Source organism: Zootoca vivipara, chromosome Z1, assembly GCF_965207765.1.
Source record: "Zootoca vivipara chromosome Z1, rZooViv2.hap1.1, whole genome shotgun sequence".
NCBI lineage: Eukaryota > Metazoa > Chordata > Lepidosauria > Squamata > Lacertidae > Zootoca > Zootoca vivipara.
In genome coordinates, this window is record NC_142583.1 from 3,452,808 (window position 1) to 3,596,986 (window position 144,179).

At 44.2% G+C, this 144,179-nt stretch overlaps 3 protein-coding genes across 5 annotated transcripts in view; 1 reads left to right on the forward strand and 2 right to left on the reverse strand.

Moving 5' to 3' along the window:
* Positions 1 to 21,355: 21,355 nt before the first annotated feature.
* SLC2A9 (solute carrier family 2 member 9) lies at positions 21,356 to 90,325 on the forward strand. Of its 3 annotated transcripts, XM_060279063.2 has the most exons (13): positions 21,356 to 21,402; positions 29,515 to 29,600; positions 39,862 to 39,960; positions 48,680 to 48,840; positions 51,947 to 52,071; positions 52,317 to 52,462; positions 63,651 to 63,783; positions 64,598 to 64,785; positions 67,740 to 67,850; positions 70,400 to 70,501; positions 74,894 to 74,969; positions 80,710 to 80,837; positions 88,597 to 90,325. In XM_060279063.2, the coding sequence occupies exons 2-13, from the start codon at positions 29,523 to 29,525 to the stop codon at positions 88,855 to 88,857; spliced, it is 1,608 nt and encodes a 535-aa protein (XP_060135046.2). In that variant the 5' UTR covers positions 21,356 to 21,402; positions 29,515 to 29,522; the 3' UTR covers positions 88,858 to 90,325. The 3 variants fall into 3 exon arrangements, with proteins under 3 accessions (XP_060135046.2, XP_088513581.1, XP_060135049.2); XM_088657455.1 differs by lacking the exon at positions 21,356 to 21,402 and having other exon boundaries at positions 29,502 to 29,600; XM_060279066.2 differs by lacking the exons at positions 21,356 to 21,402; positions 29,515 to 29,600 and adding an exon at positions 34,529 to 34,841.
* Positions 90,326 to 112,594: 22,269 nt separating this feature from the next.
* Positions 112,595 to 114,947, reverse strand: DRD5 (dopamine receptor D5). The gene has a single exon (XM_035112031.2). It carries the CDS (start codon positions 114,875 to 114,877, stop codon positions 113,411 to 113,413), a length of 1,467 nt encoding a protein of 488 aa, XP_034967922.2. The 5' UTR covers positions 114,878 to 114,947; the 3' UTR covers positions 112,595 to 113,410.
* A 16,741-nt stretch (positions 114,948 to 131,688) lies between these two features.
* Positions 131,689 to 144,179, reverse strand: part of OTOP1 (otopetrin 1) — a 22,837-nt gene continuing 10,346 nt past the window's right edge. Inside the window, exons 2-6 of the mRNA XM_060278267.2 lie at positions 142,027 to 142,163; positions 140,197 to 140,255; positions 137,263 to 137,393; positions 134,858 to 135,804; positions 131,689 to 132,166 (exon numbers count right to left, since the gene is read on the reverse strand). Of these exons, the coding sequence (XP_060134250.2) occupies positions 131,996 to 132,166; positions 134,858 to 135,804; positions 137,263 to 137,393; positions 140,197 to 140,255; positions 142,027 to 142,163 (1,445 nt within the window). The 3' untranslated portion in view covers positions 131,689 to 131,995. The remainder of the gene's footprint in view (positions 132,167 to 134,857; positions 135,805 to 137,262; positions 137,394 to 140,196; positions 140,256 to 142,026; positions 142,164 to 144,179) is intronic.

The following is a 144,179-nucleotide window of genomic DNA, read 5'->3' on the forward strand; positions in this document are numbered from 1 at the left end:
AAAATACTCCCACAGTCTCTCTTCTGACAAAGGCCATCATACAAGATGCCCAAGGCAGTTTTAGTCCCAAAATTGGGCCTAGGCACTATGGAGCTAGAACATCGGTTTCCTCCAGGAAAGCATTACTTGGTACTTAAAGTAGCTAGCAAGATCTCACCCCTTTCTCTCTCCTCAGGCAGGTAGGGGCTTTCAGCCACAGAACAATCAGAAGTAAAACTGATATAGTACACAACGTTCTTTCTTAACCCTTGTGACTTTCCAACTATTTCCCTCCTTTGTTGTAGGATTGCAGGGTGAGAGCAGATAATTATATTTGGGTCCCCTCCAAACCTGTAAGATAGGACTCTGTAGCAGAAGGAGCTACTAAAGTGGCCAAACCATTCTTTTTGTTAAGTTAGTGGTCCTGCCCAAGCCTGTTTGACCAGCATAGGCAAACTTGGCCCTCCAGACGTTTTGGGACTACGGCTCCCATGATCCCTAGCTAACAGGACCGTTGGTCAGGGATGATGGGATTTGTAGTCCCAAAACATCTGGAGGCCCGAGTTTGCCAATGCCTGCTGTTGACCATCCTTTTTACAAGCTGGCCATGTTGCCACAGAAGCAACTAGCTAGTGACGCCTCCAGATGGAGGGGATGAGTCTCCCTACTCCACCCCACCTAGCTAGAGGCCACATCATTTTAGGGGCAGGAGACCAATAGACCAGGGTCTCAGCAGACCTCTCTTGCTCTCTGTGCAGAAACCAAGCCCATGGCTTTGAGGGGGCCTCTCTGGAAACCTAATGATCTACATTGGCTCCCAGTACGTTTCCGAGCACAATTCAAAGTGTTGGTGCTGACCTTTAAAGCCCTAAAAGGCCTCATTCCAGTATACCTGAAGGAGCGTCTCCACCCCCATCATTCTGCCCGGACACTGAGGTCCAGTACCGAGGGCCTTCTGACGGTTCCCTCGTTGCGAGAAGCCAAGTTGCAGGGAACCAGGCAGAGGGCCTTCTCGGTGGTGGCGCCTGCCCTGTGGAACGCCCTCCCATCAGATGTCAAAAAGAAAAACAGCTACCAGTTTTTTAGAAGACATCTGAAGGCAGCCCTGTTTAGGGAGGCTTTTAATGTTTAATTATTTTATTTCGTTTTTCTGTTGTAAGCCGCCCAGAGTGGCTGGGGAAACCCAGCCAGATGGGTGGGGTATAAATAATAAATTATTATTATTATTATTATTATTATTATTATTATTATTATTATTATTTATTATGAGGAACCAAGATACAGTACATTGCTGTGTTAACACTGTAAGCCCTGCCATCTGATGCTCAGGATGTAGATGTGTGTAAATTAAACCATCAGTCAGAAGTCACCACAGTCTCCAGTGACCTTGATTTCAAAGAAACTGAAGTCTGAGTCATTGCTGGCGCCCCTGAAGTCCCTCACCGCTCAGAGATTCAAGTGCATTTAATAACATCTCATGTAGCTACTGACTCCTTCCCCTTAAGTTTATCGGACTGTGTAGGTTCCGGTTTCCGCCTGTAGGAATGGCGGACCTGTTTTCCATCTCTCTGACCTTTGTAAGGAATTTGGCGGTTGCTAGGGGAGTAAATGGCAACCCCCTACCCTCTCCGGGGGTTACGGAGAGGGGCCGCTGGCCCGCGATGCCCCCAGACCCACTCCGACTGTTTTTGGAGTGGGGGGAGCTTGGGCTGAGCACTTACAAGGGCCAGGACTCCCGGACGCTAATCTGCATGGCGGGGATTTCCATGGTTAAAGAAGATAATTAGGCTTAAATCTATGGACATACTTCAGAAGGAGGGAAAGAAGCGCTGTTTACTGCTGAGAAATTTATGCTGCCGAGTGAGAGGAGTCAAAGATTGTACTGCATCTGGAAGAAGGATTGATGGGGACGGAGCGATAAGGGGAGTGAGTTTTTATTTTATTTTTTTTCTTCATATTGTTGCCTCGTACCTTCCCGGACGCGATGTCCTGGCTTGTTTGGAGTGAAAGAGAAGCAAAAGACTGTGTGAGTTGAACCTTATAACTGTTGTTACTGAGCATATTTTTTTAAAGATGTGGAGTTGCCGATGAGAAAAGCCCCCCCCTAGTCGGACGGAAGGAGTTCTGAATGCGTTCGGAGGATTTATGAGCTGTGACGCACTTTAAATTGGAGCAGCGACCTGAAGCTAAGTTCAGCTATAGGGCAAGGAGATCCATTAATTTACCAAGAGTCTATGGTTTGATGTTTGGGTCTCCTGCCTGGAAAAGCTGTAAATTCTATAATGATCGTAAATTTTCATGGCCATGAGAGGAAAGCGAAAGTGATTTGAGCTTTTTAAGATGGCGCTACTTCGAATTGCTTCAACGCAACAGGAGCTCCATTAAGAAGATTTATGGGGAGGCTGGACTGATTAACTCACACAGGAGAAAGAACATCTGTGAGACTTTGTTTGATATTTATATCAGCAGCTGGGAAACAATCGTGAAAGTGGAAAACATCTTTGTGACTGTAAGGGGAAGATCTGGATTATTATGAACTTGAAGGACGATTTGAACTTTAGAAAAAAGACGGCAGTGGACAGTTGCGAGGAATTCCCAATTTCTTGAAGCATGGGAACCCAAATAAAAAATTCTTTAGATGATTTGGCATAACATTCGGTCTGATTGATATATATATGTGTATAATTTGAAATATTGAATGTGATATAATTGGTTTTAATTGGAAAATTAATAAAAATATTTTTTTTAAAAAAAAAATAAGTTTATCGGACTGTGTGGCCTATCAAATCACATCCGGGAGACTTGACTTTGTTTGAGGTTTTCTAGTTAACTGGAAAATGTACACGGCAAATGATCAGAGAGGAACACAGTAAGAAAAGAGGGTTGTTAAATGTGATAACACAATCAAGTGCAGCAATATTTTAGAGTGGGCATGAAAGTGAATAATAATTAATTAATAGCCTCCTGCTGTTTTCAATAGATGGACGTTTTAGATTAGGTGTGGGAAACCTGTGCTTCTCCACCAAATGTTGTGGCCTACATACAACTCCAGCCATTCCTGACCATTTGGTCAAGTTAACTGGACCCAGGGGGACCAGCTTGAATAAATTGGGGGAGGGCAGGTAAGCCCCGCCCTGCATAATCAGTCACACAGTGCAGTGCACACAGGCCCGTCCTAGCCATAGAGGCTAGTGGCGCGGAGAACCATGGTGCCGAGCGCTGGAAGGGCGCCAAGTGAGCGCAGGGTTCCGGCGATCTGGCCAGGACTGTGCTCCTTCTCCGAGGACTCTGTGCTGCGCCTCCTTCTCATTTCCCCAGCGCTGGGTTCCGCTCAGTCGAGCTTCACCACCAGCGCACGCACAGCGCCCAAGCAGCTCTTGCTGGTCCCGCGGTGCGCGTGCTGGTGGCAAAGCTTGACTGAGTGGAACCCAGCGCTGGGGAAACAAGAAGGAGGCGCAGCACGGAGTCCTCGGAGGTGGCCTCCCGCTGCTGCTGTGGTGCGCTTGGCACTCCCGGGCCCTTGGAGAGGCGCTGGAGGGGGGCGCTGGAGGGACCTAGCGCCAGGGCGCTGGGTGGGCTTAAGACAACCCTGGGTGCACACACACCATTTGAATGGCAATGCCCACCAACTTTGGGGTGCTGCCCCCTCAAATATATTATTGGCCTCAGCCCCTAGAAGTTGGCTCCTATGACCGGACCTGACGGGAACTGCAGTTCAACAACACCTAGAGGGCCACAGGTTGGCCCCCCATCCCTGTAGAAATCATAAATGTTTGATCTCATCTAGGCCAAGATAGAGAAGGATATTAATTTACAGGGTGGGTGCCTACTTTGCACATCACGCGCCAGCAAGCCATGGCTTAGCACAAAGGTGTAGCCCAAGAGCAGAGATCAAATCTGCTTGACACCCACCCAGCTCTTTTGAATCTTAGAATCATAGAGTTGGAAGAGACCACAAGGGCCATCCAGTCCAACCCCCTGCCAAGCAGGAAACACCATGAAAGCATTCCTGACATATGCCTGTCAAGCCTCTGCTTAAAGACCTCCAAAGAAGGAGACTCCACCACACTCCTTGGTAGCAAATTCCACTGCCGAACAGCTCTTACTGTCAGGAAGTTCTTCCTAATGTTTAGGTGGAATCTTCTTTCTTGTAGTTTGAATCCATTGCTCCGTGTCCGCTTCTCTGGAGCAGCAGAAAACAACCTTTCTCCCTCCTCTATATGACATCCTTTAATATATTTGAACATGGCTATCATCAGCACCGGTGCTAGGGCCTTTTGTGCCCTAGGCTAAACCTTCTGGCGCCTCCCCCCGGCACATGCGTCATGACGGCAGCGGGCGGGCAGGCTCACCAGCGCCCCCTCCATTTCAGGGGTGGAGCCAAGGAGCCGAGCAGCTGCCCGCCAGGCTCCGGCAACGCGCGTGGAGGCGGCGGCGGGCAGGCGGCGGGCAGGCTCGACAGCGCCCCCTCCATTTCGGCACCCTAGGCCATGGCCTAGTTTGCCTAAATGGAGGCGCCGGCCCTGGCTATCATATCACCCCTTAACCTTCTTTTCTCCAGGCTAAACATACCCAGCTCCCTAAGCCGTTCCTCATAAGGCATCGTTTCCAGGCCTTTGACCATTTTGGTTGCCCTCTTCTGGACACGTTCCAGCATGTCAGTATCCTTCTTGAACTGTGGTGCCCAGAACTGGACACAGTACTCCAGGTGAGGTCTGACCAGAGTGGAATACAGTGGTACAATTACTTCCCTTGATCTAGATGCTATACTCCTATTGATGCAGCCCAGAATTGCATTGGCTTTTTTAGCTGCTGCATCACACTGCTGTGATCTACCAAGTTTGTGGTCTACCAAGACTCCTAGATCCTTTTCACATGTACTGCTCTCAAGCCAGGTGTCTCCCATCCTGTATTTGTGCCTTTCTTTCTTTTTTGCTGCTGCCCTGTTCTGAGCTAGGCTGTGGTTTGGCTCATGGTTCAGCTATTCCAGGCAGAATGAACTGTAAACTATAGGGCAAGGTGTGGTTACTGGGTGTGATTAGTCCGGAGAGATCTAAACCATGAGCTTTGATTTCACACAATGCGCCAGGTCAAAGCATGGCTTCATTTGGTGTGACACAACAGCAAAATGCCCTGTGAGGAGTGCAGGTGTTGCAACCTGCTCACCAAGCACCCACATGGCCATGTGCTCATGCCAAGGCATAGTATATTTCTGGCTGGCTGCAGTTTTTTCTATGCATGCAATTGCAAGCAGATAACCACCCTCCAGTTCATGCTAGTTCACTTCCATGTGTAAATTTTAATGTGGTTAGGGGGTAGCCTAGGGGCCCTGGGCCTGTGAGTTACACTGGATCCCAGATCTCCTCCCCCTATTTTATTTTTGATATCTATTTTTTACTTTGTGTGCAAAGTGGCTGGGCAAAGTATCCCCCACCCACAGGTCATTTTAATTTTCCCAGAAGCAAATGTGTTTCACGGGTCTGTGCTTTGCGTTTCTTAAAATACCTGGTGGTAGAAAGCAAGAGCTGAAATTCATCTCTTGCTTTCAGTCACCTTCTGTTCTTTCTGAAAGAAAGAAATCAAACATGGCGCAAGAGCCTTGGCTCATGTATAACTGGGGCGGCACTGATATTGCAGTGTTTACTCTTGTCTAACCCAGGGATGCCATTGCTTTGCTCCATCTCAATGTCTGATTTGAGGTGGAAGAATCAGGTGTTCAGGTGGTGTACCCAACTCCCCAGTAACATTTTTGCAAGCAATTTGCCCCAATATAATGCATTTTTGTATATTGCTTTACTAGCATATGCAATTTTTAAAGGAAGACTTTACCTCAATATATGCATTTTTGAACACATTTTTTTGATTCAAGAACTGCATCATAAACTTTGGATAAGTGCATATTTTGAAGGATGGCTGTTTTCGTATTGTTTTGGGAAGTGCAGATTAAGTTGATTTGCATTAACGTGAAGCATAGCTGCCAAGTTTTCCCTTTTCTCACGAGGAAGCCTATTCAGCATAAGGGAAAATCCCTTTAAAAAAGGGATAACTTGGCAGCTATGACGTGAAGTGAACCAAATTTCTCCTTCATCCCAAGCTGGAAATAGCTTGAGATGTGCCAAGGCAATTTCTGTGGCCTTTGGTGCTACATTGAAAAGAGGAAGCTACGTAATCAAATATTCCTCCTTAAACTCCATAATCCAGCCTATGGCTGACAAACCAGTTGACCTACAGCTTGCCTGGGTTCTTCAAGATGTGGATCCTTAAATTACTCTACAGGTTGCTAAATTCCTAACAGCCGTCCTCTCGTACAAGAGACGGAATGGAATGTTAGCTGATTATTGATAGTTATAAGAATTTTCTATAATGACATCAGATATTGATTTTAGCGTAGTGCCTAAATTTTTAATCATAATCTTAAACTTTTCTTTTTGAATTGCTAATATTTGTCCTTGTGAGCTGTGAATTGTGTTATATTTTTTGTGGCTTGTACGAGTCCGCTGTTTTATTTGATTTATTTTGTTGTGTTGTGTTTTATGATGGGCGTAAAGCCGAATAAACATCCTATCCATTATCCATTCCTCCTTGCGATTCTGTGGTTGGTGTGGGAAGAAAATTGGTATGCAGGTAGTCACATACAGTTGTAGGAATCCAGTGAGGTAATGCAGTATTTAGACATCAGAACTGTGGGTTGAAATCACCCGAGTGTGCAATACTTCAAAAACATCTATGTTACTCAGAAGACAGGAATAATGAAATCAGCAACCACAAGTATGGAAGATGTAAATAATTAACCGATTTTGAGCACACTTCCATGAGATGCAAAATACATTGCAAAACTTTACCACTGATATATTTCCCAAACAAATATTAAGATTTCCTTTTCCTCAATCTTGCTAGAGAAGCTGTTTGAAGCAACTATAATAACTAATGAAATGAATATTTAAAGCTGCTATTCTAGGCACATTTAAGGGGTAAGTAGCACTCATTGAGCCTCACTTCAGAATAGTCATTCATAGTATTGCTCTACATGATTGCAAAGTCATTTTAAAAAGTCCAATGTGATGAAATTGAGGAGACAACGTAATCTGCTCTTTGCAATGTTTGGTGTAAAATTTCCAGAATAGATTGGACTTCTGCTTGTTAATTGGCAAGCATACCCTACAACATTTCTATGATGAAAACATTGGATGTCCTATTCTGTAATAATATTGCTTTAATTTTACTATTTATACCCTGCCCATCTGACTGGGTTGCCGCAGCCACTCTGGGTGGTTTCCAACATATATAAAAGGATAATAAAACATTAAACATTAAAAAACTTCCTTATACAGCACTGCCCTCAGATGGCTCCAGGGTTGGATAACTCCATACCCTCCAATATTTCTCTGATGAAAATAGGGATAACCTAAGGAAAAGCAGGGCATCCCAGGATCAAATCAGAACCTGGGTCGGCTTCTGTAAATCCTGGACTGTCCCTACAAATTGGGGCACTTGGAGGGTCTGGGCCAATGATCTTTGCAATTGCCTAGATGTGGCAATGGAATCAGCACATGGCAACTTTGAGGGAAGGCTGCTGTGGGCGAAGGTGGCCAGAACCTCCACTGGCCTTGGTGAGGGAGGATGGCAAATCCACCAGGTCCATCTTGTGAGTATTCTTGTGATTGTTGTTGTTTAGTCATTTAAAGGTAAAGGGGCCCCTGACCATCAGGTCCAGTCGTGTCCGACTCTGGGGTTGCGGCGCTCATCTCGCTCTATAGGCCGAGGGAGCCAGTGTTTGTCCGCAGACACAAAAGTCATGTGGCCAGCATGACAAAGCTGCTTCTGGGGAACCAGAGCAGCGCATGGAAATGCCGTTTACCTTCCCGCCAGAGCAGTACCTATTTATCTACTTGCACTTTGATGTGCTTTCGAACTGCTAGGTGGGCAGGAGCTGGGACCAAGCAATGGGAGCTCACCCCATTGCAGGGATTCGAACCGCCGACCTTCTGATCAGCTAGCCCTAAATTCTGTGGTTTAACCCACAGCGCCACCTGGGTCCCTCTGTTTAGTCATTTAGTCGTGTCCAACTCTTCATGACCCCAGGGACCAGAGCATGCCAGGCACTCCTGTCTTCTGAAGAAGTGTGCATGAAGAAGTGTGCATGCACACAAAAGCTCATACCAATAACAAACTTGGTTGGTCTCTAAGGTGCTACTGGAAGGAATTTTTTTAATTCTAACTGACGTCAAATCAACTGACTGGTATTGCAACCAATAGCAGCAACAGCCCTGTCCTGGCCACCTGACACAGACCTGGGGCAAGGAGTTGCTCATTGTCCCCACCTCCCACGGAGGCCACAAAAGCCAGAGCAGGCAAGCAGGCAAGTGAGGGGGTCTCTTCCTTTGTTCCAGGGCGGATCCAGATGCAGAACCCCATCTCTGCTGAGAATGTAAACAAACAAACACAAAAAACACCCAACTTTATTCAAACCTGCTTGCAAGTCACCTTTGTAAACCACTATGAAAACTTTGGGTTGGAAAATGGTATGCAAGTATTCCAATAAATAAATAAATACATGTGCATAGCCAACATGTCCAGTGCTTTTTTTATAGAAAAAGGGGTGCTGGAACTCACCCTGAACGCCTCTCTTGTTCTCTTATAATGTCAATGGCACCCACCAAAGAGGTGCCAGAACTGTGTGTCCTTATTCATTTGGATCTCTTAGTGGCATTCAGACTCATCACCCAGAGTCTCCGATCAGGATGGGAACTGGAGGCACTACTTTGTAGCGGTCCTGTTCCTATCTTGATTATCGGTAGGGTTCCAAGTTGACGCTGAATTCCTCTGCCCCAGGGCAGTTATCTTATGATGTTCCACAGCATTCTGGCTTGACATCTCCATGAAGCCCCTTGTCACGGTCCGGGCGGCGGGCGGTTGAAGCCCTGGCTGAAGACGTCAGGACCAGAGGCAAGATGGTGGTGTAGAAGCAGGAACAGGTGCAGGGTTGAGGGTCCAGCAGCAGGCAGTCGCAGGGTCAAGGAGCAAGGCAGAGGCGAAGGTCTGGGAGTCAAGGAGCAAGAAATCGGCAAGGCAAAGGTCCAAGGGTCGAGGATCAAGGCGTTGGCAAGGCAAGGGTCCACGGAGCAAGAGGCCAGAGGCAACCAGGCAGGGATAGCGTTGCTGTGGCAAAGAGCTGAAGGGAAATGCTGAGCTTTTATCCCTCCCAGCTCCTGCCACCAGGTGCAGTGAGGTATCAAGTGGTCTCACCTAAGTGGCCACTCCTTGCTTCTCCAGCACAAGCTGAGGCAGGCCCCAGTCCTGCAAAGCACTATAGGCCCCAGAGCCTGACTCCTGCCCATACTCCTGACACCCCTAAGTGAGGTCATCCAAAGATTCGGAGGAAAGAGTCTTCGGGATTCTGCAGAAAAACACCACTATTTTTTTTTCCTCTCTCTCTCTCTCTCTCTCTTTCTTTCTTTCTTTAAAAAAACCAAACTCAGGCAAAGCTCTGGAAGTGCTGAATCATTGTCTGCATTAGGGAACTGACAGGGTGGAGACCAATAATCTGAATTTCAGTCCATACAAGATAGAGTTGCTGTAGGCTGGTGGTTTGTCTGGAGTGGGAAGTGCTGTTCAGCCTGTTCTGGGCAGGATTGCATTCCACGTGGAAGATTAGCTTCTTCATCCAGTGTGCTCCCAAGTGGTGCACACATGACATTAGCCACAATCCATATCTATGGCTCTAAGCTGCATCTATCTTGCCATTTCTTATGAAGTACTGGTTTTTGATGCATTTTTCCCATCTCCTAATCGGAAATAGAACCAAGCTGCGTTTTAAGGCAGTAATGTGTTTTTAAAAAGAAGGGGGGGGAGGTATAAGTTAAGTCCAGTCAAAGGCGACTATGGGGTTGCAGCGCTCATCTCGCTTTTCAGGCCTAGCCGGAGTTTGTCCACAGACAGCTTTCCAGGGTCATGTGGCCAGCAGGACTAAACCGCTTCTGGTGCAATGGGTCACCATGACGGAAACCAAAGCACACAGAAACACCGTTTACCTTCCTGCTGCAGCAGTACCGATTTATCTCCTTGCACTTTGACATGCTTTCAAACTGCTAGGTTGGCAGGAGCTGGGACAGAGCGACGGGAGCTCACCCCGTCACACAGATTCGAACCGCTGACCTTCTGATTGGCAAGCCCAAGAGGCTCAGTGGTTTAGACCACAGTGCCACCTGCGTTTTAAGGCAGTAATGTGTACACAAACTCTGTAACCACAAATCGCTTCTATGTTATGGTTTTAAAAAATTATTGGTTACATCTGAATCTCCTTTCCTGCTGCCTGCAATGTCAAGTGATATGGCCTGCATTTGCAAAAGAGCCATGGCACATACAGCGCCTGGGATGAAATGCTCATATTGCCTGAAACTGAATGTTGGTTTTTTTTGGCCAGTTCACACCTCCAAATGGCACTTATCAAGTGCTGAGAAATTAAGAGATCTACGCGCAGGTGTAAACTAGCACATGATCTCTCAAGACATAACTGTGCTTGCTCCTTGAGAATTGCTAGGTCACAGTGGAATTCAGTTACATAATATTAGAATCCAAAAACTGTATCCCAAGGATAAAAGGTAAAGGACCCCTGACAGTTAAGTCCAGTCGCGAACGACTCCGGGGTTGGGGCGCTCATCTTGCTTTACAGGCCGAGGGAGCCGACGTTTGTCCGCAGACAGTTTTTCCGGGTCATGTGGCCAGCATGACTAAGCCGCTTCTGGTGAAACCAGAGCAGTGCACAGTAACGCCGTTTACCTTCCCGCCGGAGTGGTACCTATTTATCTACTTGCACTTTGACGTGCTTTTGAACTGCTAGGTTGGCAGGAGCTGGGACTGAGCAATGGGAGCTCACCCCATTGCGGGATTCGAACCGCTGACCTTCTGATTGGCAAGCCCAAACGGCACAGTGGTTTAACCCATAGCGCCACCCACATCCCTATCCCAAGGATAGGTCCCTATTATTATTTCTGTAGGATACTTTGGTTTTGGGAGAGAGAGGAGGGTTGTTTTGTTTTACCTAGCATAGCTGAAGCTGAATTTCAGCTTGCTTCCTCCTACACACTCTTAAACAAAGGGAAGGGAACACTCATTGATGTGTACATGCATTTTATTAGAGCTGATCAAGCATTATGTCAGACATTTTTTATAGGGGAAACTCACATTCTGCAATGCAATAGAATGCAGGGTCATGGCCTCAATTAGGCAGTATAAGATTAGATCAGCAGTGAGGGAGAAAGGAAGTTGTTTTGGAAGAAAAGAATGAGGTTCTTTATTCTATTCTCTGGTATTCAGGAATAAATTTAGGTTTATTAGGTTGATGAAAGTGTATGAGTCATGCATTTCTAAGGACCTTACTCTGCATAATAATAATAATAATAATAATAATAATAATAATAATAATAATAATAATATATTATTTGTACCCTGCCCATTTGGCTGTGTTTCCCCAGCCACTCTGGGCACCTTCCAACAAAAAATTAAAATACATTAAAAGCAGGGCATGTTACCTATTCCAACTACAACTATTTTGTACTTTAGTTGAAAGCGGAAATGAAATAAATTAGAAATAAATTTGCCCACTCTGTACTGGGCAAATATGAGCTAGACATGACTCTTGGGAATGATTTTAAGGAAAAAGACAGTAAATCTCAATGAAATAAACCAGCGTATTTCTGCACAACACATGAGGAATGGTCCTCTCTAGCGAAACAGACTACATAAGGTAGGATGGACTACAATGAATAGGTTCAAATTGAGAATTTCAGGGAAAACTAAGTTTTCCCTATGGCTGAGCTGCCTTATTCTGGCAGAGCTTTAGGTGTCAACAGTTTGCTGTTTAAATGTTTTTTAGCAATAGATGCGTGAAGCAATCTTTGACATTGCTTTTTGTTTCGACCCTACTTTGATTTATGACATATTATCTCGTGCGTACAGATAGTTGCCCTTCTCGTTGCATAAAATCAGCAAAATGTATGAACTTAGTGGGCTAAGCAGATCAAAGTAATAAAGTAATAAAAGGTGCAGAGCAGTGACATAGCTGGTAAAAAGACAGACTTTGGCTTGGATCCTATGATCAGCTCACTTAAGGATGTTAACCGAAAGATGGTTCTTGTCCCGTTCTCCCCTCTCCAACCTTCCCAGGTTTCCACATGGTTTGGGGGACCCAACCCTCTACAGAGGCTTTTCTCAGGGAGTGGACCACATTCTGTGAACTTACTTGGGTTAATGTATCTTGGAATCCAAGCCCTAGTGCTGGACATCGAAACCTATTTTTTGTTGGACCCTTGGAATAACATTTGAATAAGATTGTGCTGCAAGTTTAGCTATTCAATAGTTTATTTTCCGGAGTTTCCTTCATTCAGTTAGTACTAGATTGTTAAAGTTTCTTTTTTTTAACCACAATGTAGTTCCCGGTAGCTTCAAATTTGCTTGCAGCAAGTGTGTGTTGTATATTTGTATGTTTGTGTGCAGGGAATCTCCTGCAAACAGAGTGGCCAGGTAGAAAAGAAGACAGAGCTACAGTACTGCCCCTATAATAGTTGTGTAGAAGACAACAATTCAGCAGCTGTAGCTTGGCATAGCATAGCAATCATTTGGGTCCTGAGTGATTTGTATTTTAATGCAGATAAGATGTGTTTAGGTTTGATGCAATCAGCATATTTTTATTTTTCCATTCAGTGATTTTGGGCAGATGCCAGCATGCATGTAATTGGCAATGGTCCATGCTTAAATATAAACACTGCCTCATTTATTGATAGCTTCTTACTTCAAATGTATCTTACTGAAGGGCTCTGATTAAGAATCAAATAACAGACAAACTAAGTTACATACCAGAATGTCAAAGAAATTCTCCAAATCTGTATTTGTGCACAAATTTGGGATGTTCCAGCACCCCAAATCTGCATTGGAACTACCTCTTAAATGTTTTGTCCGTTTTTACAGAAAAATGAGCGGTTTGGGGCTGGATCATATCATAACAATGCAGGGTATGTTTTACTGATGATACGGCTTCCAAGCGGCATCTCTGAATTTTAGCTATTTATTTTTATATATTGAATTTATTAATTTATAATTATATATATCTGGAGCCAGTACAACAACTTGTCACCTATACTTAGTGTCAGAGATGGCTGCAGCTACTCTTGAGTAAAGGCGCTCCACTCCGTCTTGTCTTTCAGAGTTTTATTGTGCATGCTATTTACAGTGCAAGAACATCAGCAAACACGACTGCTCAGTCCGTGTCAGAACCCCGCAATGGCTTCTTGCGGGTTTTCGCCCAGCATAAAAGCCTGGGCACCCAAAGCGCCGCCCCCTGGCCCTACAGGAGAGTGCTCGCCCTGTGTAGGAAAGCCCTCTGTGCTCCTCCTCCCCTATCCCTCTCTCCGAGCAGTGCTGGGGCTCTGGTACATGAGACAGCCCTCTCTCCACTCCGCTAACTTCCTCATTCCTTTGCCCTGACTCGCTGCAAAAATGACATATAATTTGCTGCATGGGGCAAAAAAAAGAGGACCAATCCATCAGGCAGTTATGACTAAAATTCTAGTTCTGGGCTTTTCCCCTGATTGTTTGCTTAGACTGGGTTTTTGTTCAGGCTAAATCAGCCATCAAACCGAGTATCACTGACATAGAATGCCAAACAGATTTGGGTAGGTCCATTTACTTTACTGTCAGTGATTACAGCGGGTATCTTTCAACTCCTATGGCGTATCTAAGCAGTCTGGAACCGCCTAAATATCATAGGGCCTTCACCCAGGCTTGGTGCTGTGCTCTCCCCTCTTCCATTCTTGAAGGACACTACAGAAAGATCTCATATCTGGAGAGAAGCTGCCCCTGTGACTCTGGCCAAATTGAAACTGTAGAACACGTGTTTCTTCAGGGCTTGTTTTATGGGGATTTATGCTCTGACCTTGTTCTGCCAATACTCCAGAAGTATACAGGTGTCACGGTCCGGTCGGCGGGCGTCAGGACCAGAGGCAAGATGGTGGTGAAGAAGCAGGGTCGAGGAGCAAGGCAGAGGCGAAGGTCCACGGGGCACGAAGCAAGGCGAAGGCAAAGCAAGGGTCCAGGAACAAGAAGCAAGGCGAAGGTCCACGGGGCAAGAGCAAGGCGAAGGCGAAGCAAGGTCCAAGGAGCAAGGAGCAAGGCGAAGGATCTAGGAACAAGAAGCAAGGCGAAGGTCCACGGGGCAAGAGCAAGGCGAAGGCGAAGCAAGGTCCAAGAAGCAAGGAGCAAGGCGAAGGATCCAGGAACAAGAAGCAAGGCGAAGGTCCACGGGGCAGGAGCAAGGCGAAGGCGAAGCAAGGGTCCAAGGAGCAAGGCGAAGGTCCAAGGGTCGAGGAGCAAGGCGACGGCGAGGCAGGGGTCCAAGAAGCACGGCGGCAACAAGGCAAGGGTCCAAGGAGCAGGAGGCCAGATGCAACCAGGCAGGGATAGCGTTGCTGTGGCAAAGAGCTGAAGGGAAATGCTGGGCTTTTATCCCTCCCAGCTCCTGCCTGGGTGACTACTCCTTGCCTCTCCAGCACAAGCTGAGGACTTCACCTGTGTGGCCACGCCTTGCTTCTCCAGCACAAGCTGAGGCATGACCCAGTCCTGCAAAACACTACAGGCCCCAGAGCCTGACTCCTGCCCATACTCCTGACAACAGGATGCTCTGATCAGTTTCTTGCCACTCTGTCACTCCTTGATAAAAATCCTGTTATTACAAGGTGGCCAAATTTTGTGCAGCAATCAAAGTACAACCTATAATGATTAGCACCCAGGAATAGTATAACATATAATATATTGATCGCTGGACATTTCTAGGTCAGAAGAGTTTCCTTTCTGACAAATAAATGACCACTCAGAACTAATTTTATATGTACTGTATATGCGATTGTATATCATTTTATCTAGTCTTGAGCTTTTAAATTTTGTAATTGGTGTTTTTATCTTGATACTGGCTATTGACCGTAATAAATTTACTTTTTTTAAAAAAAAAATAGGATCAATAATACCCCACTTTTGCATGTGGCACAGGACAAGGCAGGGAACAGAGATTCAGTTTTTCTGCAGAATAGTAAGGTAGGAATTCGCATACTCCTAATGATATGTGGGAGACACATGGACAGATGTCAATCTTTTTAAAATAGCTGAAATGCAGCTGTGGGGTTCAGTTTGTGGGAATGTTAGGGATGTGGATTAGGATATATTATTAGATAGATCCTATCCAAGCTTGTGTTAGCAAGCTTCCAATATCAGCAGAATGACATTCCCCTTTTGTGCGCAGCAAAGCGTGAGCGTTAGGTTTGTTAGAACCTCTATAACAATATTATACTTCAATATTATACTTCCTGGCAAATCCCCTTTGTCCCTCTTAAAAGAAATACATGACACAATAGTATTAAAATAAGATAGTTTACTCACATGACATCCTGGGTTAACAGCATAATCTCAGAAAGGCAGGCTTGCGTAGAAAAGTTACAAGTATATACATCTGGAGTCTAGTTAGTAAAGTGAGGCTCCATCTGGTCTCTCTCTTGGCAGCAGGCCGAGAGGGAGAACCATCCTAACTGGAGATTCTCTGGAGATGTGTTCCCGTTGAAGGAGAAATGGCTAAGAGAGAGAATGGCTGCTGGCTAGGGGCTTTTGTCTGCCAGCTAATCCATCTCATCTGCATATCTGGAGGAACAGGAAGCTTAGTCAGGTGTCCCTCCAGGTGAGTTCCTCTTAGTGGACACTCTAGGAACTGTTGTGACTTGTCTGCCCCAGTGTTCCATCCCACACAGTTTTAGTGGAGGAATGATTTGAGGACAAACTGCTTAAGCCTTTCCATTCCTGACTTCCAATTACAGACCCTATTTTGCTGTTCAGATTTTTTAAAAAATTAAAAAGCCCAGAGGTTTTTCATGCGCCTCAAACATTGCTAACCTCCTATTCTCTCAGACCACTGCACCCCACAGCCAATTATAACCCCAATGAGCACAGACCGAATCTAAACCATGAAAGATCCCTGAAACGAGATAATTAAATTAAAGTGAAGAATATAAATTATAATGAAGCTAAACTACTTGATGTGTAAATACTCAGAAAACGTAAATTGCTCAAAAAAACCTTAACGAGTTGCCGGCTAAAAGTCTCATTTCACTGTAAATGATCTATCAGTTTCCTCAGAAGGAAAAAAAATAAGTTATAAAGACTTAAGGTCTCTTATATTCAAAATAAGGGGAGGATTCATAAACTCATAAACTCAAAGAAGAACTGAAAACTCCCAGGTAGTCAGGGGTAAATTACCCAGAATAAAGAGTCTAATTTTGCTTAAACCAAAAGGTTTAAAAAATCCTATGAGAAAATTGAAATGGCCCTTTATATCACTTGCTTGGGGCTGGCTTTTCCAGTCATATCAGCATGTACTAAAATATCCTTGAGATTCTAGGTTCTATGAAAACCAATACATGGAGGTGTAGATGGACAACCTGGGACTTCCTAATGTGCCAGTGTTTTCTAATTGTTCTGCCTATTGAGTTAGATAAGGGAGTGAAATCTAAGGACCAGGTTAAGGGGCGGACTTCAAGTTTAGATCGTTCTTCAAAAAATTATAACCCCAAAGCATAGCTATGGCAAAGAGGCCCTTCCCATGTGTCTCTGGGAAGAAGAACCGACATTTGATTTTTCAGGCTTTTTGGCTATTGGAATTTGAAGTTATTGACTAGTAGGAGGGCTGCTGGCTTTTCAGTATCTGCTGGGTGAGCTCCAACTCCCTCTGCTGTTAGGAGAAGGATCCAGCATTCACTGCATCAGATTAAGAGAAGCTGCTTGAAGAACAGCCCTGCGCCATGAGCACGCTCAGAGCTGTTTCCTTGAAGACCACATCCCCTCATAACTTTTAGCATGTTTTGGTAGTGCAGATCATGGAGAGTTTTCTATTTTGAGGTTTTTTTTAAAAAAAAAGTATTTGTTTTGTGACTTTCCTAGAAAGAAATTGCAAGCACGCAAGCAACAGTGGACATAGTGTGAGTCATTTTCTATAATGTTCTTAAAACCTTGATTGATTTACATTTATTTTGTGAACTGAATTTGGAGGGGAGGAATTGGTGGATGGCTTGTATATGAGTATGCAACAAATTCTGTATTAACCTTTTTTTTGGTATTCACTCAGCCACTGGGTGTGGCAGGCAGGTTCATCTGACTTCCAAAACATTTCCCACAATTTTTTCAGAAAATCTGTGTTCTGATCTGGCTCCAGCAAGCTTAGGTTCAGAATATCTTGAATTTGTGATGGAGAAGAATTATTTCTTGCTTGCTTTTTTGTGAGTTTGTCAATGAATTTATAAAATGAAAAGTTTTGGGTCTGTGCCTGCCTAGGTATCACGCTCCACGCCCTTCTTCAAACCTGAAAGAAACTGATTGTGTTTATTCGGGTTTAATATACTCCGCACATGAGCAGAGGTTATGTCACATCCTCAGGACCGAGTCACCCATTGTAAATTTGTTCTGATGTGCTCTGCTACATTCTGATTCAAATGAAACACTCATATTGGTCTACTGGTTGGAATATTTTCTTCTGCTAATTTTGAGGGGAAAGTACTTTGGATGATGAAAAGTTAAATTGATTTTCTTGTGGAGCAAAACTGCATGCACCTGGAAGCAAGTGTTCCTTGTATTTTAAAACTGTGTTTACTTAGTTTCTTTTTTTGAAAGTGATAGGTACTAATACAGTGGTACCTCAGGTTAAGTACTTAATTGGTTCTGGAAGTCCGTACTTAACCTGAAGCGTACTTAACCCGAAGCGAACTTTCCCATTGAAAGTACAGTGGAACCTCGGTTTATGAACACCTCAGTTTATGAATTTTTGGTTTACGAACGCCGCAGACCCATCTGGAACGGATTAATTCACTTTCCATTACTTTCAATGGGAAAGTTCGCTTCAGTTTATGAACAGAGTTCCGGAACCAATTACACCCATGCGTCAGGTTAAGTACGCTTCAGGTTGAGTACTCCGCGGACCCGTCTGGAACGGATTAATCCACTTTCAATTACTTTCAATGGGAAAGTTCGCTTCAGTTTATGAATGCTTCAGTTTATGAACAGACTTCCGGAACCAATTGTGTTCATAAAACGAGGTACCACTGTAATGGAAAGTGGATTAATCCGTTCCAGATGATGAAAAACACCCCCTAAAACAGCAATTTAACAAGAATTTTACTGTCCAACGAGACCATTGATCCATAAAATGAAGGCAATAATCAATGTACTGTACTATAAAATGAATAAGACAGTAGTGTAGATGAAAAAAATTAACATTTACAGTGGTACCTCGGGTTAAGTACTTAATTGGTTCTGGGGCGCCATTCGCACCCCAAAAACATACTTAACCTGAGCGGCGATAGCGCACGTGCACAAAGCGCCAATAGAACACTTCTGCGCATGCATTAAGCGCGCAAAACGCTTCTGCACATGCTCGCGTGGCGGAACCCAGAAGTAAACACTTCCGGGTCCATGGAGTATTTAACCTGAAAGTACTCAACCCAAAGCGTACTTAACCTGAGGTATGACTGTAAATAAATGAATTCAAAAACTTAGGTTATATGGTATGGCTTATTTTCTAAACAACAGGTCAATCTTGTGTGAAAATCCAACTTCAGCCCTTTAACATGGAAGCTCTTCCTGAATCCATAGATGTACAATGGGACTCTGGACATCTGTTATGGCACACTTCCCTACATGAGTGCTGTACAAACCCTATTGTGATAAAGTGCAGGGTTGCAATTTTTAACCTTGCCTAGTTAAAATGTTCCCAGTTGCCTCTGGTTGTAACTTATTTTAATCTACTCTCATGCTTCGAACTTAAATAGACAAGGATTGCAATATGGGGGTGGGGCACACAATATATGATTTGTACTGGGCAAAGTGATGGTTGGTTGTGGCATTGCTCAGAGCCAGTGGGGCGGTTGTCCCAGACACAAAATTGTTAGGCAATGCAAAATTTCAACACCCAGTGCTGCTTCAATGCAGCTATATGCTTCTGTCACTGGGCTCAGTTGAAAACAGATTCTCCATGTGAAGCAGAAAGTGATAATGGAAGAACTCTTCTTATCTCTGCAATCACCTGGGTGATGTGGATGCCATTAGGCAGTTGAATGCAAATGTATACTCCATACCTGCCCCCCTCTGTGCAGTCCCGGGCACTGGCAACCCATGCTGTGCCACTGCTCAGAGCTGTTTTCTTGAAGACTTTGCCTCCTTGCAGCTCTTAGCGCATTCTCATAGCCAGTGAGCGTTTGCTATTTTGAGCCGTTCTGCTCTTCTTTGCTTTGCTTAGTATTTATTTTGTGAGCTTGTAAGAAAGAGAAGGTGTGCAACTGCGGGTGCAGTGTGAGTCTCTTTCTTTAATAAATACAGTACTTAGCTAGGCTTTACTTAATCACTTTGCATTTATTTTTGCAAGAATAGGGATTGCTAAGAAAAATAGATGGCCTGTGCATGTGTTGCAACAAAACTCTGCATTAACCATTTCCCTGTATTCACTCTTCAAAAGCTGCACCAGCTGCTGGATGGAGCAAGGTACAGGGATCTGAGCTGCATGCTATTTTCAGGAGAGAGGCCCTTCCACTAGATTAAGTTCAGAATAACTTGAATGCTAAGTGGAGGCAAGTGCTGTTTTTGTTTCTAAATGCCTTGAATGATGGAATAGATGACAGGGAGGACAGCAAAATGGTCCTGTAAGGCTAAAAAGAGTTCCAAAGCTTTGCGCCACCCACCCACCCCCAAAAAAGAGGCTCAGTGCTTCTTTCATTGAAGTACTTTTGAAAAGTTAAAAATGATTTTCTCGGGCTGGAAAATTGTGTGTGATTTTTGATAGTGGTACTTACCGGTAGTCCTTGTGTTACATTTGTATGTGCCCCCACCGCCAGTTTCTGTAAGAGTCTCATACATTGCATACATGATGGTTATCCCTGTTTTATTCTTCCACATGCTGCTTTCTCCATGAAGGAAAAAAAGAGGTTGTTCCCTGTATCTATTCCCTTGAAGGGAGAACAGGAGCTTGATAGAGCCAATTTTGATCAGGAAGACCCAGAGGGAAAGGTTATGCACCCCCCCCTTTCTTGCTTCTGGACCCAACCTCCACTTGATAATTTTCATTAAAAAAATAATCCGTTGACAGAGGGCAGCTAAAAGGCGAGGAAAGCCATAAATCAGCTATAAGAGATTGTGCATAATGTGAACGGGCTGCTCCTCGCCAAAAAGCTGTACTCTTGTAATCGACGGACAGTTTAGAAGAAGATGGAATACGATCTGAGGCGTTCAAGATGGCGCTGGCTTGTGTCGGACTGTGGACCCGGCAAGAAGGGCACTCCAGATCAAGAGAGATTTATGGGGAGGTTGGACTGGATAAAAAAAAACCACACAGGAAAAATGGATATGTGTTAAATCTTGTTTGATGCCTATCTCAGAAGCTGCGACAAAAGACAAAGAGATTAGAAAACATCTAGAGGGACTGGACTGTTGGAAAAAATCGGGACTATTGTGGATTACAGCAAGATTTTGATATCAGGATTAGGATGGCAGTGCAAACAGTTATCTAGAATCCCCAGACATTGAAGCATGGGAAGTCTAAAATTTTTTATGATTTGGCATAATATTTGGCTTAATTGATATGCATGTGTATAATTGGATATAATTGAAATAATTGAATTGTGTTTTAATTGAAAAACTTAATAAAAGTATTTTTTTAAAAAAAACAATCCGTGGAAAGCTACTTCTTTTGACCCCAAGGGTCAATATAACTTCACCCCAAGGAATTAATATTAAAATGCAGGGTATCCTTGACCATATGCTAAGACCAAGAACTTGACAATTTATTATGTTTATATGGTATTATTTTGCTCTGTTTCTATTTCGCCCTTTATTTAATAATGCCAGTTACCATATACCTTGTCCCATTAGAAGGCCATTTCCCATTCCTTTGGAAAGCCTTGTTTCCGTCCGATAACCAATACTGGTGACCAATTTAATGCCAAATTTGAGATGATCACATAGCTGGCAGGAAAGAGTCTCTTGAGAGGAAGCTATTAGTAAAGAGCAGGGCCAGAGTAAACAATTTTATTTCTAAATGGCCTCTGGGCAAGATTTATGGACTGAACAATAAGGAAACATTTCCTCATATGTTTGTGATGCTGATTTACAAAAAATATTGGTTGGTCTTATTAGGAGATACAGCTGAGGTTAATGATTCACCATTCACAAATGCCCACAAAAGAGAAAGTGGCAGGTGCAAATAGGTGGGTTTAATGATTGATTAGTCATTTTTTAAATCGCATCAGGGTTTTTTTCCCTGCCATCTCTGCTACTTATATGAGTGCTCTTTAGACTGTGACTTAATTCCAAGCAGTTGACTAAAGGCAGGAACACCTTTTGAGCGCTGTAAGTATTATCCAGCATACCATCAAATTTGTCCCCCCCCCGTGTTCTTGCTTATTTCAGGTTAACCGTATAGATAAACATTAATGAAAATTTATTATGTCAATAATGTGTAAAACTTCAAAACATTTAAAGATGTTTTACTAATAAGCATACTAGTATGCAGAATCTTTTTTTAAAATAAACTTTTCATCAAAATCACTTAAAGGTTTTAGTACACAAGACACAACTGTGTGGGTTTTCCTTTTTATTTTTTAAAAAAAATCTAAAACAAGAGAGTAGGAATTGTCCTATTTATTGGTTGCTAATGGTACGGTTTTTGTTGAAAGGTGTTTAATGACTTATACCCATAATGTGTTCTCACTTTTTGTACCAAAATCAATGAGGCAAACTCAGTTTGTTAATAAATTGTGAATGGTCAGCTTTTTGTCTATTGTAAGCACCTGTCGTATTAAAACATGTACTGTCTGCTACAACTGTAAATTGCCTTTAACTGTTCCAAAAGAAAATCACTTTTGGAAGCTGTGTATTTAATGCATGCAACTAAGTCACTATACTTGATTGTTTATTTCAATAATTTATATCCAACTAGCTGTACCCTGCCACGCGTTGCTGTGGCCCCTCCTCCCCCCCCAATCGGTCAGCATATCCCTGTGAGTATTTTGATCCCCCTGTGGTCTGGCCTGGCCCCCGGGATCTCTGGCGGGTGTGGGGGTTCTGGAGTGGGCTGCTCTCAGAGAGGGCTTGAGGGTGTCGGGAGATCTGCAGGGCAGGCTGGTCTTGGGGTGGGTCTGTGGTGGCGGTGGCATGATCTCCGGGGGGTATGGGGGCTCTGGGGTGGTCTGGTTTCAGGGCAGAGTGGTTCCTGTTGGGGGCGGTGGAAGGATCTCCGGGGTGTGCCTGAGTCCGGCTCGGCCTGGTCTCGGGGTGGAGTGTTCTGTGGTATTGGCACGATCTCTGGGGTGGGTGGGGGATGGCGATTGGCCTGGTCTCGGGGTGGCCTGCTTGTGGCATTGGTGTGATCTCCGGGGGGGGAGGGGGTTGGGGAGGTGGGTGGCCTCGGGTCGGTCTGGTCCTTTGTGGGGATGCGAACTCCGGTACGGGCGAGGGCTTTACAGCGGTCTATTCCATGGACAGTCCGGGGGGGGCTCGGCCTGGTCTCGGGGTGGGCGTGGTCTATGGGGTGGGTTGTGTGTCGGGGTGGTGGTGGGATCTGTGGGAAGTGGGTGGGATTGTGGAAGTATTTTTGTCGTGTGTGAATTGATGTCCACTAGGGGGCGCAATATATATATTTTTACACAAAAATCCAAGTTTTTTACCTGTCCTAGGTGAGTTCTATCCAATGTAAGTGTATGGAAACACTCCCGTAGGGGAATGTGAGGTTGTGAGCAAATTTGAGAACAATCAGGTAAGCGGTTTCGGAGAACATTGTGCTTTAACAAACATGGACCTCCTTCTACATTTTTATATATATATAGATGAATTAATTAAAGAAACACAACCACTTTTGAACTGTCTCGTAAGGTTGTGTCATAAAGCACCAAGGGAACCAGTTGGCTGAAGGGCAGGATAAAAACGTGTTAAGTGCTATTTAAAAATGTGTAACTTTCTCTTAATGAGTAGCTAGACAGCCTAGAAAACATGCCCACACCAGTTTGTTTGCTCTAATCCACTGTCCAGCATTAGAGCAGACTCCCTGAGAGTTTCAGATTAGAAATTAGATTTTGACTGTGCTTCATCCTCTCATACAGATTTTCTTAGAAGTATTTTTTCAAGGGTTTAAGAAAAACAAAGCAGCCATTTCCAGTGAGCGGCTAAAACTGTGACGGCTCCTTCTCTCATCTTCACTTTGGCTATGTAACAGCTCAGCTTTCACCAGTTTCCTGGCACCTGTCCATTGCAGATCAGTTGGGCCGACCTAGTGTCATGGTGATGGACCTTCTACATTTTTATGTAGATGTGTTCATTCACCAAAGCAGAAGGCAGCTAACAATCAAAGGGGGGAGGGGAAGCAAAATGTAAGCCATTAAAATATCACCCAGCTTAAAATGCCACAGAGAATTTAAAAAACACAACAACACCTGAACAAAATTGTCTTTATCTGGCACTGGAAGCCAAAACAAAAGGACTCCAAACTTAACAACTGTTGTGTGGATAACCCAGACACCCTGGTGTTGGTAGACCGATTAACACATGTAGTATGTTTTTTTAATCCATTTTGTCAGTTATTCCATAGGAGATAGCATCAAACCTCTAGATGAATTGTGATTCATTGGTTTCGATTTGCAGTCACCTTTTGAAGTTCAGGATAACGACAGCCTTGCCAGAATCAGAGCTGTGTACATAGCTGCCAAGTTATCCCTTTTTAAAGGGAAATTCCCTTATGCTGAATAGGCTTCCTCGTGAGAAAAGGGAAAACTTGGCAGCTATGGCTGTGTGCCATGTGAAATGTCAGGAAACAAACTGGACACTTGTGGTGTCGACAGCACAGGTGATATGTCAGTCCGAAATCTTCCAGCTCTACCTCATGTAAGAGACAATCCAGGAAGGACTAGAACCATTTTAAAAACATCCACCCACTTAAAATATTACTTCACTCTAATTCCTCCATTCAGATAAATGGGAGTTCCCATAGGGTTTGTCTAGATTGCATTTGGTATTTGTGCTGGTAATAATACACCTTCAATTACTTCAAAGATTTCAGCTTCCTGGTGAAGACAATTCAACAATGGAAAAGCACAAATGTAGCAAAAGGCTAAAATCAAAACATTTTAAAGGAGAGATTTAAATATAAGTTTAATTGCTGCGTTGAAACCAACTTTCAGCTTTTCCTTCATTATGCCCAAAGACTCTAAACATAGAAAAGGCTAGAGAAATATTCTTTAATTTGTTGGATTTTTAAAACCTTGTGGTTGCAATTTAATCGCACAGTTCAAATAAACTGTAATGAAAGGGAAATATTTACTGGAGTGGGTGACCAGGAGTAGCAGCTATGCATTTCCTTTCCAAAAATATGCAATTGAGCAGTCAAGTAGGTAGTGATATTTTGAATATTCCTTTCTGTATAGGGAAGACTGAAACAAAGATATTCCTGTTGACTTTGGCTACAACTCTCTTATAGAACCTAATCATCCTAACTTCTTTGAAAATAAATGGTTGATGGTTTTTGAGGGGGAAAGTCAACAAGATGCTCAAGATGGAACTTTGTCTGGCTCCCATTTATAACTTTTAGCCAAACTGTAATCCCAGCAGGTGAGCAAAGAACACCCCATGCTTTATTAGGTACTTATAGGCAAAACCTCAAATCATGATGGACTGAGTGCATCATTCTGACAATTAAACATTAACCAAAACACATAAAATGCAACATTGGGGTGTAGCACTGGACTAATTCCACTCTCTCTGAGCAATTGCCCGTCTCGCATGCCTCATCCCCATGAGAAAACAATCAGGCCTGGGACAATGTCTACCTCCAGTCAAATGAGCGGTAACACTATCACCACGAATAACCTAAATAATCTGACGTCATCAAATGATGGTATGACATCATTTGGGCGCCCAACCCAAAGGAAAATTACTGACTTCTTTGACATCGGGAATGCCTCGAATCCGGACCCATTACTCCCCCACTCCTGACTACCAGATTCTCAGGCAGAACATTCCTTGCTCCTATTCTTAAGCTGGAATATTGCAGGGTGGAGGAGGAAGAAATTAGACCCTGAGTTTCTAAAATATGTAAATCTATTTCACGTAATATTATTTCAGGAAACATGGGAAGACGAGATAATGCCACACAAGAAGCAGCACAAACTGCAGGGATGTGTGCCTTTCCACTCTGCCTTTTCAAGCAGTGTCACTTTTCAAAGTGATAAAGAAAAACAAGTCACAATGTTATGAACTGTGCTGCCAAAATATGTGCTGTTTTCTGAGCTTGCCTAATGCCAACAGAAGCTATATATTTCAACCTCAAATACTTTACTGCTTCTAGGCTTTTTACTCTGCAGCCTGGGAGATCTCAGTAGGACTTACTTCTGAGTAGATGTGTATGAGGTGGTGGTGGTGGTTGTTTTTAGAAAAATGAATCTCCCCAGAAGCACTGAAGAGTAATGCGTGCATTTAAAAAGTAAAATAAATACTGTGCTACGTTCTGTAAGTTTCAATACTGTCTTTTAAAACTTGTTCTCTCTCTCCTTCATCTGTCATGGATGCTTGAGTGAGGATTTCTGCAATGCAGAGAGCTGGACGAATGACCTTTAGGGTCCCTTCCACCTCTTTGATTCTATGATTGTTATTTATTTATGTTTGCACTATTCCTGCAGAAATTGTAAAAATAAGAAATAACCTACGTTACTTAATGATAACAATGTTGAAGTTCAGTTAATTTCAATCACAGAAGATTTTTTTAAATAGTAGCTTGTTTTTTAGTATGTTATTAAAAATAATCTGCTCCGTGCTTCTTTTGGTGTTTTAGAAATAATAATATTAAGATTAAAACAAAACTTGAAATTCAGAAATACAAACACATATCATATCACAAAGTCATATTCAGAGTCAACCTGTTTATGTCAATGAACTTAAGCCCATTGATTTCAATCTGTATCAATCTGTATGACTTAGTTGGGTATCACCCAGTATCTCTTTCTAGATATGAAATTATCTGGAACAAAAGAAACACCTTATAATTAAGTTATGTCCTTGTTGTTATCTGCTTGATCTCCGTGAACTTGCTGAGAGTCCAGTCTTTATCTGTGTAAATAAAAAGCATGAAAAGATAAACGGAAAAAGAAAAAAGGAGGGAAAGAGAAATGTTTGGTTGTCATCTGGCAAGCAGCAAATGAGCTATTGGGTCACAATGACTTGCTTTGGGAAAATGTACAGCTTTAGTACAAAAAGATATCCCACATCCCATGCTATTAAATGAATATAAGGTATTCCTTCATATAAGTGTCAAATACTCCTAAAATAGAATTTCTAGTAGTTCTGACAGCCAGTCATCAGTACCAGGGGAGATTTCGAAGGCCTATTAAATCAATTGCTTAGCAATTTAGACCCTGTGTAAACTATCTACCTATGAAACAGAGGGGATATTGAAGTGTTTTACTCTGGCTGTATTGTGTTGTGAATAAATTTATGTAATATCAAATTTAAGACTGGGTATAGCCAGCAACAGTTTTAATACTGTATAAGGAAATTTGTATCTCACCCTTTCACTGCTTCACAATATGTGTTATATTATGGGTCTGCACTTGAGATGATCTTAGATGCAACTCATGGCTATTCAGAAGAATTTGCTGTTGTGTTGACACAATAATTGATAATGAGCTCGCATAAGGTGGGTTATGGGTTTGTTGTTGTTTTATTGTGAATTTTGTGTTCTCATTTTGTACCTTTGTGTTGCGAACCGCCTTGTGATCTGCGGATGAAGGGCGGCATACACATTTAATTAAAAGAAGTTAGGGGTGGTTCGTACCCCCCAAACCACACTATGCAGATCATTATCCATTGTCCCATACCTAAGTCACTGGGGCAGGGGGACCTTTAGCCATTGTGACTCGGCAGTGCAAAGTGCTAAAAAGAAGTTATCACTCAATGACTCTAGGAAGCTTCCTTCAGACAAGTTGTTTAGCTAGCCCAGTGCTGACGGGGGCTGGTGGCTTTCCGGGGTGTCCAGCAGAAGTCCCCTTTAAGAAGGTGTTTTATCATCATCATTATTATAACAATTTATTATTTATACCTTGCCCATCTAGCTGGGTCTCCCCAGCCACTCTGGGCAGCTCCCAACAGAATATTAAAAGCACAATAAAACATCAAACATTAAAAACTTCCCTAAACAGGGCTGCCTTCAAAGGGCTGTTCTAAAGATGTTGGCGCTTAAAGTACTTCTAGAACAGGCATAGGCAAACTCGGCCCTCCAGGTGTTTTTGGCCTCCAGCTCCCATGATTGCTGGCTAACAGGACCAGTGGTTAGGGGTTATGGGAATTGTAGTCCCAAAACATCTGGAGGGCCGAGTTTGCCTATGCCTGTTCTAGAATATGCTAACAATGCATGTTGTTTAGTCGTTTAGTCGTGTCCGACTCTTCGTGACCCCATGGACCAGAGCACGCCAGGCACTCCTGTCTTGCACTGCCTCCCGCAGTTTGGTCAAACTCATGTTCGTAGCTTCGAGAACACTGTCCAACCATCTCGTCCTCTGTCATCCCCTTCTCCTTGTGCCCTCAATCTTTCCCAACATCAGGGTCTTTTCCAGGGAGTCTTCTCTTCTCATGAGGTGACCAAAGTATTGGCATAGACACTGAAATATCCATTGCTGGTTTTTGGTTTCTTCCTTTGAAGCTCCACACAGAATGTGGCAGCTCCACCTAGCGAAGAAGTCTTGGTACAGGCAGCCTTGGGTCTCTGTGGGATTTGAAATCCATACTGCAGGGAAGGAGCAATGTGAAGGGGGAGGCAGATCCAGGCAGACACAGTAAGCCCCGTTAATGGCAGTGGAAGAGAATATAATACAGTGCCTCTACCTCTCGCTTAAAGGGCAAGGGATAGGAGAACAGGAAATCCTAACTGTGGCATAAAGCAGATCATGCTAGAACTTGTAATATTAACTGAGGTTGACTGTAGGTGCTAATTGGTAAATTTTCTAGTTCCTGGTAATAATATGGATGTTATCTTTGAAGACAGCAAGCGTATTATATACATAAATATTGCCATTTAATCTGGCTAATAAAGTTTGGGGTGCTAAAGGTTGGTGCAGAACTAAACTGAATATCCATAGGCTGGATCTCTCAAGTGTTACACAGATGGCATCAGGGCCGGCTCTAGGTATAGTCCTGGTGGCGCAGGATGTTGGGGCGCCGGGCCGGCAGGCAGGGCATGGCGCGGCAAAGCCATGCTGCGAGGGCGGAGGCGCCGGAGCGATCTCTGCGCCTCAGCGCCAGGGCGCCCGACCTGCTCGAGACTGGCCTGGATGGCATTCCCATCCCATAGAATAATAATGAATCTTAAGCACCATTTTGTAACAGCTTTGGGGCAGCTCTGAGAGCATATGTTTGATTGCCTTTCCAGAAGAACAGCGCTGCCATCTTGGCTTCAACACAACTTCAGCATTGTAATTAGAGCCACCAACTTTAATTCCTGCTGGGGTTTTGACTGTATGAAGCATTCTTCCTTTGCAAAGAAATGTGTCACTGCTTCATTAGGATATGAATCAAAATTCTTGGTACTCTGCATAATCGCTGATTGAAAACTGCTGCTGTTATACACACACAAGTATCCCAATGTTAATACCGTACATCACAGCAAGTGTGGAGAGCTTTTTCTCCTCCAGATGTTGCTGAATGACACCTATAAGCCCCAGCAAGCACAGCCAATGACCAAGGACAGGCATAGGCAAACTCAGCCCTCCAGATGTTTTAGGACTGTCTACAATTCCCATCATCCCTGACCACTGGTCCTGTTAGCTAGGGATCATGGGAGTTGTAGGTCAAAAACATTTGAAGGGCCGAGTGTGTCTATGCCTGACCAAGGATGATGGGAGCTATAATTCAGCAACATCTGGAAGGCCAACGATTCCTCACACCAGTCTTACATAAAAACTGGAGACTTGCAGTGAAACACCGATAGAAGATTTGGTTAATTAAAATCAATGTGTGGCATTCAGTTTCCTTAGCCCTTGAAGAACAGCTAGTTCCTGCATCTTTAATAGTTCATTAGGAAAGGGAATTGACAAGCTCCAGCTGCTGAATTTCCTTCTTCTGGTCAGCAGCTGCAGGAAATGTGGTCCTTTCTGTGTCTGCGTGGTCCAATGTTCTAATATCAGGCAAGGTAAAATAGCACTATTTTCCCCCATCTATAAATGTAGATAAATCTCCCCTTTCCCCCTGAAATGAAAGTCAAGACCCACAGGGTCCTGAAAGATGCCATTCCTTGATGTGGTTTATAATGACGGTGCTACTTGTGTGAGGTTTTTGCTCTACAAAACTTCTATTCTATTCTGAATTTTTACATTTTTAAATAACCTCCAGCAATTGATGTGACTTGCAGATCTCCTCATGTGGCGGTATATCTGCCGGCTGATTTTAAGGGAATTAATTGCAAAAGCTTTTCCATGTCTTCAACAGAAAACATAATGGAGATTGATGGAGAGAAGATCAAAGAGAAAAGTAATGGTGAAACTAAAGATATTCCTGCAGTGAAGAAGAAAGTGGTAAGTCATGCATTTTTGCACTTTGAAATATAGTACTTAAATGTGTTAATGGTACACTCGGTTTAGAAGCAAAGAGATGCAGTTATTGATAATGGCCAATTTCTTTAAGTTCAAATATTATACAATGGATGGATTAGATTTTTCAGGGTTTTGTGCTCATTTTGCCAAGCTCTCAACTTTTTCCTTGTGTCCCTTATATTTTGGTTTTATCTGCACTGAACATTTAACAGTCATGGCTTCCCCACCCCCACAGTCCTGGAAACTATAGTTTATTAAGGGTGCCAAGTGTTGTGAGGAGACCCCTCAGAGAGCTGCAATTCCCAGCACCCTTGACAAAGTTCTCAGGATTCTTTGGGAGTAAGACATGACTGCTGGTTTAAATGCATCGGTGTGGATGTGACTTCATACACACTTGCAAATTTAGAGTCTCATCTGCAACTGTACTGTACTGATGCAGCTTCCCCCTTTGGCTGCCAGGAAGGGCAGGTGAGAGCTGGCAGACACAGGAGCTGGACTACCAGTGGCCTCATGGACCATGGGAACACAGTACAGCGTCCAGGGCTGCTGTGATTGATTGGAGTAGTCCAATAGATTCCAGCTTGTCTACATACCTTGGGCACTAGGAGAGGAGGAACTGGATTGTGTCCTTGATCTTCTTTGTATTGGCTGCACAGCCAGAATTCTTTGATGGAATCTTAAACCTGGATGGTGAGATATGACATAGCGTAGTGGGTTCGAGCCCCACATGAGGCGAAAGATTCCTACATTGCAGGGAGTTGGTCTAGATGACCCATGTTGTCCCTTCCAACTCTGCAATTCTTTCTCTCTCTCTGTGTGTGTGTTATCCTTGATTTGTGCTGCACTTTCAAAACAGAACACAAGGTCAGGGAGGCTGGGCTGGGGCAATGATCAGTGTCCACAGTCTTGTAGCTGTGGCAAGAGATGGAGGCTTGTCATATACGCTAGAGGTCATTTGGGCACAGACTATGGTGAGCAGAATTGTGGACCTCTGGATATTTGCTGTGCAAACTATCTTAAGGGGAAAAACCACTCCCGACATAAATAATGCAAACAGAAATAAATCATTACAACCAGAAGGTATTGCGGAGGAAGAAAAAGGGCTGATTCCGAAACACCATGGAGAATTTGTGGTTTGGCTTCAAAACCAGTAATGGTACTGAGGGTTATCCTTTTTTTGGCTCAGAATATGATCCTCAGTGGAAGGGACGCAGGTGGCGCTGTGGGTTAAACCACAGAGTCTAGGGCTTGCTGATCAGAAGGTTGGTGGTTCGAATCCCTGCGAAGGGGTGAGCTCCCGTTGCTCGGTCCCAGCTCCTGCCAACTGAGCAGTTTGAAAGCACGTCAAAGTGCAAGGAGATAAATAGGTACCGCTCCAAGCGGGAAGGTAAACAGTGTTTCCGTGCGCTGCTCTGGTTCTCCAGAAGCGGCTTTGTCATGCTGGCCACATGACCTGGAAGCTGTACGCCGGCTCCCTCGGCCAATAACGTGAGATGAGCGCCACAACCCGTCGGTCATGACTGGACCAAATGGCCAGGGGTCCCTTTACCTTTATGATCCTTGGTGATTTGTGTTGCTTGCTTTCAACACAAAGCTGAACACTGCAGACAATTTAGAATTCTTGGGGGTAGGGACCCTTCTGCAAATATTCTCCACTCTTCTCGCAATTGCTTGTCTCTATCAACAATGAGTCTGTTGAAGTTTACTCGCACTGTTCAAAACAGTATCCAGGCAGCAAAGTAAGTCTGTGCAAGACTGACCAGGAAGGACTGCTTTATCTATTCTTTCCACTTTGCTAGAAAGAAAATGGCAAAAGAGCATCAATGATGGATTTATACTGGACCATCCGCACTTCAGTGTGCTTTATTAGTTGTTCTGCAAACCTTCTCCAAAGTTACTGTTTTTGCTACCTGGAGGGGAATTATTCCCACCCGGAATAATTGTTGTATGAAAAGTTACACGATTTTAGTAGGAAACTATGGGTCATTCACCTACTGTAAACAAAGTGATATGGCTGCCACAAAAGGTTCGTGGGCACAAATGGTGTCAAAAGCATGAATATGTATACGCAGCCCAGTGACAGGGTGAGAACAAATCGTGATGTCTGACTCTGGAGAGGCCTGGGGAGGGAATTCTGTGTTCTATGAAAGATATGAGGGGGAGAAAGGTGCAGAAAGAGTGTTGACTTTTTAATATTATTCTAGAATCGGTCGGTATACAGTGGTAACTCTGGTTGCGAATGGGATCCGTTCCGGAGGCCCGTTCGCAACATGAAAACGCTGCATCTGCACATGTGCGTGACACAATTCGGCGCTTCTGTTCATGCAGCAAACCTGGAAGTAACCCGTTCCGGGACTTCCGGGTTCGGCGCATTCGTAACTTGAAAAGACGTAACCCGCAGCGGACGTAACATGAGGTATGCCTGTATGGAAAAAGAAGCTGTTGCATGTATGCACAACCACTAAAATTGTTACTGCTAAATATATTTTGAGTAAGATGGAATTAGAAACTGAAACAATGAATGATTTTGAGTGCAAGTGGCTATAAGATGAAGTTGCGTATCACAGAGTTTTCTTATGTAAACTCTTCACATTTTATAATCTGTTAATTTAGAATGTGAAACTTTAAAGAGGAAGAATCCCTTTGAGCATCACATGTCTCAACACCATCAGTTACACAACTCGTCTAGGGTGTGTCAAACAGATTTGCCCTCGGGGGCCATTAAAGCATTTTAGTATGGTTCCTTTTGCAATGTGAAAATTCATAGTACGCTCTTTGAAAATTTTCATTTCAAATTTTTGCCAGAAATCATTCTAAGTCTTCCTTAACACCTTGGCGCTGCTAGAAAACTTTGAAAGAATCAGGCATGCACTCATTCCACTCTGCCTTAACTCTAGAAATGACTGCAAAATGTCAAACAATCCAATCCAGGGTTTGGCAAGATTGCCTATGCTTTTAGGACCTCTGTGTTAGTTTTCTGGGCTGAAAACAAGCTTGTAACGCGAACTCCCCCTCACACCAAATTACAGGTGTACCTCGGAAGATGAACGGAATCCGTTCCAGAAGTCCGTTAAACTTCTGAAAAGTTCTGAAAGCAAGGCGGAAACTGATTGGTTCCCAATTGTGCAGGTGCGCGGGAAACAATAGCGGAAACCGCACCAGACATTCGGCTTCCCAAAAAAGTTCGCAAACCAGAACACTCACTTCCGATTTTTGATCATTCAGGAGCTGGAACGTTTGACTCCCCAGGTGTTCAGGAGTACGACTGTAGTCTTTTATAGCTGGATGTGGCAGGATTGTGTGTGTGTGTGTGTGTGTGTGTGTGTGTGTGTGTGTGTCACACACAAAGAGTTGAATTCTCTTGCCTCTTCTGGTCAGGACTCAGTAATGTTGTTACTGTTGGCACCTGTCTTGGGAGACAATGGAGGAGTACACCTTTGGGGGTGAAATCCAACCATTGGAGAGTTACACCTCCTGCTGTGGCTGCAGGGACCAATACAGGAGAGACATGTTTTGCTGCAGCTGGGGCAGAGGAAGGTGTCTGGTTGTGCTGTTGCAGATTCACTATGGCATTTCTGCAGGGGGTTGGACTTGATGACCCTTGGGTAAGGTTACCAGATGTTCCCGTTTCCCGGGGACAGTCCCCAGATTTACAAATCAGTCCCCTGACAAAATCCTATCATTCCTACTGAAGTTGAAAAGTGTCCACGGATTCATTGAAAAAAAATCTGGTAACCTTACCCTTGGGATCCTTTCCAACTCTACCACTCTGATTCCATGGTCACTGTTGAATTTTGGACCAGATATAGTTTCAAAATATTCAAATCTGGCCCCACAGTGTAAAAACTGAAATTGCAGAAAGTACAAAAAATATACCTTTCCTAAACTAAAAGCTCCCCTATTGTAGCTGGATTGTTGTGTTTGTGTTACCATATATGTGAACACTGTTAATGGGAGCAAGAAGAAAAGTTGTGTCCACATTGTAACCAACATTTTAAAATCAGTTTTATAGATTGATTTGTGGCATAAACCCATTTGAAGCTTACAAGTGAAAAAGTCCCAGTTCACATCCAGTCTCCTCTGACAGGCCACTGGGTGCAAAGAGGTGCTTACTATGTGGGGCATTCATGGCCATGAGCATTCATCCACCATTCATCTGGCTTTGCTTTTAGGATATTTGCATGTCTTCCTGTTAACCTTTTTTTGCCCCAAATTTCCCTCGGTGCCTTTCCCCACCGCTTTCCAAACTGCAAAATTCATGTTCTAAAGCTGACTTGTTGCACTAGGCTAGGGCAACAGGCCATGCATGTAAGCCTAAAGTCTTGGTATGCGCTTGAATCCCTCCTGCCAAACAGGCTGGAGCTAACCTGCAAGAGTGACGATGCCGGACTCCCCGATGTACTCCCCCCTTGGCTCCTGAAGATGTTGCCCCTTCAGACATTACTTGAGAACATTACACAGTGCACAAAACAAGTGTGTGGGGTTTTTTCCCCCCTTTCCTTAATCGGACGTAACATGACGCAGCGCAGCCGTTGCATAACATGCTGAGAAGCCATGTGCTCGAGAACAATCGGATTCTTTCACAGAAGGGAAGCGGCAGGCAATAAGCAAAGTGCCTCCGACGCACCCGGTCTCGTGGACGGGGATTTCCTTGCATCCATCCACACACACACACACACCCCTTGCAACCCACTCTAGAAGGTTTCTAATAAGCCCGACGACATTTAGGGTGACCTTGCTACCCCTCTCCGTGGCTCCGCAGCAACTAGTCAAAGCTATTTTGAGCGGCCCACGGCAGGGGGAAGCCCCCCTTTCGCCGCCCTCTATACCTTTCCAAAGCATCTCTCCCCCCACCCCCATGCCTGCCGCGGGGAGCGAGCAGCTGCCGCCGACTGCGCCCCGGTGGCTGTGCGGTTGCACTCCGGCGTCGCTCCGAATTTGCGTTGGCAGGATCTGGCGGAGAAGGCGGTGCAGGGCCGCTCCCTCCCCTGGCGCTTTCCCCGGGCTGCTCAGCCGCGGGGCCCGGAGGCGTCTCGCCTCGCTCCACCTTTGCAACGCCCCGCCCGCCTGGCACAGCCAAGCAGGTACCGGGGCGCCGCCGCCGCCGCCGCCGCCGCTGTTCATGTGCACCGGGCGCGCCGGAGGAGAAGGCCCCGCGCCGCCCTCAGCATGACCAATCTCGACCCGTTGCTCCGAACGGGCAGCCAGAGAGGAAGGAGAAACGTAAGGAGCCCCGCCGCCACGCGGCCCCGGGCTGGGCTGGTATGGGCTGCGCTCCACGTGGCTTTTCCGCGGCTCCAGCCCGCGCGCAACGCGGTTTTCGCCCAGGGCGCGCGCGGAGGTGGCCTGGCGCTTGCCTTTCCCCGGGCGGGAACGCGGAACGGGGCGCGGAAAAGACGCACTTGCGGCGCCAGCTTCATATGGGTGGCAGGTGGGGAGAGAGCGCGGCTACCCTCTCTGTTCTTCTGGATACCTCTCTGGGTACTGCGGAAAGTGCGCTTTGCACGCACTCAGATGCCAGCTTCACTCACAACCAGTCTTTCAAGGCTGCGCGCGCGCGTTTCAATGGGGAGATTCTTGCACAGAATAATCCCCAGAGACAAAAAGCAGGCGCGATCCCAAGGGACTCCTCCTGCGCCAGCCCGGCTCTTGGCTGGTTCCCATTCGTTTTGGGGGGAGTGGGGCTGGCGCAGGGCTCCAAGTGCCCAGGAATTCTTTGTCTTTTCTGCAACGTTCAGAGGGGGCAGCGGGACTTGCACCAGAGCCCTGCAGACCGCGGACTTCTTCCCTTTCCAAAGAGCTTTGGCGCAACAGCTGTTGGATAGCAGAGCTAAAATTACTGCCCGGCACAGGGTACTATCGCCCAAGGAGAACTGTATCGAAATGAGCTGGGTGGTTATTATTAGCCCTCTCCGAAGGGGCAGAGAGAGAGGAAGTGTAAACAGAGCAGGCAGAGAAAGTTCTCTGCTCTTTTCTGCCCTCCCACCAGTTTTAATCTCTACCTGTGTGCTCCACTAAGCCCTAGACTTAACCCTTTAGCTGTCATTCCCGGCTGAAAAGAAGCCTCAGAACTTATGTTTGAGCTGCAGCTAAGCACATCCCTCCAGGTTCATGCTTGCTTCTCCCAATGCCAGCCAGAGACATTTTGCAGCCTCAAGAAGAGCCCAGTTGGCTTCCCCAGACTAGGGCCGACCCTGAACATTGTAAACCTTTGGGGGCGGGGAGGAATTAGTATTTTGCACGTCTTGCTTTAAAGTGTGCTTTTGATATACATTATCTCTGGTCTTTATGTCTTTATCAGCATAGCATGCAGGAACAGAAACAGTACCATACATCTACCCCTGCAGAATTTTGACAATTACTGGTGTAACATGTGCACACACCATATATTTAAAGCCCAAGAATCCTGGGAACTATTGTTTGTCCCCCACAGAGCTGCCGTTCCAGAGCTGTAATTTAGCAAACTACAGTTTCCAGAATTTTGTTTGGGGGTGTGTGTAATTCTTTGAATCTAGAGTGCATATTTGTAATCAGCGGTTAAAGGAATAAGCTAGGAAGTTCTCCCTTCAAATCATGATGAGCCTTAAACTCTCTAGCTGGCTTGTGCACACAACCGTTCTCTGAGCCCCACACATGCAAGGCCACAGCTGGGGGGGGGAGGGCTCAGGGAGATTCCAGGTATCTTCCCCAAATTTTCAGTTTATTTTTTAAAATAAAAGCCCCTTTATATGTGCAGGTTGTATTATGAATGAACCTGTAGTGCCTGGGCAACGAGGGCAAAGAAACTTCAATAATTGATAAGCATTGGGCCCTTATTTTTAAATTTCAGAAAACAGCACGTTATTTTAACAGTATTTAATCAGATCACTTTAAGCCTCGGTTCTTCTGTTCTGGTTCTTCCAAGCAGGCAGCATGGTGGGGTGTCCGTGCTCACTTGACCTTTGATCGGTCATGTTTCTGGTGCTTACCAGAAGGTAGAAGGGGTGGTGGGAGGAGGTCATCACAGCGCACCTCCCACCGCCTTGCCCCTGTCCCCCTCTCATCCAGGATAAGGTCAAGTGAGAGCTGGCACCTCCCCTCACCACACCATCTGCTCCTGTTCCAAGTTCTTTCTCCCCGCTCTGGTTATGGGAAGTTACAAGGTTTTGCTTGTAAGGATTATCAACATTGTGTATTTCGAATGCTTTGGATATTCCAGAGTGTTGTATATTTTTCTGCATATTATCTAGCCAATCTGACTTCTGGCTTGGATTTGGACTGGAGACCATTTTGGCTGCCCTAGATTATCTATACCAGAAACTCTGCAAGTGGACTGCATCCCTTGCTGGACCTCTCAGGGTTCATTTGGTACCATCAGCCATGGTATCCTGCTTGACAGCCTTGCTGGGTGCTCTGTTTTATGGTTCTCCTCATGCTTCCTAGATTGTTGGTGGCAGTGAGAGATTTCCACTCAACACCTTGACTTTTGATGTCCCACAGAGATCATTTTTATCTCCCGTTGATGTGAATGTGCTGGGAGAGATTGAACAGCAATTTTAGAGTGCATTGTTATCAATATGCAGGTAGCATGCAGATCGCTCCTTTCTATAATGTGATTACTCAGAAAATTCAGAGTTATCTGAGTGGCGAAGAGGACTTCCCCAGGAACAGTGGTTCAGATTGTTTTGAACTGCATAGCTCTTCTCTCAAAACAACAACCCAGATTTGTAGTTTGGGGTCCTTCTGACTCTGGTTTTGCTATGTCATGTTCAAAGTGGCTGACCAACTTCAGGTGGTGAACCAGCTCTTCCTGTTTCTTGAGGGGTCTGGCCTAGCCATGTGGCACATGTCTCAATCCCATGTGTTGTCAGAACATGTGTTGTCAGAACATAAAAAATGGCAGCATGCTGCTGATCAAAACAAAGTTTTGTGCCCTGTTTAAGTGACAGAGTTCTTTTCTGATTAAAATAAAGGATGTTGTCAATCACAAGTACTGTTTAATTGGAACCTCTGCATCTTTTGAAGAATGTGGAGAAGTGAGTTTAGCCTTACAACAATCCTTCAAGGTTTGTTAAATTTTGTCTGTGCCATGGAAACACGGGCTCATCTTAAGGTATCAATCTCGCCCTCCATCTGTCTTCTATTTGTTTGTTTGTATATATATCATGCATTCAAACACCCAGTGTTGGTGCTTTGCTAACAAACTATCACAGGCTATTATTAGCACAAAATCTGGACTTTAGGCTTGGTGAAACACAGTATGCTGAGTTCATGGTTACCACCAACCAGATACATTACCTATGGACTTTTCAGAACTCTGCTCTGTTGTCACTTTAATCAAATCCATCACCATGACACTAGGTCGGCCCAACTGATCTGCAATGGACAGGTGCCAGGAAACTGGTGAAAGCTGAGCTGTTACATAGCCAAAGTGAAGATGAGAGAAGGAACCGTCACAGTTTTTAGCAGCTCACTGGAAATGGCTGCTTTGTTTTTCTTAAACCCTTGAAAAAATACTTCTAAGAAAATCTGTATGAGAGGATGAAGCACAGTCAAAATCTAATTTCTAATCTGAAACTCTCAGGGAGTCTGCTCTAATGCTTGACAGTGGATTAGAAAAAACAAACAGGTGTGGGCATGTTTTCTAGGCTGTCTAGCTACTCATTGAGAGAAAGTTACACATTTTTAAATAGCACTTAACACGTTTTTATCCTGCCCTTCAGCCAACTGGTTCCCTTGGTGCTTTATGACACAACCTTATGAGACAGTTCAAAAGTGGTTGTGTTTCTTTAATTAATTCATCTATATATATAAAAATGTAGAAGGAGGTCCATGTTTGTTAAAGCACAATGTTCTCCGAAACCGCTTACCTGATTGTTCTCAAATTTGCTCACAACCTCACATTCCCCTACGGGAGTGTTTCCATACACTTACATTGGATAGAACTCACCTAGGACAGGTAAAAAAACCCTGGATTTTTGTTTGTTTTTTAAAAAACTAGACCCCACCGCCAACGCCTACACAACGGAGGCCGGGATACCCGCCTCCTCCCCTACCACCAAACAGACTGGACCAGATCAGAGGTAGACCGGACCCCGCTGGGAGTCACAGGGATGAATCGAGGGGTGGGGGAAGGAGGGGGTACAGGAAGGGGGATCAAAACAGTCACAGGGATATGCCGATCAATGGGGGGGAGGGGCCACTGCAACGCGTGGCAGGGTGCAGTTAGTAGTTTAATAAAAGCTTACTTTGACCAACCACAGCAGCTTGTGGGACTGTGGAAAGGTTCCAAGGGCATTTTGCCAATACTCCTATGGAAAATGGCATGGCCAGGTTGGGATTTGCAAATTTTGAAGAAATTCCCAAGAGCACATTGATCAAAAGTTGCTGATGTTACCAATGTGTTCCTTAAAATAATGCGTACCCAGAAGTCGTAAACTTGGATCAGGACATGAGTCGGGTCTTGTTTATTAACGTGTGGGGACCGGACCAACTAATGAGTGAAATGGCTAGTTTAGGACATCTGTTTGAAGCTGATTTGGGTCAGCTATATTACTGCGACAGGAAGTGGAAATGAATGCAAATTTATTTAAATGGATTTACTTGTTTGATTGATTGATTTCTCAGTTTAAAGGCTGATCAGTGAGCAACATCCCTACATAATATGCTTGTGCAAACATTTTTAAGAAGACATTTTCAGTACCTGCTACGCCAGAATATTTCAGTTAACTGAAAGAATTTAGGGTTGGTATCTGAAGAAGTGTGCATGCACACGAAAGCTCATACCAAAATAATAACTTAGTTGGTCTTTAAGGTGCTACTGAAGGAATTTTTTTATTTTGCTTCGACTCAGACCAACACGGCTACCTACCTGTAACTGGAAGAATTTATGTTTAAGATAAGATATAATATTGTTTTAAATACAGATGCTTATTCTAAAATGATGATCTCTTATTGTACTAGTTATAGCTCTCATAAAATTTGGCAGGGTATTCCCCCCCCCCAATCTTTATTTCTACAAACAGTGCTCAAAAGATATGGTACTCGTACCAAAGTCTGGGTTTTAAAGCATCCTTTGTTGTAAAAACTGTAAAGAAGATTTTTATTAAAAGCCATGTTTGATTTGACCTCACCTGCTCTCCTCTTTTTCCTTTGAAAAGAGTGGCTGGGGCAACTCAGTTAGATGGGGTGGCATATAAATATATTATTATTATTATTGATTTGCAATATTTCAACCATTTCCATTTTTCTTTTTTCATGTTAGGACTGGTCTGCTAGTCTCATTGTTGCTGCTTTGGCTGGAGCCTTTGGGTCCTCCTTCCTCTACGGATACAATCTTTCGGTGGTGAATGCTCCAACAGTGGTGAGTGAATAAAAGTTCTAAAACCTAAGTCCAGGTTGGCTCGATGTGGTGCAATCTCACTTGCTACATATGGGATTGTTAGTTTGATGGAGAAACAGAATCTTACTTTATCAACCACCAGCCACTGCAATTTATATACAGTGGGACCTCGACTTACGAAGTACTCGACACCCGACGTTTTCGACTTATGAGCAGAAAAAGTGGCTGCGCGCTTACGATTTTTTCGACATCCGAACGGAAAACCCGTTCGCGGCTAGATGCGGTTTCCTCGACTTACGAATTTTTCCGTTTCCAATGCATTCCCAAGGGAAACTGCTTTTCCTATGGGAAACTCGACTTACGAAGCTTTCGACCTACGAGTGTGCATTCGGAATGGATTAAATTCGTAAGTCGAGGTCCCACCGTACGTACATAGCACATCAAACTTAGAAAGTTACCGAGTTAACCATTATACAAATTTGAGTCTTAAGTACCATAGTGGCCCTTATTTTCATGACAGCTGCTAAAAAAATTGTGGACTTGATTGTCACCTGATTGTCTCAACCTGCAAGGGAGAAAAGCCACTTCAAAATTAGCTAAATGCCCCAGTGAGATGATTGTAGTAGAGTAATTAGCTTTTTCCACAAATATCTGTAAAAGGAGTTAAAATTGCAATACATCACTTCTTGGACTTTTGACAATGAACAAGCATAGTTTTATGATTAATTTATCCTTGATTACTTTGCATCATACCGAATATCTTCTAATATTCAAAACTAAATAAACCTTAAACCTTGTTGTAGCCATTCATTCATTTCTATTTTTGTAATTAAAAGGAACCATGGCCTAAGTCCAGTAGTGGGCAATATAACCGCAACATTTCACATGTTTAGAAACATTGTAGTACAGTAGAACCTCGGTTGTCGAACATAATCCGTTCCAGAAGACCATTCAACTTCCGAAACGTTCAACAACTGAGGCTCAATGGACGGTTGGCAACAGGGCAGTCTCGAGCAGGTCGGGCGCCCTGGCACTGAGGGGCGGAGATCGCTCTGGCGCCCCCGCCCTCGCAGGGCACAGCATGGCTTCTGCGCGGCTTCACCGTGGAGTGCCCCACCTACTGGCCCGGCACCCTGGCGCCCCGCGCCACCGGGACTCTACCTAGAGCCGGCCCTGGTTGGCAAAATCCCTTGAAAAAATGGAGAAACGCACCTCGGAAGCCATTCAACTTCCGAGGCGTGTTCGAAAACAGAAGCATTCACTTCTGGGTTGTCGGCGTTTGACTTCCAAAGCATTCGACAACCTAGGTTCCACTGTATGTTTATTTCTGGTATTTCTTACACCCCAGGGCAAGTTACATGAATGAAAAGACAATCACAAAATAATAATCAAACTATGAAAAAAGAATAATATTTATCACCATCATCATCATATTTGTACCCCACCCATCTGACTGGTTTGCCCCAGCTACTCTGGGTGGCTTCCAACAGATATATATAAAAAAAGAAACATCAAAGATTAAAAACTTCCCTATATAGGGCTGCCTTCAGAAAGTCGTAGAATTGTTTCTCTCTTTGACATCTGATGGGAGGGCGTTCCACAGGGCAGGTGCCACCACCTAGAAGGCCCTCTGCCACATTCCCTGTAGCTTCACTTCTCTCAGTCAGGGAACCACCAGAAGGCCCTCGGAGCTGGATCTCAGTGTCTGGACTAAGTGATGGGGGTTTAAACAGGGCTGAGGCCATTTAGGGGACTGAAGGTCAGCACAAACACTTTGAATTGTGCTCAGAAACAGATTTTGAGCCAATGTAGGTTTAGGTCTGTTGCTATATGGTCCCAGGGACCGCTCCCATTCAGCAATCTAGCTGCCACATTCTGGATTAATTGTAGTTGCCAAGTCACCTTCAAAAATAGCCTCATGTATGGCGCATTGCAGCAGTCCAAGCAGGAGATAACCAGAGCATGCAGCACTCTGGCGAGACAGTCTGCAGGCAGGTAGGGTCTCAGCCCGCGTACCAGATGGAGCTGGTAGACATCTGCCCTGGACACAGAATTGACTTGTGCCTCCATGGACAGCTGTGAGTCCAAAATGACCCCCCCTTGGTCCATTAGGGGCACAGTTATCCCATTCAGGACCAGGGAGTCCCCCACACCTGCCCGCCCCCTGTACCCCAGAAACAGTAATTCTTTCTTGTTGGGACTCCACCTCAATGCATTGACTGCCAATGAATAATAATCATGCTTCACATCCAAAGGCAGGGTAAATAGTGTGTCATAAGCAGTTGGTGTCAGTTGCAGCACTCTAGGGATGGAGTTGCGCAGGTTTTGAGCCACCATGGAGAAAGAAAGCCCTAGAGTGAGCCTGTAATAGGAAGAGAAGCTCCATCAGATATTTGGAGGCTGAGCTGTTTAGCGCTTTATCTGTTAACACCCTGAATTGGACGCAGAAAGAAATATTCTGGGATTTTTTTCCTCTCTATCCCCTTTATAGATGTATTAAACTACATCATCATAATCATCATTTTTAATATTGTATGCCGTCTTTCTATCTTACAATACTCAAGGCGGTTTACAAGCTGAAGAAACAATCAATAAAACAACAGCAAGCCACAGTACATAAAATAATACAAATTGAGAAGCAGAGATTAGAGGGTGGAGCAAGGCAGCTGGAAGGAGGCCTTGCCTGACAAAGTCTCTCCCCTCTGTGTTCCTTCGTGATGCTATCCCACATGACTGTGGTGTGTGTGTGTGTGTGTGTGTGTGTGTGTGTGTAATTCTGCTATCTGGACAAGGCTGATCTTGTAGGACAGCCAGCACCAGGCTTTTGAGGGCAGCTGAGCTGGAAAATCCCCTCCCACAAAGCACTCGCCTGTGTCTTATGGTGGCCACAACTTCTTCCCCTCCCCAAGCTCATTCTGATTTCAAACAAGGCCCTTCTCTCTGGGTATTGGCTGTGTGATTGCCGGCCTGAATGAGTCTTGACGGATTAGCAGGTGTAAGCAGGAGCTCCCACATTCACCCAGATGGAGAAAAGGAGAATTCTTTCTTACCATCTTTCTCTGTCTAGATGGTGTGGAATCTGCCTGCTTTCTCTATGCGCAATCCTACCATCTACAGCAGAAAGAAGGTGCATGGTGGTGGCTTCAACTGTGTCACAGTGGATGAGATCAGTCGTGCATCTGTCAGGGTCATGAGGCTTTGATGTTCTGAGTGGATGGGTACATTCATAGCTATCTCTCATGTGCTGCCCTTTTCCCCTCCAATTCTGGGCTGAGAGATCATTATCAAATGATGTAAATGGCCTGCCAGCTGCTGGGCCATATGATCACCTGACGAATGGCGTTAGATCAGGCATCCCCAAACTTCGGCCCTCCAGATGTTTTGGACTACAATTCCCATCTTCCCCGACCACTGGTCCTGTTAGCTAAGGATCATGGGAGTTGTAGGCCAAAACATCTGCAGGGCCACAGTTTGGGGATGCCTGCGTTAGATTATGCATGGTACCAAAAGATCTCAAGGCTGCAGCACAGTGTACTGGCAGCAGCTATTTTTACCTGCTTCTGTGAAAGTTATTGGCTCCCTGGTGTGTGCATGTACCACAGTGGAAGCAAGGTGCCTGTGAGCATTCATATTACAGCCCCCGTGCTAGGTGGCAGCTCTGAAAATCGAAAAACATTAAGATAGGGCTCGGCTGTACCACACCTGAAAATCCACATTTTCCAAATCCATTTTTTTTTGCATTGTAGCCATTTTCTCCATGGTTCCATACCTACGTGGGTTGTTTGTTGTTCTCACATTCAGTTGTATTAGGACCACACATTTTGCCTGTTTGGATTTTGGATCTAGAGTCATCTTGTTCATTGAAAAAATCCCCACCCATGGATCCTTTGTAAGTCCCAGGTCCCATAAAACCCCCTGCCCTTCTCTTCTATCACTGCTTCCGGTGGAAATAAAGAAAACATATGCACTCTGCTTCCTTCTCTTTCCCCCACATATTTTCATGGCACCGTTAGATTGCTACTATGCTCTGATTAAACTTACTTTCCATGTCTAGCTAAAAATGGGTTTCAGCAATCAGCCTCACTTATCTTGCCCTGCTATCAGCTCTATCAGCCACGCAAGTGGTTTGCTGTGAGTACATTGCTTCTTTTTAAGGAGGAGGAAATCCCTGGCAGGGCAGATGCCATTGCCGTTGTAAAAAGGTGGTTTTCCTACAGCGAGACTCATCCATTGCACTTGCAGGTATGCTGACCCCATGATTTCCCCAAACCTGGGAGATTCGGCTGCATAATTTCTTCCTTTAAAGGAGAAGATAAACTTCTAGGTTTGGTATTTCTCTGCGGTTACAGAAGCAGGCACCAGTGGATCTGCTGTGAGTTGCTTTTGGTGGTGAAGCTGTTGGCAGATTGTGACAGTGGCTCGTAGGCAGCAGAATAGTACATCATGTGCTTTTGGCAGAGGGTGGGACTGTCATTGCCCCAGAACAGACTCCCCCCCCCCAATCAATAAAGGAAAAGCCAGCTTGCTACCTTTACTGACCAGCACAACTAACAACTCAGTCTCTGGCACTCCTGGGTACAAAGAGATTTCCAGGTCAATCCGCACAGAAAGGAGAGAAAGTTGTACCCCGGAATGAAGAACAGCAACAGTGGAAAATAAATGAGGAGGGGAGGGCTGAGTTTGGGTGGAAGGGGGGCATAGACACAGAAGAGGAGTTAAAAGACAGGGGAGAATGGGATAACCCAGAACCCATGATGCTTCCAAATAAAACAGTAAAAAGGCATGTAATGGATTTAGGAAACCCTTTTTGTGTTACTATTCTTTAGTGGAAAAGCAGATTTTAGTGTCACATAAACCCAGTCAGTAGAAATGTGAACATTCCCATAGGAAAAGTGAAGACACAAACGACCTACAAGGCAATTTGTGAGATGGGTTATCCCATAGTTACTGGCTCATCCAGGAGCTCCAGGTTTGCTTCTATGCCTAGGAGACACCCCCCTCCCCCCAAAAAAATTAGTGGGCAAAAGGGTCCTTTGACAGACCCTTCAACAGGTGCTTAATATATAGTGTTCTCAAACTTGCAGCTATGGAAGCTGATTTAGCAGATCTTATTGCTGCAAATTGCACTCGTTCTGGAAGCCTCAGTAGTTCCATGGCTACCCAGGAGAATTGATAGAAGAGTTCGCTCTGCTTTGGGCCTCGTATTCTCACCCTCATTGCTCCTGTGGCAGAGTCTGTTGCTTTGGAGATTTCTAGTTAACCTCAATGATGCTATATTCTACTGGATGTATGGAGTGACATCACTTCCTGTGTGTCCTTTCCTGCCCTTCCTATGGATTTCATACCCATTGGCTCTCTGCAGTCCACCAGGCTTCACTTAATGCCTACCCTATCTACGTTCTCCTTTAAAAACAATTATTCAGCTCTCCCATCTTGGCTTAGATGCTTGTTTTTGCTTTATTATTTACTCACTCGTTTTTATCCTGCCCTTTGCCTATCAAAACCATCGGGTGGTTTCCACTTCCATAAAATATAGCACCTTGTAAAATACAACAATAAAATTGGAGGCCATCGTTGAAATGGCAATGACTCCTAGGCTTCTGGGACCCAGGTGGTGCTGTGGGTTAATCCACAGAGTCTAGGGCTTGCTGATCAGAAGGTCGGCGGTTTGAATCCCTGCAACGGGGTGAGCTCCCGTTGCTTGGTCCCAGCTCCTGCCAACCTAGCAGTTCGAAAGCACCTCAAAATGCAAGTAGATAAATAGGGACCGCTCCAGCAGGAAGGTAAACGGCGTTTCCGTGCGCTGCTCTGGTTCGCCAGAAGCAGCTTTGTCATACTGGCCACATGACCCGGAAGCTGTCTGCGGACAAATGCCGGCTCCCTCGGCCTATAGAGCGAGATGAGCGCCGCAGCCCCAGAGTCGGACACGACTGGACCTGATGGTCAGTGGCCCCTTTACCTTTACCTTACCTAGGCTTCTAGCGTTCGCATAGAAACACTGGAAGTGGCGTCCCTCTCCCAATGTCTAGCTGACATACACCTTTTCCTCTGTGTTTTTGGCTTCTTTGACTGGCTCTTGTGTTCTGCTGTATACCTGTGGTTTATGTTTTACTCCATCCTCATTTAAGCAATTAAACCACTTTCACCCTCAGACCCTGGGAGCCAAACGGGATGTTCCCAAGCTTGTTGGCTTTCTCTCAGAGGTCAGTTTAACAGCTGCTCTGCAACCTTTTCCAGAAGTACCAGCAGTCCGGCTCCATTTTCGGTTTGCTGGCTCTGAACATCAAAAAAAGGTCGCGGAGCAACTTTTGAACTCACGCCTGGGGGAATGCAGATAGAAGCTGGCGAGCATCTGGTTTGGGAAGAATCTTCCCTAGGAAATGTAGCCTGCTGTTTGGAAACAAATTGAGAGCATATGGGTTTTCAGATGGAAATCAGTCGGTCTAGCATTGCATCACAGCAGTTAAAGCTTAGCACATACCTGCCAGAAGCAGCGTGCCGGGTTCTGCATGCCCAGCTGTTTCTGATAGTAGCATATAGTATACAGTAGTTTGCTATTATTCAGCTGGAATTAGTCATGGTGCAGTTGTGTTTATCTCGCACCTTTGACCCCATTACTTGCACTTTGCTTGCTGGTGAAATCCATTACATGCTTCAATAGTTTATCCAGTAAACATTGGCAGTAGTACATTGAGCAGGTGATCTCTTCGGCCTCTCTTCTGTAGAATCGTGGCAGGTTAGGTGGCTGTAAGAAACAGGTACTTTTGCGGTTCGAGGACCCGCCCCCGCGAGAAATAAAGACACAGTGACACATGGTATTAGAGTTAATGGGTAGAATAAGGCCACAACTTTATTGGTTAGAGCAAGTGAGAGGTATTGGCTTAGGCATTGGACTCGCTAGCAAGCGTGACTCCACCTCGCTCGGCGGGGGGGGGGGGTCATATCAGGTTAACACCCCAAGGAAGGAGCCTGTTGATGCAAATACAACTGAAAGCTCCCCCTGGTGTCACCGGGGGTCGTGCCATGGCCCTAGCCACCAGCAGGGCGTTGGACGGGATCCACGACTGCCGGATCCCTTAAGGGGATACCCCTATAAGAGCCACAACCAGTCCTCGAACACACCAGACGACTCCATATTCCAATGCCTACCGCCAAATACTGAAGAAGTTTTGACGAATTGCTATGAGGTAGGCGAAAAAACCAAGAGGCCGCTGCCAATTAGCCAATTGGATAAAAAACTCCTACCAGGCCCCTTGGGCAACCAAAGGCGACCAACCAAAGTCCATAGCAAGGTCAAAGCGAACACCCTAAGGGAAGACCTAAAAGGAGGGTGGGCGGGAGATCCGATGAGGAGCAGCGCAAAAAGGGGCGATCTGGAGGGTGCCGCGCTCATTTGAAGCAGGTAACCCCGCCCACAGGCTGGCCCTATTGGCCAGCCAGGGCTCTGAGCGCGGCAGCAGGTATAGGTAGAGCAGGGGGCCAAACACGCCCCCCTGCTCGGTGCGTAGAGCGGGTCCCGCCCGCAAATTCCCCCCTCCCTGAAGAGGAGGGATCTTATCATGCTACCAAGAGCAGCCCCAATTCCCTCCAGTAGCAACCTGAGGGAATGAGTGCTTTTCTGTCTGGAAGTGAAATGGGGGCATCCAAAAGTATTTGTTCAAGCCACTCCCAAGGGCAGCCTTTGCCAACCTGTTTTTTGGATTATAACTCATGTCAGCCCAGGCAGTTCCAGGTAATTACGTAACCCCTATCAGCACATCCCGGGTGTTATTTTGGAACAATTTCAAGACTATAACCTTCAAGCAGTGGGAGTGATACCATCAGCGTCGCTCTTAGGGGACAGAAGTTTCAAACATTGGCAGCTCATAAAAGTCGTGATTTGTTAATTTTCAGTATGGAGCTTGTGAGTTTCATGAAATACCGCAAAATAGCAAATAGCACCATGCTATTGTAAATGGCTGTTTGGTTTGCCACCCTGCGTGCATTGCCAGGATCATTCATTAGTATAAATGATTTACTATAATATTGGACTGTATTGTTAAACACAAGATAACTGGCAGCTTCACAAAGAGCTCTGGCACGTTATTGCTCAAGGATCAGCCTTTGGAAACCACTTCCATTAAGCGTTGTAGGAAAAAAAGCACAATCTTAATACAGTCAATAAGAGCTGGCAAAATGTCAGTCATCAGAACACACATAGTGCCCGTGTTCATTAGTGACTGCAGACTTTTCATTTGGCAGGATTCTTGGTCATGTGGAAAGAGCCCTCCAACTATGCCCTGTGCTCATTGATTGTGTGCACCAATATACCGTGTTTCTCCGAAAATAAGACACCGTCTTATATTTTTCCTATAAAAAAACCCCACAGTGGCTTATTTTCAGGGGATGTCTTATTTTTTATTACGCGTCCAGCCTTGCCTCTTCCTTGGGGCCCTCCAGAACTGCGCCTATCACTATGTCTTATTTTCGGGGTATGGCTTATATTGCGCAAATGCTTAGAAATCCTGCTATGGCTTATTTTATGGGTATGTCTTATTTTAGGAGAAACAGGGTATTAGTTTGTATTAAACTCTGGTTTTAGTTCTTGTTTTTAAGGACACAAAATATAACTTGAAATTTTTAAAAATGAAAGTATCAGTTTAAACAAACTTGACCTAAAATTTTAAATGGTAGATTTCAAATGATATTAATCTGTACTGAACATCATGGTTCTAATCACTTTAAATGTTGTTGTTTGTAGTTTGTAAAGAAGTTTTACAATGAAACTTGGGAAAGAAGATATAACCAATCCATGCCAGAAGGAACGGTCACCCTGCTCTGGACTATATCTGTTTCTATTTTTGCCATTGGTGGGCTTGTGGGGGCTTTAATTGTTACTCCAGCTGTCAAGTATTTTGGCCGGTAAGCAAATAAATGTGTCTTGTGACTTCCTTTTCTTTCTTTCTTTTTTGTAATATGATGAATCAAAGGCAAGAAAAACAAATGCTTTCCTTTGCACTTCTTTTTACTTCAGAACTCTATATGCAAGACTCTTGCCTTTCAAAATGTAATCTAGGTACTTCTCAAGATCAAACAGTCATGGTTACATTGACACCTAGTAATAATAACTTATATGAAGAAATGAATGAGGTTTTTTTAAAAATCAAAATAGGATGATTCCCCCTTCTATATGGTCATGCTGCTTCTTTGATATTTGGTCTTATTAATGAGATAATTTTCTGTTGCCCACCATCAAGTCTGCTCTCTGACCTGCTCAAGGACTCTTATAAATCTAGATGGTACCAACTCCTAGAAAACAAAATTAGATCCATAGGCATTGAGCTGGAGCCCTTGTATAATTCAAGTGAGCAATATATCTTCCACAATGTCCAAATCAAATTAAAGGATGTTGAAAGACAAAACATTGTGGCAGCTGCAAATAGAGTTTGCCCCCCCCCCATGTTCTATGATTTAAATATCTTAGATAATAGGGTCAACTATATTACAAAGCTAATAATCCCAGCCCAACGTAGGGCATTTATGCTAGCCCGACTGAATGTATTTCCCTCGGCATTTGTCAGGGGTAGATATCGGAACACTCCCAGAGACAAGAGATACTGTAGATGTTCTCTGAATGTGCCGGATAGTGTAGAGCATATTCTCTTTCATTGTCCACTCCACAGCATGCTGCGTGAATGTGTGTTGTCCCCCCTTCTGGGTGCTCTGACACCGCAGCATGGTGGAAATGTTGGATTCTGCCTGTCTGACATTGATCATAAGGTGACTGTGGGAGTAGCTGAGTTTTTGGCAGCAGTGTCTCAAGGAATAGTTTAATAGGAAGAAAGCTCAGATTTTATAACACACATACAATTAGTATATGCAGTTTACTGTTGCCTCTTTGTATGCATTTTAAATACTTTTGTATGTGATTCTTTTTCTTGCGATTCTATTTGTAAAATGCCTAATAAAGGTTTGATAGTACAGTAATGAGATAATTTTTTATCATTTAAATGTTACCAATAGTGCAAAAGTGGAAAGCTTCATGTTTTGTGCTGTGTCTTTCATACTGCACTGAACATTGTCATATTGTGTATGTCTGTGTGAAGATGCTCAGTTGACCACTTCCCTGCTGGAACATCAGGAAATCACCTTTGGAAATGTGTCATCTGAATATATGAAGCTGCCTTCAACTGAATCAGGGAGACTTGATCTAGTTTAACAAAGTTTATCTGTGTCCAACTGTGTCTGGAGATGTCAGGATTAAACCTTCTGAATGCAAAGCATAGGATCTGCACCCCCTGTTCAGATAGCGAGTGAGGCCGTTTCACACTTTATGGAGCAACACACCTTGATTTGCCACTGAAATCAACAGGGAACAATAGCCAGTATGGTTTCGCTCAAGGATGCACCTGCATAACATTGGAGTTTCCAAATGCCTAGCTGAGTCGTTGTGAGAGATTTTCATGACGGCATTTCCAGTCCGATATCTAACATAGTGGTGAACCGTCGGGCAGCACGGTGACAAATTCTGCACATAGTGATAAATGAAGAAGAGTTGTTTCCAAAAAACTGTCTAGATCTAAAACCATACATCCTACATCCTCAACCTGGTACTGAAATACTCATATCTTTGTAGTCAGTCGTGGGCAAAAGGTACACTCGAATCTACAGGTGATTTTTGTGGGAATGTTAGGGATGTGGATTAGGATATATTATTAGATAGATCCTATCCAAGCTTGTGTTAGCAAGCTTCCAATATCAGCAGAGTGACATTCCCCTTTTGTGCGCAGCAAAGCGTGAGCGTTAGGTTTGTTAGAACCTCTGCAACAATATTATACTTCAATATTATACTTCCTGGCAAATCCCCTTTGTCCCTCTTAAAAGAAATACACGACACAATAGTATTAAAATAAGATAGTTTACTCACATGTCATCCTGAGTTAACAGCATAATCTCAGAAAGGCAGGTTTACGTAGAAAAGTTACATATATGTACATCTGGAGTCTACTTAGTAAAGTGAGGCTCCATCTGGTCTCTCTCTTGGCAGCAGGCCAAGAGGGAGAACCATCCTAACTGGAGATTCTCTGGAGATGTGTTCCCATTGAAGGAGAGGAGGCTAAGAGAGAGAATGGCTGCTGGCTAGGGGCTTTTGTCTCCCTGCTAATCCATCTCATCTGCATATCTGGAGGAACAGGAACTTAGTCAGGTGTTCCCCCAGGTGAGTCCCTCTTAGTGGACACTCTAGGAACTGTTGTGACTTGTCTGTCCCAGTGTTCCATCCCACAATTTTGAAGTATATTAGCAAGACCCAATTGATCTGTCTGTGACTGATGGCTTGCTGCATCTTTCCATCTAAGTTAATAAACATGCACATTGGAGTATGTTCACAAAGGGCCAAACCGTACTTCATGTTATGTACTTTGTTAGCCGCATAACGGTCTCTTTGAAGTGCATGGTTTTTTTCAGCTGTTTCAGTGCCTGTGTTTGGATAGTTCCTGGAGCTCGTAGGTGCAGCTGCCTTGCACTGAAGAATCAGCTGTGTCTTTAAAGGCACAACGATGCACTACAGAAACATGGGGCTGCCACCCAAAATGCCGTCCTGTGTTGAGCTCGCCCACGATCTCTTGAGTACACCATTGCCCCATCCAGATATCCCTGTGCCATGTGTTTTCTCCTCCCATGCTAGCAGATGCTGGTGATGGCAGTGTGGACAAATATGCAGATTGAGGTCATCAAGACTTGTTCTAGGTGCAGCAGATGTGCAAGAGGGTGAAGGAAGGACCTGACATTTTGCCGAGTGACAGGTGTTTCTTGCAGCATGTAGTTTCACCCTTGCTATGCTGTTGTCCATTGAGTCAGTGAAGAATGCCTGTTTAGCGCATCTTCGGTATATCGCATGAAGCACCTTTGACTTCTGTCTTGTTTGCAATTGCTACTGAAGGATTTGAATCACACATGTAATTGACTATGCCTGTGAAAAGCTGCTGTTTATCTGATGCTGCAAACATGTCATGTTGCTTTCTCTTAGGAAGCGTACGCTGCTGCTAAATAATGTGTTTGCCATTGTGGCTGCCCTGTTGATGGCATTCGCTCAACTGGCAGGAGTCCTTGAAATGATTATTCTGGGCCGATTCATAATGGGCATTGATGGAGGTATGATTTTGTATTTGTTGTATTTGCACGCCAAGTATATTCTGAGCAAACCCTGTTACCCCAGAGCCTGATATTTCAGTTGAACTTGCCGAGATTGAATTTAAATACTGCTAAAATATATAACGTGTTTCATATCTTCCTACTTACCTATATGAAGATAGTAGCTTTAACAATGTTTGATCATATTTTAGATTTTAAACTTCTTTTACTGAAAAGCTGTCTTTTATTTCTGCCCCCTTTCACAGGTGTATCTCTGAGTGCCCTCCCTATGTATTTGAGTGAAATTTCACCCACACAGATCCGTGGTTCGTTAGGGCAAATTACAGCAATCCTCATCTGCGTCGGCGTCTTCAGTGGACAAGTTTTAGGACTACCTGAGATATTTGGGAAGGTCTGTAATATTCTGAATTGCACTTTTACTGTTGTAATGAAGCTGAGTTAGAATCCTAGAATTGCACAGGTGGAAGGGCAGCCGAGAGTCACCAGGTCCCAACCCCTTTGCAATGCAGGGATCCCAGGGCACGCTCAGCTCAGGGGAGAGATACAGGCAGATAGCACTCCAGACAAAGTATTGTCCATGACAACAGTCCTCAGCTGCAGACAAAAATCTATCCCAATAACCAGATTCTCCATAGCTCAGAAAGACACATAGTTCCTCTTCCAATTTCCAAACTCCCACAAGGATAGAATTCTGCAATCTAGGCAAACAGTAAATAAGAAAGCTGCAAAAGAGCTATCCCCACGCATGTGCTCATAAGTTCAATATCTACTGACTAGAGCAACATGAGGGCGCGTAAGGGGTGCATAGCTGCCAAGTTCCAGCCTGAGAAATAAGGGACTGGACCGGAAGTAGCAGACCGGAAGTAGCGCTGCCGCCATTTTGGAACTGGGCGGAGCATGCTCAGAAGCTACTTTTGATGCTGCTCTGCCCTGTTCCAAAATGGCCGCCGCACCAGAAGTCGCACTGCAGCCATTTTGGAACTGGGCAAAGCAGCATCAAAAGTTGCTTCTGAGCATGCTCTGCCCAGTTCCAAAATGGCCGCCGCGCCAGAATAAACTGGGGAAAAACAAAAAAAAATCCATTTTTTCGGCTGGGAACAGCTGGAAAAACGGGGGGGTTCCCAGGGAATACGGGAGACTTGGCAGCTATGAAGGGGTGTGACAGCAGCCACAGAACTTTTCTCAGTTTGGGAGCGACCTGCCATTAGCAGGGAAAGGGAATCCCCAGTAACAGTGGCATGTGACCGAAAGTGCAGGCCATCAGCTGCAAATTCACCCTTAAAACCTTTGGAGCAAACAGCAACTATTCCGGCCAACTATAAATGATAAGTGTGGAAAGCAGTTGAAGTGCAACAAATGTCTGAATCAGATTAGGAGTTGCCCCTTTGGAAGAGCCCACAGGTCTTGGATATAGCAAGCCTAACTTCAGACTGCAACCGATAACAGGCGTTATGACCACATGGTGGCGATATTGCGCTGCGTAAATGCATCATCCGATACGTTGAACGTTTTTTATCTCAATATGTTGTTCTTTATTCACTTATTCCGGTACAGTATTGATCTTCTGTGTCCATATATAGCAGATGCACGGAATTGGAAAGGGTAAAAAGCGTGAGGCAGCTCGAGATTAAGTGGCGCCCTAGGCAGACATCTGAAACAGGATGTGAAGTTGAAAGGGATCAAAAACAATCTGTTAAATGCAGCTCCTTGCTTCAAGGCAAGAGAGTCCCCCCAAAGAGGAGGCTTTCATCAGGGGCTTTGAGGTCCCCTCGGCAGCCACAGCATCCTTTTCATCCTTCACTCAGATTCTTCACCTTCACAGCTAGCAAGCTATGCCCTGTGAAGGACAAGGGGACTCACCTGTAAACCTCTGCAGCTAATTCAACTCATTCCTTAGCCAGGCAAAAAGTGTAGAAGTTGCAATTTGCAACCAGGGAGAATTGGTGGTGCTGGCAGCTGGCACAGATGTCCAGGCTGGCGTGACTTGTGGGCTGGGGGCAGCGGAGTAACCATTCTGGAATGTGGGAAGATTTTGGAGGTCAACCACATGATGTAGTGAACAGGATTTGTATACTGCTTAGTTGTAAATAAAGCTTCTAAGCAGGTTAGCAAAAATTAGCAATGGGTTGTATTCAATGCTAGTCCTACTAAGATTCCTCATTGAGTTTAATAGACATGAATAACACAAATGTGAGAGAGTCTATTCTGAATACAAACCCATATATTCTGGAAAGCTGTTTCTTCACTGTGTGTTTAAGAGGACCCCTCTTAAGATAAGGTAAAGGTAAAGGGGCCCCTGACCATCAGGTCCAGTCGTGTCCGACTCTGGGGTTGCAGCACTCATCTCGCTCTATAGGCCGAGGGAGCCGGCGTTTGTCCGCAGACAGATTCCGGGTCATGTGGCCAGCATGACAAAGCCGCTTCTGGCGAACCAGAGCAGCACACGGAAACGCCGTTTACCTTCCCGCCGGAGTGGTCCCTATTTATCTACTTGCACTTTGGCGTGCTTTCGAACTGCTAGGTGGGCAGGAGCTGGGACCGAGCAATGGAAGCTCACCCCATTGCAGGGATTCAAACCACCAACCTTCCAATCGGCAAGCCCTAGGCTCTGTGGTTTAACCCACAGATATCATAACCAAATTTTGCATTATGGTTCCAGAGATGGAAGGGCAGGTTTTTGTCTATGTTGGTATGGTATTTTGTGTGGAGAAGGAGGACCAACTCTTTCAAAACTTCATTGATTTTAATTTCAAAACTGCACTGCTTTTTTGGTCAAGGGTGGAAATAAGTTTGTTTGGTTGTTTGTTTAAAAAATACAATTACCGATATGTATAAAATCAAAAGCTAACATATACATTAGGAGCTAAATACATGTCATCTTCACATGTCCAGGTAGGTTGCCTAAACAAAACCAAAAAAAAATTTTAGCAGGTACTGAAGAGAGTACAGCAAACATACCTGCCTAAAGTCAATAGGCATGGGGTTGTAAAGGCTGTCGCACTAAAAGTTCTGTGGGTAACTCTTGACATAATCTTAAGTGGAGCTCGGGACCTGGTATGTGATGTAGGTGCTGTTGAACCAGTTGGAAACAGTGACTGTAGCGCAGGCATCCCCAAACTGTGGCCCTCCAGATGTTTTGGCCTACAACTCCCATGATCCCTAGCTAACAGGACCAGTGGTTGGGGAAGATGGGAACTGTAGTCCAAAACATCTGGAGGGCCGAAGTTTGGGGGTGCCTGCTGTAGCGCTATCATAGTTGCATGAGGGTAGGCAATTGCCAAGAAAATCTCAAACAGTTTTTGGATAGCAAATGTGAGGGGATTGAGAAGCAGGAAGTTGATGGGGGAAAGTCATGACTCACGAGGGTCTCCCAAATGCTTGAGAGTTGTTTAGAACCACAATATTACAAGCTCAGCTAGAATGTATACTGATACTCAGCCCTGGGAAAGGGGGAATAATAATAATAATAATAATAATAATAATAATAATAATAATAATAATAATATATTTATATGCCATCCATCTTAATGGGTTCCCCTGGCTCCTCCGGGTGGATTCCAACAAATTAAAACACAGTATGATCGGGGACAGCGTTAGTGAAGGGAAACACACACAGGCAAGATGTAGAAGAAAAGACTAGTGGAGATAAATGTTGAATAATATAGCAATGAGAGCTAACTGCTAGGGCTGGGTGATACAGCGATATATCATCCAATGCCAGTCTGAAGTCCATATCGTGATATTGGTTTCCTAATTTTTGACCTGGCAATACATTGTGAATCATTATATGTGTGTGTGTGCTATTCAAAAATCACAATGCAGGAAAAACTGTGAAGCCAGCCAATGCCTCTATAGCTCCATCCTTATTTCAGACGTTGTGATATATTGGTATATCACAATGTTTAGCTGGTGATATTTCATGATGCTGAAAACCAGATATCACCCAGCCCTACAAACTCTTGCTCCTACTATTAGCTGCCTCTCCAATGGAAATTCTAGGTAGTCCTTCCTGCTGCTCCCCCAGTCTACTGTGTAGCGACTTTGGCCTTCTATCTAGCCTGCCTGACTTTGACCCACAAGCAGAGAGCAGACATTTTTCATGATTATGCTAATAACTCAAGAAGGTCGTAGAACGAGGTGCAGAATCTCAGGGTTACTGCCTTGGAGGAAAACTTGACTCACACAGACCCAGGACAGCAATCGGTTAAGCAATAGGGCATCAGCAAAAGTCATTTGTAGCATAGTGCAGCGTAGGAAGCCTATTAACGCTTAAGGGCGTGTATATAGAATTAAAACTGCATCTTGGAAGGAGGCGCAGGAGAAAACCTCCACAAAATGGCTTCCATTTCTGATTTCAGAGCCCGGGTTAAGTAGGACTCCCTGGTTAGCCTCAGGGCAGTCTCGAGCAGGTCGCGCGCCCTGGCGCTGAGGGGCGGAGATCACTCCGGCACCCCCGCCCTCGTAGGGCGCAGCATGGCTTCCGCGCGGCTTTGCCGCACAGCGCCCTGCCTACCGGCCCGGTGCCCTGGCACCCCGCGCCACCGGGACTCTACCTAGAGCCGGCCCTGGTTAGCCTTAACCAAGGTTAATGTCTCTGTCAAAATGCCATTCAATTGAGAGTGCTGGTGGGAGTTTGCACTCCGGAAGGGTGGGGTTAATTGCGGTTAAGTAATTGGCAACATTGCATCTTTACCAGACGCATAAGAATGAGGGTGCAAAAAGCGATTAGCGAGCTGAATGGCTTCAGAAGATTAACCATATTAACAACAACAACAACAACAACAGATAAGCCTGTGGAACCTTAAAAGACTTGTACTAAATGTATGAGGTGCCAAGAATCATTGGCTTCCTTCCTTCCTTTCTTTCTTCCTTTCTTCCTTTCTTCCTTTCTTCCTTTCTTCCTTTCTTCCTTTCCTTATATTGTCAAGTGGTAAGGAAAATTTCATGTAGGGTTCAGACATGCCCTGGTATCGATTGGCCACTGCCAATTTGGGTGGCTTTTAAACAGGAAAAATTTGTGGAAGATCTGTTGCTACTAGCCATTGTCAGAGGCAACATTCACTGGGAATCACAGTTGGGGAGAGTGTTGCTGTGGCACAAAGCAAAGGTGCTGCCTGCTGGCTGGTCACTGTGAGAACAGGATACAGGATTAAATGGGCCTCTGGCTTGACCTCAGAGCTCTTATGTTCTCATTTGTTGTTGTTTAGTCGTTTAGTCGTGTCCGACTCTTCGTGACCCCATGGACCAGAGCACGCCAGGCACCCCTGTCTTCCACTGCCTTCCGCAGTTTGGTCAAACTCATGTTCGTAGCTTCGAGAACACTGTCCAACCATCTCGTCCTCTGTCGTCCCCTTCTCCTTGTGCCCTCCATCTTTCCCAACATCAGGGTCTTTTCCAGGGAGTCTTCTCTTCTCATGAGGTGGCCAAAGTATTGGAGCCTCAGCTTCACGATCTGTCCTTCCAGGGAGCACTCAGGGCTGATTTCCTTCAGAATGGATAGGTTTGATCTTCTTGCAGTCCATGGGACTCTCAAGAGTCTCCTCCAGCACCATAATTCAAAAGCATCAATTCTTCGGCGATCAGCCTTCTTTATGGTCCAGCTCTCACTTCCATACATCACTACTGGGAAAACCAGTAGTGTTCTCATGCAACAGGTCAAATGATCTTCTGTCTTCACCCAATTAAGAAATATGATTAGAAAAATGGAAAAACTCAACAAATATTTATCCCCTGCTCCCAATTTTCTAGTAATTTTTGTGCTGTCCTAACTTGCTATCTTGATTTTCAGGTATCAAAAGAAAACGATATGTTTCCATCCCATTCTTCTCAGGTTTGCATCGGCTGTGGGAGCGACAAGGGAGACCCACTGCCAATGGCCCATCAGTGTGGCCTGCAACATTGCTCCTGAGCCCCACAAAAATCACTGAATCTTACCATAGTTCAGGGACCTTAGCTGAGCAGAGAGCTGGCCTCCCAGTTGCTCCTAATCCACGTTCTCCCCCCCCCCCCACGTTGCACATAAGCAGGCAGCATGGAGGGAAGAATCAGCAGTTTTTCAGCATTTCTAAGCCAGAGGGGGAAAGCTGTAGAGCAATGTTTACTGAAGGTCAGTAGACCAGAAAGAGAGCCTGAGAGCTCTTTAGCTTGCGAAGAATGAGGAAAGAACGGCTTTTTTGACACGTAGCCAGTCAATTTAAGGAAAGGTCTGTATTGTTTTTAAAGGTTTTTTTAAAAAATAAAATAAATGTTGTGATACACACGAATGCAAAAGCTCGCAATGCTTTGTGAGAGATCATTATGTAAATGCTTTCATTTTGAAATAAGTCATTAAAATAAACATTTTGTGGGCTCTTGGAGGGCAACCGCTGGCAATGCGCAGTTGCTTATTCCCACCTCCAAGTATAAGTGAATGGCAACCATATAGGAGAAACTAAAGAGGTTTAACCTCATCATGGAGATGGGGGAGAAATCTGCTCCTTGTGGCCCCAGCCATTGTCTGTAGACCCACCTATTCATGTGATCAGCCCACCCTCAGTCCTGTTTTTATGTGTATTGTGCATGCATAAAACAGAATGGGGAGAACCAGCAAAAATACAGTCCGCACAGGTAGATTCCTTGTCCTGCATCAACCTTCCCAACCTGCCTTCCTTCACATTGTACCACAGCTGCCGCCAGCATGCTCAGTGGTAAGAGATGATGGGATTTGTGCCCTCTGAATGTTGTGGACTGCCAGGTTAGGGAAGGTTGTCATACGCTATATGTCTTTCATAGCAGACCTTTCCTTTTAGTAGTGCATAATTGGGATATTATTAAGTATGAACTTTGGAGTCACAAATTTCAACACATGAGTTCAGGTTGATCAGTGTCATCTACATCTTACCAAGTTTTTTTATTTTTTAAACACACAATTTTGAATATTTTGCTAAGAAAATGAATAGTGGGTCTTGAGTTCAAATGAGAAAGTATTTTATTTCAGACACTGGCGGATCATCATTTTTAGTGTTTTACATTCAGCTGCCGCTTTATGCCTTTCCAAAGGAAGAAGTTATGCTAATGGAATAGCATTAATTTGTTTGTTTGTTGAATCTCATACATGAGTAATACTGCTTAGATAAAGAAATAAAAGAATGCTGAAATTATAGCATATTTCTGATTTGGGTCTCAGATGTATTAAACTGGTAGAAGTATTTGAATATTTTTAACAAGCGATATAGAATACCTGTCAGAAGGGGGAAATACAAATAAAAGAGAGCGAGGAGGACAGTTCTTACTGCATTTTAATAGTAAGTAAAACTACTGCTACAAAATCAAAGTAAGCTATCCAAATAAGCTGTAGAGTATTTATTAGGGTAATACTACCAAATTCACAGGATTTTCTTGTTTTCAAGAAAATAGGCCCTTGTGTACTTGATTAGAAAGAGACGTCTGTATCATATTTTTAAAAATCATTGGGTTGAAAGGGAAAAAATGCATCCTCAATATTCCAACCAGCTGTGAATTCACTCATTTATATTTAAGTTCTATTAGCATTTATTGGACAGAGAAGTGTGGGCAATAGACCAGTTCTTGAAGTCGGATATATGAATTTACTAACACAGTTACTAAGAGAACATTGTGGCCGTTGATACAGCAAGCCTCTATCAATTTGCCTAATCGGTTTTTAAACCGTCTAGAGCAGTGGTCCTCAACCTTGGGCCTCCAGATATTTTGAGACTACAATTCCCATCATCCCTGACCACTGATCCTGCTAACTAGGGATCATGGAAGTTGTAGGCCAAAAACATCTGGAGGCCCAAGGTTGAGGACCACTGGTCTAGAGCAGGCACCCCCAAACTTTGGCCCTCCAGATGTTTCGGACTACGATTCCCATCATCCCTGACCGCTGGTCGTCTTAGCTAGGGATCATGGGAGTTGTAGGCCAAAACATCTGGAGGGCCACAGTTTGGGGGTGTCTAGTCTAGAGCATGGGTAGGCAAACTAAGGCCCGGGGGCCAGATCTAGCCCAATCGCCTTCTCAATCCAGCCTGCGGATTGTCCGGGAATTAGCGTGTTTTTACATGAGTAGAATGTGTCCTTTTATTTAAAATGCATCTCTGGGTTATTTGTGGGGCATAGGAATTGGTTCATTTTTCCCCCTTCAAAATATAGTCCGGGCCCCCACAAGGTCTGAGGGACAGTGGACTGGTCTAGAGCAGTAGCTGCCTCTATTGCCACATTGTGGCAGTTGACCCAGTAAGTTGTTTGAAGGTCATCTTTCCCTGAACCTTCCTGCCACTAAGTTTGATTGGTTCTACTATTGTAAAAGTGGGAGAAAAAAGAATCTCTCCCTACTCCCTCTAGTCCACTCTTAATTTATAGAATTAATATCCGCTTTATTGCCCCACACCCCGTAAAGCAAATCCCAAACAATTTCCCCTTTCCTCTTTCTCCAGCCCTTGACCACCTTGGTGACCTTCTTATATATATTCTCCAACTCCCATCTTTTTTAAAATGGGGGGTTGTATAATGCAATCTGAACAGCCACTGATAATCAGAGTGACCTGACAGCTGAAGCCCTGTTTGGGAGGTATCCAGATTGTTTGCATGTGCATGGACACACAGTTCTGTTGGTTGGCACTAATACACCAGCAGCAACACTTCTTGGAGTTCAGCAATCCTGCTGCTTCCCACGCCACCACGAAATAGCTCACGGTTTATCTGGCTAAAACAATCCATGAGCCCAGGTTTTGACATTACGAGATGGACTGACTTGCTTTCTGGCAGTGTGGCAGGAACAGAGAGGGGTAGAGCCAGAACATTTGAGCAGCATGCACCACTGCACATGAAACCATAGTTTGTTTTTGTGGGATGTGACACACAAGAGCAGTCAAGTACAACATCCCTAGAGTGGACATAAAAGGGGATGTCTGGACCAGCCAGTCAGAACTTCCTGTTTCTCCTAGGCTGGGACAAATTTCCTCTGCATGTGACTAGAGGTGGGCATGACCTCACCTGCCCAGGTAACAAAAGAGCAGGACTGGTCAGCCATATCTCTCTCTCTGACCACATTCGTCAAAGAAGCAACATCTGCTTAGCCTAAGATGCGCTCTTGGCTTCCAGCCAAGAGAGGACAAAGGTACTGTCTCCATATGGGATAGTTTCTAGGTGTATATTACTTTTGTAACTTAAGCCTGCCTTCTGGGATCCATTTGTGAACAGAATGTGTGAGTAAACTCTTTTTATACTTTTATAGAAGACTGTCGTGTCTATCTTTTTATGAGGGACTGAAGGGGAAATTACCAACGAAAGTTATTTTAGAGGCTTTAGTGAGCCTGAGCAAACACATCCACTGTGCAAGTTTACAAAGGGGGGGTGTTACTCTGCTAAATTGTAGAACTTGTTAACACAAGTTGGAAAGGATATAATCAAACAATATATCCTCTCCTGGATCCCTGAACATTCCCACAGTTTTTAATTCTGATTTCGTGTGATGTGTGAACCGGGCCATTTTGCTTGTTAGGTAGTATATTACTTGCATGTGCCCCATTCTTTCTTTTGGGGCCCTCCACCCCACCTGCAATAGAGGAAACACATTTGCACATGACACAAAATGCATGCAGCTCAAAGTTTTATGCAAATTTGTATGCTCTTTCGAGAGAAGGGAGGAGGACCCAATCCACATCTGTGTCCTGGGCCCAGGAAATCCTGTTGACATCCTTGGTTCAGATATTGCAATGTACTCTCCGCGCAGCTGCCCTTGGAAAGTGTGTGGAAGCTGCAGTCGGGCAGGTATATAAATAGCCCTTCACGTAGGCTTTGTTCGCTAAGAAAAACCTCCAGGCATTCAGACACAGAAGGTTATGTAAACGGAAAGGGCGCTGTGGCTATTGCTGTGTTGCAAAGCGTTAAAGTAGATGGGGGTGGGCTGCTGGATTGGTGCAAAGTTCTAGTGCTCACCTCCAGCATGACTGGCTCTCCCAATTTTATTCTTATCCATTTGCTTCCAGTCACAGTTCTAGGGGGTCCGTGGCGGAGCATCAGCCTTGCATTCAAAAGTATAATCCCTGGCATTTCCAAACAGGAATGGGGGAGACCCCCGTCTGAAACCCTGGAGACCCTCTGCCAGTCAATGTAGACAGTATTGAGCAAAATGGATGCCATGGTCTGATTCAGCGTAAGGCAGTTTCCTATGTATGCAGGCACTCCTATCTTAGGAAAGGTAGCCTTCCTTGCCTGTACACTTTTAGGACTGGTAAATAGGGTTGCCACCTGTCCCTAGAAAAACATAATTGTCCTCCCCCCCCCATTTTTTTTAAAGAAAAGTGTCCCCTGTCCTGTTCGGACTTCAAACATGACGCATGTTTTCACGTATTCAAGCTCCTCCCCCTCCCCCTCCAAACTTCACATCCAGAGAGTGGATCCGGTGGGAGGAGGAGAGAGAGAGCCTGAGAGGGAGTTTGTGGGGGCCGAGGAGGAGCACTGAGATTGAAGGTTCTGTATGCAAAGTGATGCTTAGAGCACTGAGCCTGTATCCTACATTTTCAATACCGTACACTTCATTGTGCTCATGTCCTGCTTGTAGATATATGATGTCATGTGTAGGACATATGGGCGGGGCCAGAATTAGGTCCAGAAGCGCCCCCCCCCCCTGGTTAAAGCCTCTTACCACCCTTCCAGTCTGGATCATCCCTCCATGTCTGCAGTTGACTTCTAACATCCCATTCATGCAGCTGCTAATTCAGTGAATGACAACTCTTTTAGTTTGGCCCTCAAGTGCATCTGAATTGGCTGAGTAAGCCAGCTCCTTTCAAGAAAAATTACGTACATGGCATGTGGATGCTGTGAATTTGCCAGCCTGTGGCAATAAATAATTAACATGTACTATTTTTTCACCTGCCAGATGTAACACACCTGAAATGATGTTCCCTGAAATATATAATTCAAGTTTATTGCTTTCTCTAACAAGCTCTGGGTGCCCTGAGAAGTTTTGTAGGTTGCCACCTTTAGTTCCCTTTTTCTTTTTAAACAACAACTTTATTGTCTTTTGTGATAATGAGAAAAGATAATCTCTTGAAATTCTGTTTTTTTGTAAAAGGGTTACAGCGTTACCTCAGATGATATAAGGATGATGCCTAGAGACATCCTAACTAACCTTGTATATTTCAATATATATGTGATTTTTAGCTCCCCGATTCGCCCCTCAACCTGTCCCGTATTTTGCCCGACCAAAGGTGGCAACCCTACTGGTGGGGTCACATCAGTGGTCGCATCCAGAGCAGCTATTTTAGTTGGGGTGTCACTTCTTTGGAATTCCCTCTCGGAGGAAACACCACCAGATCCTGGCCTTATAAATAACTACCTTGATGCAAGATAGGCAGTTGGTCTCTTTGTGGTGCGTTCTGACTGTCAGGGGCTTTCCAAGTCATCAAGCAGATATTCCTAGCCAAGGAGAAAAAGAGAGATGCGCGGATTAGATTTAGGAGCGTCTGCTACTGGATTATGAATGCTCCCTATGTTTCTGTTTATTTCTTCATTACATTTGGATCAGTATTTTCTTCCAGCATTACCTTTCCATTTTGTTTTGCTTTTGTCTCTTGCAGTTATCCATGTGGCCCTATTTATTTGGGATGATAATTGTGCCATCACTCATCCAAATGGCAGTCTTGCCTTTTCTTCCGGAAAGTCCTCGCTTTTTGCTGCTTGAAAGACACGACACAAAAGCGGCAGAAAAAGGTGCTGTTCTTCTTCTTTTTCCCATCATTTGTCTGTTTGCCTCGAAAGACAGGATTTCCCCTGAAAGTGCAAATATCCCTTTGTTTTGCAGTCTCCTTTCTTTAACTCCAAGAGTCCTACAAAAATTGCATAATATCAAAACACTCGAGGCACTCGCAATCTGCTTTTCCACCGTGCAATTCTGTTTCATTCAAAGTATCTGTCTCCTGCAACTAGGGCTTTCTTGGTGGTGGCACCTGCCATATGAAGTGCCTTGCTCAGCGTGGTGTGCCAGCCCTCATCCCTAGGATGTTTTCAGGTGACCAGTTGACAGGACTGCTCAAAAAGATCTTCTTCAATTTACTGTTAGCTCTGCTGGTTTGGTTTAATTTTTATGATGGCGTTTAAGTTGAGGATTGCTTTATGTTTTAAAATACTGTTTTTTGTTTTGACATTCGTACCTAAATAGGCAATGGCTATGCCTGCAGGTTTGCATTCTCCAAATCTCCAGGGTTATAATCCTAGCATGTATTTGTGGGTGGGTGGTTTTTTTTATTTCTTACAGTATTTGTATCCAGGAGCTGAATCAATACCATATTCAGCACTACATCTGTGTTCCCATGGACCTCAAGTGTACACAAAGTCTATGAGATGAACCAAACTCATATGAAGTTCCTGGTATAATTTACATGGAGGCAGAGCTATAGAACCATTTTTTTAGCCAGGAAAAAAGAAATGTTTGATGCAAATTAACTCTTTGATCCATTGTGTCTGCTTGGTCCGAACGCAACCACAATTTGTATTCTAAACAAATATATGATTTGTGGGTTTACAGCGTTTCAGACCTTTCTTGGCAAATCTGATGTGTCCTATGAAGTGGAAGACGTTTTGGAGGAGAGTCGAGTTCAGAGAAACACGCAGATAGCATCGATCTTCCAGCTTTTGTGTGACAGCAGTAAGCGATGGCAGATCCTCACCGTAATTGTAACCATGGCCTGCTACCAGCTCTGCGGTCTTAATGCTGTAAGTGAGATACATTTCTATGTTTTGCTCCAATGTTTCAAGATCTGTCTAGAATATTTCTAGAATGTTTTGGTGACGGCCTCAAAACCCTGAATGGAAGGGCTTTTAGAAAGGCAAAATGAAGGGTTTGTCCTCTCATAGGATCATAGAATTGTAGAGTTGGAAGGGACCCCATGGGTTATCCAGTCCAACCCCCTGCAATGCCTCTTTCAGACCAAAGTCTCCTTCCCCTGCAAGCCTGGGCTCAGAGGGCCTTTAATCCAGCACTATCATTCCCCTGCCAGCCCCCCAGTGGATCAGAGGGTAGAGCCAAACCGGTGATAAGCACTGTTACCAAAAATAATCAGTGTTTTTATTGATACACAATGTTTAATTCAGCAAGTAGCACTGGGCAACTTTATACCAGTGGGCGTGATGGGATTTTTACTCCTTTTCTCCTGCAGCTCCCAATCCTCTGGATAATTCCTCTAATCCTTCTAGCAGATCTTTGAGGCTGCAGGGGGAAGGGTGGAAGGATAAGTCCCATTTGCCAAAGCAGATATCTGTTTCCCAAGTGGGATGCCACCATTGGATATAGCCCCTTATCTTCATACTATGAACTTTGAAGAAAGATGCAGCAACATAAGGCAAAATATGGTGCACTGATTCTTCAAAACACATTCCTAAATTCCCTAGTATTGATGGGATAGATCTCATAGTTATTGAGCCAATGCTATTGTCTTCAGCTCAGTAATAATGTTTGTAGGTAAGTAGGTGTGTTTTGTTTTGTTTTGTTTTTTGTGTGTGTGTTTGTGTGTGTGTGTGTGTGTGTGTGTGTGTGTGTGAGAGAGAGAGAGAGAGAGAGAGAGAGAGAGAGAGAGAGAGAGAGAGAGAGAGAGAGAGAGAGATGCATTAACTCATTTTTCCTGTTGAATCTTTGTTCTTCTTTTTCACTGGTTATGCCTTACTCCCTGACCCATTAAACTTCCTGAAGGGCAAATTCAAGTCCAAGTCAGATCACTAAGTTAACAACCTGATTTCAGTCTTTTTCTGCCAGCAGTTGCAGAATAGCTGTTGGCTGGCCAATCTCCCTCCCTCCTTCCAGCCACTATGAGAACAGGATGCTGGAGCAATGGTCCAGTGGCCTCATCCAGGAGAAGATTCTTATGTTCTTAGATGCAGTAGATGCCTTCTTTTCATCATAACTACCAAGCCTAGGCAGCCCCAATATATTGCATTTGGCTCAGATGAAATGGGATCATCATGCTTCACTTTGAAATACATGGAAAACATTCTTTCACAGAGACTGACATCTGCGGAGCAAATCCAACACCCCAAATGAATTCTGTTGCTCTCTAAATAAGCTACCTGGGATGATGGCATGACCACATCTAATTAAGGGATAACTTGAAAATTACTATGTGTCCTTTTCAAAAAGGAAAACCTTTTGCACCTTCCAAAGCAATTCGTAACAATTTTTTGGCAGTATCTTTCTAAGAGTTAATTAGATGTTACTGAGAAATTCTTCGCTGTCTGCTGTGGATAAGAGGAAAATCGCACTTCATCATACCTTCAATAAACCTACAAAAGACATCCCACAAAAAGTATAGCTTTCGACTAACTGCAGGATTTCAGTACTAATGACAGGCTTGTTCTGTTCCCTGTTGTGGATACTTTACTGAGAAAAGATATGGAATTATCTTGTCATCTATTCGGTTTACAGCTCTTCTTATAATTATACTTACAAGAAATAGAAAAGTGCCATGTGTAGTGAAATAACCAAGGCAGGTTTTTTTTCCCTCCCCAGTCCTGCACTTGAAGTGCTGGAAATAGAATGGGAACATCTGGGATTGTGGCAAGAAGATGTAGTAGATGTCTTCAAAGAGAAGGGGGAATCTCGAAATGAAGTGATATTGATTCCCTCTAAGAATTACTCATAGAGTAGGTTTAAAGACTCAGTAGAAATGGTGTGTGCCATGTGGGGTTCTGCACTCTTGAAAAAGCTGTGAGAGAGCATCCCTTTGAGGGTGGAGAGTTGCAACAACAACAACAAAAACTTAACATAACCTAGCAGTTCGAAAGCAGGTCAAAATGAAAGTAGAAAAATAGGAACCGCTACAGCGGGAAGGTAAACGGCGTTTCCATGTGCTGCTCTGGTTTGCCAGAAGCGGCTTTGTCATGATGGCCACATGACCTGGAAGCTGTACGCTGGCTCCCTCGGCCAATAATGCGAGATGAGCGCGCAACCCCAGAGTTGGTCACGACTGGACCTAATGGTCAGGGGTCCCTTTACCTTTACCTTTAATTGGGAGAGTTTAGTTATTTAAGGGCTAGGTTGGAAGAGGATGATAAATAATAGGTTACGGTTAGGGAGAAGCGTTGAGAGTGTTAAGCAGCACAGACAATAACACTGTCCTGTTGTTTGCCTATATCTTTTTCCAGATTTAGCCATTTGCTAATGTCCTGAGCTTCCAGCTAGGGTAAACTGAAAAATAATACAGTATATCAACATATTGTTTCTTCTTCTTTAAATTTACAGTCAAGGGACTTTCCAGACGATCGCTTTAGAGAGCAACTGTTGCTGCTCCTACGTTGTGTGAAATTCAGATTTCTTTCCTCAATAAAGCACTTTTCTTTTTTGCAGGGTGGGAGGCTGCCATAATGTTTTACATTATGGTACACCCAGCTCATTGTATTTATATAACACCACAACGTTCAACAAAATCTCTACATATTAGATCAGTCGCGTGTTTCTAATTTGGTTTATTAAAGTGCTCCAGCACAATTGGAGCACAGAGTTGTGCTGTTAACGTCCGGTTGGATGTTACTGGGCAAGATGCTCAACACAGTAATTTGCATCCTTTGGCCAGTCCATCACTACTGAGGCATTAAATGTATGTAGTCTTACGTTGTAATTAGATTCTAAAAACCTTTTTGAAATCAAATAACTGAAAAGAAATGGTTTCTTGTTACAGATTTGGTTCTACACAAATGACATTTTCAAGGGGGCTGGACTAAGTCCTGAAATAATCCCATATGTTACTTTAAGCACAGGAGGGGTTGAGATTTTGGCTGCCATTTTCTCCGTAAGTACTGTGTCTTCTATGCCCTGTAGAATCCTTTTAGCTTCCTCCTCTTTGGATTTGATGTGGCATTTTCAGGCAAAAAGCAGACAGAAGGGGCTATGTTTTATAAACTTTATTCAACTTTACTCAATATTTTAAGAGGTTGGGATGCAGAAAATTTCAAGTCTGCAGTCATTATGAGTTCTCAATAAATTAGATGAATCTAGTTTATTGCTGTATTAGTTTTTCATTTATTTAAATAGCACCATTAATGTGTGTATGTCATAGAATCACAGAACTGGAATGAGTCCTGAGGGTTATCTCGCCTAACTCCCTGCAATGTAGGAATCTCAACTAAAGCATCCATGTGTCCCATATTACAGAGTACTGCATAGCTGCCAAGTCTCCCGTATTCTCCGGGAAATCCCCGTTTTTCCAGCTGTTCTTAGCTGAAAAAAAAATGGATTTTTTTGTTTTTCCCCGGTTTATTCTGGCGCGGCGGCCATTTTGGAACTGGGCGGAGCATGCTCAGAAGCGACTTTTGATGCTGCTCTGCCCAGTTCCAAAATGGCTGCAGCGCGACTTCCGGTCTGCTACTTGCGGCCCGGTCCCTTATTTCTCGGACAGCAACTTGGCAGGTATGGAGTACTGTGAACCTTGCTATCTAAAATCCAGTACAGGGAAGAAGAGTAGGGGGGTGGTAAACAGTGAATAAATATGTTATAGTTCTGAATTTAGGCCAATGTTTATTTTAGCCTATGTCACCACAAAGGGGAAGAAAGGGGGGAAAGGGGGGAGAGAGAGAGAGATTGTTTTCTGTGGTACAAAAAGCCTCATGTTAGAAAATGACCACAACCATTGAGAACTAGTTACTTTTAAAATGTAGGGCCTATATACATTTAAAAGGATGCACAGTCCAGACCCATTTACTTATTTTAAAAGCATATGAATAACTTTTGTGCCCTGAAATCAGTGATGTTCACAGTTCCAATCCTGAAAGCAGTGGGACTTGCTTGTAAGAGAAAGCCTGCCTAAGACTATGGTTGGATCATGTCATATATTTAACAGTGTACAAGTAATTTACAAATATGTCACAATCAAAATTGCCCCATAGCTGGCTTTCTTCCTGAGGATGAAAAGATGCTGTGGGGACTTCTGTCTGTTCCCTCACTGCGGAACAGCTCAAGGGAGCAATACTGAGCAGGCAAAAGGCAAAGCAGCCCCAGTCCTGGTCTGCCTCTTTGCTTAGCTTGGGTACTTATAATTAATTCATCTTAAGGGGGGGGAGAATTATGCAACTACAATAAATGAAATGTGAGCCTCATTCACCTGTCGGGGTGCATAGGATTGCAGCCTCCAAGTGGAGGGGGCGAGATCCAAGAATGTATTACTCTATGTTTGTATATCAACTTGATGAATTTATTCAAATGGGCTGCTCAGCGATTACCCAAGTCCTAAGCCCGCTTGCTTTTGCACTTCATTTGACTAGACCTGCTTAGGAACAGCCTTGATAAACATAATTCATATTCATTGCTCTCGATAAATTGTAAGATCAGTGCAGCTGAGCAAAGCTAGGCAAAGCAAACGCTGAAGTCAATGCCATTGATTGTGTTGACTTTTTTTTAGTCCTTTCCATGCAGAAAATTCTGCTGCTTTGTTGTCTTTGATATTATATCCAGTTCCGACAGAAGGCAAGTTCCCATAGCAGCAAAGCTAAAAATGGAATGTGAGGTCATGAGCAAGGAGGAATGAAAAAACTGCCTGGTTTAATTCAACTTTTAATTAATTAATGCAAGAACACATGCTTAATAAGAGGGGTGTGCTGCAGGAGCCACTAAAAGTGGAATTGCAACCAACTTTCCACGGAGCCAAAAATGTAATGTGGTTTTCTGTGCATGTGATGTGCAGGCATGTGTGAATTGACCCACTGGCAGAGGCTCAGATGCCCCTAATTGCTGACACTCTCCCTAATATTCTCTTATATGCTTTCATGACACTTCTCTAGGTGCATGGTTAAATTAAATATTTCTAATATAAAACATGCAGAGTTTTTGAAATAGTTTATGCACAGAGTATACAAAGTAACACAAAGTAGGTACTCATTACTCCATGTGTGCAGAGCCTCTGAAAATTCACTCTGACAAACACTGGTGAGCACCCTTTAGAATATTAATACTGTTGCTAGTGTGACTTAATGGTATATTAATTTGGTTGTAAACGGTGGACACAAACCATTATTCCACTTCAGTGCAGTTTATGCAGCAGACCAATGGTTTATGCTCTATATGATTTTTTGATCTAATCATGCATTTCATATATAGAAATTTACAACACCTGGAATATGAAAAAAGTTGTGCATGTTCCAGTTTGGAGAGTTTTTTGTTTGTGTTGTTTAAAGTATAGCATTGTGATCCAAGTGACTAATCCTAGCATCTTTAGGATTCCCTGAGAGACATGGACTCCCATTGCCCTTAGATTGATCTGTGAGGAGTTACAAGAGTTGACCACGTAAATCCAGGATGCCTCTGGTTTCATTAGAAAACGAGACACTGTTTATCTTTCTTCCTCAGGGCTTAGTGATAGAACGACTCGGACGCAGACCTCTTCTGATCGGGGGGTTTGGCTTGATGGTCCTCTTCTTTGTAATACTCACTGTGTGTATGACTTTACAGGTATGTAAACCTGCCCTGCTCAGCTTAAATATCAGACAATTCTCCTTGCTCTTTCTTCTACACAGTGTGTGATATTTAATGTGCAACTTTGACATTGAAGTCATGTGTGAGTTAACTATTACACCGTCAGTTATTTATGTCCTTTTAAAATTACGTTTAGCCAAGAGAAAACCAAAAGCTTCACAACTGAAATTGTTCTTGGAGGTTTCAAGATGAAACAGTTTAGGGATAATAAAGTGTTTCATTCACTACCCATTTGTGTAAGAGAAAAACGAGGGGCTAGAACCTTTTCCCACAACGTCTCTTGATCATTTGTATAAAAGGAAACTAATACAATAATAATATAATATAATATAATATAATATAATATAATATAATATAATATAATATAATAACATGATAATACTATTTTAATCTAACCTTGGTTCTCAAAACTCTGGTTTGTTTGAACTAGGATTAGTAAAAATACTATCTGGGATCAAACATATTCATTCTCCCTATCCTCCTTTATTCTGGCTTGCATAGTGTGTGAGCATTGCTGCTAACCCAGACTGAAGAGATCGCAGAACTCCAATTCACTTTGAATTGTGAGGTTGAGGTTGGTAATGCATAATTCCCAACACAACCATGGTCCCTAAACCATAGTTCAGCATTCATTCTTCAGCAGCCCTAATTCTGTGTTTTAAATACAGTGGTACCTCGGTTTATTAACACAATTGGTTCCGGAAGTCTGTTCATAAACTGAAGCGTTCATAAACTGAAGCGAACTTTCCCATTGAAAGTAATGGAAAGTGGATTAATCCGTTCCAGACAGGTCCGCAGAGTACTCAACCTGAAGCGTACTTAACCAGAAGCATGGGTGTAATTGGTTCCGGAAGTCTGTTCATAAACTGAAGCGTTCATAAACTGAAGCGAACTTTCCCATTGAAAGTAATGGAAAGTGGATTAATCCGTTCCAGACGGGTCCGCGGAGTACTCAACCTGAAGCATACTTAACCCGAAGCATGGGTGTAATTGGTTCCGGAAGTCTGTTCATAAACTGAAGCGTTCATAAACTGAAGCGAACTTTCCCATTGAAAGTAATGGAAAGTGGATTAATCCATTCCAGATGGGTCTGCGGCGTTCATAAACCGAAAATTCGTAAACTGAGGTGTTTGTAAACCGAGGTTTCACTGTATGTGTATCTGAAAGATTATATCACTCATATATATCCTGTTGCTTTTTGGCAATTTCGTTTTAAATATTTTGATTTAAAAAAGTGAATATTTGTTATTTGCTCTAAATGTCAGGAGCCCAACATGATTAACATTTACTTTCCAAGTGGCTATTTTTTAAATGGTCAAAAGAAGGTTCTGAAGGAGGTCACAGAACTAAGTAGTAGAAGTCATTTTCATCCCTGACTTGTTTCTCTCCTGTTGCATCGATTATTGTACAGCTTCTGTTGCTCCAGAGGGCATCTCTCAAACTGATGAAAGCTATAATTCTGACAGGTCAAAACAGCAGGCTTTGGGTGAACTTTCAGTACATTGTCTTTCCCCAGGCAAAGTCATGATCTCCGTTCCTCACACAAAGGTTAACACATATTTCCCAGGAAAGAGTTGCTTCAAGTAGTGTGCAAACATGAGCATATCTACATTTTTAGCCAGAGCTTGGATGTAGTAAGTTGCCTTATACTGATTCCACCCAGATAAGCCTCCCAGAGTGGCCATTTTCAGGCCACCCTTTTGAGGTAGATATGCTGAGGATTGAAGACGGGGTCTCGCAAATGCACAGTATGTGTTTTATGACTAAGTTACAGCTCTTCCCCATGTGTGGCTTAACACCTTCGTCATTAGACTCACTGTTCAGTACAGATCAGTTGCCATTCTGTTTCATTTAGATACAGGTACAGTATATTAAAAATAGAAGCAAATAGGCCAAGCTGAAGTGTCTTTCTTGGTCAGGGTTGGATTTCCGCACAGACAGAAGATTAAGGGGGTCAGACACAGGCCACATAAATCAAGTAGTCCAAAAGACCAGTAGCAGGCCACAGAGAGACCAAACGTCTGACGAGATAGCTGGATCGCACCTGGTGGCCCACCAAACTTTCCTGGAAAAGGGGACCTCCCCTGCCCAAGGTCCTACTCCTAGAGGAATGAGTGGCCAAGTTCAACAGTCAGATAACCTTGCAAATCCCCCCATTCAGCTTTTGCGAGGGGTTTTTCATCAGAGGAAAATAACTGATTTTTTTAGTGGCTCCCCTCTCCCCGTATTAAAGTTGAGCCAACCTTCTGAATGACAGGTACTCGGAAGAGTGAGGAATCCCCAGCCTTCAATATTAAGTTGGAACATTGCTGGATGGAAAAGTAAAAAATTAGATCGAGAATTTCAAAAATATATTAATTCCTTTCTTATCATATTATTACAAGAAACTTGGGTGGAGGAGGAAATTGAGATAAATGGCTTTGAGTCAGAGGCAGAAGACAGGGTGAATGGCAGACATGGGGTCAGGTATCAAATTAGGCAGGTGCCATAGGCAAAAACAATAACAATAACAATAACAATAATAATAATAATAATAATGTTGGGAAAGATTGAGGGCACTAGGAGAAGGGGACGACAGAGGACGAGATGGTTGGACAGTGTTCTCGAAGCTACGAACATGAGTTTGACCAAACTGCGGGAGGCAGTGGAAGACAGGAGTGCCTGGCGTGCTCTGGTCCATGGGGTCACAAAGAGTCGGACACGACTAAACAACAACAACAACCCTGCTCATCTGGGTGGCTTCCAACCGAATATTGAAAACATTACAACTATAATCAAAGACAGGCTGGTGATCAGCACTAGATTGGGGAGGGAGGCGAGGCGAAGTCGTCCATATGGTTCTCAGTCCATTGAGTTGCTGAAGACCCCAACCTGGATTTAGACCCAAACAGACTGCTCTTAGTTCCTCAGGTCATGGCTAGTCTGAAGAGCCGTACTTCCAGCTTTGAACATTGTATGGGTGCTGCTGCAGCATAGCAGAGATTGGGGTACTAATTCCCACCACTTGAGATGCCGGAATCTCTACTTTGAGACCTAGAACGATCCTTTAGAACGATCCATACAGTATTTCCATTTTTGCTGCTTTTTTTGTTACTGAAGTAAGCGGTCAAGTGGAAAGAGTTCTTAAACCCAATGATATATACTGGGTTTATTTGTAGCAGTGCATGCCTTTCTGACATGATAGTTTGTGTATGCCATTTTGAGTAGTTATTCGCTGGCGCAGAAATGATAAGCCTCATATCACCACGCTCTAGGGGCTGTGTTACTTTGCAAACCAAGGAGTTCATCTTTTTTATTATTATATATTTATTTATACCCCACCTTTCCCCCTGAGCAGGACTCAAATAAAAACAGGAACCGCTAAAAACATAGAGAAATCAGTAATCAAAATACAATTGAACACTGATAGAATATATATTGAATATATATATATATATATATACACATACACACACACACACACACACACACACACACACACACACACCATATACAGTGGTACCTCTACTTACGAATTTAATGCGTTCCGAACACACATTTGTAAGTCGAAAAAATTTGTAAGTCGAATCCCATAGAAATGCATTGGGAGAAAAAATTCGTAAGTAGAAGCAACCCTATCTAAAAATTCGTAAATAGAAAAAAATCCTATCTGAACAGCATCCAAGATGGCGGACGGAGCTCCATTTGTAAGTAGAAACATTCGTAAGTAGAGTTATTCGTAAGTAGAGGTACCACTGTATACTCAAGTATAAGCCTACTTTTTCAGCACCAAAAATGTGCTGAAAAAGCCACCCTCGGCTTATATTCGAGTGAGGCAGCGGAGAAAGGCACAGGACCTGGGGTTTGGAGAAGCGCTGCGCTGCGACTCTCCGAACCCCCGTCCTATGCCTGCTCTGTGCAAGGCAGCGGGGAGGGAGAAGCGGCGAGGAAGGGATCCTTCCTCGCCGCTTCTCCCCCCACCCCGCCGCCGACAGCTGGAAAAGACATGGGATGGTATTTATTTTTATTTTTGAAATTTACCAGTAGCTGCTGCATTTCCCACCCTCGGCTTATACTCAAGTCAATAAGTTTTCCCAGTTTTTTTTTTTTGTTGTTGTTATTTTTGCTTTTTGAAGTAAAATTAGGTGCCTTGGCTCATATTTGGGTCGGCTTATGCTCAAGTATATACAGTATATAAAATCTGTTTAAAACATACCAGCATATTATTACTATATATTTAGTAATCTTTTTCTATAGATCTTGCATTTTTGCGTGCATGACTACAGAATCTAAGAGTACAGAAAGCCTGGATGATTGTTGGCACTTATTATAACCATGACTTCTATGTATTTGCACATTAGTAATACCTCTCCAATGTATTTTTTTCAGGATCAAGCAGTCTGGCTTCGATACCTCAGTATAGTCTGCATTCTTGCAATAATTGCATCATTTTGTATTGGACCAGGTAACAATTTTTTTTCAAATGAATTTAAGTGAACTATCAGCCACTCATACTGAAGTCTGTTGTATTAGGGGCAGTATATTTCCTGTTTTAGCCTATGAATGTCCATCAGGGTGGGAGTGTTGAAACAGACGAGGAGAATTCAATGCTTATAATGACAATATGAAGTACGGTGTGTTGTAGATACGTTCATCTACCTAGGTTAGTACTGGAAGGCACCATTGATCTGACTGTGGGTTCTGACGTCTCTTAGCCATAGCTGCCAAGTCTTCCGTATTCCTCAGGAAACCCCCGTTTCTCCAGCCATTTCCCACTGGCAGCCTGGATTTTAAAAAAACCCGTAAATCCCCCGGATTCTTACCGCCCGGGGAGGCTCCTTCTGTGCATGTTGGGAGTCTCTGGACATGCGCAGAAGCGATTTCTGGTGCTGCAGCCATTTTGGAAATGGGCAGAGCATGCGTAGAAGCGACTTCCAGTGCCACTCTGCCCAGTTCCAAAATGGCCGCAGCGCGATTTCCGGTGCCACGCCGCACCGATCCCGAATTTTTCAAGCTGGGAGTTGGCACCTATGCTTTTAGCTGTAAGCTTACAATGGATTGTATCCAATTCCTCTTCTCTACAGCCCCCTGCACACCACCAAAATGTGCTCTGGAGGGTTGGGAGACCTTCTGGAACAGATTTTGGGGGCACGAAGGGAGAGGACAGGAAGGAGAAATCCTGTTGTTGCATGAGCGGAACTCTGCTTACAGAGTGTTGGATAAAACCCAGTGTTTCTAAACCGAATATTCTTCTGACTACTTATAGACAAACTTGAGTACCCTCCTGTAATTTACAGTATATGTACTTCATGAAGTCATCCATAAGACATCAATAATGAATTTTAATCTGAGGTAAATCGGGGCTGGGCAGAAGGTAGATCTACTGGTGGATCTCCAGATGATTTGCACCAGATTGACAAAGGTTTTGGACTCTCAGTTTAGCAACGGAAATTTGCTTGTTTAGGAGGAGTCATACTCTACCATTTCAGCATAAGCACAATGCTTTAGGGAAGCTTACCACATGTTAAAAGCAACTAAATGGCAATATATATAGTTTCTAAATTAGGCTGTTAGAGAGTCTTTGACCTCAGGTGTAGATATGTATCTACAAGTTTCTCATGGGGAGCAGTATGGCTCTGCTCCCCAAAGCCACCAATTTGCATCTAGCTCATAGGTAGGCAACCTAAGGCCCAGGGGCCAGATCCAGCCCAATCACCTTCTCAATCTGGCCCGCAGACGGTCTGGGAATCAGCATGTTTTTACATAAGTAGAATGTGTCCTTTTATTTAAAATGCATCTCTGGGTTATTTGTGGGGCATAGGAATTCGTTCATATTTTTTTCCAAAATATAGTCCGGCCCCCCAAAAGGTCTGAGGGACAGTGGACTGGCCCCCTGCTAAAACAAGTTTGCTGACCCCTGATCTAGATTCAACCCCAAATATCCCCCTACCTGAAACTTTGGGGAGCCACTGCCAGTCATTGTAGACATTACCAAGCTTGATGGACTTGAGAGCTTCATATCTTCCAAGTAATTATTTTGCTTGTAGCTCTGGTAAAAGAAGCAATGCCTGGAGTCTGCCTGAGCTTGGTGTAAAATGGTCCCTTGAGGAAGTTATGTTTTGATGCATTTAGGTAGTTGAAGTTTATATGGGTAGGAATTGAACCGCTAACAACTTTAGGCCTGAGGTGCAAAAAGTATGCATGTAAATGTTAGCTTACACTTTTCTAATAGAACCTGCAGAAATACATTTGACAGTGCTGTTCAATCCATTACTGAAAGTTATTTTATCATTTGATGCCAGCTACAGTTTAGAACTTTCATAGTTTTTAAAAGCAAATACAGTTTTCTCTCTTTTGTTCCAAATGGTAGTCTATTTTTGTGCACAGCTTTTCCCCCATTACGACTCTGTCAGTCATAACTTCCTAATGTGTTTTGGACTCACACTGAAGCAATCTGAGCAGAAATATATCACAGTGAAAACTTTGCTCTTTTTCTTGCTCAACTAGCTATCTCTAAGGAAAATACATAGTTATGTGGCTTTAAAAGTGATTTAGACAATTACTGGAAATTAGAAATGGGGAGAGTGCTTTTGCAGTCAGACCTTGCTTCCTGTAGGGCAAAGAGGACCAGATTTGATGAAGTGAACATGCATGAGAGCCAACCAAAGTTGTTGAGCAGTTGAGCTTTTTTAGGATTGAAGTTGTTAAGCGTTGTGGTTTTTTTTACAATTTTACCCCAAAGTTGTTGAGCTTTTTTTACCCCAAAGTTGTTGAGGTTTTTTAGGATTTTGCCCCAGGAGTAAATCGACTGGCGGGCCGGATTAGGCCCCTGAAACGGACTTTGGATGGACATGCCTGCTGTAGGGGCATCTGGTTGGCCAATCTGGAAACAAGAATATGGAGAACATGGGCTTTTGGCCTGATCCAGCAGGGGTCTTATGCAGTGATTAGGAAGCAGTTCACAGCAACATCTATGATATTTGAGACAAGCTGCTCTTTTCTTTTTGGATACACCAATGGGTGGTTATTTTCACTGTCACCTGTGAGTTTACTATTATCCAGATCAATAAAGAACTTAGGAGTTTTAAAAATCCACCCAAAGAAATTATTATCATCATCTATTATTATTATTATTATTATTATTATTATTATTATTATTATCATCATTGATAATAATTTTGTATAACCTCCTTCATCTGATGATCTCAGGGCAGTTCACAGCATAAAAATACAAGATAAAACACAAAATGCATAATAAAAACAAGAACAAAAAACAAACCCATAATTCCCCCCTCCCACAAACACTTTTGAAAGGACGTAGAATGTTAATCAGTGACAGGCCTGGTTGAAGAGGAATGTTTTCATTTTGCCTAAAGATATGTAATGAAGGCGCCAGCCAAGCCTCCCGGGGGAGAGCTTTCCACAAGTTGGGAGCCACCACAGAAAAGGCAGGTTCTCGTGTTGCTTCTCCTGGAGGAGGCACAGAAAGAAGGGCCTCAGATGATGTATGAACCAATCTTTGACTACAGGAATATGCAGATTTCAGAACTTCCTGACAGTAAGAGCTGTTCGGCAGTGGAATTTGCTACCAAGGAGTGTGGTGGAGTCTCCTTCTTTGGAGGTCTTTAAGCAGAGGCTTGACAGGCATATGTCAAGAATGCTTTGATGGTGTTTCCTGCTTGGCAGGGGGTTGGACTGGATGACCCTTGTGGTCTCTTCCAACTCTATGATTCTATGATTCTATGACACTGATATTTATAAATCTGTTGCAGTGACCTGGTTTGCATGACATGCTAACTAAACTTTGGCTTAGCAAGACCACATGAACCTGGGAGCTCCCAAAAAGGAACTTGTAGCTGTTTTGCTGCTTACCAATGTTTTACTCAAGGTGTGAAATCCAAACTGAGGCTCGTAGTGAAGCTCTCTCCTCTCTAACCACGAGCCACAGTGTGTCGTGCAAACCAGCTCAGTTCATACAACTTCATGTTATTTTAAAATAAATTAAGCCAACAGCTGACAGCAAATGAGATGGTGCACATTTTATCTTCTGTGTACATTTGTCTTTTTAATGCTTTGAATTTTAGGCTTAAAATTAAAATCAGATAATTTTATGACAGCTGCGGCCTAACTGATGTGATTGTCTTTCCTTGAAGCCTCGGTTTGTGTTCCTCCTTCCATTATGCTCAACTTCATACTGAAAAAGACAATGTGATTGAAGTGAATCACTCTGATAATTATGTTTGCTCCATTAACTTTGTGAACTCATCTTGAAGCCATCTTGCTATAAGACTCCTACAAGAGAGCTTTCCGCTGTACTATCCAATGATTGGAACAAAAAATTAAATAAATAAAGAAGCGTTTTAGCTTTTAAAAATGTGTCTGCACAAACCTCTCGATCTAGTGATCATATGTGGCTCATTTTGAGTGGGAGACCGCATAGTTTAGAAGAATGGTGAATCAGTATCACCCACCCTAATAATCGACACTGTGGAGACTGCAGCTATTGCAATTGAAACTTGTAATATGTAATCATTATGTGATTGTTGAAAAGTGTGTGTGTGTGTGTGCGTGTGCGTGTTTCAAGCCAGTAGGTGGTAGGAATGAAACAAAGGAAGAGAAAACCTAATGAAGGACACTGATACACATGTGAGAAGGAAGCTCAGCCTTCGGTTAGACAGGGGGAAAAGCATTTCGACATATTCCTGTATATGATGTGTAGTAAGATTCTCCATTTGGCACTAAGTGAAGCTGAACCAAAAGCTCTCCAAGCAGAACTTTCAGCTCAAAATTTGAAGTCGGGAGAGGGGAGGAAAAAGAGGGTACTTTGAATTTGGGGTTGAAATATTTCAGTGCAATCCTTACGATTCCTTACTTTTGCACTTGGCAGCAGCAACAATTCCTCTTTTTAAGCTTACTTTAGCTACTGGTTGTAGGGGCAGCAGATCTCTTTGTCGTACCCAATGGCCACCTGAATGCTCCTGAAATCAGAGAACTACATGCATCATGAAATAGCATCGTTCTGTGAAGCATTCAGGGGGAGGAGTCCCCCCAATTGCAGTCTCCATTTACCCTGTAGAAGCCTCCTCAGAATGACCCTCTGACAAGCAGCTGCTGCAAACAGCAGCAAACAATTGTTAAGGGGGTGGGGAGAGAATGAGATATGGAACCGCTGCTGCTATAGCCTGTGAAGGCAGTGAAAGGGCTCTAAGACTTTCCCTGCTAGCCTCCAAAACAAAATGGACAAATGGGGTGGCAAATTCAAAGGAGACCTCAGCCCTAATGCAGTTAACCCATTCAGAAGGCACTTTCATCATGCTCAGCCATGCATTGTCTTGCAAATTTCACCCTATTTTGTCAGTTGACTGCAACATAAAGGGGAAGCTTTGTTGACTGAATGCTGCAATCCTAAACATATTTTCCCAAAATTTACATTACGTACTGTGGAATCAGAGTTTTAATGTTTTCACCTGGTGCTAGAAGAGCAGGGCCTCAGCAGGGCTAAAGGGGCCTAATATGGAAAGGATCTCAGTTTTCCTTACATGTCATGTCATATTAAAATGACACCACTGCTTTAGATTTTTAGCTAGTATTTTTAGCCCCCAATGCAAAAGTCTTAATATGATTTGAGGTGTTTCATTAGCCATTCTGATGGCCCTTTGTTCAGACCACACATGTGGGATGTAAATGATATTGTTTCTTCACCAATGCCAAGCCTATTACTCATGTATTGTAGTAAAAAAAAAAGTCAGAGATGGTGAGCTGAAACAGGAAAATTTGTGGGGTTTTTTACAGATTAGAAACATGTTTACTGATCATCGTAAAGGTAAAGGGACCCCTGACCATTAGGTGCAGTCGTGACCGACTCTGGGGTTGCGCGCTCATCTCGCATTATTGGCCAAGGGAGCCAGCATACAGCTTCCAAATCATGTGGCCAGCATGACAAAGCTGCTTCTGGCGAACCAGAGCAGCACATGGAAATGCCGTTTACCTTCCCGCTGTAGCAGTTCCTATTTATCTACTTGCACTTTGACGTGCTTTCGAACTGCTAGGTTGGCAGGAGCTGGGACCGAGCAAAAGGAGCTCACCCCGTCACAGGGATTCGAACCGCCGACCTTCTGATCATCAAGCCCTAGGCTCTGTGGTTTAACCCACAGCGCCACCTGTCTCCCTTACTGATCATCTTACCCTTGTCTTTTTTGTTGCAGGTGGGATCCCATTTGTCCTTACGGGAGAGTTCTTCGCTCAGTCTCAAAGGCCCGCTGCATTCATGATTGCCGGGATAACAAATTGGCTCTGTAACTTTGCCGTTGGACTTCTTTTCCCTTACATTCAGGTACGAGCAATCTTAACATTTAACTTAGCTGTTTGGACTGTTGCCAGAAATGGAAAGTGCCTTAATTCTCACCATAAACCCAAAGACTTTTGGATAATGAATGAAACCAAATCCTAACCCATACAAGGTAGCACTGGCCTTCTTTTGTTCGGATGTTTGTAGCCCCAGTCCTGCAGCTTTTAAAGGCAGCAGGTCTAAAAAGTCTAAAGGTAAGTGAAGATGCCCTTAACAGAATGGCTATTCAAATTCACCACTGCTTCAGCTCAGCCTCCACAAGGGAGGAGGATTTAAATTTACCACATTTGTAGTTTCTGTATGTAGTCAAGTATAGTAAAGGAGATGGCCAGCCTTTTTCATTCCTCTCCCAAATATTGGACACTGTTGTTCAAGTTTTAGTACTGTTTTTAAAGTGTCTAGTCCTTAAAAGAACCTTTTAATGAGGGTGAAAGAGGAAAGCGCAAAATATAGTCTGAAGCTCAACATCAAAAAAACCAAGATCATGGCCACTGGTCCTGTCACCTCCTGGCAAATAGAAGGGTTCTTGGGTTCCATGATCACTACAGATGGTGACAGCAGTCACGAAATTAAAAGACGCCTGCTACTTGGGAGAAAAGCAATGACAAACCTAGACAGCATCTTAAAAAGCAGAGACATCACCTTGCCTACAAAGGTCCGTATAGTTAAAGCTATGGTTTTCCCAGTAGTGATGTATGGAAGTGAGAGCTGGACCATAAAGAAGGCTGATCGCCGAAGAATTGATGCTTTTGAATTATGGTGCTGGAGGAGACTCTTGAGAGTCCCATGGACTGCAAGAAGATCAAACCTATCCATTCTGTAGGAAATCAGCCCTGAGTGCTCACTGGAAGGACAGATCGTGAAGCTGAGGCCACCTCATGAGAAGAGAAGACTCCCTGAAAAAGACCCTGATGCTGGGAAAGATGGAGGGCACTAGGAGAAGGGGATGACAGAGGATGAGATGGTTGGATAGTGTTCTCGAAGCCACCAACATGAGTCTGACCAAACTGCGGGAGGCAGTGGAAGACAGGAGTGCCTGGCGTGCTCTGGTCCATGGGGTCACGAAGAGTCGGACACGACTAAATGACTAAACGACTAAACAACAACAACAAAGTCCTTATGGCTGCCGAAATACTTGGATGTGTGTGACAAAGGGCTGGATCCAAACTTAGTGAACTTATTGAAATCAATAAGGCAAATTAGGCAAAATATGAGACCCGCAGGTTTCAGTGGGAATAAACTACAATTAACTCATTGAGTTAATGTCCTTATGGATTACTTCAAATCTGTTCTACTGTTGACAATACTGTTAAATATACTTCAAATAAGCTCCTTGAGCTCCACAGCTCCATGCATGGCCGCTGCTTGGGATGTAGGAAGGTGGATTGTTATCACCCCACAGAAGGAACGCATGTCGGTATCAGATAAGCAGGGCCAACAAGCCCATGAGGCAAGGAAAGACGACTGCCTCAGGTGGATCCTCAGGGTCCATGGGAGCAGCTGATCTGGCTTCCAAAGAATGCATCACCGGCATTGGAGGCTGGATCAGCCTCCTCCCCAATGCAGTGGCGTCCCAAGGGGGCGGGAGGGCGGTGCGCCCCGGGTGCCATGTCTGGAGAGGTGACAAGAAGGCACCCCGTGGGGCGCTCGCCCTGCCACCCCTGGGCACGGTGGCGGGAGCAGCCATCGCACCATTGCAGCCACATGTGGAAGATGCCACCACCGTCCGTACAGCGCTCAGGGAAACCGCTAGGTACAACACATGTGTAGTGTCACACGCATGCGCTGTATGTAGTGACGCCGCACGTGTGCTATACATAGCAGTTTGCCACCGGCGCTACCCAAGCGCCGTATGGATCCCTCTGGCGCCGCTACAGCCGCAAGTGGAGGATCCCTCTGCCGCCGTTGCAGCAGTGAGCAGAGGATCCCACCACCGTCCGAATGGCACGAACGGCTCAAGCGGTGGCAAACCGCTACATACAATGCATGTGCGGTGCTGCATGCATGCGCTGTATGTAGCGATGCCGCACATCTGCCGTACATTGCAACGGCAAGCATGCGTTGTATGCGCAATGTGTGCGCAGCCAGCAGTTTGCCCCGCCCCAGGTGTCAGTTAGCCTTAGTTCGCCCCTGCCCCAATGCCACCTCTCTTTCCACCCCTAGGGAGGAAATGTTGGGGGCTGCCCTCCAGGGTCTCCTGGGCCCTTTTCCCCACCGCAACTACCTTTGATTCCCACTTCAACCATCATATAAGGTTGACACACACACACACCGTTCCTGATATAGATCTTCATTCACTCCTTCTTTCCTGGTGCGGGGCTCCTTTTGTGGTTTGTCTCAGGTGCCAAAATGTCTTGGTCCGGTCCTGCACATCAGATACACATTGTCATCCCTATCAGATAAGGAGGGCATAAACCCAAGTAGCATATCTTTAATTTGCTGAGATTAAAACCAGTTATTAAGAGCAGAGCTTTGACACAAGACAGAAGAAGCACCCACCCCTGGTCCTGTAAAATAATTAGAGATTTTTATACCTCCTTGCAATTAGGATTCATTTTGGCATGTTGACCCAGCTCTTATTCAGAAGAGAGAGAAAATGTAATAAGTCAGTTTTCTGTATCTTCTCGGGTCCACTAACAGTGGAGCTTCTTGCTAACAAGACATAGGCTCAGCTTGTGCTGAGATCAAAAACTCATGTGATGAATCCTGACAGTACATTCCAGGGACTCTCAGGTCTCGTGAACTAGTGAATATTTACATTTCTTTGGTATCCTGCTTAAAGGTGTATCTGCCCAAGGCATAAAGGTTCTTTTGATCCTGATGCGTGTGGGCAGTGAAGAGATGGGCTGAGCATCTATGAAAATCAAAGGATCAGAATTTAGCATGAGTTCATAGTCACAAATGTATTTCAGTCTCTCTCTGAAAATGTGTCAATATGGCGAGTTTCAGCTCCTCAAACTGGTTACCTGCCAAAACACAGTTTTAATGGTCAGATAAATAAAGGGGCAGTTCACATCATTACCGTACATTCCTGATGTGATTGGGTGTTTTTTTTTTTAAGTCTCCATATGCCAACAAGGAGTTAAATAGGCTCAGTCTCTCATCATTAGATGGCAGCAGGAACCATGGTTTGTGAGGGCACCTGTTCTATGGCATCCTGGATATTTCTTGGTTATTGCCTTCCTTCACAAGCGAGTCTTTGAAACTGCATAGTTTGGTCAGAAGGTGAAGAAAGAGCAAGTGCAATGCAAATATATACAATGCATTAAATATACACATTAACATTTCTGCTTATTCTTTTTGTATAAGCTGCTCTATGCACACACTGCAGAAGAGGATATACATGCTAAATAACAAATAGTATGGTTTTTGCATTTCTTTACAATTTTGCATTATTATTGATCCGTCTCCAAGCACTAACAGCTTGCTTCACACCTCATTTTCTGCACATGTTTTCTTCTCTCCTCCACCGCAGGATTTCTTGATTGAGATCCTTTCTTTCCCCGAAAGTGAAAAAGTGCATTAGAATGTGTTTCTCTTCCCCTTTTTGCCATATAGACAGCGCTGGATTGCCCAGTAACAGTACAATGTGTAGAGCGCCAGCAAAGCAGGGGCACCAAAAAATTGAGGAAATTGTTTTTGACATAATTTTATTTTTCATTTTTTTTAAAATGCATCAAAGTCATCCTCATGGGCAGAAAACAGAACTTGGACTTTCTTACACTCTGCTACATAATCTTATTTTCTGGTTTAGTATTGTTTTATGTTTAATTTGATATGGGGACACCATCCTATTTTCAGCAGGTCTCTAAAGGTCTGGGCCTGTGGATAATAGTCCATAGCAAATGGAACACTGTTCAGGCATGGATAATAAGGCACCTGGTGCTCACTGCTGAAATCTGCCATTTTAAAAAGTGGATGAATTTTGTTCTGAATATTACTTTAGTTTTGCAAAAAGGAAGTGGGTTATCCACCCCCACCCCCAGTGAACTATGAAAAGAATGCAAGGAGCCTCCAAGGATCTTTGCTGCATTTGGTCAGTGTCCTAAAAATTTGTAATTCTATAAACTTGTGAAAGTAGCACTGCCAGTGTGCTTGTGTTTTGCCGCGAAGTCTTATGCATGTTTCAGAAGCAAGTCCTACTCTTTTCAAGGGATTGCAGCCTTAATTAATAATAATAATAATAATAATAATAATTTATTATTTATACCCCACCCATCTGGCTGGGTTTCCCCAGCCACTCTGGGCAGCTTCCAACAGAAAAATAAAACACAATAATCTATTAAACATTAATAGCCTCCCTGAACAGGGCTGCCTTCAGATATCTTCTAAAAGTCTGGTAGTTGTTTTCCTCTTTGACATCTGTTGGGAGGGCGTTCCACAGGGCAGGCGCCACCACCGAGAAGGCCCTCTGCCTGGTTCCCTGCAACTTGGCTTCTCGCAACGAGGGAACCGCCAGAAGGCCCTCGGTGCTGGACCTCAGTGTCCGGGCAGAATGATGGAGGTGGAGACGCTCCTTCAGGTATACTGGACTGAGGCCATTTAGGGCTTTAAAGGTCAGCACCAACACTTTGAATTGTGCTCAGAAACGTACTGGGAGCCAATGTAGATCTTTCAAGACCAGTGTTGTGTGGTCTTGGCGGCCGCTCCCAGTCACCAGTCTAGCTGCCGCATTCTGGATTAGTTGTAGTTTCCGAGTCACCTTCAAAGGTAGCCCCACGTAGAGCGCATTGCAGTAGTCCAAGCGGGAGATAACTAGAGCATGCACCACTCTTGCTAGACAGTCTGCAGGCAGGTAGGGTCTCAGCCTGCATACCAGATGGAGCTGATAGACAGCTGCCCTGGACACAGAATTGACATGCACCTCCATGGACAGCTGTGAGTCCAAAATGACACAGTTACCCCATTCAGAACCAGGGAATCCTCCACACCTGCCCGCCTCCTGTCCCCCCACGAACAGTACTTCTGTCTTGTCAGGATTCAACCTGAATCTGTTAGCCACCATCCATCTTCCAACCGCCTCCAGGCACTCACACAGGACCTTCACTGCCTTCACTGGTTCTGATTTGAAAGAGAGGTAGAGCTGGGTATCGTCCGCATACTGATGAACACCCAGCCCAAACCCCCTGTACTTCTTTGCTCATTGCTGTAGTTCAGCATGGGTAGAACATTCTGTCAGCTGTAGTGTGGAACATTTTGAGGATGACAAATCTGATTACAGAGACAAAACATCTCCCTTGCCAATGCTTTATGAATTGCCCTCTCCCTAGTTCCTACCATCACCACACAATTGGACAGTGGTTCTAAGAGCATCAGATGCAGATGCTCTCTGGGGAATTTCAGGAAGGACTTCCCCCAATGTATTAATGGACCAAGACTCCCTTTCCTTCAGGGGGTAGGACCAGGAGTCCTATTCCTTCAATCGCGCACAGTCAGCGTGATGCAGAAATGTAGGAGTGCTGTATACCACATGCTGCTTATTAGTGGTGGGATAAACTGGGTAACTATTTGACTTTCTGTGTCAGCTATCTGGTTTCTTCTGGGCTTACATGTCCCAATTATTTTTGAAACACCTGCACTTGTGTTACTTATAGACAGGCTTAAAATGCATGCTCACAGCAGCAACTTTAACACCTGCACGGATGTACCTAAAATCAGGCCCCTGAGCCAGCCGATAACACAAAATTGCAAGCAGAGGGTAGTATTGTCACTGACATTGTTGGAGTGGTACAGACTTCCACTCATGTGATGGGACATCTTTCTCTCATTGTCGCCCTCCTCCTGCTCTGTGTGCACCTTCAAAATCTGCTCCAGTGGGTTGGGGCATCCTACAGAACAGATTATTTGGGGGAGGGGGGAACCCTGCAAGAGGAGGACAGGGAGGGAGACATTTCATTTTGTGAGTGGAATCCCACTTATTATTATTATTATTATTATTATTATTATTATTATCATTTATTTATTTATTTATTTATTAAATTTATATACTGCCCTTGATCCAAGGATCACAGGGCAGTTTACAGTATAAAAACACAGAAATATGCATACCTGCCAAGTTGCTGTCCGAGAAATAAGGGACCGTGCCGGAAGTAGCAGACCGGAAGTAGCGCTGCTCCCATTTTGGAACTGGGCAGAGCAGCATCAAAAGTCGCTTCTGAGCATGCTCCGCCCAGTTCCAAAATGGCCGCCGCGCCAGAATAAACCGGGGGAAAACAAAAAATCCATTTTTTCAGCTTAGAACAGCTGGAAAAACGGGGATTTCCCAGAGAATACGGGAGACTTGGCAGCTATGAATATGTAGCATAATAACAATCAAAAACAATAACCCCGCCACCACACACATAAAAAGCCATTGCTTAATTAGCCAAAGACCTGGGAGAAGAGGGAGTGCATTTGCCGGTGCCCAAAGATATGCAATGAAGGCGCTTGGTGAGCCTCTATGGGGTGAGCATCCCTCAAGTGGGGAGCCACTGCAGAAAAAGCCCGTTCTTGGGTTGCCACTCTCTTGCAGAGGAGGCACACAAATAAGGGCCTCAGATGTTGATCACAGGGTCCAGGTCGGTTCATATGGGCAGAGGCGGTCCTGGAGGTCTTGTGGTCCTGAGCATAGCTGCCAAGTCTCCCGTATTCCCCGGGAAACCCCCGTTTTGCCAGCTGTTCCCAGCCGAAAAAAACTGATTTTTTTGTTTTTCCCCGGTTTATTCTGGCACGGCGGCCATTTTGGAACTGGGTGGAGCATGCTCAAAAGCGACTTTTGATGCTGCTTTGCCCAGTTCCAAAATGGCTGTAGCACTACTTCCGGTCCAGTCCCTTATTTCTCAGGCCGGAACTTGGCAGCTATGGTCCTGAGTCGCTTAAGGCTTTATAGGTGAAAACCAGCACTGTGCACTGGTCCTGGAAACTAATTGGCAGTCAGTGCAATTGGACCAGGATTGGTGCAATATGCTCAAACTGTCTTGCCCAATGAAAGCTACCTGGCACAACGTAGCATTGGATACAACCTAAGGTAATAAAAAGCTGACATGACCTCACATTGTTCCAGGGCATTGTGGGGATTTTTGAAATGTCAGCTGGCAGCATGGAGGATCAGGAGGGCACTGGAAATGTTCACACACATCCCAAACATTACTTCAGCCCGAAAATAGTTGAAGTTTCCCCCTTTCGTCACTGCTAAATAGGGTGGCAAATCTGGAACTAAATAGGGTGGCAAAACTGGAACGTTCTCATAAGTGGAAGGCAGCTATGATTTGTTGGCTGTTAACTCGGTGGCAAACCTTAGTGTGCCCCAGAATATTCTACGAATATCCTACGATTGCCCTTGCTTGAAGCCTTGCCTGGTTGGTTCCTTCATAATTGAATTATTCATGTTTTAAAAGAGCATGGCTTGTACTAGTCAGTGGTTGATAATAATTCACACTGGTTACATTAATTACCTTTTTGTTCACTCCTGGGTGATTTTCTATAGGTCTTGTTGCTAAGAGCCTTATTCATGGCTTTTGACAGAACTCCATTTCTAAAATGAGAGGAAGCTGGGGTTGGAATGTTTCTAGAGTCGTAGTCTCTGCGCTAGAAGCTCTAATCTCAGACTTGAGGTGGAGGGGTGGCTCCTTGTTAATAAAAAAAGGAAGTGCTCTTTTATTTATATTGTACCCCTCGCATGTTCTCAAAATGATTTCTGTTTGTTTGTTGTTTTTGTACTATTGGTAATGCTGGATGGGGTGTCCGTTTTGCTTTGTTTTTTCAGGAAGGCTTGCAGACATACTGTTTCCTGGTGTTTGCTGTCGTCTGTCTCGCTGGTGCCACTTTCCTTTTCTTTGTTCTGCCTGAAACGAAAAACAAGACTCTTGCTGAAATCAACCAGGCATTTGCCAGGAAGAAGGTGCCTTTAGAAATCCGTGAAATGGACTCATTTGAAGCCAAGAGCAAATCAATGCAAGAACAAGACCACGAACACAACCTGTCTTCTACACTGGAAAATGGAGAATCCAAAAACAGGATAGTCTAAAATTATGTTTAATAGGAATATTTTTTTTGCATCTTATGTACTGTATTAATAACCACAATCATTCCTTCAGCCTAGACAATTTTTTTAATCTCAGTGTGGTCATAACCAGGGTTGATCTGTGGTACAAGAGATGGCAAAGTACAATTCAAAATTAACAGAAGCAAATAATGTAGAGGAGAGTTGCTCAAGGAAGTGAAACCAGTCATTGATTCATTTAAATGTACAGTCATACCTCACTTCAGGTTACGCGTTTTCATGTTGCGTACCGGAACGGGTTACTCCGGGTTTTGCCGCTCGCGCGCATGCGCAAAAGCACTAAATCACACAGGCACAGGCGCGGCGCTTCGGCTTGCATCAGTTCCATGTTACAGACGGGCCTCCGGAACAGATCCTGTCCGTAACACGAGGTTCCACTGTATGCAAATTCAAGACGGATAATTGTTTTCTGAGGCAGAGGATGGCGAGTGGGAAGCAGTTGGTCAAAGGGCCCATCAGCTTTTCAAATTGGCTGCAGTTTCCGACCTCCCCTGCTTATCAGCGATAGGAGACTGGGTCCATCATCCTTGCTCCAGGCCCCAGGCTCTGGAGTTTGCCACGGAGGGCCCTTCTAGGAATCCCTCCCCACTCCACTTCCTTGCGGCTGATACTGTCCCCTGGACCTGGCCACTTACTTGCCACTTCTGGGGCAAGAGGCCTTTGAATGTTTCCTTGTAATTTTTCCAGTGTCCCCTCAAAATCTGAAGGAGCAGAATCTGCTGTAGTGGAAGCATCAAAGGCGCTAGACAGGGATTAATTTGATCTATGAGAACTGGCTGCCTGGTTATGTGGGGGGGGGGTGGTAGCTGCAGCCAGTAGCTTCCTGCTGCCTCCCTATAGTGTGGAGCTGCGTGTTCTGTGGGGAGATCAGCTACTCTGAAAGTAATTCCCTGTAGATGCAAAGTTACTTTGGTGCTTCCATTAAGGGAAAAGTGACATTCCCCATGTTGGTGGTATGCAATCTGATCAACAGCTGCTCACCTCCTTGACTGAGCTTGTGGTCGTGTTCAAGGAAGAATTGTTAACCATGTGACTTTGTATGCATTGTGCATGCTAAGGATTTCTTCTTCATGTTTAAGGAATTATTTGAATCTCAGGTTTTTTACCACCTGCTTAAATCCATGTCATTTCCTACTTTTAAACAAAATCAGGGCCACACTCTGCTTTTGTGGGCTATTTTTAGTCAAGCCAGATTAGAACTTTAGTGTGTCAGAATAGTTTTCATGAAGTGGCAGCTGTTTTGTAAATAAAACCAACTGATTCTGTGTATATATATATATATATATTGAAATCTAACCAACAGTGTATAGGGCGTGCACATATCTTCAGCCTGAGCCAGTCTAGGTTTAATCATGTAAATAGTTTCTGATTGCAGTGTATCTGGTTTAGGCTTTGTGAATTTCTCAGATCATATATTAGGCTTGATAACAGACACAAGATCTAAGAAGCCCAGCATTTCAGAAGAAAGGAGCCACAATAGGTGCCTTGTCTGGATGACAGGTGTGTCCCTAGCCTTAAATAGCATTGCCAAGAAAGTGGTTTGTATATGAGAGAGAGAGAGAGAGAAAGACTTCTGTTATATATATATATATATATATATATATATATATATATATATATATATACACATTAAATTTGTATTGTTGTCTTCCTTTGAATCATATTGATATAAAACTAGGATAATGGTAGTAAATTCATCTTGTTTGAAAAGTACTGCTGATTGGAGCTGGAACTTCATTCCATCCGGCAATGTTTGTTTTTAGAGTGTGTGTGTTGTCAGTGCTGGGCTTGTTCATTTATTGGGGCCTGGTATGACTTGAGACTTGAGAGGTAAAAACAACCCCAGCATGACTAGGTCAGGGCCTTGATTAGAAATGTGTGTCCAATACAACAACAACAACAACAACAACAACAACAACAACAACAACAACAACAACAACAACAACCAACTTATTATTTGTACCCTGCCGATCTGGCTGGGTTTCCCCAGCCACTCTGGGCGGCTTCCAACAAAATATTAAAATACAGTAGTCCATCAAACATTAAAAGCTTCCCTAAACAGGGCTGCCTTCAGATGCCTTCTAAAAGTCTGGTAGTTGTTTCTCTCTTTCACATCTGGTGAGAGAGCGTTCCACAGGGCGGGTGCCACTACCGAGAAGGCCCTCTGCCTGGTTCCCTGCAACTTGGCTTCTCGCAGTGAGGAAACCGCCAGAAGGCCCTCGGCGCTGGACCTCAGTATTCGGGCAGAACGATGGGGGTGGAGACGCTCCTTCAGGTATACTGGGGGCTTTAAGGGTCAGCACCAACACTTTGAATTGTGCTCGGAAACATACTGGGAGCCAATGTAGGTCTTTCAAGACCGGTGTTATGTGGTCTTGGCAGCCGCTCCCAGTCACCAGTCTAGCTGCCACATTCTGGATTAGATGTAGTTTCCAGGTCACCTTCAAAGGTAGCCCCACGTAGAGCACATTGCAGTAGTCCAAGCAAGAGATAACCAGAGCATGCACCACTCTGGCCAGGCAGTCTGCGAGCAGGGAGGCTCTCAGCCTGCGTAGCAGATGGAGCTGGTAAACAGCTGCCCTGGACACAGAATTGACTTGCGCCTCCATGGACAGCTGTGAGTCCAAAATGACTCCCAGGCTGTATACCTGGTTTCAGGGGCACAGTTACCCCATTCAGGGCCAGGGAGTCCCCCACACCCGCCTGTCTCCTGTCCCCCCAAAACAGTACTTCTGTCTTGTCAGGATTCAACCTCAATCTGTTAGCCGCCATCCATCCTCCAACCGCCTCCAGGCACTCACACAGGACCTTCACTGCCTTCACTGGTTCCGATTTGAAAGAGAGGTAGATTCCTGGATCCATTTAAGGCCACTGGAGTAATTAGGTTTTGTAATACAGTAATGCTATTGAGGGTTAAGCTCAATGGTAAAAATAACTGATCAGGGTAATAGATAAGCCTTACTTGTGCCCTACCTTGTCAAACTCTATACTTCCCTGTGAATGCTCCCTCCCCAGGTACCAGGCGACAGTCCAGATAATTAAGGGGAGGAGGGAGATGAAGACTGTAGTTGGAGAGTTTCACAGGCTCCCAATAAGAATCATCATTACTCATTTTGCTACACATTTCAGCTACAGTATGTTCAATTTTAGGGTATGCTGGAAATACCCAATATCTATAAAGAACCTTCTAAGGTCTCATCCTGTTCCTGTGGAGTAGGCAGCCTGCAGCTTTACTTGGTTTTACTCTTTTGCTGATGTAACGTCAACAAAAAGGGACGAATGTGTCATGGGTATTCTTGTCAGGTGTGCTTAATAGACCACAATGGAACCAATGAATATTTGTTTTTTTATGTTCGGTTATCTTTCGCAAAATTCCGAAAGGCTACAATCCTATATCTCTGCTTACATGTAAGTAAGCACCATTTCACTCAGTAAGACTTGCATTTTGAGCAAGTTTTTGATTTTTCTGTGTTCCTTAACTTCCAGGCTACTCAGGAGCCAACTATAAAACCATAGCACTGGAGCCCAAAAATGATTGGGTCAGTATTTTTATTTGATCAATATTACATGTATGATTCATGTTATTATATGAATGTAATCCAGAAAACATTAAAGTATAGCTGCTGATTTTCACTTATATGATGCATGTTTTCCCTTGTTTTTGTTTTTCCTTTTTCCTTTGACACACCTTTAAATTATTTCCAGCCTGTGTTGTTCTGTTTTGGAGGAAAAAACAGCAAGGCATTTAGTGACACTTTAAAAGACTCTGCATTTGTGAAAGCTCGTTGTGCATTCTTTGAATTGCTAATGTCTGTATTTCCTACATTTCATTTGTCTTTGATTTCATGTCTTACTGCCCCTCACCCCATCCTGGTATGTGTGCATGTGTGTTTATATGCACAGAGATACAGACAACACTTTATACACCCAATGAAGCTGATTCTAGCCCGCAAAAGCTCGTGCCATAATAAATTTGTTTGTGTTATTATATTATTAAGACTTTTTGTTTTTGCATTCAATTACTGTGACAGTCAGACATGGACTTGATAAAGCCAATACTTTAAGGCTGAAATCATACTTCCCATTCATGATGTGTGCATCTAAAGAATAGGTTGGTGGTGGCGTTGTTTAAATTTGCATTGCACTCCTCCTCCCCAAGGAGCCCTGGGTGGCAAACACACACACACAGAGAGAGAGAGAGCGCATTTTAAAAATAGTTTAAAATAGTTAAAGCATCTAAAAAGAGGTACAGTTAACAGCATTCTTCTATCCAGTGATCTCAGGGTTGCCATGGGTAAAAGGGAATGTTTTCGAATTCCCCCTGAAAGTTAATAATGATGGAAGAAATTCACCACCACCAACCAAGGCTTCGCCTGCTTATTGAAAGGTCCAAGATGGTTGATATCGGAGATATGTTATTTTCAGTACTTTAGTCTCAAGCCACTAAGGAAATTATATGCTAATGTTGTACTACGGTAATGCATTGAATTGGACCCAGTAGCTCACTGGCAGTCAGGGCAGCTCTTTCCAGAACAGTGACATGCTGACTCACCATGGGGCTGCATTCTGCACTAGTTCCCCCCCCCCTCCCCGGCCATCTTCAGGTAGTGCAAGTGGAAGGTCTCTCAGGAATGGATAACTGATGGCAACTTTTCCTGCTCCAGAAATGGCTATAGCGGGTCAAGCAGTCTCCGTCTAGGCCTAAGCACTCCTAAGCACAGAAGCCACTCGAGACTCCAGCGACGTTGGAATCCAGGACCAGACTATGAAGCTGGTACTTCTTTTTTTAAAAAATAAACTTTATTTATTTCATATTAAAATATACAAACCATAACGCAGCATAACACAACTTAACCATAACATAACGAAACCAACATAACATAAGCATAACATAATCAAATCCAACTAAACATACCTGGTAAAGAAAAGAAAAAAAGGAAAGGGAAAGGGAAAAAGGGAGAAAAAGAGAGTTTCTTTAAATAAAGTTTATTTTTTTAAAAAAGAAGTACCAGCTTCATAGTCTGGTCCTGGATTCCAACGTCGCTGGAGTCTCGAGTGGCTTCTGTGCTTAGGAGTGCTTAGGCCTAGACGGAGACTGCTTGACCCGCTATAGCCATTTCTGGAGCAGGAAAAGTTGCCATCAGTTATCCATTCCTGTCCATTACATTCCTTGTCCATTACATTCCATGTAAATGTTTGGAAGTTATTTTTTCAAAAAAAAAATTTCCTTAATTGGTATTTTTTTAAAAAAAATTCTTTATTTTTTCTTATATATATATATATATATATATATATATATATATATATATATATAAGAAAAAATAAAGAAAATTTTTTTTAAAAATACCAATTAAGGAAAAAATTTTTTTGAAAAAATAACTTCCAAACATTTACATTTGGTTCTCTCCTATATACAATTTTACTAGGCTTTCCCTAATCTTATAGTTTTTAACCCAAATATTATATGAGAAGTTTTATATTTACCACTTACTTAATCAGCTTGTGCATTTTACTCTAAATATATCACCCATTTAGAATTCATTCCCTGTTTATAAAGATAATCTTCAACATATTTCCACTCTTCCCTAATCTTCTGCTTAGGGATCTTCCTAATTATTGCTGTTGAAGCTGGTACTTCAAGGGGGGGGTGCAACCCCTCCCAGAACAGGTCACACACCTAATTAATTCCTGGACATGGGACCCACCCAGCATACTTCCATCTTACCAGGATTTAGCCACAGCTCATTGCCTCCCCCTTCCAGTCCATCACTGCTTCCAGCCTCTCCCGATTCCAGCAGAATAGAGTGGCATGTCATCAAAATATTGATAGCACCATGTTCCAGATCCCCAGATGGCACCTCTCAGTGGTGTCATATAACATAACATGAGACAGAAGGGACCCTTGTGGGACCCACAGCCCAAAAGCCAACGTGTATGAACTGGCCCTCTGCTAACTGGTTCAACAAAATGGAACTCAAGTATATTTGTTTTGTGAGGGTTGCAAAAGAGAACATTCTGTTGGAGGTGGTGCCTTTGTGTCTATTAATATATGTGCCGGGGGGAGGGGGGGAGGAAGCTGTACGGCAAGTACTGAAATATATCTGGCCAGCCTGGTATCTGGCTCTTAACATTACCAAATGCTGATCAAAATAAGAGTTGGCCAAAAAAGAATATGATCAGTTTCATATATAAGGAAAAGAAAATTATGGAGATATTCTCCACTATAGTCTTTGGTGTGTAAAGCAATTGGAATTAGATTTTAAAAAATATTATTACAGATAAATAGATATAAAAATATATGTGGGGACTAAAATACAACAGTTTCCAAGAAAACATTGTTTTCAAGAGCTCTATGAGTAAAACAGATGCAGAAGGTAAACCTTTAACTGCCACTTAACACATGAAAGTGGTTTTACTTGATAGGAGTAGGGAATTAAATGCTTTTAAAATAGTGCTATTTTAACAGTTTAATAGATAAGCTTACAGTGTCAGTGGTTGTTATTTTTTTACTTTTAAATTGTTAGCTGGTGGAGGCATTCAGTATTGGGATGATGGTGAGGGGGTCGGTTAACTTTTCCCTCCTGCACCATCCCAAGTTGCACAATTGGCGCCACTGGCGGCTCCCCTCTTTTACCAAATAGCAGCTTCAGAGGGGGATTTGGGGGGGGGAGAAAGAGTTAACACACCGTGGCCAAAGTCCCATCCCTTCTGAATGGGTTTTGAATGAATGGGTGCCTTGCAAGAATGGCCTTACATGGCTGTGATTAATTTCAGTTAGGATTGCATGGCAGAACTTCCCGCTTGACTGATTGTGCCCTTAAATTGCCTGAACAGAGATTTTAAATGCTACATGAGGCCTATGAGTAACTTCCCAGAGTTCCCTAGGAAGAGAGGCTGGGTGTTAAACCACCCTGGGAACTGTAGCTGCATGAGGGGACTAGAGGGTCTCCTAACAACAACAGGCATCCTTCACACTCTACTGCCCCCCATGATTCTTTTGGGGAAGCCATGGAACCCAGGTGGCGCTGTGGGTTAAACCACTGAGCCTAGGGCTTGCTGATCAGAAGGTTGGCGGTTCGAATCCCTGTGACGGGGTGAGCTCCCGTTGCTTGGTCCCAGCTCCTGCCAACCTAGCAGTTCGAAAGCACATCAAAATGCAAGTAGATAAATAGGAACCGCTACAGCGGGAAGGTAAACAGCGTTTCCATGTGCTGCTCTGGTTTGGCAGAAGTGGCTTTGTCATGCTGGCCACATGACCTGGAAGCTATACGCCGGCTCCCTCGGCCAATAATGCGAAATGAGCGCGCAACCCCAGAGTCGGTCACGACTGGACCTAATGGTCAGGGGCCCCTTTACCTTTACCTTTATGACTGTTCTAAGTGATATGATGCTGCTTAAAAGGCATAGGGCAGATGGGGCCATAAATGGCAATGTTTTCTCAGTAGTTCACAGAACTGTGTGGGGCACAACCTCATAATATGCTTGCTAAGACAAGACCAGGGTCGGCTCTGCCATTGGGCAATGTGAGTCGGTCCCCTCAGGCTGCTTATGCCAGGAGGCAGGGAAATGCAGCCTGGTGCTGGAGTTTTGTTTGCCATACAACTTGCCCTGCTTCTCCTAAGCTAGTTTGCTGCCCTTGGCTGCAGTAGAGAATACTTTTCCATTGGCAGCAGTAAAGTAGTGCTTTTTTCTTGGGCGACACAGGGGTGCATACCCCTAAACATTTTGTGAATCTTTGTACTTTTGGCCATTTGCTGTTTTTATTTTTCCCAATTTGAACTATAAAATGGTGATTTTCTTGAGTCAAAATGAGAGTACCCCTAAACATTTTTTAAGTAAAAGGACTTCCGGTCTACCACCATTGCTGACCGGTGGGAGAATCTCGAGCTCCGAGATTCTCTAGCGCTGTGAGGGAGGGGGGAGCCGTGAGAGCACCGCGGACCGCTGAAAGAGCTTCCAATCGAGCATTCTGGAGACGTGGGGGCTCAGCAGCATCTTTTTCTGTCTCCTCCGCTCGCGGTAAGCCCTATTAAGGGAGCCGAGAGCGAGCAGAGTGGAGACATGCCTTGAGTTAATTTGCTACCCTCGCAACGTGAAGCTCCGAGCCAGCAGCCTGTGGAGCGGTGGATTTTTCCAGATTCAAAGGATTTGAAAACATTGGACACCGTGAGTAAAGGAAAGGGATTTTAAAAAGTTTTAATTGAAAAGATTCGGACACAGGAGGAGATTTTAAAAAGGAAGTTGATTGTGGACCCCCGAAAGAGCTCCAGATCGAGTGTTCTGGAGACATGGGGACTCAGCTGCACCTTTTTCTGTTTCCTCCACCCCCCGGTAGCCCTATTAAGGGAGCTGAGAGCAAGCGGAGTGGAGACGTGGTGCCTTGAGTCAATCTGCTACCCTCGCAACGTGAAGCTCCAAGCTAGCAGCCTGTGGAGTGGTGGATTTTTACGGATTTAAAGGATTTGAAAACATTGGACACCGTGAGTAAAGGAAAAGGATTTTTTAAAAAAATTAATTGAAAAGATTTGGACACAGGAGGAAATTAAAAGAGGACGTCGATTTCCCCCATTGATCGAATTGAGACGCAATTAACTTTGCCTGAAGCCAGGAAGTTGACATGAAGATTTTAATCACCAAAAATCAGACTTTAGTAATAATAATAATAATAATAATAATAATAATAATAATAATAATAATAATAATATATTATTTATACCCCGCCCATCTGGCCGGGTTCCCCCAGCCACTCTGGGCGGCTTCCAACAAAACATTAAAATACACAAATCCATCAAACATTAAAAGCTTCCCTAAACAGGGCTGCCTTGAGATGCCGTCTAAAGGTCTGGTAATTGTTGTTCTCTTTGACCTCTGGTGGGAGGGCATTCCACAGGGTGGGTGCCACTACCGAGAAGGCCCTCTGCCTGGTTCCCTGTAACTTGGCTTCTCATAGCGAGGGAACCGCCAGAAGACCCTTGGCACTGGACCTCAGTGTCCGGGCAGAACGATGGGGGTGGAGACGCTCCTTCAGGTATACTGCACCGAGGCCATTTAGGGCTTTAAAGGTCAACACCAACACTTTGAATTGTGCTCGGAAACGTACTTAAAACTTCCCCCCAAGGCAGGGTAAAGGGGAGAAAGGTTGAATTTCACAAAATCCCTGTAAAGGTTCTTTAATTTGGTCTGGGGAAAGTCCCCCTGGAAGCTGGAGTCGGGTCCCTGGAGGGATCAGTGAGCCACCATTACGACATCACAATAGGATGGAATTTGTTTACCTCTTTGAGGCTGAAAGCTGTCAACATTGAAGAGAGCGTAAAATACAAGGTTGTGAATAAGAAGTTTGACAGCTGCTCTTTTCATAAATGGATATATGAGTTTTAAGATATGAAGAAGAATTGAAAATGAGAGTTTGTAACCAGATTGGGCACAATCTCTGTTCCTGAAGTTTGGAATGTGCCATTTCCTGCTGTAATCTGTGCTGTTTCCATGAAATTGGTGACGACCAGGATGTCAGTAGACACAACATCATCTGACTTTATTGACTTTCAAAAGGAACTTTTGGAATTGCTTTTGGGTTTTATAAGTGAACTGCGTCAGAATGCTATACAGACTGATAAAATAAAACAGAACTGTGCGGAAAGTGAAAAAGGACTAATCCCAAAAAAGTATGAAGAGAAACAAGATGACCAATTATCAACCATGGACAATGTAATTGAATGTAAAGATGATGAAGAGGGGGGAACAAGACTCATGCTTGATTCAAAGAGCCTTCAAAGAAGAACCAGCATGGAATAATGCCCTCCCAGTGAGAGAGGGAGGACAGGATCCATGCTGGAGCCAGAACGTAAGGGGTACTAAAATTGAGACAGGGCTGAAAAGTGGAAATGTAGTTGGATGGTATTGTGCAACAGCTAGGAAATTGGAGAGGCAGCAGGGGACGAAGAAGGGAGAGTGGTGGATAGGTGGTGAAAGAGCGGGAGTGGGGTGAGGAGCAATAATAGATGTTATTTTCCGACTGATCAAGATGGCCCGAAACTGGAACGACCTATGGAACTGGCTGATTCATCTGGCAGACCCTGAGTCCAGGGGAGGGGGGACTGGATTAGATTTAAGTTTTTAAATGATATTATGATAAAAGAAATATTATTTGAATATATGGAAAAAAATTGGGTATAATTTTGAGACTAAGGGGAGAAATAGAGGATAGATGGATGGGAAAATAAATTTAGATTTGAATTAAGATGAATTATGGGTGGAAGATAGTCGATGCATTGAAGAATAGAAATAGTTGTGAGATAATGAAAAAAGGTGTTAGAATGATTTAAGATAATAAATTAAAATTGCTTAATTTGAAGTTAAAAATGGACCCAGTGCGAGGGGAATCAAGGAAGTCTACAATGTTAATTAAAATGTTAGAATTGATATGTTTTTCTTTTTTATGTTTTTCTCATTTTTTTGTGTGAATTTTTGAAATTTATAATGTTTGAAAATCAATAAATATTATTTGGAAAAAAAACATTTTTAAGGGGAAAAAAGCACTGGCTAGACCAGTCAGCTTTGGTGAGGGGGGGGGTACCATCTTGTCCTTCACTCCAGAAGGGAGCGGCTGGCGTTGTGGTCCAAACCACGGAGCCTCTTGGGCTTGCCAATCGGAAGGTTGGCGGTTCGAATCTGCACAACAAGGTGAGCTCCCATTGCTCTGTCCCAGCTCCTGCCACCCTAGCTGTTCGAAAGCATCCCAGTGTAGTAGATAAATAGGTACCGCTGCAGCGGGAAGGTAAACGGTGTTTCCATGTGCTTTGGTTTCTGTCACAGTGTCCCATTGTGCCAGAAGCGGTTTAGTCCTGCTGGTCACATGACCCGGAAAGCTGTCTGTGGACAAACACCAGCTCCCTTGGCCTGAAGCAAGATGAGCACCACACCCCATAGTCACCTTTGACTGGAATTAAGCGTCCTTTACCTCACTCCAGAAACAAAATGTCTTAGGCTGGCTTTGGGTAAGTGAATGCAGGCATTGTAGGTGATGATCGAGAAGGGCTTGTCTTCTTGGAATTCACAAGGGATGCTGCTGTATTCAAGTCTCCAGGGCCAGATGAACTACATCCAAGAGTATTAAAAGAACTGGCAGAGGTGATTTCCGAACCACTGGCAGTAATCTTTGAGAATTCCTGGAGAACAGGTGAAGTCCCAGCAGACTGGAGGAGGGCAAATGTTGTCCCTATTTTCAAAAAGGGGGAAAGAGGGGACCCAAACAATTACCACCCAGTCAGCCTGACATCAATACCAGGAAAGATTAGATTCTAGAGCAGATCATTAAGCAAATGGTCTGTGAGCACCTAGAAAGGAACACTGTGATCACTAAAAGTCAGCATGGGTTTCTGAAAAATAGGTCATGTCAGACTAATCTGATCTCATTTTTTGACAGAGTCACAAGCCTGGGAGATGAAGGGAACGCTGTGGGTGTAGAATATCTATTTCAGCAAGGCCTTTGACAAGGTGCCCCATGATATTCTTGTAAAGAAGCTGGTAAAATGTGGGCTAGACAATGCTACCATTCAGTGGATTTGTTACTGGCTGACTGACCGAACCCAAAGGGTGCTCATCAATGGCTCCTCTTCATCCTGGAGAGAAGTGACTAGTGGGGTGCCACAGGGTTCTGTCTTGGGACCAGTCTTATTCAACATCTTTATCAATGACTTGGATGATGGGCTTGAGGGCATCCTGAGCAAGTTTGCAGATGACACCAAATTGGGAGGGGTGGCTAATACACCAGAGCAGTGGTTCCCAACAGGTGGTCCCGGGGACCCCCAGGGGTCCGCGAGCTATGCCAGAGGGGTCCGCAAGATGCTATTAGAATAAAAAATATATTAAATATATTTTGTATGATAACAGATTTTTTGTTTTGGCCGCTTCCTGCATGAGCAGAGTCTAGCGCAAAACTAGAATTAGATAGAGGCAGTAGTTCTGCTGTATGCCATTAGGTGGCGCTTTACAAACACTACTGTTTTGCAAAGAGGCAGCGCGCGCATTCTACTAACGCTCACCTCCCCAAGATGCTTTGCGCGTGTCGGCTTAATTTGTGCGCTACTGCGCAGGTACCCTGTCTTCTCCATTCCCCTCCCTCCTCCCTGGCGTGCGCTGCCTCTTTGCAAAACAGTAGTGTTTGTAAACAAAGCGTTGTTTTTCGCGGAAGCTACAGTTCGCGTAGTTAAAAATGGACCGTTGGTTAAAAAGTGGTTCGTTAAAACGACAAAGGCCTACAGATGAAGAGGAAGGTAATGCATTTGATGTTCAAGCAAGTAAGTCAGTGACTCTCGAACCGATCTTGTCAGTGTCCATTGAACCTAAATCGTAACTGTAAAAAACGTATAAATATAAAATATAAAAAGACTCTTAATTTGGCTCTCACTTTTTAATTTTAGGATTAGGAATTAATGGGGGTCCTTGTCACAATAGCGGCTCGATGAGGGGTCCTCGAGAAAATTTTGTTGGGAACCCCTGCACCAGGGGACAGGATCACACTTCCAAATGACCTTAACAGATTAGACAACTGGGCCAAAGCAAACAAGATGATTTTGAACAGGGAGAAATGTAAAGTACTACACTTGGGGGGGGAATGAAAGGCACAAATACAGGATGGGTGACACCTGGCTTGAGAGCAGTACATGTGAAAAGGATCTAGGAGTCTTGGTAGACCACAAACTTGACATGAGTCAACAGTGTGATGCAGCAGCTAATAAAGCCAATGCAATTCTGGGCTGCATCAATAGGAGTATAGCATCTAGATCAAGGGAAGTAATAGTTCCACTGTACTCCGCTCTGGTCAGACCTCACCTGGAGTATTGTGTCCAGTTCTGGGCACCACAGTTCAAGAAGGATACTGACAAGCTGGAACGTGTCCAGAAGAGGGCAACCAAAATGGTCAAAGGCCTGGAAACGATGCCTTATGAGGAACGGCTTAGGGAGCTTCAAGAAAGAAGATTCCACCTAAACATTAGGAAGAACTTCCTGACAGTAAGAGCTGTTCGGCAGTGGAATTTGCTGCCAAGGAGTGTGGTGGAGTCTTCCTTCTTTGGAGGTCTTTAAGCGGAGGCTTGACAGCCATCTGTCAGGAATGCTTTGATGGTGTTTCCTGATTGCCAGGTGGTTGGACTGGATGGCCCTTGTGGTCTCTTCCAACTCTATGATTCTTTTCTATGATTCTATGATCAAAGTAGATGGGCCCTTGACCATCAGTTATTCGCTGGGGCGCTCTGTGCCTCATTCCAGCTTGCAAAACATTTGGCCTGGCAACCAGTCTCTATCCACTAGCAAAATTTTGCACTGTATGCAGGAGCTATTTACATAAACGTAGGAACAGATAAACCTCAAACTGTCCAGAGTAGAATAATAGCTATTACCAACATAAAGCATTTAGGGCTCTATAAAAAGCCTGTGGGGTGAAAAACAACTCCTGACTTATTCTATATATGCTTATTTTAGATTGCCATATATTAAATATATTCAGATATTCTCACAGAGTTTCACTCAATTACTCTCATGAATTTTTATTACCTCTTCAATATTTAAAGACTGCATTCCTATCTGTGGCATTCCTGATGCATTTAGGCAGTAGAAAAGAGCTTTCATCCATTGGCTTATAGCATATAGTTGTGAGAGCAGAAGGTCGCTCATGCAACCAGCTTTCTCCAGGACTTCCTCAGCCCCCTGGGCTCCCAGAAAGTCTCTCTGGAGGTTTGGGGTGGTGCTTTCCTGAACATTATGGGCTGGAGGCTATAGTGGAAATGCAGAATTGCCGGGAATCATGCAGAGGCAACTTCTGCAACTTGAGATACATGAAATGCTTGTAGGGACCTTGGCAGCTGCATCTTTCACTCCCAAATTCCCCACAAGAAGAACCAAACATTAGCCAGCCAGGGAAACCATTAATTCTTCACTGGGCCAGATTTTAATCCAAACAAGAGAAGAATTCCAGCATTTGTAAACTTTTTCCCTCGTTTGAAGAAGAGAGTTTTTTGCTAGAAATTCACTGATCTATAGGGTATCTACCCATGTTCAGGACGTTAAGTGCTGCAATTGTACTGCAAACTAACACATTGCAAAAGTGGAAAAAGATGTGATCACACAATCAGCTAAGGCAAGTCAGTAATTCTAAGCAGCCAGCATAGATAACAGGTCTTCCCATGACCGTCCTGCTTTAAAACAATCTACTAATTTAAAACATAAATCTACTAATTTAAAACATAAGGGACCCAGGTGGCGCTGTGGTTAAACCACTGAGCCTACGGCTTGCCGATCAGAAGGTTGGCGGTTCGAATACCTGTGACGGGGTGAGCTCCCGTTGCTTGGTCCCAGCTCCTGCCAACCTAGCAGTTTGAAAGCACGTCAAAATGCAAGTAGATAAATAGGAACCACTACAGCAGGAAGGTAAACGGCGTTTCCATGTGCTGCTCTGGTTTGCCAGAAGCGGCTTTGTCATGCTGGCCACATGACCTGGAAGCTGTACGCCGGCTCCGTCGGCCAATAATGCGAGATGAGCGCGCAACCCCAGAGTCAGTCACGACTGGACCTAATGGTCAGGGGTCCCTTTCCCTTTCCCTTACTGCATGAAGGAGGGAGTGATCCCTGGCCACAAGACTCCAACTTGCCTTCCGGGATCTTTCCTCAGATCCAAGAACCATCAAAAGCTGCTGTCCTCCTTTCCTTGTGTTCCTTCAAACAGCTAGTGTTCCACACATATCTATAAACTGTTCTAAAGTCATTGACTCTGCATTCTCCATCTATTGATCAACATGACAAAATCAGCTGAGGGCCAAAATAAATGCGGGTAGATTTCCCTATGTTTCTAACTTTAATGAAGCTGTGGGGAACTCTGGATTTGAGTACAGGAACAGTGCTGGGAGGTGAGGTGCTTATTCTTTCTCTCTCCCCACCCCACCCCCGCCCATGATTTGCCCTTGTTGGGAGAAATGCAGAGAATTGTATGCCGCCAAGCTCAGCAGTGAGGTGAATGTCAGCTTTGGGAAGGAGAAACATCTCCAATGGGGACATTCTGTGAGGGGAAACCAGTCAAACCCTCCTCTCCCAGCACTGCTGTTCCAAGAAAATGATTGAAAGAAATACCTGGAAAGATGCCGAACTCGACAGAACTCTCTCATTCTATGAATGCACGAAGCAAAAACATTGAGTCCCGGTAGTTCTCAGAAATCAAAAGGCCCACTTTGTAAAAGTATTTATTTTTAAAATGAGCAACATAAGCCAATATCATTTTCCCTCCCACCTGACATGCTTCTGAACATATGAGGTTGCTACTTTCTGGGCCTGTATCTCTCAGACCTAGAATCATAGAATCATAGAGTTGGAAGAGACCACAAGGGTCATCCAGTCCAACCCCCTGCCAAGCAGGAAACACCATCAAAGCATTCTTGACATATGCCTGTCAAGCCTCTGCTTAAAGACCTCCAAAGAAGGAGACTCCACCACACTCCTTGGCAGCAAATTCCACTGCCAAAGAGCTCTTACTGTCAGGAAGTTCTTCCTAATGTTTAGGTGGAATCTTCTTTCTTGTAGTTTGAATCCATTGCTCCGTGACCTGCCACTTTGTGAGAAATTAATTTTGCAAAATACACTTTGGAAATTCGTTTACGGGTACGTCACTAAGCTTAGAACAAAACTCTATGTGATGGCAAGACGTCAGTGATGGGGCAGTGGAGCAACTCTAGACATGCGCAAGAAAACTCAGGTAACTCAAAAGTTAGGGGTGCCATTCAGATTTTAAGGTGGAAAGAAGGTCCAAAATCCAGCCCTTGGTTTGTTAAACCAGGCCATGGTTTGTTAATGTTTTTGTATTATATTGTTAAATCAACAAAGGACATAGGGCTTAATTTGCCATTGAACATACACTTGGAGCTATAGAGTCTGAATGAATCCTCATTACCTAATGAGTGTCTGTGTATGAGAAATGTAGTGCATAATTCTTGTTCATACTTTTCAAGCATAACCTTAAAGCATCCAGGGGGAAAATATCCTTTCAAAATTAGGGGTGCCATTCAGATTATTATTATTATTATTATTATTATTATTATTATTCCGTCCTATACCCGCAAGTGTCAGGGTGGAAGGAAGGTCCAAAACCCTGCCTTTGGCTCCATTAACAGTCAATGACTTTGACAAGCTTTGGTTTGTTAATTTTTTGGTACTATATTGTTAAATAAACAAAGGACACAGGGCTTTATTATATATTATGCAGAACAAAACTTAATTTGCCAAAAGCCTGGTTATAGAGAAACATTTTTACCTTGCTCCTAAAGATATGTAACGAAGATGCCAAGTGGGTCTCTCTGGGGAAAGCATTTCACCACAGAATAGGTCCATTGTGGAGGAGGCACATAATGTAGGACCTCAGATTATTATCACAGGGTCCAGGTTGGTTGTAGATCTTTATTTCCCCCCCTTATTTCCTGGTGGAGAGGGGGTCACCATTTCGTGGTTCACCACAGGTGCTAAAATACCTTGGACCAGCTGCTGTACAGGCCCACGTCGATGCTTTAAGTCCCACTCATTTTCCCCAAAGTGCTACTGAGAGGGTGACTCCCCAAAAAAATTATGATGTTATTAATGTGAACCCTTTGTTTAACATGATGCAATTCAATCCATGCCCTGGAAAAGAACTGTGATTCTTAAACTTTATGCTGCTCATGTTTATGTAACAGATAAGAGAGAAAGTCTTGCTTTGAACCAGCATTTTATTTTTCACTTTCTGCAACAGTAGAAAGAATAACACTGCAATACATAAGATGCAAAATTGGGAACTGCTGAAAATGCTACCATTAACCCAGCAGTAATACTTAGCCTTCATAAATCAACATAGCCTAAATAAGTCTCTCTCTCGCATACACACACACACACACACACACACACACACACACACACACAGTGCAGCTGGTCTTTCTGTTTCTCAGATTTTTCTATCTGATGTTGCACTATCTCCCACAGATGCTTTCCTGAAGGTCAGCAAATAAATATGGCAGAAGCCATTTTCTCCAAAGCTTTTGATATCCATTCATCAATGCCTATTGATTTAGGGAAGCTGTTACACTTGGTGCTTTGTTCTTTCTGACAAGTAGCGCTGATCATTACTTGCACCCAGACTTGTGAAGCTGCCAGCATGCCAGATTTTTCTTTCACCTTCTGTGTGTTTTCTGTATGAAGCTGTCGAACGGCTGCCAAAGCAGCAGAATGCAAGGAGTTGCACAGGGACTCTGCCAAGCGGTGCAGGGTGCCTGCCTCGCCTTCAATTTTTTAAATTAAAAAATATTTTAAAAGCATACACAGGCTACAAGTTGGAGCAAATAAAGAGCAAGTGGAGGAAGGCTGCCTAACCCTTTCCCCACTGATCACAAAATTCTGTTTAAAACGTAATTTGAGTCTAGGAAACTCTAAAGTGTGCATTCCCAGTTTTGTGTCTCACTTCAGTTTCTCCTTTTTCGTCCCAGTTCCTTCTCTGAAGCTTCCAATTACACAGATCCACCCTTCTGCACCTGACACTACCTGTGCAGCAATTTTTATTTTTTATTTTGAAATGTGAATTCACTCAACAAATAAACCAGAAGAAGTCCTGAAGATCCAGGATGCAGGATTCTGGATGACACAGAACTGGTCCAGATGCAACAATTCTGGCTTAATAAACCATGGTTTATTCCTGATTTGTTAATGTTCAGGCCCAGACACTCTCTTCCCCAACCATTAGGGTTACAACTATATGACTGCAATCTCAGCCCCTTTAAACCAGTTCCCTGTTACATGAAAAATAGTGGGCTGAGGTGTAGTTTCAACTGAATAACCAGGATCTGAAACGAGACTCAAACCATGCTTTCAGATCCTGCTTAGTGAAACAACATTAAGCCACAGTTCCACATTTCAGACAGAACAGTCCCAGGAAGCAAATTGAGGCAACTACCTCGGGGGGAGCAGATATCAGGAGGGGGAGAGAATCTCCCATGACTAGGTTGCTGTCATCAGGAAGGTGTTTATCCCATTGCCAGTTATATTCAGCTGCTGGTCTGGTCGGCTACTGTGTATGGAAATGGGCAGGCCTTGGGTAGACCTTGTACTGTATGTATATTTTTAAAATGCTTTCCTTAAAGCCCATTTTTCAAAGCTAAAGGGATGTGCTTTAAAAATGACTTTATCTCATTTTTGAATTCTCAGGGCAGCTGCTTTGGTTTGAACTCTATTTGCACATTTTACCTCAAAATGCTTTCAATTAAAAAATAATTGAGCAGAATTCTTCTGCATATTATTTTCCACCCATGTGGAATAATCTACCTTTAGTTATTCTGATACGTGCTTAACAAGCACAAGGCTCTTAAAACAGCTGGGCTGGCTATGTACTGTAGGTGATTTGTGAGAACACAGGACATAGCGAAAGCTCTATTTTCATTGAATGCCATCTGTATTTAAAACAAGCTTGTAACTACCCTTATTAAAAGAGCCAGGTTTTATCATCGGATTATGCCATTGCAGTGAAATTATTGTAGCAGTGAAATTATTTTTCCTCCCAAAGATCATTGGTGAGTCACAATTCAAAGCAATGCCACGCATCTCAAGTTCATCTAAAGAGGCCTCCTTAAACATCGTTTCACACATGCACAACAGTTTATGTGTACATCTAAAATAGCAATATTTGCACACAACAAAGTGCTTGCCACTGCATATACCATACATGTGCACATGCAAGGAAGCTGGAGAGGAGAGGGGGGAGAAATCCGTTGGAAATGAAGTGTCTTAGGAACTGATTGATCTGGAAGGTAAGAAAAGAGAAAATTTGTCTGCATAGTAATTAATGGTGCTTAGGAGATTGCAGTAAAAGTCCATGCCTGTGCCTCTAGAAACAAACTGTAGTGGAATATTAATCAGCAGAGGGCATGGGATTTGGACTGAAGAAACTCATTGTAGTTAATTGAATTAGTTATGATTATCCATTTGACACCGAGGGATCTGGAGGTTTGCAAGCGTCTAGTCATCAGTTGGTCCAGAAATGAGCTGAGCTCTTTATCCTTTTCTTTTTGAAAATGCTTCTGCTTTTTCCCAGTCCATAGGTGACTCACCCGCTTTGAGAAAAAACTGAATCCTGGGACTTATTAACAGTCCAGATTAAGAAGCCACCAGGTCTGGGGGCTGCCTACTTGAGAACCCTTAAAGGATTCCAGTGAGAATTGTTGATAATCACAGCACCAAAGACAGCCTCCATCCTGGAAGACAGGAAATCAGCCAACAGAATCCAAAGTTCCTGAAAAGGGCAGACCATGTTCCTGGCAATGCAGTGGAAATCACTCTTCAAGGGGAAATTGTTGAGCAGATTGCAGAACAAGCAACACTGAGGGGAAAGTCAGCCTACTCCTAAAAAGGGAACTTCTGCCTCACCAGCCTTGGGAGTTCTTTGAAAGTGTCAGTGAGTGATCTACCGGGAAGGGGTGATCTATTGGGTCTTCCAAATATTTTACTTTTGCTTTATATATATATATAAACATTTCTGCTATGTACTACTATCCATTCTTAAGGAAATCAGCCCTGAGTGCTCACTGGAAGGACAGATCGTGAAGCTGAGGCTCCAATACTTTGGCCACCTCATGAGAAGAGAAGACTCCCTGGAAAAGACCCTGATGTTGGGAAAGATTGAGGGCACTAGGAGAAGGGGACGACAGAGGACGAGATGGTTGGACAGTGTTCTCGAAGCTACGAACATGAGTTTGACCAAACTGCGGGAGGCAGTGGAAGACTGGCGTGCTATGGTCCATGGGATCACGAAGAGTCGGACATGACTAAACAACTAAACAACAACAACAACAACAACATGTACTACTCAGGGCAACTTACAACCATTCACAGTCACACCATCACACCATTTGCCTTGCCTCCACAGCATCTGGAGGACACCAAAGTGGCTTCTCCCACCTCTGTCTCATTGCTAAGGCCTTCTCTCAGAAGACCCAGTTTTTCCATGGCTGGCCATGGCTCTCAGTTAACTATCCCAACATGTGTCCTTTGGGCGTACATGTACATCACCACTTGCCAGCATGGACATGTCGAGAAGGGCATATGGGAGGTAACTCTCCCATGGAAATATGTCAAATCCATTCAAAGGCCCTCAGCATCATTATTTTTCTCAATTTAAGAATGTCGCTGTTCATTAGGGACTGCCCCACTCCCTCCACAAAGAGTGGACACGTCATATCAAAGCACGTGCTTCATGCCATTTCATGTAATGCATGCAGCTGCTGAGACATGTTTTTAACACTTGGGAACACATTGTAGGATAGTTAGTTTTTTAACATCCCTTTAACTGAAATGTCTCTGGCCCTCTTGGCTTTTTAGCCAGTGGGAGGGTAACTACTATAAAAGGGAACACAGCATGGAGAAGGTAAATGGAAATCTTCAATGAGTTATTGGGAGTGGGACTTAGTCAGTGATCAATGGTAAGATAATTAGGATATTACAAGCATATGTTGGTGAATAGGGCATGTTTATTAGCTACTATCTGAACTTCTGACTTAGACAACACCTGCATAGCTTCAGCAATGCTACAGTCTATATGTTCCCCAAGTTACACAGCGAGCCATGATTCTGCGATGTCTCCAGCAGAAAAGATGGAGAGCAAAGCTTCTAGCTACGATGGCTACGTGCTCCCTCCACAGTCAGATCCAGTAGACCTCTGTAGATCTGTGGCAAGAAAGGCATGATGCGCTTGTGTTTGCTGGTGCCCTGTAGGCATCTGCTTAGCCACTGGGAAACATGCTGGATTTCATTGGCCAGCAAGACTCTTCCAACAGCCTTCACCCAGCCCTGTTATACCAAGACTCATGCAGGGAGCTGCTCAGGGCGCTATTCCACCAACCATGTCACCCTCCTTGCATCCCACCAGAACCAGGATGGGTGGATCAAGACTGAACAGGCATCCCACCCTTGGCCATTGCAAGAGAAAGAGGAGGAAGGGGAGAATGTCTGCCTGCTGTCACAGAAGCCCTCTGCTGCTGCTAGAATGGGGACCTTGAATGTTGTGAGGGAGAGGAGTGGAGCACAAGCCAATGAGCCCCAAGAACCCCCACAGTCCCCTCCCAACCCACGAAGCCATCTCTCCTAGCAGGACCAAGAGGAGCCAGCCAGGTAGGCAGGGAGCAAGGGAGGTGCCAAATGTAGCCTACCAAAGGGGATGGATGGATCAACCCACTGCAGTCATTGCCCCACTAAGCATAGAGCTGGTTCCTAACAATGCCCATTCTGAGCCACATGATCACATACTGGTACATATCTGCCATTCTGCCTCACAGAGAGTTCTGTGTAGCTTTATATCTTCCATTTTCCTTCTTTGGCAGAAAGTATATATCCTGCACCTCAACTACTTAGAGCAGTTTTTAAAATAAAAAATAAAAAGACTGTTTTCTGAATCATGTAAGGAATGAAAATTTAAAGGACAGTAAAACTGAAAATACTGCATAAATAGTTACACACCTTAAGGCCTTGATCCTAGTCACCTTTACCTGAGAGTAAGTTCCATTGAAATCAATAGGACTTACTTCTGAGTAGACAAGTATGGATTGCACTGTCACCATGAATTCAGTCCAGCCGATTACCATATAAGCAGATATGCAACTGTAGTATTAATGACACAATATTTTTGTGCCACTTTAAGGCTTGACAAATTCACCAGACTATTATTTCTGCAACAGCATTTGGTTCCCCCACTTAATTTTCTCAAAATAACTTGCTAGTATCTGGTACTAAGCTATATTGTGCTGCAGACACAAAAGGTTTGTGACCTTTAAACATTCTCCAGAATATGGTTTCTACCTAATTGTCATTGCTGCCTATTTGAACACTGTTGGGTTAATCTTATTTATAATCAGTCTTAACACACATTAACACACAGTACAACTTCCAGTGGCAAATGAACCGTGGGCATTGTGCTTTTATTTTGTTTTTTAAAAAATATACAGCATTCATGCTATTTTGGTATACCACTTACGGGCCAACAAACACCTCACTCGGAAGGACACAACTCTTAATTTCATTTAGTTACTTCTGAGTACCTGTTACTGTGATCCTACAGTGAAACTTACTTCAGAGAAAACATGTATCTGATTGCAGCTCAGTCGTGTGAATGTTTATTTAATCATTCACTCACTTGTTTTAAATATTTTGATCACATTCTCCATTAGAAACGATTCCAGAGTGGCTTACAATAAAACACGATTCATATACACAAAACAGCACCATGAAACTTGACGGTGAATGTGGGTAATAGGAATCACTCTCATAGAGGTACAAAAAAAACCTGTGAATTAATTCATGGTCTTTAGACCAACGATATTCCGCATAATGCTGGAATTGTTTATAACGGGTCTGACACAGCTAAAGTTAATAACTGCTAATTCCCATATATCTTAATAAGAAAATTAAATACATGCCCAACAGCACAACCCCTATATGTACTTACGGTACTTACAACAACTTTCAAGGGAGTTTGGGGTGGCTGCCTAAATCTCTCAGTAAGGCTTAGAAGTGCTTTATATTGGCTGGCATGTCTCCAACATTTACAGCAATAGGATACATTTTAAACAAAGAAACATCTGAAACAATGTTTCTCAAAACATGGATATAAGCCCCGTCTAAAGCCAGAAGTTCATCTAAAAGCTCTCCTAAGGGCTAAATGTAAAATGAAAATGCCAACCAAGTCTGTTCATTTTAAAAAAACAAAAAGGCTTTAGACTTTCATGTCTTTTAGTTCTGAGAGAAATATTAATGCAGCAGTAATATACACTACAAATCTAAAAACGACTGAGCAATTGCTATAACATTTGAAAGTTACTCTTATTATAAATATTGAAACTTGACGTTGTCCGAATACTAAAATGAGTAGGTCACATTTGCCTCAGTAGTATTCTTATTTCCTTAATTGACATTTTTTAAATATAAAAAGGTTCTATACTTTATTCCTGGACATGTGTGCTAGTTCACATAGAGGAGAACATTCCTGGGCTCAAAGTGCAGGAGCGTCAAAGGGAGGTGATGTGTAAGGACCCTGTTCCTTGCATACTTACTTTGTAAGTCCTGCCACATTCAACAGGAATTATTCCCAGGTAAGTGTGCATAAGGGACCCAGGTGGCGCTGTGGTTAAACCACTGAGCCTAGGGCTTGCTGATCAGAAGGTCGGCGGTTCAAATCCCTGTGATGGGGTGAGCTCCTGTTGCTTGGTCCCAGCTCCTGCCAACCTAGCAGTTCGAAAGCACGTCAAAATGCAAGTAGATAAATAGGAACCGCTACAGCGGGAAGGTAAACAGCGTTTCCATATGTTGCTCTGGTTTGCCAGAAGCGGCTTTGTCATGCTGGCCACATGACCTGGAAGCTGTACACCGGCTCCCTCGGCCAATAATGCGAGATGAGCGCGCAACCCCAGAGTCGGTCACGACTGGACCTAATGGTCAGGGGTCCCTTTACCTTTACCTTAAGTGTGCATAAAGGTAAAGGGACCCCTGACCATTAGGTCCAGTCGTGACCGATTCTGGGGTTGCGCGCTCATCTCGCGTTATTGGCCGAGGGAGCCGGTGTACAGCTTCCAGGTCATGTGGCCAGCATGACAAAGCCACTTCTGGCGAACCAGAGCAGCACACGGAAATGCCGTTTACCTTCTCTCTCTAGTATTTATCTACTTGCACTTTGATGTGCTTTCGAACTGCTATGTTGGCAGTTCGAAACTGCTAGGTTGACAGTTGTTAGGTTGACAGAACTGCTAGGATAGCATTTGAGCTCACCCCGTCGTGGCCGACCTTCTGATCAGCAAGCCCTAGGCTCAGTGGTTTAACCCATAGCACCGGCACCTGCATCCCTTAAGTGTGCATAAGATTGTCCTAATAAATACTAAGCTCAGAAGTAAGCCCCATTGAATTTGATGGGTCTTACTCCCAAGAAAGCAGGTATATGATTGCCACCTTAATGAAGTGCCCCACCTCCATTGAAATGAATGGAGGCTGCTTCAGAACACTCCTGAGCTCAATACCTCCTTGGTGTCAGTGGGGCTTTCCCAGGACCAGGATTGTGTCAAACTCTTTTCCGCCCTGATTCAATCTAAGGTATAGCAGCTGGACAATTAACTATCAATGATTCAACTCCGCAAGCTTCAAATCTGGTTGACAATATAATTTAGATGTGTTTGGTTCTCAGGCGACGATAATGTGAGCAAGAAAATCCATTTCCCAAAACAGAAAACCACCAAAGTGTGAGTTGCAGGAACAGAAACACAACAGAAAAGAAACACCTTCCGACTTTGGTCAGAGTAAAATCCAAACTGTGGCCAAACAGCAGTCTTCTGAGAGGACAGTTGTCGTTTTAATGCGCTCATGTCAGTTTCGCTTGGCACTTCTGGGCAGGCCTTGTAAGCCCAGCCTTTCACCCCAAGGTCCACTGTCTGTCCCAAGCCCAAAGGATTCCTTTTTTAAAGGCTCTTCCCAAGTGGGGTGAAGTCTAAAGTAGACAAGTGGGGGTGAGGGGGGAAATTCTGCCCAGCGAAATGTCCCCCTCGCAGTCGCCAAACTCGGTGGCGCCCTCTTGGTCGGGAGAGATCTGGGACGCGCCGTCGAAAGGGCCTCCCCAGCCGCCGCCCCCCACGTTGGGGATCCTGTTGGCATCAGTGTCGCCTTCCCTGCGGAAGAAGAAAGTGTCTTGGTTGCAAGAGATGAGCTCGTGGCTGAGGTTGGCCGTCTCCACCAGGGAGCCCGAGCACGGCCGGCTGCAGCCCAGCAGGCGGGAAAAGACCTTCCTGAAGTCGGCGTTGAAGGCATAGATGATGGGGTTGAGGGAGGAGTTGGCCCAGCCGAACCAGACGAAGACGTCGAAGGTGGTGTCGCTGACGCAGGGCAGGCCGGCGCCGGGGTCGCCGGGGGGCCTCTCGCAGAAGGGCACCATGCAGTTGAGGACGAAGAAAGGCAGCCAGCAGCAGACGAAAACCCCCATGATGACCGAGAGCGTCTTGAGGACCTTGGTTTCCTTGCGCAGCGACGACTTGAGGCCCGAGTGGTGGTGCTGGTGGTGCAGAGGGTGCGCGCAGTCCAGGCGCCCGCCGCTGCGGCAGCTCTCGGCATGCTCGGCCGCCCTCTCCAGCGACGAGATCCGACGGATCTGCACCTGAGCAATCCGGTAGATCCGCGTGTAGGTGACGATCATGATGGCCACGGGAATGTAGAAGCTGATCAGCGAGGAGGAGATGGCATAGGTCCGATTCAAACTGGAGTCGCACTGCTCCGACGGCGCCGCCGTGCTGTTGCTGCTGCCCAAGCCGTCGGCCCACAAGGAGACGCTCTCCGGGTCCGGGCTGGCGGTCCAGGGGGCGGCGGCGGCAGGGGCGCGCGGGTCGTGGCCTTTGTGCCAGTTGAGCTGGACGGGGAGGAAGGAGATGAGGATGGAGAGCGCCCAGGCCAGGCCGACCATGGCCAGAGCCACGCGGGGGGTCATCTTCCTCTCGTACCTGAAGGGACTAGAGATGGCCCAGTACCTGTCGACGCTGATGACGCACAGGTTGAGGATGGAGGCGGTCGAACACATGATGTCGAAGGCCACCCAGACGCTGCAGAAGGCGCCGAAGGGCCAGTAGCCCGCCACCTCGGCCGCCGCCTTCCAGGGCATGACCAGCAGCGCCACCAGCAGATCCGAGACGGCTAAGGAGACTATGAAGATGTGCGTGACCTTGGCGCGCAGGTGCCGCGAGCCCACTATGGCGGCGCACACCAGCACGTTCCCCAGGAAGGTCCACACCACCAGCAGCGACAGCAGGCTGCCCGCTGCCACCATGTGCGCGCCGCCGGGACTGCCGGGAGGAGCTCCGGCCGCAGCAGGCTCCGTGGCGGCGGGAAGCAGCCCGTGCGTCCGCGGCGTCGTGGGGGCGCCTGCTTGCCCGCGCAGCGTGGCGTTCTTGCTCCAGGGCGCCTGCAGCATGGCCGGCGCCGCCGCTCTCCTCCTGCTCCTCCTCCGGGCGAAGGCGCCGCTTGGGTCTTCCAGCGCGCTCCGCTCGGCCCCATCGGTTCCCCCGGGCCGGCCCGTCCGTCAGCGCCGTCGAGCGCGCCGCCCGCCTGCCCGTGCCCCTCTCCGCCGGCGCGCCTGCTGCCCGCTGCCCGCTTCCCTCGCAGGCGCTCGGCGCTCCTCCTCTGCCGCTCGCATGCCGACGCCCTCGCGGAGCCTCCCCTTGGCCCGCCCTCGCCGGACCCCGAGGCTTTTCGCACCTACGGCCGAGCGGGAGGGCTGGGCTGGGGTCGAGAGAGGCCGGCGACCCTTCCCGGGCGCCGTCGGCGGCGCTGGGGCTGGTCCGGGGCTGGGAGACGAGCTGCCTTTCCACTCTCCCGGTCCCACGAGGCTCTCCCCTGCCGCGCGCTCTCCTCCCGGACGGCGCCTCCTCCTCGGCCGGTCGGGGTTGCCGCGGTCGCCTCGCCCCCTCCCTACACGTCGCGCTGCTTCGGAGTTCGCGGTGCGGTTCCGCCCGTCCACGGGCAAGCATGCGCAATCCTGGCGGGGGCGCTGTGCTGAAGACTCCCTGAGCTCGGGGGAGCCCCGAAGACCCGAGGTTGGGGTGTGGGGTCGGGAATCGGAGTGAGAGGAACGCGGGCTGGACCCGGACTGCCTCCAACTGGCTCAGTTCATCATCATTATCATCATCATCAATCCTTCTGTCTCTCTTTTTCTCTGTCAACACAGCCAGAAGCATCTTTCACCTGACCGAGGGAAATGGGACGCATCTCCCATTAAAGTCAACTGATGTTCAGCCTGCACCGCCCCGCCCCCCCCCCCGCCATATAGAAAATTGAAAAACAGCACCATCTCAGTGCTAAAGAGAAGACGTTGCCTGGAATAACTCATCTCATGAAAACACTCTGCACATGCACATGCCTTCTAGAAAGCTTGGCTGCCTTCCTGCCTGCCAGGATTTTTTTTTTTAATGATGCAGAAATAATAGGGTTTGTTGTTTTGTTTTTTATTAAAGGTTTTCTTGGTTTACAAAGATATGTGCAATGTCTCTCCTAACATGTTTACAAATCAGTTTCATTTGCTGAGACATTGGGAAGAGAAGGGGGAAAGAGGGGTGGGGTCGGGTGAAGGTGTTTCTGTTTTGCTTAATATATGTGGGGTTTATTGTCAGCGTTGCTTGTGTAGGTTCTCTGCTGTTCGCTTGTGTTCCTTTGGTGGTGAGAGCTAGCTAGGATATGGTTGTTCATCTGTGGTGGTCTTAGTTTCGTGTGTGAGTGGGGTGTGTGTGTGTTTTGGATCAGGTTAGCCATATTGATTTGTATGCTGTTGGTGGAGTTTTGTCATTGTCTTGTTGGGCTGTGATGTGATAAAGGGGAGCCATAATGGGGTGAAGCCGTCTTCTTCTATTTGTCCCCGTGTCAGTTTCAGCTTATTGGTTAATTTTTCTAGTAGGGCTGTTTCCCATACTATTTGGTACTATTGGTCCATGGTTTGTTACCATTTAGGGAGCCATGAGACCCTTAGCTTTTTTCACTGCTAGAGACTAACAGGGGTGGGGTGGGGGGATTGCCTACCATGCTGTGACCCTCCTCTGATCTACCTTATTCAGCCTAGGAAAAATGTCTTGCTATAGCAAACATGTACCCTAGAGTCTACATTCACCGCTGACCCGTCCTGTCCTTGGTCTGAGTCTGGGGGGGGGAGAAAGTACAAACTCCCCTCGGCCAGCCTGAGCCTGTCATTCCAAGGTCAGGAGTGTTCTCTCTCTCGGCACATTGCGCTGAGCATCTGGCATTGAGAAAGGGTTCCAGGGCTGACCCATGGCCCGGATTAAGGCCACTCTCCCATGGCACGGAGGCAGTGACAGTCAATGTGGAAATGGGCTCTGACAAGTGCAAGTTCCTCTTGTGGTGACCACAGCATGGAGCAGACATATTTTGAGCTTTCTAAGGCTGCCAACAGTGGGCAGGAATCAAGAGACCAGCACAGAGGGGAAGCCATGGATTGGAGAAGCGAGAAGGCATTGCTCAAAAGCACTGCAGAACTATTTCACATTAACTTTTAAAAATCATCATGTCAAGGCAGAGCAGTCCTTTGATCCCAGATACACCAGTGGCCTCTTATACTTATGTAATGTCAATATTCTGCATGTAATATGATGCACATATACTCAGAATACGAGGGGCGTTCATTAAAGATTTCCCTTGACATACTTCCCATGTACTGAAATAAACAAAACTTGGCACAGTTATTAGTCCATCTCTACATAGCTACCAGCAAGCGTCACACACTTCTCCCATCGCTTTATGCAGCTGTGGAGACCTCGTCTGCAGAAGTCGGCAGGTTGAGTCCAAAGCCACGACTTGACCTCAGAAACCAGCACTTCATCGGAAAAAGCTTGACCTTCAAAAATAACTTCATGGTTGCAAAGAGGTGGAAGTCCAATGATGTGAGGTTGGGAGAATTTCATACGGTAGCCACAGGACCATGCTTCCATCTGAGCAGGTGTTATCCTGCGGGAGGTGGACACCTTTGGTCAGCATACCACCCCTCTTGATTTTGATGGCCTTCCGCAATTTCTGCAGCAGTGAAGCATAGTATGTCCCGGTGATTGTGGTACCCTTTGTCAGGAAATCCATCCTCCACACTGGTCCCAAAAGAGCATGAGCATGACCTTGCCCACTGATGGTTGGACACGTGCCTTCTTTGGAGGTGGTGAGACAGAGTGCTTCCATTGTTTGGACTGGGGTTTACTCTCTGGGTCATAATGAGGTACCCATGTTTCCTCCTGAGTAATTAGTCTGGTGAAGAAGTCATCATGGTTTTCTTGACACATAGCCAAAAGAACTCGCAAGCATGTGACTCGTTCCTGCTTCTGGAAAGGCATCAGCAGCCGGTGAATGCACCGTGTGGACACCTTTTCCATGTGCAAATGGTCATGGATGATTTTTTTTCTACAGAGCCCACACTGATCTTGACATCTGCAGCTAGTTGGCAAAGGGTTATGTGGCGCTCCTCCAAAACGGCGGCCTTCACTTGCCAGATGGTGTCTTAATCAATGACGGACTGTAGTTGCCCAGGAATGGGAGCCGTTCCACCAAAGTCTGACCACACTTGAACTGACGATGCCAGTGCTTGACTACGTCATACGATGGGGCATCCTCCCCATAAGCCCCTTTCATCTCATTGAACGTCTACTGTGGTGTGCTCCCTTTCAAGTACAGGAACCTGATGACCACTCTGCTTCAACTGGTTACATTATCAGATGTTACTCCACGTTAGCACCAGTAACTGAGAAACTGTTAGGAGTTCAGAGCTACAAATTACCATGTTTCCTATGGAGAGATGTATCATTATACATGTGCAGTTTCATCCTCCTACAATAACCAGATGTGGATCAGGGGAAATCTTTAATGAGTGACCCTCATAAAAGGAGTTCCATTAGGTCTGCTCTGCTCTGGTCAGACCTCACTTGAAGTACTGTGTCCAGTTCTGGGCACCACAGTTCAAGAAGGATACTGAAAAGCTGGAACATGTCCAGAGGAGGGCAACCAAAATGGTCAAAGGCATGGAAACAATGCCTTATGAGGAACGGCTTAGGGAGCTGGGTATGTTTAGCCTGGAGAAGAGAAGGTTAAGGGGTGATATGATAGCCATGTTCAAATATATAAAAGGATGTCATATAGAGGAGAGTGAAATGTTGTTTTCTGCTGCTCCAGAGAAGCAGACACGGAGCAATGGATTCAAACTACAAGAAAGAAGATTCCACCTAAACATTAGGAAGAACTTCCTGACAGTAAGAGCTGTTCGACAGTGGAATTTGCTGCCAAGGAGTGTGGTGGAGTCTTCCTTCTTTGGAGGTCTTTAAGCGGAGGCTTGACAGCCATCTGTCAGGAATGCTTTGATGGTGTTTCCTGATTGCCAGGTGGTTGGACTGGATGACCCTTGTGGTCTCTTCCAACTCTATGATTCTTTTCTATGATTCTATGATCAAAGTAGATGGGCCCTTGACCATCAGTTATTCGCTGGGGCGCTCTGTGCCTCATTCCAGCTTGCAAAACATTTGGCCTGGCAACCAGTCTCTATCCACTAGCAAAATTAGGAAGAACTTCCTGACAGTAAGAGCTGTTCGGCAGTGGCATTTGCTACCAAGGAGTGTGGTGGAGTCTCCTTCTTTGGAGGTCTTTAAGCAGAGGTTTGACAGGCATATGTCAAGAATGCTTTGATGGTGTTTCCTCCTTGGCAGGGGGTTGGACTGGATGGCACTTGTGGTCTCTTCCAACTCTATGATTCTAGGTTCAGTGGGACTTACTCCAAGGTAAGTGGGTGTAAAATTGCAGCCTTAGTCAAGATCCTATGTGCTTCCAATGACAGCATTACAGACTACAGAGGTCATAGCAGGCACACTTCAAGTCTGCTCCCAGCATCTATGGCAACATTGCCAACACATGTCAATCAAAGAGTAGAAAGCTCATTTTGTCCCCACATTAGCAATGCATGGACTGAACCAATCCATGCATGGTGACAGGGAACTCCCTCTCTTATGTCATCCCATCGCACAAACACCATAGCACTCTCTGCTTGAAGTACCCAACATGGAGCCCTCCATCCCCAACCATCGGTCCTAATGGCTGGCATGTGTCAGACTGTTGCATATCTACTAAGTCACTTTGCCCTTGTGCATCAGTATCAGACCTACAGTCTTCCTTTTAAAACTGACTCTGCCTGGCTTGTGCACTCTGTAAGCGTCCTAATCTGAAAGCCACTTCATTTCCTGCTCAGTGTTTCATTGTTTGTTTGTTTGTTTGCTGCATGAAATAAAGGGTTCACTTCTCCAAAGCTTCCAACCTCCCCAGGTGTGTAATTCATATATATGAATTACTTCATGCTCTGCCATGTTGCTGTCTGATACAGGTATGGACACTGATGATCAGTGGTGCCAACTTGAATAAAACATGGGGGGCACCTTTCCCCCTGCCAGAAGGTTGCCAGAAGAATGGATGGATAGATGGATGGATGGATGGATGGATGGATGGATGGATGGATGGATGGATGGATGCTGGAGCCGAGTAGGCACAGCCCAGGGTAAGGATCAGCAGAGGCTACATTGCTTTCTTCCCTTGCCCATGCACTACTCTCTCCACCCAGACACCAACAGGGGCACTGGGTTCAGGCTGAGGCCTCCAGAGGGGAGGGGAGGAGGGAGGACAACCTGGGAGAGAGGGAGGCAGGTGGGCAATTGGGTGTCTTACTCGCGCTGTCATGTGGCAGTGGCAAAGGAAGCTGGGGTGGCTTGGAATGGTCAGTTGGGGGGGGGGCAAAAGGATCTGGGCCCGTTAGTGTTGCTGAAGATTAAAACAAACCATTTTTATTTACACATACTGTCACGAGGGTGCTGCCAACAGCTCACTGGGCTAACTGCCTAGTGAAATCACAGACGCAGAGAGTTTCTTTCAGTTCTTTTATTTAAATCAACAGAAATACACGGAGCCCATGGAATTTTCTCCCTCAATCTTGAGCCGTTGCTTAGAGTGCCCGCGCCTCCTCCCCTGGCAGTTACTTCCTAGCTTCCAGACCCCTCCTGCTGTCCATGATGGCTGGCAATGAAAGCTTTCTGTCTCTGTTTGGCTTTCTGCTCTGAGACACGAAGGGGGAGCCTGGTTCTCAGAGAAGGAGGTGGCTCTAACAGGTTTTCAAGTGACATGGTGTCCACTGCCTGTTGTCCTGTTTCTACCACTTCTTACTCCTTTCTCTGTTCAGGACTAGGGCATCTGCTAGCTTGTTCCTGTTCCTCAACCTCCATTATTTCCCAGCTATATTATTCTTCTTCTTCTTCTTCTTCTTCTTCTTCTTCTTCTTCTTCTTCTTCTTCTTCTTCTTCTTCTTCTTCTTCTTCTTCTTCTTCTTCTTCTTCTTCTTCTTCTTCTTCTTCTTCTTCTTTGTGCCCTGTTTGCCACCACCACAAACCTGGGTCCATGCTATCTTCATCTGCCTCCTGGGGTGGCTGTCTCTACCCCTCCTCCTCCTCTGATCAGTCCCTGACACATACTGTACATTAGAAACACACACACACACACACACATGTACGAACCCTTCAGCTTTCAGGGCTCAGGACACATGCATGAAATGCAGGAATATTAACAACCAGCAAGTTCTCTTTCTGCTGCCTTTCCAGTTCAGCAGCCTCTTCTAGATTCTTGCTAATGAAACAACCCCTGTGTTGCAGACTTGAGTAAAATACCAACAAAAAGGAGGCAACACGTCGACCTCAAGATCCTGAAAGTAATATAATTAGATGAAACAGTTCAAATCTAACTCGGAGTTCAATCCTTCTGGATGGAGCGTTTTGAATATAAAAATAAATTGTGATTCTTTTTGTCTTAATAATTTTAATCATTCAGACTCGGACTTGCTGTACACCGTATTGTGGATTAACAGGAGGAAAGGGAACGCTAAACGTGATTATGTAAAATTATTTTCATGATCTTGAGGTTGCATGTTACTTTAAAATTTCAATTCAAAAGCATCAATTCTTCGGCGATCAGCCTTCTTTATGGTCCAGCTCTCACTTCCATACATCACTACTGGGAAAACCATAGCTTTAACTATACGGACCTTTGTCGGCAAGGTGATGTCTCTGCTTTTTAAGATGCTGTCTAGGTTTGTCATTGCTTTTCTCCCAAGAAGCAGGCGTCTTTTAATGAGGAACTAGCATTTAATGAATGTCAGTCATTTTATTTAAAAAAACAACAACACCATGTTGAACTGAATAACTGTGCCATGGATTTCTTCTAGGGAAAATTATTCCTCCATCTCAAACTTCATATGAATGGATTAGTGCAGACAGGAAGGGTGTGGCTGCTTGGGGGATTTTCTCACTGGAGCGTGAAGGAAGGTAACAGTGAAGGTGGAAATTGGCTCTGACGGGCAGCTGCAAGTGCCTCCGTCCCAATATGCCTTAGGCTTTTAGGTTGGGCTCCAGCAATTGCTGGAAGAATCATTTCAACAATCTAATAAGCACGACAACAAATGACAGAACAGGGTTGGTCTGCTACTATTTTTTTTAGACCATGAAACTGCATATCTCTCCATAGGTTTGAGACATGGTGGTATGTCAATATTATGAATGAATTTGTTGTTGTTTAGTCGTTTAGTCGTGTCCGACTCTTCGTGACCCCATGGACCAGAGCACGCCAGGCACTCCTGTCTTCCACTGCCTCCCGCAGTTTGGTCAGACTCATGTTTGTAGCTTCAAGAACACTGTCCAGCCATCTCGTCCTCTGTTGTCCCCTTCTCCTTTCCCAACATCAGGATCTTTTCCAGGGAGTCTTCTCTTCTCATGAGGTGGCCAAAGTATTGGAGCCTCAGCTTCAGGATCTGTCCTTCCAGTGAGCACTCAGGGCTGATTTCCTTCAGAATGGATAAGTTTGATCTTCTTGCAGTCCATGGGACTCTCAAGAGTCTCCTCCAGCACCATGAATGAATTACTTAATTCTTATTCATGTTTAAGATAGGGGAATTGTATTTTGAAATCTTCTGCAGGGGGCGGGGTGGAGGGAAAAGTAATCATTTCCCCTCCTCCAGGATGGAGTTACCAATTCTAAAATAATAATAATGAGAAACACTGTTGCCCCAGGCACATGTTATTTATGGAAGAAAGCAATAGAAAGCACCAGAAACTGACATTTTATAATTAACCTGCAGGCAAGACACAATCTCTCAGAGAAGTTAAAATTTTCATTCTGTTGCTTCAATAGAACTATCCAATGTGCCTGGTGGTTTGCAGAGTATAAGCATATAAAAAGTTGCAAACTAAAATCTAATGCTTAGAAACAGTAAAAGAAGTGAAGGAGGGGGAAGAGGACCATTTCACTGAAGAAAGTCATACCCTCATGAGGACACACGATTTGGGATGGTTCAATTTTGGAAAAGAGGTAACATCTCTTGATTATCATGGTCAAACAGGCCTGACTACATAGAATGTGTGCCTAAGAGGTGTATGAGAGCAGCAGGGGGGGTTGTTGTTGTTTTGTCGTTTAGTCGTGTCTGACTCTTCATGACCCCATAACACACACACCTGGTGCAGCTACTATTGTGTAATTGTTGTATCGGGACATCAATAATGATTTTGAGATGGTTGTTTAAAAAAAAAAGCCCAGATGGAATAAATTTTTTTAAAAAGTTGGAACGGATGTTTACAGGTAAAGGCTTAAAAAAACAAGAGAGAGAGAAAACATTGGGTGGTTTCCATGCAGAAAACTTGAAATCTGAAGTCATGCTGTTAATGAAGCAATATTGTTACTCCTGCTGTGTTAGTTAGTGATACTGGCAGAAGATTAAAAGAAAACACGGGAGAATATGCCTCTATTTGCAGCCCCTCAGGGATATCACTAGAATTAAAAGCTACTTTTTTTTACTTCTTGAAGCATAATTACAATTACGACTCTTCAGAAAGAATGATTCTGTTTTCTCCACTACATGGTTCTTTCTCAAAGGCAGCTAATGCACCCCATTTTTCCCCCCCCCAGAAAATTGAGACAACAATATATTATGGTGAGGCAGTAAAAGGCTGTAGGTAAGGGCTGGGGTTTTGTCTTTTACTGGGTGACCTTGGACAAGTTAGGATATTTCACTGCAAGCTACTATTTTTAACAGAGTTGTTTTCAAGAGTACTTAAATGAGGTAAGAGACATAAAAAGTTTGTGTACCTGAAAATGTACTGGTGGCGCATAAGCCATTTTCAGTGCAAGGTATAACAATCTAGAACTTTGACTGATTCATAGTTTCACCTTCACAGAAGGACAGGGAGAGGTTTCTTTCCCTTTCCCCCCTAATCATATGTTTCTTTCCTTTTACTGCAAAATTTGTATCCAGCACTGTTGGTCTTGGTAGCATTGTAGCAAAGTTGCTATTCCTTATAACCTTTCCAGCACAGTCATTCACACCTAATTGTTAGCTCTTTCAAAAAAATTATTTGTTAAATTAATACATAGGGAATCAGCATCATCTATGGACTGTTCATTCCCATTTGTTCATATATATGGTTTAAGTTATTGCAGGCATTTAAGGAGATAACTATATATAGGAAGATTCAATATTATATACGTACAGTGGTACCTTGGTTCTCAAACTTAATCTGTTCCAGAAGTCCGTTCCAAAACCAAAGCATTCCAAAACCAAGGCCCGTTTTCCCATAGAAAGTAATGCAAAATGGATTAATCCATTCCAGACAATTAAAAACAACCCCTAAAACAGCCATTTAACATGAATTTTACTCTCTAAAGAGACCATTGATCCATAAAATGAAAGCAATAAACAATGTACTGCAGTCGCACAATCAATCAATCAGTAACTGAACTGGGTTCCACACAGTCCATAGCTGCCAAGTATCCCATTTTCACCGGGAAACCCCCTTTTTTCCTACCGTTTCCCGGCGGTCTCCTGTTTAGGTTTTCCCCCCAACATTCTCCCTTAAATCTGCTTAAATCCAGAAAATGGTGGCACCGGCACCGGAAGTCGCTTTTATGCGTTTCCGGTCATGCGTAGAAGCAACTTCTGGCACTGGCGCCGCCATTTTCTGGTGCCCATAGAGGGGCAAAGCGCCACCGGAAGTTGCGTCTATGCAACTTCTGGTGTCGCGGGCTGCCGATCCCGGATCTTTCCATCCAGGACTTGGCAGGTATGCACACAGTCACAAAAGCAAAACAAAAAAGCCACAAAAAACAAAAACGCAAAATAAATAGCAAAAACAGACAGACCTCAGCATACCACTCAAATTGGAAGCATAACACTCAAAACAGAAGCATGGCACTCAAAATGGAGCACATTCGGCTTCCGAAAAAAGTTTGCAAATCGGAACACTTACTGGTTTACAGTGTTTGGGTTCCAAGTTGTTTGAATACCAAGGCATTTGAGAACCAAAGTACCACTGTATATGGAGAGGTTTGTGTGAGGATTACGTTCCAAGGCACCACATGCACCGGTCAAATTGTGTATAATTAAAACCTATTAAAAGAGCTTGCAAGCACCCTGTTCAGCCCCTGGTCCACCCCACCTCCATTTTGCGCTTTTAGGTGATGTTTCAGCAACATATTTATGACATTTCTGGGTTGACACTATGCACAATCGTGCATGGTTGCACACATATTGAATGCATGTAAACAGGGGCTGCCTGTAATGGGGAGTGTGTTTGGTAGGTTTCTTTTGGGGTAGCAGGGGTGGAGATGGGTTTGGGGAATGGCGGAAAGTGGCAGAAATATGTGAGGGGAATCTGGCAATTATTCTCTAGCTCAGATAGTAACCTGAGCTGGATAATTTTGGTGTCTGTCAAGCTTGCCTCTCATTCAGAAGCTTGCCTCTCATCTAGTCATGTATGAGCCCAAGATCAGAAAACTCTTAGTTTCTACATACTTGGGAGACTCTTTGTGCCTGCAAAACTGCAGTGTTTTGTAAACTAAAATAAATGTCCTCCCCAAAATGGTCCTGTGAACTAAAATGTTGAGGACTTAGAAATATGTAAGAACATTGTAGAACAACTCCTCTCCATCTCTCCATCTCTGAAAACTGAAGAACTTGGAAAGGATGGGCATGAATTGGCACCTTCGGCGTTGCCTAGGTAACGTGTGAAGCCGCCCTTCAGCTTATATAATGTGGAGGAGGGAGGTGCAGCGAATTGGAAAGCAACCTGTGAGGAGGAGGAGGTGGAAGGTGTACACAACTTGCCCTGACAGATAATCCTGCCTACCCAGCTGTAAATAAAGATTAGGAAGAGCAGCTGTTCCTCAGATGGGATATGAAGATGAAACTGGGGCTAGTTGGGTCTCACTCATAGGAATTACAGGGTTATTCAGAGCTGTAGCAAGTATGTAAAGTCACCCAGAATACAATCATCAACTTGAGATAACCCAGTCGTGCAGGATTCTTTCTCTCAGCAGCCAGTATTCCTGCCCCCACTTCCAAGAGAAGGAAACCTGCTTTTAAAAACTCAACCTTTCCCCCCCCCCTCACTTGCCACAGCAGTTTCTTTGAAGCCCACCCTCATCTGACCCACATGCGATGTCATATATGACATAAGGTGGGGGTGGGGGCTTCCCCAAGATGACCTCATAGGTCATCTTGCCTGTGGGGCAACAGGTTCCCTATCCCTGAGCTTTGCAATCTCATGGCATCTTAGCAAACTACACTTTTCTTTGGATAAAGTTAGGGAATATCTCTAATTTATCCACTCGTTATTCTCTGTGCGTGTCTCTTTGCTCTTCGCAAGCAGTTCCTCAGCAGAGGAAGAGGATAAGACCTTCCATGTACACAGCTCCAAGCAGAAAACAATGAAGGAGGCCCATGGTGACCAGAACATTAGCAGTTATTCCTCCATGGTTTGGTTTTGCCAGCTTGCTTGTTCCAGACAGGCTTCTGCACCTTTGCAAGGTCCAGGACAGGCAGTTTCACAGCAGGTGATAGTAAACCTAGAGGGAAGGCGGAGTTATGAGAGAGACTACACTTGTTACTTTTCTGTCTGCCATGCCAAAAATTGGGTAATTCTGAATCACCCTACCCTAAAGGTTAAGGTAAATGTACCCCTGACCGTTGGGTCCAGTCGCAGACTTCTCTGGGGTTGCACGCTCACCTTGCTCTATAGGCCGAGGTGTGGGATGGAACACTGGGGCAGACAAGTCACAACAGTTCCTAGAGTGTCCACCTGGAGGAGGACACCTGACTAAGTTCAGTTCCTGTTCCTCCAGATATGCAGATGAAATGGATTAGCTGGCAGACAAAAGCCCCTAGCCAGCAGCCATTCTCTCTCTTAGCCATTTCTTCTTCAATGGGAACACATCTCCAGAGAATCTACAGTTAGGATGGTTCTCCCTCTTGGCCTGCCGCCAAGAGAGAGACCAGAGGACTCCAAATGAATACTTCTGTAACCTTTTCTAAGCAAGCCTGTCTTTCTGAGATTATGCTGTTAACTCAGGATGAAACTGTAAGTAAACTCTATCTTATTTTATAAAGACTGTGTTGTGTATTTCTTTTAAGAGGGACAAGGGGGACTTCGCCAGGAAGTATAATATTGTACAGGTTTTAGCAAACCTGAACGCACACGCTTTGCTGTGCACAAAAGGGGAATGTCACTCTGCTGATATTGGAAGCTTGCTAACACAAGCTTGGATAGGATCTATCTAATAATATATCCCAATCCACATCCCTAACGTTCCCACACGAGAGAGCCAGCATGCTGTTTACCTTCCCTCTGGAGCGGTCCCTATTTATCTACTTGCACTTTGATGTGCTTTCGAACTGCTAGGTGGGCAGGAGCTGGGACCGAACAACGGAAGCTCACTCCGTCGTGGGGATTCGAAGCGCTGACCTTCTGATCGGCAAGCCGACCACAGTGCCACCCGCGTCCCTTTTTAACCATTCCCTAAAGAAATGGTTAATTAAATTCAGGGGAAATGGCAAAGATGGTGAAGAAGACTAAATGTGTTCACAGTACAGAGAAAAGAATTCAAGGCTTTCTATCTATGTTAAATACCACCATCTAGTGGATAAGAAACATAATTTGTTATAAACTAGCAAATAAGTGATTGGTGTGCTAATATCTGTGCACTGTTTAACCTTAGGTAGCTGGCTAGCTTAGGAGGCTACTCAAAGGCTGTGTGCATGCACAGATCTGTCATTTAAGAGAGGGGAATAGCTCAGGAGAAACAGCTGCTACACCCTAACGTTTGCCATCTGAGACACTTGGCTTGCTGCTTAATGGTACAGCCAGTTCTGACAGCTCCACTCACATTCACATTGTAAGGGCAACAAAGAGAGCCATTCTCAATTACCGGTACTCTCCCACAGTTATTGAGTGCCTTCACCATGGACACTCCATTCCTGAGTGATTTCCAGGTCTTGAAAAACTCTGTGCAAGCAGACCTTTGGAAGCCTTGCTCTTGAAAATGTGGGTATATTTTAGTGCTTAAACTTTATTTGACTTTAAAGTCTTTCTTGGCACCTCTGGTTGGAGTAGCCTAATACATCAAATGTAGGACTGAACCAAAAGCTGTCATAGCATAACTTTGGGCTTCATTTGCCGGGGGGGGGGGGGGAGGAAAATCCAGACCACCAAATGGGGCATTTTGCCAATTATGCTCAGTTTGGAGAGGTCCTTCTGGAGCTCTTTGCTCTTTGCAATCCCTTTTTGTTTTAACCACTCTGAATAATTTAATATCATCTGCAAACATGGCTACTTCTCTTCCTACCCTAACTCTAGATTGTTTCTGCAAAAGTTAGAAAACACAAGTTAAAGAGTGGTTGGAATGTGTCCTTGAAATCTGATAATGATGCTTGCTGCATTGATGGAGGAGAAAGCGTATGTGCAAGTATGTGCAGGAGCTAGTCTTCTGCACAAAGGGGGAAATCCAAATTAATTGATTGGTCCACTTTTTCTTCTGGCTCATCCATGACAGGTATATGTCCTCATAAGGCTGCCCACAAGGGAATGTGATCCTCAGGCTGAAAAGGATTCCCCACCTCTCTTGCAGATGTTAAAGTGCTTGAAGGGACAGAACAGGCATAGAACACAGCTTATGGGGCCGAGCAACGCTACCCAAGCATCATCTTCTGAAAATGGCCTTCCAGGTAGGAACTAAACCAAAGAAGCACAGTGCCTCTCCTCCCAAACCAGCCTCTCCAAACAGATGCCCTGGTTGATAGTAATCACAAACTGCGATGCAGGTGTTTATCCATGCAATAATCAAGCCTCAGCAGGCCTCTGAGGGTTCTTTAATATCTAATACAGTAGTTGGCTAAGATGGAGAAGACACTGCAGCAAAGGGGATTATTTGCAGGGGTCCCACAATCTCTCACACCATATCAGCCTGGAGCTGGTTCCAGTTGGGACCGGTTTAAAAAATCAACAAAGGGATTTGTGCCCCCTTGCCCACCAAAAAACGACCTTCTGTCCCTCCCATCAGGTGCAAGGTCAACTCTCCAGTTCACACACTCCTTTAAGCCCATTTAGGACTGCACAGTTAGGCATACAGCCTTTGACTTTGCACAGTTGACCTTTCCCAGATTTATGCCCTTCAGCTGCAACAAAGACTGGAAATCTTTATTACATTTTCCTAATTGTTGGACCGCAGTTTAAGGCACCATATTAGGACTGCAGCTATTGTTAGTCAAAGCTCATCATCTGAAGATCTCAGTGTTAGGGTAGAACAAGATGTTATTTCAGCAAAGCACGTTCAGAAATTTGGGTGGGAGGAAAGTGCACAAATTGGACACGGCTATAATTATTTTCTTTCTCTTGAAACCTCTTCTTCCCAGTCAGTTTTCTTCCATGGATTCAAAATATAAGTTTCTCCCCTTTGTTACACTTTGCACTGGGTTTCCTTTCTATTAGAGGAGTCCCAAAATGTCTTCATGGTGAGAGCAATAACACTGAAATAATGTATTTACAAGCAAACTGTCCCTTGTGCCTATCAAATGAATGAAAGAAAAATGTTAACCTTGTGACAACCAAATTGCCATAATTATTTTTTGCCAGATGCTAGATATACAGCAGGCACGTCCAACAGGTAGATCGTGACTACCGGTAGATCACTGGACGTCTGTGGTAGATCACTGGCTCCCCCCGAACTTTAGCTCCCCTAAAAAAAGCTCAACAAGTTTGCCCTGCACCCCCCAAAAATGTGGCTTTCCTCCTCCCTAAAAAGTTCAACAACCTTGACCTGAACCCACAAAAAGGGGGTAGATCACTGCCAGTTTTTAACTCTGTGAGTAGATCGCAGTCTCTTGGGAGTTGGCCACCCCTGATATACAGGAGTAGGAGTAGGCAACATGATACCGACACCACAATCTATCTACCCAACCACACTTAGACACTTTAAAATTCCATTGTTTTCAAAGGGAGAACTTTCAGCATGTGCTTCACTCTCCCATTTAAATCAATGGGACTTTTAAAATGGTGGGGACTTTGGCTGACTCAACCCAACATGAGTCTACAGTGCACTGGGAATAAATGGACAGGACTCACCTAACCAGCCCCATTAGCACAAGCCCTACATAAAGACTTCCAGTTGCTTTCACACCCCTCTTCCCACGGGCACCCCCAAAATTGGCTCTGGGGGGTCAGGAGCCCCCCCAGAGCAACCTGTGTGTGGTGGTGGGGAGAAGGAGTTTCATTCTGTCTGGCAAGCTGTGATGCTTGCAGAACAAATGGAAGAGCACAATGTTGCACGTCATCCAGTATGTTTAGGATTGCCATTTACACATCAACAAAAAAACAAGGACAAAAGTGATATACACACGCTAATTTATATATACACATGAAAATTTTAAAACAATATAACTTAAATAAATAAATATATCATCACCTGAGGGAATATTGCAATTAGGTGACCAGTGCCTGCTCAGTTTACTTTCCGGGTGCTTAAGGGCCGCTGGCTGCTCCCTCTTCATTCCGGGAAGATCCCCATGGCAAGGGGAGGACCAGTCTAGGCCCCATCTATGGATCAGAGAAGAAGAAGCAGCTTCAAAGAGTTTGCTTCAGCTCCTTCTTGCTAGACAGAACTCTGCTCCCTTTGTCAGTTGCCCTGAGACTGCAGAAGCCAGGGGGAGTGAAGAAAGATAATATCCCCCCCCCCCGATCCATTGGCCAAAGGATAAGTAAGAAGGGCCACCAACTGCTATTCAAGCAACAGAAGATCAGCCTGGTCCAAATGGAAGAGTCCGCATATAGCTTGGAACTTAATTCTGGCCTTGAAAACCTGATTTCCCTTATCCCTCCATTCCACTTCCCATCTCTGCGCATCCAGTGTCCGCTTAGTGCCTGTCTGGGCAGGGATGTGTCTTTCGTTTTTATTTATGTGAGTTTGAGAGGAGATACTTTTTATGAAAGGTTGGGTCTAAATAAATAAATACGGGCTCCTTAATGGTTCCTTATCTTCAAACCCAACTTGGATCAGGCAGCCCTTTGCATAGAGAAGAGTCCTCCGTCAGGGAGGGCACATGGCCACCCTGGAGTATTTTAGCTTGCAGGGATAACACTGCCCCAATCTAATCTATCAACCAGACTTTAAGACATCAGCTTTGTTTGGGCAAAATGAAAGTCTCAGCTCTTAAGGAAATTAGCTTTCATTATTTAGTAAGTTCACACACAAATACAAAAATACATATAACAAGTACAAAGCAATTGCAGCACCCAATATCTAGTCGTGTCCGTCTTGTGAAATGTTAACATAACATTGTCCTCCTATTTTTCAAACATTAAATTCATTGTCTGCTCAACCGATCCAGACATTTTTTAGTCCCACTGGTGCACATGCAATCAGCAAAACTTAAATGTGATTAAACGTGGCTAGATTCATGGGCGTAGCCAGGATTTATGTCGTGGCGGGGGGGCACCCCCATGGCACCCCCATGTCAACATCCTCTGCCTGGCTCTGTCTAGCAGATTCAAAATGAAATGTCTCAAAATGAAATGTCTTAATTGTTTCAAATTACTTTCTTTTGACCCCAAGTGCTCAGAAAAATCTGTCAAAATCGTTCTACAATCTCTACTTTTAGTTAAATATTTTTATTTATTTACTTGATTTGGGAGGCAGCTGTCCCCCTGGCTATGTCCATGGCTAGATGATGATGATGATGATTACAAATCTCTAAGAACTCAGAGAAAAATGTCTCTATATACATTGAATTGGTAATGTGTTTTATTTTCTAACAGAGGAGAAAATAGCCAGGGAAAGGTTCAGTCTTATTTTTCATTGACTTTGCCATATGAGAGTAGAGACAATGTATTAAATGCTTGCCTATATTGTTGTGGCAGGAGGCACTGATGAGGTATGAGAAGTTCCACCTTGGGTTGCCCTATATCCTCTTTTTCCAGGACATGTCCTCTTTTTCATGGGTAGAGTCGTCATAGTGATCCATGGTTAAAAGTAGAAGTCGGCAAATGTGTCCTCTTCTTTGCTCTTCAAAATATGGCACTTGTCAATTGTCTGTATCTTCTTCAGTATCTTTTCATTCAAACTGCACGCTCTACCTTGGCCATACATTGACTCCTGCAGTCATGTTCTTTAGTCACCCATCCTTCACTGTTGTTTTTTTAAATGAACTTCATGTTTTGCAAATGACCTCAAAAAGGGAAGCAGCTGAATGCATCCGATAGAAAATGGAAAAAGGCATTGCAAGGTTAACCACATTGATCCAAGGTTCAAATCCAAAAACCATTTCTTCCAGTCCATTGTCATACTCAGGGCGGCAGCCAAAAGCTGGTGGAATCCAAAGCTATGAATAAGAATGAAAGGGAAGTAAATATAAATGTTAGCATCCCCGTAAGGTTATACAGGAAACAATTTTTAAGATTATTCATTCAAAATCTGACTCAAATTTCAGTTGTAGGATTTCACATTTTTTACTTTTGATTAAACTGATATGCTCATAGAATTCTGGATGCCCTGTGCCAAGGACTTTTGCCTCAAAGTAACCCTGCCTAGCTTCCTCTCGTTTTGCTTTTTAAAACTGGAGCAATTTGGATCTGTTCAAGATTTCACATGACTGAAGGAAAGAGGTAATCATTATTCAGTTTAGAGTGTTTGGCTCCAGGATAAAATGTACCCCACCTCCAATATACCCAGGGAGGATTCTTCATAACTGTTTGATTTACATTCTGTCTGTGCTGTGGAGCTGGTTTATGCAATACCAACTCTGAGGCTACTTTTAAGTGACCTCACTTCAGCCAGGAGTACAGCTAGAGAAACTTCGTAGGTAAAATACTCTAGACCACATTCGGAAATGATACCTGCTGGCAATGCACAAAGGATAGCACTACTCTAGGAGATAAAGGTAAAGGGACCCCTGACTATTAGGTCCAGTCGAGACCAACTCTGGGGTTCTCCGAAAATGTCAGACCCAGACTCAGATGCAGGGGCGTACCCAGGATCAAAACTGGGGGGGGGGCAAGAGAGGGGAAGAGAGAGGGAAGGGAGGAGGGAGGGAGGGAAGAGAGAGAGAGAGAAGGAGGGAAAGAAAGAAAGAAAGAAAGAAAGAAAGAAAGAAAGAAAGAAAGAAAGAAAGAAAGAAAGAAAGAAAGAGAGATGGGGGAGGGAGGAAGGAAGGAAGGAAGGAAGGAAGGAAGGAAGGAAGGAAGGAAGGAAGGAAGGAAGGAAGGAAGGAAGGAAGGAAGGAAGGTGGAGGGAGGGAGGGAGGGAGGGAGGGAGGGAGGGAGGGAGGGAGGGAGGGAGGGAGGGAGGGTGAAAAAGGAAGAAAGAAAGGGGGCAGAAGGAAGGATGGAAGGAAGGATGGAGCTCCTGTCCTCGCGCCCCCAGCTCAGTCTGCTCCCCCCCACGTTCCTATCACTGGCTGCAGCCGCGGAGGGGGCGGAAACTGCCTGATTTCCATAACCCGCAGCGACTTTTCCCCTTCAGTTTTTGGAGGGGGAAAGTGTGGGTTATGGTCCATAAAATACGGTATTATCTTTTGCTTCGGAGGGGCAGCTGCCCCCTGCCCCTCGCGGGGTACAACCATGCTCAGACCACTTCTCAAGAATTATCAGGCCAATCCTGAAACAGTTTCTTCAGTAGGAAGCCTGAGGCTCTGTAATGCTTTTTCATAAATAATATGCTATAAATATGATTTCTATTGTCATGATTTCTACTTGTCCCTTTCAGTTTTCAGTTGTGTCTTTCGCCTTCATATAGCAATTTACACAGTAAGCCCTGGCACATGAGCTGATCTAATCTAGTGCTGGTATGAGACTAGCCATTCCCTAATCCTATAAACCAGGGTGGGAACCACTTTTAAAGTTAAAGGGACCCCTGACCATTAGGTCCATTCGTGACTGACTCTGGGGTTGCGCGCTCATCTCGCGTTATTGGCCGAGGGAGCTGGCGTACAGCTTCCAGGTCATGTGGCCAGCATGACAAAGCCGCTTCTGGCGAACCAGAGCAGCACACGGAAACGCCGTTTACCTTCCTGCTGTAGCGGTACCTATTTATCTACTTGCATTTTGACATGCTTTTGAACTGCTAGGTTGGCAGGAGCTGGGACAGAGCAACAGGAGCTCACCCCGTCGCAAGGATTCGAACCGCCGACCGTCTGATTGGCAAGCCCTAGGCTCTGTGGTTTAACCCACTGCGCCACCTGCTGTGACCACTTTTGGCCCTAGGGCAAATCCCAAAGTGACCCAACTCTGCAAGGCTGCCCACAAATCAATCGTCTGACATCGTATGATGCCAAGTGCGAGAAAGGATAATGTGGGTGGGGCAGGTTAACGTAAGTTCCCAACTGTTCCTCTGAAGCTGCTTGGAGATACTGAGTGGTCCTGGTCACTGCCAAAAGCAGCACAGCTTTCAGTGAGTGCCATAAATTGCTTTCAGACTTCCTGCATTTTATTACCACTGATTAAAACCACATATTACATTAAAGCCCAGTTGAAAAAATTATATAATCAAGGAAAAGGCTTCCAAAAATGTCAATGTGACTTACGGTAATAACAAAGACTACGAAACTGAAATGTGGCTTCCTCACTTGCATTTGGCACGGAAGTGAAATGTGTATCATAGAATAATAGAGTTGGAAGAGACCACAAGGGCCATCCAGTCCAACCCCCTGCCAAGCAGGGGTGTAACCTGTGCTTGAGCACATCCCATCCCATCCCAATATGATTTATCAGTAAGCTAATCAATGCATTTTTCAACGAAGCCTTCAGCTTCCACAGGGATTAAACTTTAAATAATTTGCTTGACTTTGTTTGATTGGTGTTTTCAAGGAAAATAGGCCCACAGTGGGAGACAAGGTTAGCAATGTTTCAACTGGTCTCGGCAGCCGGGCTTTTGGTAGCCGGGCTTTTGGTAGCACTTGGTGTTTCATCTCTTTGATCATCTCTACAGATCAAACTGCTGCTAAACTAGCTTTCGTTTGTTTCTAGTCAGTTAGCAACACTGGAATAATTGCCATTATTTTTGCATCATAACTTACCGAAAGATTACATAGGAACAAAAATGCAGCAATGTTCTGCAGGATGTTTCTTTTGTTGTTGACAGAAGAAGTTTTGCTATAAAGTGAGAAATCAGAGGTAGAGGGAGTAACGGGGGCGTTGCCTTGACTTTTGTCTTCATCTAGAGCATCACTTCCACTGCTCTCAGGGAGACAATTATTTCCATTAAACATGTATGGTGACTCTCCATTTTGAATGCCATCCATTCCATTATATATTTCTTTGTAAGAAGGTGCAGGCGAAAGAGTATTTCCATTGGACACAGTTAGTATACGAATGGTTTTAATGTCATCATTAACCTTTTCATGCTCACGGTGTGTGGATTCAATTATAAAGAGGTTCTGAATATATTTCTCAACTATAACAAGTATGGAAAAGGGCAGATTATACCATGTATATGTAGGGTGAGAATCAGCACAAATAATTGCAAGGATGGAACCCCAAGACAGAAGCCAGGATCCTGAGGCAGTTCCAACCAGTAAGTCTGCATCAAGTTTCCTAGCTGGGTTTTTGGAAACATCCAATGATTTTTCTTCAAGTCGGTAAATCAGAAGAGCAACTATCCCAGCTACACACATCATCGTCAGTACCGCAATACTATACGAATAAAACATAATAAGTGCTACTTCACTCTGTATTTTTGAACGCCCAATCTGAAACAAATAGACAACAACGATTGCTATTGTTGTGGTGAAGACTATCAGTCCTAAAATGGTACCCAGTGTTTTCCCTTGAAACTTGAATGTTATCTTGTGTTGCTGAAGGTGTTCAACTTTGCGTCCAATATTCTTCCATAGCACATAGAGCATTGTGGATGCCATAATGTGATACTCAATGTTGAAGGGGTACAGGTAATATATTCCTTCGGAAAATATGGAGCAGAGGAATGTTGTGGTACAATTGCACTGCGGCTCATGATCATCCAATTCTAAAAAGCAAAAGTGAGACCAAGACATGAGATGGCATCACATTATAAATACTAATTTTACCTAAACAAATTGTGAAATATCAGCCAAAGGGAGTTTGGTGCCTAAAGTAGCTGCCCAAAAGGGAATGGCTTTACAAAAGGGACAGCTACTTAGATAAAGCAAATACAAAGTTTATAAAGACAGATCACAAAAATGGCAAAGATCAAGCCATGATTAAGCTCACTGAGTTCAAGTTACAGGTAGGTAGCCGTGTTGGTCTGAGTCGAAGCAAAATTTAAAAAATTCCTTCAGTAGCACCCATAGCTGCCAAGTCTCCCGTATTCCCCGGGAAACCCCCGTTTTTCTAGCTGTTCTCAGCTGAAAAAACGGATTTTTTTGTTTCCCCCCGGTTTATTCCATTTTGGAACTGGGCGGAGCATGCTCAGAAGTGACTTTTGATGCAGCTCTGCCCAGTTTCAAAATGGCTGCAGTGCGACTTCTGGCACGGCTCCGCCCAGTTCCAAAATGGCGGCAGCGCTACTTCCAGTCTGCTACTTCCGGTCCGGTCCCTTATTTCTCCCACAGGAACTTGGTACCGTAGCTACCGTATGGTAGCACCTTAAAGACCAACTAAGTTTTTATTTTGGTATGAGCTTTCGTGTGCATGCACACTTCATCAGATAGGTATCTGATGAAGTGTGCATGCACACGAAAGCTCATACCAAAATAAAAAACTTAGTTGGTCTTTAAGGTGCTACTGAAGGAATTTTTTAATTTTGTTTCTCACTGAGTTCAGTGAGAGATACATATGCACATTTTTTGCACCAATATGGAAATTTGAATGGTTACATGTTTTAAACATGGTGGGTGCACTGCAGTACAGGTGTGTGTGTGGTGGGGGTTATCACTCCTTCCTGTTAAAGGCTTTGGCCCAGGAAGAGACGGTGAAATACTGGAAGCAAGCCACTGGCTGTGCAGGTGGTATCATTGGGAAAGGTTTGGTTTCTTGGACCATGGTCTTTTCTTCCTTGAGGAAGGACATCTGGCAAGAGATGGGTTGCACCTCACAGCAATTGACAAGAATAGGTTTGCTAAGAGTCTTGCAAACCTGATCAGGAGAGTTTTAAATTCAATCCTGAGGGGGAGGGAGACTATATTACAGATGGCAGGGGAACACCTGATACTAGGGATAATAGTTTCATTGATGCACAAGAAACTGAGGTGGTGCTACAGAAACCCACTAAAGGACACAAACTACAAGACTTTAAAACAGAATTGGGGGAGGGGCAGCCAATGTAGAGAAGAGAAATTAGGGGCTAGATGATCATAACAACAAGTGGAACAGCCATGGGAAACTGAAGAATTCAAGCCAGAGTAAAGGCACAAGCAAAACTCGCAAAAGTCTATATTTTGTCCCCTTTCTATCCTTCCTGGTCTCTAGATAATTAAAAAACAGGATAGCAAAAAATGTATCTTACCTATTGTTATGTTTCCAAATCCAAGAGTGATTAACCTTTCCTTATGTTCATTAAGTTGATGCTTTGATTCTGTTAACACACCATTTGTCCACAAAAGCAAATTTGTAAATACAGAATGGATCACTCCAAACCTAGAAAATAAATAAAGCAAATAAGTTATTGACAAATAACATATATAAGTGTATAAAATGTATCAGTGAAGTATTATATTTTCCAGTATTTATTATTGGTGAACAAGTAAAGGGCACTAGAGTCTATGTGTTTCACCAATCTTTTCCTGTTTACATGATGTAACGTGGAAAATAATATGGCTTCAGATTTGCAGATGTACAGATTTGCCCATCACTAAAAGTTACATATAGGTGGCCTGTGAGAATTTAAAATTTAACAATGTGCTCATTACACCAATTCAGTTTAAGGTGCTGGTTTTAAAGTAATGACTTAAGGAGAAGGTTATTTGAAGGACTAGCTGTGCCCAATTGAGTGTACCCAGGCCTTCCAAGGCCCTCTCTAGCTCTCCATTTGGAAGGAGCACACTGGTGAGCACCAGCAGCAGAGCTTTCTCAGTGGTGGCCACAAATTTGTGGTATTACTGTTTTTATGTTTTGAGAGCCATGTTGGAAGGCTTTGTATTCTGAAATATGGGAGATAAATAATTATGATCATAAATATAATAAATAGTTAATACTAGTCATCTGGAGCGTCTCGGGCTCCTGGCCTTACAGAATCTGACCTTCAAGCCAACACAGAAGACCCTTAGGACTTCTAACCATTTAAAGCTATGTTCAAGCTCAGTGGATATCAGCCACTTTGCATTACAGGCAGAGTACGCTATAAGCTTAGACAAGTTTATCAGGCATTCCCTCTTCCCAGGGAATTCTAGGAATTCTAGTTCTGTGGTGCTTCCATCACAGTTTAATCATACAAAAAGGCTCCATGCAATCAAGGGGCAGTATCATGTGTTTTGTGTTTTTAGCTTGTGTTTTTATTCTGTGAACTGCCCTGGGATCTACAGATGAAAGGGAATATACACATTTAATAAATAATAACAAATAACAATACCATCTATTCTGCCTCTGGTGTTCATGTATTACACCCAGACGTTTACAGTGGGGGGTCCTATGCACATCAATCTTCGCATAGGTTTCCATGCATCCTGGAACTCTGATCTCACAGGTTCTAGAGTGCATAAAGGTCTAGGTGCGTTGACTTATTCTCCACAAACGTTCAATGGACAATGGGGTTGGGATGAAGAAGTTGCAGGACATAAGGAGGGGGCGGGCTGTGGTACAGCCCCGCCTCTTGATCACAGATCACACCACGCCTACTTTGCATGGTTAGCATGTGAGGGGGGCTCCTAGGGATATTTGACAGCAGGTTCTCGTCAGCAAACTACAATTCCCGGGACTCATGAGAGCAGCTATGACAATTAACTGGTATGAAGCTGAAATAACTTTGTTAATAAACAGTAACTCTCCAAAGAGAGAGGTTTTTTGTAGTCCTCGTTAAACAAAACAAAAAAAACTATCAAAGAGAGTTGGGAGAAAGAGTCCGTCACTAATTCTTGTTTACCGTGTCTCCAATCAAAGCATGCCATTCTGTACATCAGGCTTCCTCAAACTCGGCCTTCCAGATGTTTTGGGACTACAATTCCCATCGTCCCTGACCACTGGTCCTGCTAGCTAGGGATCATGGGAGTTGTAGGCCAAAAACATCTGGAGAGCCGAGTTTGAGGAAGCCTGCTCTACATGGTACATGTACCCACCTAACCAAAATTAAAACATTATATAACCTGTTCAAGTATTTGAGGAAATATACTAACTCACACTTCAATACTAGTTTTCAGAGATGTCAGCATGCATGCTCACAGATGGTAGTTAAAGGACAGGGGTTCAGTATCATGCCAGAGAAATAAATATAACCCTTTGTTGAGATATGAGAAGGGATTTTGGTGATTCATAGGTGGGAAGGAACGCTTACCATTTTCATTGCTATGCTGGTGATAAGAAGATTGCAGAAGGCCTGCCAGTTTGCAACAACTATTCAGAGGAATACTGGTAGATAAAAGCACATCAAGGATGCCAAATAGCACTATTAGGGCCTTTCAACCTGAGCTGAAGTGCTACTATCTGAAAAAGTATCCTGTGAGCTTTGGAGAAGTATTCAACATTCTGAAATGCACCACTCTTCCCCAAAACCTCATACATATTGCAATTATTGGAAGGACAAATGACCCCCATAATTTCCAGGGGAGAAGGAAATTACTGCAACAGTTTCCATCTGTCTCCAGAATTAGAGAACATTCTGACCCCTCATAGAGTTGTAAATAGCACAGTTTTTAAAAGGGAAATTTGGAACTGCCCAGTGGTATGTGACTATAATTTGTGCAGCAAGCACACACGGCTTCAACCTATTTCTGTGTTTTCCTCCTAAGTGCTTGAACATTTTCTTGCTTACAGTGATACTCCGTGACATTTAGAAGTCCCCACAGAGTGGCAAACATCCTCAGAGCTGGTAATCGACAGCACCAGTGCAGAAGAGTGTTGTAGTAAAAGCTTCCTGCATGAGGCAGCATGAATTACAACAAAGCTTTATTTGGATAAGGGATGTTTTAAAAAAGAAAAAGAACACGAGAAACAAAGAACAGAAACGCAATCACAATGCAACAGAATCAAGGCAAGTTCTTCAGGGGACCAAGGAGACCCGGGGTCTCCCATGGAAGGACCACTTCAGGAAACCAGAATGGACAACTGCTAGCATACAAATATTAGGTTTCTGGGGGTCCTTCCAACTGAGGATGCTATAATTTTATTTAAAAAAATCAAAACAGAGATGTAAACTATTATTTTCTAAACATTAATATAAACATTTTCAGTACCAGTAGTTTCTCACTGATATTTCCCAGGTTTATAAGGAACATTATATTCATTTTACCTCTCCAACATTTTGAAGGATTGGATAATATCCTTTGCATGGCACCATAAGAAGTACACCTGAAAACATATGTGAAAAAAATAATTCGGTCATTTGGGAAAGTGGTACTATATTTGCTATGAACATATAAGATATGCCAGGGATGAACACCAAAGAAAAATGCACAAGAGATCACAAGACTCCAAATTTACTTAGGTGTAAAGCAGCTCACCAGCTAACCCAATGACAGGACATTTTACTTAAGCCCTATGCAGATGAACTGCTCACACATTCTGTCAACATGTGAGTTGGGTCACATTATTCAAATTCTTTGCTATATAAAGACAATGTTTTGTATTAATTCAACTCCTCCTAGCCACTTCGATTAGACAATACCAAACTGAGGGTCAAGTACATTTTACGTTGCCTCCTGAGTGTTCTGGTTATATACGCTGCATAACCAGATGTGTGCACTGTGATTTATTTTGTTTGATCATTTTAAGTCTGAGAAAAACAAGCAACAAAAGACTGAGACTAAAGGGCCATGGGAAGCATTAGAGTTACAAAAGGGGTTTGGGGGAAGACTGGAAGTCTTTGTTTAGTTTCGCTGTTTCAGACCCAAACCAGTAATAGGAGTGTTATTCTCCTTGCTTCGGGTTCTTAGATCATGCCCTTCACTCTGATGTTGCAGTATTTGCAAGAGGTGTATTATGTGGCAATTATATATGGTTGTATCTCCCCCCCCCCCCGCTCTTCCTCTGTGCAGCTCTACAGGATATATGGAGGGGCTTAGGTTACCTCTCTGCTTCAAGGTTGACTGCATACAGAAGGAAAGGATATTTGTGTTGTTCTGCATATACAGAAGGGCAAGAAACAAACTGGCTCTCTGTCTGAAGCAGGAGACCATTACTCCACTCTGTTTGTTGGGAAGCCTGGCTAGTTGCCACTTTCTGCTTCACTGCTAAATATTACTTTGTCAAATTAAAGGTTTCTGCGTGTGTAAAATGTTTTGAATCCAAATGCAGTAGTCAATGTCAAGCTGGCAAGTGCCTCGAACTAGAAAAATATAGTACATGACTTTTCACCATAAATTTCATTTGAAAAATTTCCCTGACAGGCTGGTATTTCACAACTGTCTTTGTGCTGTTTGAAAGGGACTTATGTCCTTTGAAGGAAGAGAGGATTAGAAGGGCCAGTCAATGAGCCAATGTCTTAGGCAGCGGTGGCAAAATAGTTATTAAATTGTCCCCCATTTAGAAAGAAGATTAATGCAGCATAATTACATGGCTTTAATTAAAGAGATTTATAACTGTTTTCATCCGAGGCAACATTTGAGACATAGCTAACATTCAGTGTGTATGTTAAATCCATTATTGCATTTTTATGTGTACATTTGTAAGTGCAGGAGATTTGTGTTCACATACCCACCCTACATTGTATAATGTTGATTTTCTTGCACAAGAGGCATTGATAACCAAACATATTCTATTTAAAATGACAGCCCCGTGAACCTGAGAGCACGTTGCATTCATCACATTGAAAAGTGACTATGTTTAAGCCAGATTCTGATTGCGGAAAATTCTGAAACCTCCCTAGAATCAAATAGAGGGAACTGGAGAGAATCGTGGTCAAACAAACAAGGACGCAGGAGCTTCCAGCTTTCCCTGCCTGTCTCTTCATAATTCTTAATAGTTCTAGCCTGGCTTTTGCTACCGGTATTTGTCACATGGTGAATATTGAACAAGACTCAAAGATGGTTGGGGGGGGGGTTGTTTTGTTTTGGGACTGTGCTGCACTATCTGAAAAACACAAGCAGACAGATAGGAATAATCAAAACCCAAATGGTTTTACCTGCAGCAGTGTATGTACTGCATGTGTGGCAGGGAAAATACCTTCCGTGACTGATAAGCAATCTGAATATCCAACAAAGTATCCAATTTTGAAAGCATCCATAATTAAAGTAATCGCTGCAAACAAAGCAATTGCACCTGAAAGAAAATTTAAAATAGAATAAAATTTCATTATGAGGGCAACAGCTTTATATGCTACAGACAAACAAATAAGAAGAAAAACACTAAAAGGAAAATTAATGTGAAGATCTTTATATGCTACAGACAAACAAATAAGAAGAAAAACACTAAAAGGAAAATTAATGTGAAGATAGTGAAAATAAACCTCTCACACCTGTGGACCCTGTGTTTTTAACATTTTATGACTTGTGGTTTTATTGTATGGTTTTATGTTTTTATTTCTATAAACTGCTTTGATTTTTTTAATGCTACAGCAGTATACAATTTTTTTAATAAATAAATAAACTCCCTTTCCTGCTGCCTCATTAAACTCTGAACCATTAATGGGTAGTGGCACTGCAGGTAGGGAGTGGCTTTAATTCTGTTATTGTTATTTACAGCAGCATTTCTTAACCTGCGGGTGGATTGCAAAGCCTGTGCAAGTGGGTTTTGGTTGCTTATGTACAGGCAACTCCCCCTTTGCACAGGGGTTGCGTTCCAAGGCACTCCGCACCTTGGTGGGGTGTGATTATGCCTGCCCCCTTCCGCTTCCACCCCTGCCCCCCATTCCGCCCCCAAAACCTGTGCGCTTTTGTGGTCACATGCATGCCAAACACCTGCAAACTTGCCTTTAAACTCAAAATAATTATTGCTTGCAATCGCCAACTGGTACGATGAATACCTCTTACAGCTTTTGTTTTGTTGGCTTATTGTAATATTGTATTAGCACTAGCATTTAAACATTGGAAAAGCTCAAAATTTCCACTTCAGCACTTGGGAACTGCTCTCTGGCAGCTGGTGGGGGATACAGTCACCATTTGCCACAAGGTGCTCATTGGTGTTAGGTAAGTTTTTGCTTGGATGCATCAAGTAATGATGATAAAATGGGCAAACTTGACATTAAAATGCATGAAACTGGGAAAGTACTAAGGTCCAAAATTAATGTGATAATAAATCAATGGGTCACCATGCTATGTAAATTTGGACTTGTGGACCACCATGCCAAAAAAAAAAAAGTTGGGAACTGCTGGTTTATTACTCTCAGAGCTGTCTTTCCCATAGGGTTAAGTGGTGCGTGGCGCCAGGGCACCAGCCTCTCAGGGGCGTCCCAACAAGTGGGGGAGCTGCACGGCTTTGCCGATGCCCTCCCCTTTCCCTGCACACCCGCCAGTTGCGCCCCGCCAAGCATAAGGCTGGCGGGTGTGCAGCTTCCCTCCCAATCTTCCTCAGGAGGAGAGCGATCACTGGATGGAAGCTGTGCCCGGCCAACCATATGGCTGGTAGGCACTCAGCTTCCCTCCCAAGCCTCTGCAGGGATCGCTCTTCTGCCGAGGAGCCTTGGGAGGGAAGCTGGGCTCTCCTCCCGAGGAGGCTTGGGAGGGGCGCAACTTCACTCCCAAGCCTCTGTGAGGATTGCGCCCCCCCCCCCATGGCTGGCAGTGCGCAGCTACGGCCACCCCAACACTATCCGTGGTAATTTGGGGGTGCTGGGTGGATATTTGCACCCCAGCGCCGCATCTGCTAAAGATGGCCCTGATTACTCTATTTTTAAAAACTTCTCAATTGCTCCAGTCTCTTAGGATCAGGAGAGCTAGAAATTCAAGTAAACCAAATTGAAATCCACAACTCGTTTTCGTAAGATTAACATAATTACCCAGGAGTAAATGTATGATGGATTACAAATTGAGGACAAATTAAGCCAGAAATCCTTAAGCAAACAGAGCTTCTTTGTTGACTACCACCCACAATCCTGTGCAGTTACCTGGATGTTAGTCACAATAAACACAGTGAAATTTACTTTATCAGTAAACATGCATTGTAAATATATTAATCAGGACTTGTACTTGCAATGGGGGATTTAAGGATATGGGGAAAGACTTGCTGTGCCAGAAATACTCCTCTGTATGGAGAGACCAAAACAGGGGTGAGAAACAAGCAAACACCACATCCTATATGCCTCCCAATAGTGATTTTGTCTTTGACACAACATTATGC

Coding starts and splice junctions, on each gene's coding strand:
- SLC2A9 (XM_088657455.1), top strand. CDS start 29,502: ATGTCTTCAACAGAAAACATAATGGAGATTGATGGAGAGAAGATCAAA. Junction 67,851..70,399: donor TTTTGGCTGCCATTTTCTCC/GTAAGTACTGTG, acceptor TTTCTTCCTCAG/GGCTTAGTGATAGAACGACT. Junction 74,970..80,709: donor ATCATTTTGTATTGGACCAG/GTAACAATTTTT, acceptor TTTTTGTTGCAG/GTGGGATCCCATTTGTCCTT.
- DRD5 (XM_035112031.2), bottom strand. CDS start 114,877: ATGCTGCAGGCGCCCTGGAGCAAGAACGCCACGCTGCGCGGGCAAGCA.